At 40.1% G+C, this 125,692-nt stretch overlaps 8 protein-coding genes across 14 annotated transcripts; 5 read left to right on the top strand and 3 right to left on the bottom strand.

The window, feature by feature from the left end:
• The first annotated feature begins 5,259 nt into the window (after positions 1–5,259).
• Positions 5,260–25,237, top strand: LOC133122149 (broad substrate specificity ATP-binding cassette transporter ABCG2-like). Its single transcript, XM_061231918.1, has 16 exons — positions 5,260–5,311; positions 7,467–7,575; positions 11,069–11,128; positions 12,212–12,329; positions 13,126–13,281; positions 13,376–13,533; positions 15,061–15,212; positions 15,661–15,753; positions 17,149–17,300; positions 20,191–20,342; positions 20,621–20,710; positions 20,824–20,948; positions 21,448–21,602; positions 21,790–21,879; positions 23,874–23,926; positions 25,090–25,237. The coding sequence occupies exons 1-16, from the start codon at positions 5,260–5,262 to the stop codon at positions 25,235–25,237; spliced, it is 1,863 nt and encodes a 620-aa protein (XP_061087902.1).
• Positions 25,238–32,228: 6,991 nt separating this feature from the next.
• On the bottom strand, positions 32,229–35,482 carry LOC133122517 (group XIIB secretory phospholipase A2-like protein). The gene is made up of 4 exons (XM_061232523.1): positions 34,942–35,482; positions 33,462–33,550; positions 33,080–33,245; positions 32,229–32,731 (listed from the first exon to the last, which is right to left on the bottom strand). The coding sequence occupies exons 1-4, from the start codon at positions 35,417–35,419 to the stop codon at positions 32,613–32,615; spliced, it is 852 nt and encodes a 283-aa protein (XP_061088507.1). The 5' UTR covers positions 35,420–35,482; the 3' UTR covers positions 32,229–32,612.
• Positions 35,483–41,471: 5,989 nt separating this feature from the next.
• Positions 41,472–53,571, bottom strand: LOC133120499 (vesicle transport protein SFT2A-like). The gene is made up of 8 exons (XM_061230338.1): positions 52,936–53,571; positions 50,860–50,946; positions 49,271–49,353; positions 49,023–49,104; positions 47,033–47,068; positions 46,039–46,097; positions 45,713–45,742; positions 41,472–44,514 (listed from the first exon to the last, which is right to left on the bottom strand). The coding sequence occupies exons 1-8, from the start codon at positions 52,996–52,998 to the stop codon at positions 44,475–44,477; spliced, it is 480 nt and encodes a 159-aa protein (XP_061086322.1). The 5' UTR covers positions 52,999–53,571; the 3' UTR covers positions 41,472–44,474.
• On the top strand, positions 53,116–64,398 carry LOC133120483 (zinc finger CCCH domain-containing protein 6-like). The gene is made up of 12 exons (XM_061230337.1): positions 53,116–53,686; positions 55,947–56,112; positions 56,411–56,482; positions 56,575–56,833; positions 57,759–57,919; positions 58,522–58,626; positions 59,927–60,033; positions 60,249–60,357; positions 60,592–60,716; positions 60,910–61,145; positions 61,402–61,479; positions 62,400–64,398. The coding sequence occupies exons 1-12, from the start codon at positions 53,613–53,615 to the stop codon at positions 63,083–63,085; spliced, it is 2,178 nt and encodes a 725-aa protein (XP_061086321.1). The 5' UTR covers positions 53,116–53,612; the 3' UTR covers positions 63,086–64,398.
• Positions 64,399–66,534: 2,136 nt separating this feature from the next.
• Positions 66,535–70,920, top strand: LOC133122361 (zinc finger protein 501-like). The gene is made up of 2 exons (XM_061232312.1): positions 66,535–66,673; positions 67,318–70,920. The coding sequence occupies exon 2, from the start codon at positions 67,591–67,593 to the stop codon at positions 69,070–69,072; it is 1,482 nt and encodes a 493-aa protein (XP_061088296.1). The 5' UTR covers positions 66,535–66,673; positions 67,318–67,590; the 3' UTR covers positions 69,073–70,920.
• A 2,418-nt stretch (positions 70,921–73,338) lies between these two features.
• LOC133122551 (zinc finger protein 484-like) lies at positions 73,339–75,843 on the top strand. Its single transcript, XM_061232578.1, has 3 exons — positions 73,339–73,508; positions 73,602–73,691; positions 74,004–75,843. Exon 3 carries the CDS (start codon positions 74,209–74,211, stop codon positions 75,331–75,333), a length of 1,125 nt encoding a protein of 374 aa, XP_061088562.1. The 5' UTR covers positions 73,339–73,508; positions 73,602–73,691; positions 74,004–74,208; the 3' UTR covers positions 75,334–75,843.
• A 5,258-nt stretch (positions 75,844–81,101) lies between these two features.
• Positions 81,102–90,254, top strand: LOC133122790 (zinc finger protein OZF-like). Of its 2 annotated transcripts, none has more exons than XM_061232950.1 (2): positions 81,102–81,207; positions 82,487–90,254. In XM_061232950.1, exon 2 carries the CDS (start codon positions 82,697–82,699, stop codon positions 84,287–84,289), a length of 1,593 nt encoding a protein of 530 aa, XP_061088934.1. In that variant the 5' UTR covers positions 81,102–81,207; positions 82,487–82,696; the 3' UTR covers positions 84,290–90,254. The 2 variants fall into 2 exon arrangements, with proteins under 2 accessions (XP_061088934.1, XP_061088935.1); XM_061232951.1 differs by having other exon boundaries at positions 81,177–81,254.
• Positions 90,255–91,225: 971 nt separating this feature from the next.
• Positions 91,226–121,409, bottom strand: adgra1a (adhesion G protein-coupled receptor A1a). 6 transcript variants are annotated; one of them, XM_061232116.1, is made up of 7 exons: positions 121,041–121,409; positions 120,280–120,475; positions 103,271–103,398; positions 100,711–100,834; positions 99,730–99,890; positions 97,034–97,129; positions 91,226–95,053 (listed from the first exon to the last, which is right to left on the bottom strand). In XM_061232116.1, the coding sequence occupies exons 2-7, from the start codon at positions 120,280–120,282 to the stop codon at positions 93,865–93,867; spliced, it is 1,701 nt and encodes a 566-aa protein (XP_061088100.1). In that variant the 5' UTR covers positions 120,283–120,475; positions 121,041–121,409; the 3' UTR covers positions 91,226–93,864. The 6 variants fall into 6 exon arrangements, with proteins under 6 accessions (XP_061088100.1, XP_061088104.1, XP_061088099.1 ...); XM_061232120.1 differs by lacking the exons at positions 120,280–120,475; positions 121,041–121,409 and adding an exon at positions 105,454–105,477; XM_061232115.1 differs by lacking the exons at positions 120,280–120,475; positions 121,041–121,409 and adding an exon at positions 105,260–105,338.
• Positions 121,410–125,692: the final 4,283 nt, after the last annotated feature.

Raw genomic sequence — 125,692 nt, 5'->3', positions numbered from 1 at the left:
ATATAGAACACACAAATGAAAAACATGACTGACCACAACAAAAAAAAAAGAAATTGAGAAATAACTTCCCCCACCACTGTGCAGAATTGAGGTCTGGACTGGCTGGGGATAGAGACAGGGACCGATAATATGACACAACACTCCAAAGCCAGCCATGCAGTCCCTCAGCTTCGCATTGCTCTGTGTGAGGTGTAAACAAAGCATTCAAAACCACTGGGTCTGCTAACATTTTGGGCTGTGGGCACCACAGCAAAGAAGATGTATTTTTTACATTTGAAATTGGTCGTTATGGGCGACACATGGATGCAAAAACTGAAGGTCATACGAATTATACTGTTGAAAAAAGAGAATGGCAAAAATCAAGGGAAAACACTCTTTTTTTGTTTTTCAGGATGAACATGAGGGGGCACAGCTGGCAAAGTGTAACTGATACTGGTTATCCCTTTGCAATTCCAATAACCCACTAAATAAGGTCTAAGCAGGATGTAATTACAAAACTCTGTGATGTGTGCTGCTGCAGGCTTGCTCTTTTGAAAACAGCAAAAAGGAGAAGAAAAAAAGAGTTTGGAGCATCTAATAAGCGAAGTGGTGAAGAGATATGAACAATTGCTTCAAAAATGTAAGTAGGCCCATATGTGCAGCATAAGCATGTGACAAATCAAAGCCCTGTGATTTTTGTTGTAGGAAGAATGCGCTTTCAAGTGAGATATATAAAAATCTCCATTTTTAATGGTGTGCGAACATTAGGGGATATGACCTCCAAAACGCACACGTGATCCCTTTGTCCTTTTGAATAGTGACCTTCCAAAAGACTAATCCTAACATAATGCGGAATCTGTGCCAATTTTGCCTCAGGAGCCTTTTTTTGTAAAATGCAGTGGGCATGCTGGCTATGACCATGGGGGGGGGGGGGGGGGGGGGGGTTATAACATAACACCCTGTTCCAAATTCATCCATAAGAATTTGGACAGTTTTCTGTTCTTTTGGATTTGTGCTGTGCTCCAGCACGTTGGATTTGCAATGAAATAATGGTAATGAGGTTGAAATCACCTTTTATTTGGGAGTATTTATATCAGACCATTAAGATAAAGAACACAAAAAGACAAGCTTATTGTGGATACACCAGGACTTGAACCACCAAACTTCTGGGTCCACTAGGCTACATGCTGCCCACCCCACATTTACATGCACATCGGGTGACCAGTGTCTGTATTTATTATCTTTTTATACATTGTCCCTCCATTGGCACAATGCTGGTCCATCCAGCCATTATCTTAACCCGTTTATCCTGAACAGGGTCGCAGGGGGGCTGGAGCCTATCCCAGCATACACTGGCCGAAAGGCAGGAATACACCCTGGACAGGTCTCCAGTCCATCACAGGGCACACGCACCATTCACTCACACACTCATACCCACGGGCAATTTAGACTCTCCAATCAGCCTAACCTGCATGTCTTTGGACTGTGGGAGGAAACCGGAGTACCCGGAGGAAACCCTCGCAAACACGGGGAGAACACAAATATACCTCAAAATCCAATAAATGGATGACTGACCAAAACATTTTCTGTACTGAATCTGATTAGAAATCGTATTTATGAGGGAAGTCTACAAGTGCTGCTTTTTAAGTCTGAAATTAATGTTGATTTATTAATTAATTATTAATGTCACAAAATTGCCTGTGCAAATTGTAAATTGTCAAAAGACTAGATACAAACATCCTGACTTTCACTCTCACCTTCATTCTGTAACCCCTGAAGATCCAGTTATTCATTTTTGTCCGATGGAGGGGGACATAGTCTCTGGTCCAGAATTATTGGCACCCTTGATAAATATGGGCAAAACATATTGTAAACTAAAAAATAAAACTGTACAGTTATTGACAAGTTTTCCAATATGTGTAGTGTGCTTTATTCAATGGAGACAACCAAAGTCTTATCAAATGTATTTCCCCAAAAAACAGGTTTCACAATTATTGTCACCCCTGGTTTATTACTTTGTGCAAACACCCCTGGCATAGATGACAGGCATTAGCCTTTTCCTATAATTTGTGATTAGAGAACATATTTAGAGCTATACATTTCTGACCATTTCTCCATGCAGAACATTTTAGAATTATTGATATCCTTGAGTTTGCACTTATGGACCCAGCTCTTCAGTTCAGACCACAGGTTTTTGATGGGATTCATGTTACGAAAACTAGGTGGCAGCATCACTCAAGGTTATTGGTACCAAAAGTTCAGGTTCTACAAAGTGTAATGATTGATAGACGAAGAAGACTGATAGCATTGTATCTTAAGATCTAAATTTTAAAAACTCCCTAACACAATGACCTATGATAATTACATGTGTACATATAGGACAGTCCAAAGTATTATGAGCAGTTCCTTTCTTTTCCTTACATTTTATTAAAAATTTTTATGTACTTTCTTTTATCTTTTTTTCTTTGAACTGGCTATTCACGAGGTCCTCCTTTTAAGAGACAAACGCAAGATCACCTGGAATCAAGTCTAGACTTTTTATTATCTTTCTCATGCAACACACAGCTGGCTTTACACACAACACACTTTAAGCTCATATTCATTGTTTAATTTCAAATCCAAAGTGCTGGAGCACATTTGAGCCATAATAAACATTTATAGACAGCACTGTATATGTTTACATAACCTACCAGTAGAAGTCATGTCACTTGGCCTCAAGGGAGTACTAGAAAAAAAGGTTTTTATTTAAAATGTTGGCTTTGAGAGCTTAGGCGCTGTAATTGTTGCCTGCCGGTAATTCTATAGCTACGATTGTAACCAGCTGATATCTGCTCATATTCATTACGGTTCAATAAAAGCCGTATTTGTTATAACAAAAAAGTATTTGTTATAGTGTACCCTCAGAATCAGCGTTATTGTTACAGTGTTGTGTATCGCATGCTCATGGTAAATCAAGATGGCGACCGCAGCGTCCACTGCTCAAGCGAGTCAAACTTTTAAACGTTTTAAACGTTTTAACCGCCCTACTTTTAAACGTTTCAATTGTGGATTGCATCCTATTTTAACTTTTCCACAAAGATGCGTGATTGTCATTGTTTTAATCTTTTGCCGGATCGCTTGCTCGTCACGCTGTCACTTCTTGCCTGACGATGGGGAGGGAATCGACTTCCCCACTGCAGGTAGCCAACATCTCCTGTTCTCCGGGATCCTGGATATTGGCCGTGCCAGAGCCCCATCATCATCTAGTAAGGATGGGGTCCCTACGTCAAGCTCTTCTGTTGGATTCATTTGGCTGACGCTGATACTCCTCTTAGCCGGTGACGTTGAGCTAAACCCGGCCCAGCTAGCCCAGCTAGCCTAGCAGCTAGCTTGGACTTTCCTCCACCTGCGCTGCTTTCTTCGGCGGGCCGTGGCGGTCCCGCACTGGCGCCGATTGGCCTGGTGACTGGGTTGCTGGCTCCTCTGGCCTGCTTCGGTGGAGGTCTGCTGGCTGATTTGCAGTATCTTCCAGTATGTTGCGGCGGGGCTGTTGAGATGCTCGCCGGACTGTCGGCCTATTCTGGCGTTGGTTCATTCCGGGAGGATTTCGCTCCTGCTGCGGTGGTGGCTCGTCTTCAGCCCGGATCCGTAGCAGGGCGGTCTGCGCTTCCCTACGGCGCAGTTGGGCTTCGGAGCGGCAGCGGACTAGTGTCAACAACGATTGCCTCGAGTCCAGAAACTGAGTTGCGGAGCAACAGCTGGCTTCCTGAATGGTCTGGTAAGGATACCGCGGCTTTGTGTGTCATCCCCACTATCAGCCCCCTCCCAGTTCATCTTCCTCGTCGTGCTTCCAGGCCAAGCAGAGCTGTGCAGGGGAACCTGGTGGTTGTTTCTACTGGTATTGCCTTGCCCGGCTCTGCTCCTTCTGCTACTTTGGGATCTAATGATTTGGGGTCATTGCAGGACCTGCGGGCCATAAATGGTTTGAAGCTTCTGCACCTAAATTCGAGGAGTTTGCTGCCCAAGATGGATTTCATTAACTGTATGATTGTCGATGCCGCCCCCGACATACTTGTTATTACCGAGTCTTGGTTGTCTGGGAAAATTTCCAACTCGGATGTTTCTATTGCTGGTTTTAATTTGTTTAGATCTGATAGGAGAGCTAAAGGAGGCGGAGTGGCTATATTTGTCAGGGAACACCTAGCCGTACGGGTCCTTGTGTCCTCCACCGTCCCGAAATGTTTTGAGTGTTTAGTTTTAGATGTTTTTTTGGGTGGTGACATCCATATTGTGGTTGCTGGTATTTATCGCCCACCCTCTGCGCCAACATCAGCATTAGATGAGTTGGGGAAGGTGTTATCTATGTATGCCTCTTCCGAATTGGTGGTGCTGGGCGATTTAAACCTCGACTGGCTCTCTGATAGCTCTATTAGTCTTAAACAGCTCTGCTTAGATTTAGATCTATAGATCTCAACTTATTTTACACCCCACAAGACCAAATGCCAAATCCCCATCTAGATCCACCCTAATTGATATTATATTAACTAATAGGCCATTTAAATATCCTCAGTGCGGGGTGTTTGCACCAGGCATTAGCGACCACTGCCCTATAGCTTGTGTTAGATTAGTCAAAGCTAATAAATCCAATGGTCACCTCATCACAAAGCGTAATTTTAAAGATTTTATAGAACAAGGCTTCTTACACGATTTATCCCACTCTGATTTAGATAGATTATGCTTAATCCCTGATTCCGAGTTAGCTTCTGACCACTTCTCCCATATTTTTAACTCCATCACTAATAAGCATGCTCCTTATAAAAATCTCAGAGTAAAAAATCGCTCTAGTCCCTGGATCTCTGAGGAAGTCATCGAAACCCTTCAACTCAGAGACTCCGCCTGGACTACTGCCAGATCTACTAGTAATCCGACAGACTGGTTACATTTCCAGAAAATGCGGAATAAAAGTACTAGTATAGTCAGGAAAGCCAAATCTGATTTCTATTTATCTTCATTTGCAAATGCCCAAGTTTTTGGAAAACTGTAAAATCACTTAAATCTGGATCCACCTCTACTCTCCCACCTCAAATTAGCTATGAGAATAATGTAATTTCAATCAAATCAAAAATGTGCAACGCATTTAACCAACATTTTGTAGCTTCTGGCCTTCTATTTGATAGGCTATCAGCCAATACGGTCTCGCCGGGACACGTCCATGACCCGTCATTGGCCGAAAACCTTTCGATCCCCTCCCCTCTTGCTAATAGATTCTCTTTTAGACCGGTTAGTGACTGTGAAGTTTTCATGGCACTCTCCCATCTGAATATTAAAAAGTCTAAGGGTGAGGATGACATAGCCCCATATCTTTTGCGGCTCAGTGCTCACCTGGTCGCCTCCCCGCTTGCTCACATTTTTAACCTAACTTTTATCTTCGGTGAAATCCCAATGGTCTGGAAGTCCGCACAGGTTGTGCCCCTGTTTAAAGGGGGTCACACCAGTGACCTAAACAATTATCGTCCCATCTCTAGACTGTGCTGCCTAGCTAAGGTTTTAGAAACCCTGGCAATTGAACAGCTGCAGGCTTTTTTAGGCGCATACAATATCCTACACTCACACCAATCAGGATTCAGACCCGGTCATAGCACTGTTACTGCCACTTCCCTCGTCATTAATGATATTGTGAATGGTCTTGATAATCGTCAACATTGTGCTGCCCTCTTTGTCGACCTCTCTAAGGCCTTCGACACTGTTGATCATGGTATTTTGTTAAGTATGTTAGCTTCCATTGGCCTGGATGACCTTTCCCTTAGTTGGTTCTCTAACTACTTGCCTGGGAGAAAGCTGTTGTTGCTGGCAATCTTAGATCCAGCTCTTTATCTGTTGTTAAGGGTGTCCCACAAGGGTCCATTACTGGTCCAATTTTACTCACTCTTTATATAAATAATATTCTTTTCCCTTCTGTACACACTAATGTCCATTATTATGCGGACGATACAATAATTTATTGCTTTGGTCCCACCCCAGCTCAGGCAGCTGCAAGCCTGCAGTCAGCCTTCGACACATTCCAACGATCTCTGCTTGATCTCAAATTAGTCTTAAACTCAAACAAAACTAAATGGATGTTTTTCTCAAGATCGTCAATTGTTAATAATAGCCTTTCTCTTCACTCTCTGCAGGGAGAACTAATTGATTGTGTCGACTCATTTAAATATCTGGGTATTTGGCTGGATACCAAGCTCTCTTTTTCACACACATATTGAACATCTCATAAAGAAGCTGAGGATTAAAATTGGCTTTCTTTACAGGAATAAATCCTGTTTTTCTCTTCAAACCAGGAAATCCATTGTTCAGTCCAAAATTATGTCTGTTTTTGATTATGGTGATATTATGTATATGCATGCTTCTCCTGCCATTTTGAAGCTGCTTGATGCTGTGTATCATAGTGCCCTGCGCTTTGTAATGGGTGATGGTTTTCTTACTCACCGATGTGTTTTGTATGAAAAATTGGGTTGGTCGTCCCTAACTGCACGAAGAGAGCTACATTCTCTTCTATTCATTTATAAAGCTCTAATTGGTAAACTTCCATCGTATTTATCCTCGCTCCTCATTCACAACTCTATGAGTTGCCGAACGGGCTCGCAGTCACACATCAGATTGCTCATTCCGCGCGTGAGGACGGAATATGGAAAGACTGCTTTTTCTCACTATGCTCCGGACAAGTGGAATAGGCTCCAGGACACTCTAAAATTGGATCAATTTGTTTCTCTAGACTCTTTTAGAGTGCTCCTCGTGGGTACCATGACTGAGAACTGCTCGTGTTTTACCAGATTTTTAGTGTCTTATCAATTATTATCTGTTTTTTATAGCTTGTTTTTTGTCTGCTCTTATCTTGTCTGTTGCAACCTGTATCTTTTATATATGTTTTTTGTAAACAGGGCACCCTTGAAAATGAGAGCTTGCTCTCAAGGGACTTCCCTGTATAAATAAAGGTCAAATAAAAATAAATAATAAAGGTTTGTAATGTGCCCATCGTTAGTGTGTGCATTATTTGCACTCACTCAGACCAGCAGTTTGTCTTCCTGATATCTTTTATGCTCAGCCACTGTGAATACAAAGTTCAGCATTGAGCACACAAACCAATGAGCTAGCTCAGTGGTATTTGTTGAATCATTTTCCATTGCAGCATACATTTCCAATGATAGCAGAGCCTAAAAAGTTACTTTAAAAAGAAAAATGATTTAATCGTACGCAAGATTAGAGGATACATTTTAGAACTTTTAGATGTGTCTGTTGCTTATGTCCAGAATGCAAACAACTCAGTGACAATAGGACAACCCTAGCCCCTCCCCTTTTAGCAGATAGTGATTAGGTTCTACCTGACTCTGTCAACTAAGGTATAGGTCGATTGTGTGGAATAGTGATCGAGAGGAGGAGGATACAAGGCTCTTCATCGTGATACAACCCATTGGTGGTACAGTGATCAGCTGTCATGGATAAGACAGAACAACCCTTCCAGATGCCTGGACCTGTTGTCACCTTCCAAGACCTCTGCTACAGTGTTAAAGAAAGCAGAGGCCCATGCAGGAAAGGACCGGAAAAGGAGATTCTGAAAAATGTCAGGTGTGGTATAATGAGTATGCAATGAGGTATAGTATAGTCAAGGTGTACAGTTTCAGATATATCTTTTTTTTTATTTTAGGTTTGGTCGTAGTTCTTGGTAGGACCAAGAAAGGGCATATTTGTATTATGTCTGTCTATCTATTTATCTATCTGTCTATCTAGTTTTTTATTATGGCAGTCAACAATTGGGGGTGTTTATTGCTTGCACAGTGATCTGCCTTTCCTCGCTACCATTCAAAAAACCATCCATAGAGCACCTGGATAGCTCATCAGAAATGCAGACAGCTAATGCTAACTGGCTACACATGCTGAAATGCAGAATCACCTTCCTAATGTGGACTCTGATACTAAGGGCAGCATCCACCAAAGCCATAGCAAGGCAGCTGCAGAGAAACCAAAGATTCCATGTCAGTTCCAAAATATGTGATAAAAACATTGCCCGTGGATCCCTGCTTTGAATGGCTGTAACATGAATGTGTTTTTCTTATTTACAAATGAAAATAAAGACTGCAGAAGTATGTCCAATGAAGCAGAGGAAAATGTGACATTCTCTCTTGGGAAGTAAATACTATTATTTTTAGCCTTAACTACCAAAATCCAAACAAACAAACGATCAGGATGCATTGGCCACACTCATTGAATTTGAGCTTACTGTGTTCAGAAGTCATGTCCATCTGTTGATTGAATTGCAACCAGCCTATATACAAAAAGTGGTTAAAAATGTTCTCATGCCACTTTCCTGTGTACAAAGCCTTTTCTGCAAAAGAAAGTCTGTTTTAACATGTGTTTTGTCTTGCAATGAGAGTGAAAATCTTTCAAGTAGGAAATATTACCTTGTTTCAAGTTACAGTTTGCTTGACAAGTGGCATTTTCTTGACCCACTGGTAAATCCTGAAATTAGTCAAACTGTTTCACCTCACAGAAAACTTTTTGTCTTCTTTAGCAAAAAGTAATATAAATTACTTTTAAATATAAGACTAAATATAAGACCAACATACTTATTGAGTTTGACTTATTTTTTGGTGTTTGCAGTGTTCGGGAGTTGAATCTATTCTATATATCTATATATCTTTCTGTACCACAAAGAAGCAGGACAAGCGTGAGAGTCTGACAATCTGAGGAAGCAAACTAACAATAATTGAGTGCAATTGAACCAGACAAAATACATTTGAGTATTTTTTTTCATTGACAGAAAAAGGCCATTGAAAGTTGAATTTGTTTTCTGCTGATTTGTATATTTTTGCATTTTCACTACATCAAAATACTGTATTTGGAATTCCACCCCTTCCCTTTACAGATTTTTTTTTACCTTTCCAAACTATTCTTATCTTATCTTATAGTCTTGGTCATTGCCATTAATAGAGATATTGCTTCATTTGTTTTTATAATGTTGTGGCACGCATCATGTGAATTACAGTTTCCAAATTTGGCTCCGCTTTGGCGTCTGCTCCTTGTACCATTGAATTATGTAACTCATAGTCATTGCTCATTTTGCCTTTTGGCTGCGTCCCAGTGTGGTAAATTCTGTTTGGAGACTCTATTGACCTTTGTTTCTTATTACCAAACTCAATACAACATGGAAAATGATTTGCATTCAGTCTATATCTACTAGAATGAGCCTATAAGATTAATACATTTTGGCATATTTGTCAGTGGTACAGTACAGTGCAAGTATATTTGTGTTCTTCAAGGAACACATTTCTTAAATGTACCCTGAAATGTACAAGAATGTTTTTTGGGTAATAATATCTCAGCCTCATAATGGCTTCCTTGACTGTCATCGGTACAACACTGATGCACATGTTGACAAATGCCAAGAACAGACTCCAAATCAATCTGAAGGTAATCAGAAACACCTGTGAAGCCATGTGTTCCAAATATTATGGTGCCCTGAAACTATTGGGCGACTAGTGCTATTTCTGCATGGAGAAACCAAAATGTATAAAAGTAAAATCTGAAAATCTGTATTTTAACCACATGTGAATTGTTTGATTTCAAATCTAAAAGTGTAGTACAGAGCCAAATCAAGAAAAAGATATATGTCTTTTTCCCAAACATTATGAAACTGAACAGAACAGGGCAGATTGACAGGACGTCATGGTGCAGAAGCCCTCTATGCAGGATACTGTACATATAGAATACTCTGCTAATCAAAATGATAACTGTATACTGCCAGAAGGTTGTTTTGATATTTGGTGCTTTGAGATATTTGAGTTTGCTCACCTCACCTGCAAAGAGAATGGTTTTACACTTTTCTTGCTGGTCACTTTTGCATTACATGTTTAAACTGTCATATGCAATTTGTCATTAGCACTTATTTAAAAATAGCAGGTATGTTGTGTATGTACTGAGGGGATGTTGTTTATGTGAAAATTGATTTGGTTCCCATATTTTCACCACATCATAAATTAGTTCTGTATTGTTCACTGACAGAGACCAGTAAGGACATTCATCTTTTTGATTGTCTCTCGAGGCAGATTAATGTCCGGAGCAACATTCCAGCATCCTAATTGGCAGTTCCCATCTCAGTAATTTACCTCATACCAATCACTGAATTTCTTATTCTGTGTGTTTATCCAACTATGGGTATACCATATGGTCAAAGATGTATACTGTGTGTGTGCTAAAATATCTAAATGTTATTAGGCTGCACCTTCATAAATTTACAGAATCTGTAGCAATGGTAGAGGCCAACTGTGTTTTTTTTCTGAACACAATTGTAGGCACTACTGCTTTCTGAAAACATACACTTCTTGGGAAATTTGGGAAATGAATGAACGCAATTCATATTTAAAAATAATTTTGATGAATTGCTAATATTATACTCTTTCAGAATATTATGTATGGTGTGAAAGATTTCTATATTCTTTTATATTCATACTTTACTCATGTATTGCCTAAAAGGAGATCTATCACCCTGCTTTCCTCACATACAGTATACTGTAATTATAATTATTTTTTTAATTCAGACAGATAGCATATATTACAGTAAAATGTCCAGTGTTCATTCAAATTTAGGTCCAATAGGGACCAAATGTACCTCACAAGTGTTAACACTGAACATTTTACAATGTAGAGTGAACTACACGGGGGAATCATACAAGGCTTTCAGAGTTGGCCACCTTATAGATGCCATACGCCAGGCCTGTTATACATACTTGATCATAAAATATTATTTTAGCAGTGCTAGTGCCAGACAGTCCTTTGAAACCTTCCAGTAATAATAACCATTGAAACTAACTGTAATTACCTTTGCAATATGAGACTTGCAACTATTATTAATAAATTGGCTAATCTCTTCAGATTTACCAAAAGGAATGGTAAATGCGGTAAGAGGATTACAGAACCTATTCCAGTGAGCAGAATCTGAGGATGTAGGTATTACTTCAAGATGAATTTCATGGTGGTAACTTTCCTTCACACAGGGAGTTGTTTTATTTAAGTATTCTTTTGTTCTTGAGTTCTTACGTACATGCCTGGTATTCTGTTTCAGTGGGATCATGAGACATGGAATCAATGCCATCATGGGCCCCACAGGGAGCGGAAAAACCTCGTGAGACTAATTACCATAATCATAATTACACAAGTAATTAATAATAGTAACCTTAGTTGTGCAATGCTCTACGATACGCTATAAATACTGTTTATTATAAATTGTTATGATCACGATAATTATACACTGCCATTACTGCAGTAAACACAAATTATTACACTGAATTACAATTTCATTACATACTGAAACTACTGTAGGTAACTAACTAATGACAATCAGCATGCCCCATCTCTCATTAAGGCTATGATCATTTTGTCATAATTATAATAATTATTACAATAGCCACACTGAATATTTACAGTTGCTCTTGGCATCTTGAGCATGTTCATGCAAACTTCAATGATAAAAGTATATTGAGATTGTATCCAATACTGAATCAGATTATATTTATTTATATACCTAAATAAATAATAATAATAATAATAAATAAATATACATAAGTTTATATACCTTAAGAAGCCCCCCTACACACACAGACATACACACTCATGCATGCACCCATGCGAACACACTCACACAAACACTCAGTGAGCACTATATTTGGTATTTATTAGATGTTTTGGTCTTCTGCTTCTGTAGCCTATCCACTTAAGAGGTTTGACAAGTTTGTGTGTTCAAAGATGCTATTCTGCATGCCACTGTTGTAATGTGTGGTTATTTGCATTACTGTCACCTTTGACCAGTCTGACCTCTCTCATTAACAAGGCAATTTGGCATCCAGAACTTCTGCTCACTGGATGTTTTTTTGTTTTTCGCACCATTCTCTGAAAACTCTAGAGACTGTGTGAAAATCCCAGGAGATCAGCAGTTAATGAGATATTCAAACCACCCTGTTTAGCACCAACAATCATTCCACAGTCAAAGTCAGTTCCCCAATCTGGCATTTGGTCAGAAAAACAGTTGAACCTCTTGACCATATCTGCATGCTTTTATACATTTAGTAGCAGCCACATGATTGGCTGATTAAATATTTGCATTAACAAACTGGTGTACAGGTCTATCTAATAAAGTGCTCCGTGAGTGTATCGTACACACAAAGTACACACACACTAAATGTGTTAATGTGTCTTACTGCACATGCAGGCTGCTTGACGTCATTGCAGGCCGAAAGGACCCTGCAGGCCTGCGTTCTGGCCAGGTGCTGGTAGATGGCAAGGCCGTGACATCTGACCTGAGACTTAGCTCAGCGTATGTGGTTCAGGTGAGTTCCCTTTTACATTACATTAATGGCATTTGGCAGATGCAGAGCGACGTACAGTTGATTAGACTAAGCAGGAGACAATCCTCCCCTGGAGCAATGCAGGGTTAAGGGCCTTGCTCAAGGGCCCAACGGCTGTGCGGATCTTATTGTGGCTACACCGGGGATCGAACCACCAACCTTGCAGGTCCCAGTCATGTACCTTAACCACTGCGCTACAAACCTTGTGTTGTATGTACCTCGGTTTGCTCTAATTTCCTGTTCATGATGCTGCCCTGAGGCTGTGTTGAGTGTTAGTAAGTTAGCCTTATGACCGGCTGACCATGGTTGAAAGAGGTTGATGATGTTAAGAGATTTGGTTTAGACTTAAAATTAATTTAACTTAAAAAATGTGATTCATAGTGAATTTTCACCAAATTAATTGGTGCATGCAGTGTGCCATTTTATCAATTGGATTCAATTTAGAAAATTCTCATTCCGCATTTTACAACCACAGATCATTGAATTATTAATTCAATTAAGTCAAATCAGTCAAATTTGAATTTCTGTTTTATCAGCATAAACAAAACATTTGTCTTTGTCATTCGCTACTTCCAGACAAGCTGATTGTCAGGCCTGAAAATATATAAATGCTGCAATTCCTTTTAGATTTTTTAAATCAGTATTTATATTCAAAACTTACCGAAAATGGTTGTTTTTGTCTCTTTCTTTACATGTATCATTTAAGTGCTGTACGAAGAGTTACAGAGATTCTGCAACTGCCTCCCCTGTCTCAGTTTTTTTTTCCTCTCTCTCTCAGGATGATATTCTGATGGGGACTTTGACAGTCAGAGAAAACCTTACCTTCTCAGCTAACCTACGTCTGTCTCGCAAGCAGTACTCCTCCTTAGACAAAGAACAGAAAGTCAACAATGTCCTTAAAGAGCTGGGTCTCCAGAATTGTGCAGATACCAAGGTAACACACACATACACGCATGCACATACACACACACACACACACGTGCGCACACAAAGTGGAATAATCTTTGCGACCCTGTGTGTTTCCACATATCGGGACTGAGTTTTTGCGGGGTGTGTCAGGCGGGGAGAGGAAGAGGTGCAGTGTTGGCATGGAGCTCATCACCTCTCCCTCCCTCCTCTTCCTCGACGAGCCCACCACTGGTCTGGATGCCAACACTGCCAACTCTATCATCTCCCTACTACACAGGTATGTACCGACACACATATCTTACTGGGAATCTACAAAAATGATGTGCATTTGATAAGTTCTGGAAGTATCATGCTCTAATCTCTGTACAGTCGTCAATTTACATCCGTGTAGGGCTGCACTCAACAACACATATCTGTGTCTGGTACGTGCCATTTGAGAGACTGTCATGGAGTGATAGCCTAACGCCATGCAGATACAATGAAGATAACACTGATAGGATTCAGCAAGAATCATACGTGTCTTTATTGTATGTCAGAATTGCAGGATTCGCAACTGCCTGAAAGAATTTTTGGAAAGTGCTTTAATTTTCAGAACAGTTCACATGAAATGCCTTATTCAAGACAGCTCATTACAAAATGAAATCATTTACTCAAAACTACAAATGCACTAAACAGATAAAGGACACACCTCAGTCACTTCTCCTACCTCCCAGAGCTTCTTCTTTCTCCTACTCACAGCTTTGTCTAAACTAAGACAGTCCTCCCTGCAGGGAATCTTTGTGTTTAACCTGCACCTGTACTCAAAATAAAGCTAAATAAGCATCTAAAATGTTTGTATTTAGTCCCAGTGGTCTAAAGTCCCAATAGTGTAGTTCAGGACTTTTGGCTTTCACTAACTGTTATGTCCTGTAAAAAAGCAATGGGCAGCTGTATCCTGGTTCATTTTGAAACGCATGAAGAAGATTTTGACAGTATGATTGTTATATTTTTGTTATACTTTTTTCATGTTCCACTTTTCTCAAAGAAATCTAATTTTCTGTTAAAGGCAGAGTCTTGTGGTAACTGTTGCCTCAGAATGTAGGCTTCACTACCAACAGTGCCCTTGTCCACTCCTTCTCCTGGTATTTATTGATGGCACACGGTCTCCCAGCGTGTGCCATCAAGCCCCTCTAGCCGGTCCAGAATGCTGCAGCCCGCCTGATCACCAGTCAGTCCAGGTCGACTCATTTCACCCCGCTTCTCATTGGCCTCCACTGGCTTCCTATTGCCGCACGCATCCGATTCAAGGCCCTAGTGTTGGAATTTCAGGCTGCTAAGGGGACTGCCCCACCTTACATACAATCCTTGATCACTCCCTACTCCCCAGCTAGACCACTCCGGTCTGCCAGCTCTGGTCGCCTTATGGTTCCCTCTCTACGTGCACCTGGCGGTCGAGCTGCACGTCCACGCCTGTTTTCCGTTCTGGTTCCTCAGTGGTGGAATGACTTGCCTACCACTGTCAGGACAGCAGAATCCCTCCCCCTAAACTCTACCTTAGTCCTCCCTCCTGATTTCCCCCGCCCCCCTTTCTGATATCCCTATCCTCCTTGTCTAACCCCCCCCAAAAAAAAAAACATTTGCACTTATGATGACTATATGTTTAGAACAGCATTCCAAGTGTATTTTCCTAGTTATGGATGTGATGCTTTGACTTGTGGAAGAACCTATGCACTTGTAAGTCACTTTGGATTAAAAGCATAAATGTAATGTAAATATACTTGTCTGTTGACAGCTCTTACCTGTACTTGTCCTCTTCTTCTCACAGTCTGTCCCGGAATGGGAAGACAGTGATCTTCTCCATCCACCAGCCAAGATACTCCATCTTCCGGCAGTTTGACCACCTCACCCTCATGAACAAGGGAGAGATCATCTATGCTGGGGCCGCCAGCCAAGCTATGGGTTACTTTGAGGAATTGGGTAATGTTTTTTTTTAAGATATATGACTGTTTTAAAGCATTTTCCTATCTACCTTGCCAGATCTGAGTGAGTGTGCACTTTGTAAGTATAGCTGTCACTTCACCAAATATGGCGTAGAGATATTTCCAAGGACAACACATTCCTCACTTCTTCAGCAATTCATACAATGAGGTTATGGTATATAAGTGATGTGAAACAATAATATATTCAATCAAATGTATTTATATTTCCTTATTCAATAAATTTCAATAATTCATAATGATATAGTGCCTCATACTAGTGTTCTCTTTCTTCTCCTAAAATTATAGAATGCTAAAAGCTAGCTAAAAGACAAGAATGATAATTTCTTAATATAGACCCAAACATTCGATTAACCGACTGTAAATGATCACCTGCTTGTGTGGGTTTGTGTGTCTATATGTGTGTGTGTGTGTGTGTGTGTGTGTAGGGTACCAGCGTGAGGAATTTAACAACCCTGCCGACTTCTTCCTGGACATCACAAATGGAGACATTGTCCCAACTTTGGACTCCAACAAAGCAGGTCTGGATTGTGTGCCAACATCATTGACATTTCAGTCTCGTATACCACGCCACATTTCCTGTAGGTTTTGGTCTCATTGGGAGAATTCAGTACTTATTTTAGTACTTACTTACAGTACTTACCATTATCTGTAGTTTTGGTCACATCTAGGGTGCACCTATCCAACTGTCTGTAGGATTGTACTAGGGCTGCTTAATTATGGCAATCTTTTTTTTGGATTTCCTTCAACTTTAAATATAATTGAACTGAAAAACAAATAAATAAAGTTAAAAAAAAATAATTGTATGAGATATATCAATAAAAAAAGAAATAATATAAAATAATATATACAAATTAAAGCAGGGTTGAGGGCGCCAAGCAGTCCAGCAGGGCAGAGTCATCGTGGAAACTTGATCGGATCATGTTAACAGTGTGGCTGTAAACACTGATAGCAGGTTTTATGTCAAGACTGGGTGTAACTGAGATATGAGCTCATATTTAGGTTTAGGTTATTTGCCTTTGATTTGGCTGTAATAAAAAATTTTTTTGAGGGTTGGTCTGAAGATGATCTGAGCCAAGTCCAAGATTGGACAAAATATGTTGGTGTTGAAATGCTTTTAAACATTTTGATCAAGTCCAATATGGCAGCCACATAAATTAGGTTAAGACACAGTTTCTCAAGTCTCAGCTTTGGGATTTGCCAAGGTATCAGCCTACATAAGAATCAGTTCTGTTAAGGGAAACACATCAACACTCACAACGCAAAATGTTGTTTTTGCTTATTGCAGCACCCCCCAGTGGTCACATGAAACCAAATTCTTCCACATCCTCAGGAAAGAGTCCTGAGTATATATAGCAAGTTTGGTATCAACACATCAAAATGATGCTGAGATATGCCCTCACTTCCTGTTTGATTTTGATTTGCTGTACTGAACAAACGATTTTGAAAATAAAAAATACATTTGATAACTTTTGTGAGGCTTGGTATGAAGATCATCTGTGCCAAATTTGGTGAAGATTGGCCAAACTTTGTGGCCTGCGAAAAATGTTTCAACTTTTCAATCCAATGTGGTGACGTCAATGGGTGCGTTAAAGTCGACTTGATCCAAGGAATCCAACGTTACCTCATTTTTGAAAATTGGGCATAGGGTTCAAAAACTACATGCATAAACATACTACCCCATTACCTGTACAATTAGTCTCAGCTAGGGTATACTAACCACACTTGTCAGATTGGTTTGATCTGGGGGAGTAGACCTCCATAATCTTTACCATTCTAATCGAGGATGTGGCAAATGCTCTTCAGAATACAAGGGCTCTGCCTTTTTCCCTGTTCTCCTTTCTTACGCTCCTTCTCACCTTCTGTTACTGATTGCTGTGTATGTGTCTGCACAGTCCATCTCCACAGCAGTGTAGAGAAGGCAGATGAGAACCATCTGGCCCTGCAGTACCTACAGTCAAGGCACTACAGTCAGGTGATGGAGCAACTGAAACAGCTCTCAGAGGCACAGGACTCCTCCACTGGCATCCAGGAGAAGGCCTGCTATGCCACACCCTTCCACTACCAGGTTTGAACCCTCCATTTCTGTCACCTGACTATCTGTGACACGCAGGGCTACATTGGAATGCCTGTGACAGTTAACTCTCACTCTGCTACTCACCATTAGATTGGCCTACCCGTGACAGGACTGGTTGATCACAGTTTTTTATCAAATACCAATTTTGTGAGCTGTAGTATCGACAATGTTCTGCAAGAGCTGGGAATAAATGTAAGGCTGGGTGTGCCCTCTGTCCCTGATTACAGCAAATCTCTTGAATAGTAAATGCTGAGTATAACTTTCTCCTCAAACTTATTTTAACACAAAGCAGTTTGGGAATGTTACCATTTGATTTGACTCAAATTTAGTTTAGTTTGTCACAAATGGTTTAGTTGACCATCTAGCCACAACTGAAGCAAGACCATCTACGCCATTATATTTGTTTGTAGTTTTCTTTATTTTCATAATTTAGGTATAACGTGCCACAAATAAGAGGTAAACCTATACATCCTGGATCATAAACTCCTTGACCACATGTGCCCAAAATCTGAGGGTGCAGAACAAATAAAGAGAACAAATAAAGATCTACGAAAGAAAATGTAAGAAGTTTACCTTGGTGTCCCTTAGTTTCTCCATATCTATCCAAAATGGCTAAATCTTGCATTGCTGTGATTCACTAACTAATCATACATTTCACAACAAATAAACTGTTAAATAAACGCCCTCCTGCATCATTTCCAAGTTGGAATTACTCAGGTAAAATATAAAATCAAATATCTGAGGGGTCAAAAAGCTATCCAAAACCTCTCTGAAAATGAATCAAATCTTTCCCAATATGAAGCATTACAGCGGGTTAAGATGGAACATTGAAAAATAATGTAAAATAATTGTGACACACTATGGTCCACGTACCTATAAATGTAATCATTCACTCTTGTACATCTTTGTCTGAACTTTTGTTGCAAGGGGCTTTCAACACTTTTTCATTGCGACTGGTACAAATTCTAACAAAGCATGCCACTATGAGCCAGGATGCTCTACACTACTCAGGGTATGCCACAGTGCTCCTAAATTAACAGCTACTTAATTATTGGCACCCTTGACAAATATGCACAAAATTTAATTGAACTAAATGAATAATAGTCATCGACATGAAACTTTATTTCCCAACATGTATTGTGCTTTACTAATGATTCAATGAAATTAAGCAAATTACATTTTTGAAATAAAAATATACAGTACTGTGCAGAAGTCTTAGGCACCCTAGACTTTATTATATATATGTTTATTTTTTTGGGTGTGTTAGTATAAAAGAACACATTTGAGATTTCCAAATATCCAAAATATTCATTTTCCAAATGATTTAATTTTACAGAGACATTTTTGTATTTAATTTTAAAAATAACATATTACTGTACACAATTTACTACTACTATTTAACATAAAAACTTGATCAAGGCTGTCTGAGATCAGAAGCAAGGAGCCAACCAAAGTCTGCAGAAGAACTGTGGCAAGTTCTCCAACATGCTTGGAACAACCTCCCTGCTGATTGTCTCAGCCAACGGTGTCCTGCAGTTCTATATCTCAGAGAAGTGACAAATATTGGTCACAAAAAATATTGATTTGATTCAGTTTTTAACTATTCTGCCAAATTACTAAAATGTAATGTAAAATGTATAGTACCTTTATTTCATTGAATTATTTTTGAAAGAATCTTATCAGTACAGAATGTTATACAGGTGCCTAAGACTTTTGCACAGTACTGTATTTCCACAAAAAACAGGTTTCACAATTATTGGCACCCCTGGTTTAATATTTTATGCAAATACCCCTGACAAAGATGACAGCCATGAAACTTTCTCTATAATTTATTGTAATTTATTGTTAGAGAACACATTTATAGGGATTTTTGACCATTGGAGAACCAGATTTTCTGATTCCTGGTACTTTGTTGAATTCATTATTACACTGATCTTAAATAGTGGAATAGACAAAGGGATTCGGCATGGTTGTTACCTAATTTAATACTCTAGCAAAACCGGAAGTGATGGAATGGCACAATAAAGTTACTTTCGACTGAGATTAATTAAATAAAATTGTATTGAATTTATTTCACTTTGTTTGATTTTATTGTTTTGATTTTTGTTAAGGGTGCCAATCATTTTGAGACCTATGGTTTTCCGAAAAAAATAGATTACTTACTAAAAAACATTGAGAGGGAATTTATTGAAATAAAAGTATAGTTCTACCATATGCTTGAACATAAAATAAATGATTCTCTGTGTTGTTTATTTTATGCAGAGGAAAGTCAGGGAAAATCATTCCTCAGAAGACATTTCAGGTGTCTGATTAAAAAATAGTCCTGCTGGAAATGAGGCAGTCCAGCTGAACCAAGTTTATTGCCCAAGTGGTGGCTCTAAAGCCCCCATAAATGCTGGATAAGACAGCTCAAAGTTGAATGGGGTAGTAAAGATTATCTGTCTGCCTGCTGAAATTACAGGTGTGAAAAGTATATACTTGCACATCTGTGACTGCACGTGCCTTTCTAGAACGTGTGCATTGTGTATTTGTCTCATTTTTACAGCAAGTTGTATTACTGTCACTGTTTAGTTTGTTTTTGGTGTGCTCAACACATTGTATGACGTGTATGTTTGTGCTGCAAAGTTATACATGTGTAGGGCTGCCGTAGTTGTGCATGTGACTGTCACAGTTTGCTTGGTATATATTTGTAACAGTGTGGGTCCTGTGAAAGTATGTTTGGTTGTTGTGTACAAGACTGTCACAGTATGTGTTTGTGTTGTGAATGTGACTACCACAATGTGTTGAGTTTTCTTGTGTGTTTATTTGTTACACTATGTGCACAGTGTGCTATGCATGTGTATTTGTAACTGAGTATGTGTGTATGTGTGACTCTTTGCAGCTTATGGTGTTAGTTGGCCGTACTATGAAGAACATATTGAGGAACCCACAGACCTCATATGCACAAATGGCTCTCAACATCATCTTTGCTGTTTTGGTGGGGCTCATCTATTATCAGATTCCAAAAACTCTGCCTGAGGGCCTGCAGAACAGGTCACTACCAATACATGTATTAAGTCTGCATATTCATTCACCAAATCTGTTAACCAATCAAACATACAATAAATTACGTTTGTTCAGTCATGCTAATGCAGTACTGAATGTCTCCTTTCAGGGCTGTGTGTCTGGGTGTGTGTATGTGTGTGTATGCATGTGTGGAGACTGTTGGGTAGTTCACTCACTTGCAAACTTTGAAACTAATTTTGCTGGGATAACTCATAAAGTAAAGGATTCACCAGCCAATAAAATGTATGCCATTGTTTCTTTTGTAGGATTGGAGCTTTCTTCTTTCTCATCATCAACATGGTGTTTGGCAACTTATCTGCGGTTGAGCTGTTCATCAATGAGAGAGCACTCTTTATGTAAGATCTGTTTGTGCTTGTGATTTGTATTGCTAGAGAACGTCAGCAATAATTTATGCACAGTTTAGCAGAAAACCCATCGGTCAAATCTGGACTTCTTTTTGTTGTTGCAGCCATGAGAACTCCAGTGGTTATTACCGCACATCTGCTTACTTCCTGTCCAAGGTTTTTGCTGACCTCCTGCCCAATCGTATCCTCCCAATTTTCATCTTCTCCAGTATTTCCTACTACATGATGGGTAACTACCACAAAGATCTTGCGGGAACTAATAACATATGTAAAGCACTGAATTTTCTGTCCATGCAAACTACCAGAGCAATTCTGTTTGATTGGGAGCCATTTGTCCTATTTTGCTCAGAAACTAACAAGTTTTTTGGGATAGTAAATTATTAATCTCTAGCTGGTCAAGAAAATATGCAGATGAGAAGTACTATCGAAGCTATCCAAGCTATCTTTATTTTTGAAGAGTTGCATTTGTTTGGAAAGTTACCTTGTTGGATTGAATTTGTGAATAAATGTAAATATTTATATTGTAAGATTTTGCTGGCTCAGCACATGTCCATCAAGTTCCCAGACGGACTGATGACAGTGTCATTATAACTGCTTATTTTCATTACTATCTTGTATCATTAGTTTCTCCTAATTAGATGTTTGCTAACATCACCCAGACCTCACCCATTTAGCTCCTCTTCACTCCCAGACTGCAGTGTTTCACCCTCTATCTCCGTTGTCCATAGGTTTGAAGCCGGATTCGGAAGCCTTCTTCATGTTTGCGCTCACCATGAGTCTTGTTAGTTTGGCAGCCGTGGCTCTGGCCTTTCTGGTCAGTGCCAGTGTGGGCTCATTCGCCATGGCCAACATTCTTATTGCCCTGCCATATGTCTTCATGATGGTGAGACAACAGAAAAAGAGAATATGGTGATGATGATAGAGGCGGTGGTGATGATGCTGATGATTATGTTGACAGTGGTAATGATGAAGATAATGATGGCAATCATGAAGGCGATGATGGTACTGTAGAAACTGACCCCTTTTTTTTGTATTTGCTGGTGATGTACTCCTTATCTTTGTGCCCACAGGTTTTTGGTGGCTTCTTGGTGAATTTGAATTCCATGCTTAGTTGGTTATCTTGGCTGAAGTGGGTTAGCATTTTTCGCTATGGTTTAGAGGTAAGGAAGACAAAATAGCATTTCCTTTACTATAAATTCACAAAGGAAAAAATCTGGGAACACACACTGATTGCCTTCTGCACACACACATACACACACACACACACACAGTTATACCACCGCTTTTCTGTTTTTAAAAATTAACTTAAATATATAGATAATTTCTGGTTTAGAATTCCTCACAGAAAAACTTGCCTACATCAGTTCCCAAATTCCAATAAGCAGATCACTGTCGGTGTAAGTGTAAGATTCGCTATCTCTATAGATTCACTTTCAGAGTTTTATTCACTTATATGAGTGAACTTTATTTCAAAAGCAGGTTAACCAGAGCCCCGTTAGCTTCCCTAGCCAGTGACGTGGAATAAAAGTGAGCTAAGAAAAAAAGGATGTGTTTATTCATGCAATTTCTGAATTGTCTGTGACCGGGTTAGGGTTGTAAACCGTTAGTGTGACATGGAGCCTGCTGTTTTATTGCCCTGCATTGCAAATAAGAAACTGATAAGGATCTAAACTGCCGTCTTTTTAACAATCTGGCATTTCTGTTTTGTGGTTTTATTACGTCACAGTTTTTTGTATGATATAAATATGAACAAAACAATAATTTGAGACATCGATGACTCAACCACAAGGGGGCAGAGTGGATTGGGTTAATACTTTGTGCAATCACCCCAGGCCATGAGCTTTTTCCTGTCATTTATGATAATGCTAGAGAACACATTTGAGGGCATTTTGACCATTCCTCCATGCACAACTTTTCAGAATCATCGATATACCCCCCTCTTCAGTTCAGACCACAGCTTTATTTATGGAGACTGAGATGGCCATTGTAGAACATGGTTGTTGTTTTTACTCAACCACTTCTGTGTGGAATTTGATGTATAATTGGAGACATTGTCCTGCTGGATCTACCACGACCAAGCAAAGGCAAAGGCAATCAAGATTTTCTGGAACTTTGTAGAATTCATTGTGCAAATAGTGCCCCTGAACCACTGGCAGCAAAACATCAATGACTCACTATGACAGTGGGTATGAGGTGCTTCTCCTTGTATGCTTTCCATTTTGCCACCGGAAGAGCACTCTCTTCCAGTTATAATTCCAGTGAGGTTTGGTAAACTCTGATGCTTGGTTTTGGTTTTGTTGCTCAGTAAGGGCTGTCTTTGTGCCACCCTTCCAGATTGTTGGTATGAAGGTGCCATTTTATGTTTTTATTTAAGACTTTGTGACCCCTAGAGACAACCAGGCTCTGCAATTCTTTAACTGCAATCCTTGGGTTACTTATCACTTCCTTACCATTCCTGTGGGTACTATGCACTTGCATCCTCTTCCTGGAAAGTTTGCAACCATTCCATCCATTTTATGCCTTTTTATTATAGCACTGACATTATTAAATAGAAAAACATTGAAACATGAGTAAATGCATTGAAATAAAGGTATATAGTTTTCCCATATGTTTGAACATCAAATATCGGTCAATATCCATGTTGTTTATTATATGCAGACATAAAACTTTTTTCTCCATTTTTATTAAGGGTACCAATAATTCTGGAGTCAAAATTCATACAGAAGTGAAAACAACATCCATGTTCTGCAATGGAGAGGGGGGTACAGAGCAAACCCAAGGATATAAAACATTTTTATTTTTTTACATATGTTGGATCTGTTGGATATGTTTTATCTGTGCATATTTATAAGTCAATAATTCTGCAGCCAATTGTACATGATACTTGAAGATAAATCAAGACAAAAGATAAGTGCTCAAATATTTGAGCTGAGGACATTATAATTGAATTAAGTGGTTCAATATTTTCAATATTTTGGGTAGTTCTTTGATCATAACCCATGGCCAGTTAATACAAAGTGGCTTTTAAAAAATAATACTCACAATAAATCTTCAAAACAATTCTGTAATCTGCCCATATTATATGACGTCATTTTACAGCTATTATTGCAACAAATAAAGTGCAAGGTCACTAAAGACTTCTCTCTCCTCACAGGCAGTGACTATAAACGAAATGAAGGGACAAGTTTTTGGTCTGGGTAACATCACGTAAGTTTCAATCAGTACTGTTCTGCTGCCACCCAGTGGGAGAGCCTGATACTTACAAAGCTAGAAGTCTCACTTTGATTGAAATGTATTGAAACATAGAACTGTACTGAAACATACAATCTGTTATATGCTACTGCTCAATATTACTCTGAACACAGCAGTGCTCAATGTATGTTTAGTTTGGTCAGCTCTCAAAAACAGTCTAAACAGGAAAACAGTGATTTTTGAACCAGTGATCATCCACCATGTCAAGACCAGGAAGGATTAGAACTTAAGTAATCTGCCCAGTGGTGAGTACATGTTGTTTGAAGTACAGTATATATCGTATACAGGGTTGTAGCAGTTGTCAAAGATCTGTGCTGATACACTTGGATAGAGAGCAGGCTGATACTAGCGTTAGGACCGATCAATTTAATTTCCAGTCTTTTGAGGCTTTTGGCAAATGCAAACATTTCACTTATAACAGTTTTTTGTGAATAATGTAATTTGGCATAGTCTGGTTCAACCTGTGTATGACTGTATATGTTTGCATCACCAACCACTTTATGAGGAACATTTTTACTTAATTACACCTGCTTATTTATGCGATTATCTAATGAGCCAATTGTGTGGCAGCGGTACAATGTATAGAATCATGTAGATATGGGTCAGGAGCTTCAATGTGTTTGACCGTGGAATGATTGTTGGTGGCAGACAGGGTGGTTTGAGTATCTCAGAAACTGCTGATCTCCTGGGATTTTCACGCACATTAGCCTCGAGAGGCAAAGTTCTGCAGACAGAAATGCCTTGTTAATGAGAGATATCAGACGAGAATGGCCAGACTGGTCGAAGGTGACAGTAACGCAAATAACCATATATTACAACAGTGGTATGCAGAAGAGCATATCTGAACACACAACATATCATAACTCTAAGTGGATAGGCTAAGAATCTAAGTCTAAAAATGTAAATAAATAAAGTGCTCGGTGAGTGTATGGTGTGTGTGTGTGTATAACCTTATGGTCTCACTCTGCTGCAAGTGGTCTCACTTATGGCTGTTTATACTCACTACTGGGCAGTTATAGTAAAGGATTCATCAGTCAATAAAATATACAGTATGCTTTGCACTTCTCTGTTCTCCCTACCTTAAGTCTCATAAGCATGATGCCCTCTTTCTCTCTCAGTTTCACAGGGGAGATGTACTTGGACTCGCAGGGCATTGATTACAGTACTTGGGGATTCTGGCAGAACCAGGTGGCTCTGCTTGGCATCATGCTTGTATGCATGGTGTTGGCATATGTCCAGCTACTCAGGATCAACCGCTGGAAGTGATTCCCGCTGGATTAGACACCTCACCGGCTGCACAGTGGATCTTTACTGTACAGTGTACCTCCAAAAGATCTTTGTGGCTTTCATTTCCATACACATTTCATTCTCATGGTGAAACACCCGATGATTTCCGCCCAGCACAGATTTTCAGCTCTGCTCCATCAACCAGAAATGATAAAAATGAAGAAAAAAAGACTGCACTTAAAAACAACAGTTCAAACATATGGGACAATATATACATTTACTCATGTCTTTGTATATTTTTTTATGAAAGTAATCTTTTTTTAAATGAAAACCAAGTGTCAAAATTATTGGCACCCCTAATATTTATTGTAAATAAAATCAAACAAATACAATTTTACTAAATGTTGTTAATCTACAGGAACTGCACATGAACATGTTTGAATTATGACTTGAAGAGAGTGCTTTGGTCACATGAGACCAAAATGGAACTTTGATGTGAGATGCTTTGCTGCTCGTGGCCCAGGGGCACTATTTAAGATCAAAGCTCATAATTAATTCAAATTCAAATAGTAAAAAATCGGGTTGTCTCTGCTAGAGTCATTGGAGTCGTAGGAGGATTTCGGGAAGGACAATGACTCTAAACATCAAAATCCACAGAGCAATAGTTAAAACAACATCCACGTTCTGCAATGGCTATCTCAGTCTCCTAGATCCTTTATCCTATCAAAAACCTGTGGTCTGAACTGGAGAGAAGGGTGCATAAGCACAAACCCAAGGATATTTGCCAGGGCTGGTAAGCAGTAAACCAATAATTGTGAAACTTGTTTTTTTGGGGGACATCTATTTTTTATTTCAAAAATATAAGACTTTGGTTGATCCCATTGAATTATTAATGAAACACACTACTTTGCACATGTTGGAAAATAAAGTTTACGTCAGTACCAGGGTAAATTATTATTTTGTATTATTGAATTTTAGTATTATTTTTTAGTTTACAGTTCTTTGGCTTTTCCCTTGCTGATGGCTGACAAAGGGATTTTGCATTTTTACCGTATCCCACTGTATATATGTATGTATGTATCTGCACCACATAAAAGGCCAGTATAAATAAAGGTTTTATTTGCAAATATAAATGAGAACTCTACTCATACTAGGGATGTGAATGGTTAAATGTTTAAGCGGTTACCTGAAACGGAGTAAACCTTTACAAAAAATGACTAACTATAACTGATTTTTGATGTGATTCGCTGAAATGTGGTTTTTAAGTGCTTTCACCACCAGTGACAAAATGCACAAATTGGTCAGAATGAAAGATCATGGCTGTGTATAACTTCCTGTCAGGCTGTTGTAAACTATTCTAAACTAGCAATCGACAAGCTAGTCCTAGCAAGTTCTAGCTATCTTCAGCCATTTCAGGGAGTTCAAAATGCAATGCAATGTTTGATTCCTGGTCCTGCCAAAGCTGAGTTTGGCCGGCTCACACGGAACAGCATAATTGGATCGCCACTCCAAGGGCGGAGGGAGGACCCCCCCACTAGCAAGGGGGGTTAGTGAGATCGCCGTATACAACAGCACCCCGGATGCCTCAGAATCACAGTTGTGGGCAGGACGATGTGGCTTGGAGAAGGTGTGACATTCTCAGGATCACCTGACCCATCTGGGCCACCGAGGGACAGGCTGTAGGCTGTGTATCCCTAGCTAGCACAAGAGCAATTGGAATAGATAAGGTACAATTGGCTACTACATTTTATTTTATTTATTATTTTTTTAAATAAATTATTTCAGATTTTTCCACTTTTCTCCCAATTTGGTAGGCAATTGTACCCTATCTAATCCAATTGGTGTTAGCTGGGGGATACACCCCCCACACCACGTCCCTCGGCGGCCCAAAGGGATCTGGCGATCTGTGAACAACACACCTTCTTTCCGAGGTGCCCGGAGTGCTGTTGACCCTGCCAAGTCCCTCTGGAGCAGCGAGCCAATTATGCCGCTCCACGAGAGCCGGCCAAACTTGGCTTTTGGCAGGAGACTGGGAATCAAACCCCGGTCCTCGGTGTCCAGCTGCAACAAACTGCAACCGCAAGTCTGCTGCATCTTAGCCTGTTGTGTCACGGCCCCTTACCTTACATTTTAAAAAGTCTCTAATGAGGGAGGGGTCCAGGATGTGGCACTCAGGGACCCACAAACCAAGGTGCAAGCTTGTGGCAGACCGTAAGAAGGGGTGTCTTCTCCACAGCTGGTGCACGCAACGGACCAGGAGCCATGCCATAGGGACTTCCACATCCTTTTCTTCCTCTGGAAAGAGCGGCAGTTGGTAGCTAAGGCAGCAGGTGAACGGAGAAAGACCCGTGGAGGAAACAGGCAGGAAGATGAGGGGCGGATGAGCCCAAAAGCCAGGGATACACTAATGTACTCCATAGTCTCAATCTGTGGTACAGACAGGGAATAGAGCCGGCCTGTGGGGGGCATGGTGCCTGGGAGTAGGTCTATTACATTACATTACATTACATTACATTACATTTAGCAGATGCTCTTATCCAGAGCTATGTACAACAAGATCGAACACAGGGACAAGGACCCTATAGGACAGTACGGTTTCCAAGTCCTAGCGTGACCATATAGATACAATTGGAACCGTTGAAGAATACTTCAACTTATAAACTAGCAAGCTTGGGATTTGTTATAGACTTGGTGGAGGGCATAGTACTATGCATTGCATTTGCATTTCACTGTGCAATTTTCAATCAATATAGTCAATCAATATAGCATATACTGTTAGAAAGCATTAAAACTCTTTGAATTACTTAGAATTACCATTTTTGTCCATTTCACAATTGCATACGTGTACAAAAGTATTTGCACATTGTACTGCTATCATCTACATTTTATATTGGCTCTCTGGAACACGATCAGTGCAACTACAAGGTTCTGTAATGCAGTTGCATGGTATAGACAACACCCCGTCGGCACTCCGAGACAATTCTTTACTTTTGAACAACATGGTTTGTTTGGATACATTGCCATGGAATTTGATTTAGAAGGTTTCCTTGATGACCCAACAATTGAACATCTGGAAAGCTGCAGGAAAGCTGACCTGCTGTTGATCATGGGGTTCACGGTCCAGGGAGTGGAACACGCAGCGGTCCGTGATCTACTCAGGGGAATGTGTAAGATCCACCTCATCTGCACATTCACCTTTTTAATTTTAGTGCAGAATTAAAACAAATCATTTGACCATATTTAAAGATAGGTACAATTAGGTAATTTCCGACTCCTAACGGTCCAGAGAGGAATTGCAACAACAGACAACCTAAAACCACAATACTGTTTATGCTTTCCACAGTCTATGAATATAACGCATTATATAAATCATTGTTATACAGTTCAGTGTTCTCGTGCACTGTTTTGGAAAGCTGACAGTGACAAACGCAACAGAGCTTGTCGTCTTTTCGTAGTATTCTAGTAAGAAAATGAACATTGGTGTGCTACACAACACTATTTATAGTTTTCACTTTAGCTAACCAACTATATTTTGAGCAAGCAAGCTATGTGGCTGCGTAACTAGCTGGCTATATAACTAAGATATGATAGTCTACCTTATAGTTGCTTTATGAGAAATAAAGGTTCAAGGATGATTGAACATGTAAAGAGACAAAAGGAATGTGTAGCTGCCCAAATTGCACTCCAGACAAGCAATCACTGAAACTCTGTATACTGTTTCTTATCTAGTTAGAAAACAATACCAGTTTGTTATAACAAGCAAATTAGCAATTACTAGTTAGCTTACCGAATGTACAAATGGCCACCTGAAGCACAACGCTTGTGCAATTGTTACTATGTTCGTATTGCCTAAATATGTATGGATATTTGTAAATTCTTCAAGCTAACTATAGCTAATTTGCTTGTTGCTACCGATAACAAACTGGTATTGTTTTATAACTAGATTTGTAGTCTTGGCTTAGATAATAAGCAATAGTATACAGAGTTTCAGTGATCGCTTGTCTGGAGTGCAATTTGGGCAGCAACACAAACAATCAGATAAGCCCACAGAATGCCAATGGAACCATTTTTCAACCAATGAGCTTTAATTGCTGTACAACTGTACAATGGTTTGATACATTTGACGGCCAGACAAATGTACAATTCCATCCATCCATTATCTAAACCCGCTTATGCTGAACAGGGTTGCAGGGGGGCTGGAGCCTATCCCAGCATACATTGGGTGAAAGACAGGTCGCCAGCCTATCGCAGGGCACACACACCATTCACTCACATGCTCATACCCACGGGCAATTTAGACTTTCCAATCAGCCTAACCTGCATGTCTTTGGACTGTGGGAGGAAACCGGAGTACCCGGAGGAAACCCACGCGAACACGGAGAGAACATGCAAACTACACCGACAGGGATTCGAACCCAGGACCTCCTTGCTGTGAGGCAGCAGTGCTACCCACTGCACCATCCGTGCCGCCGTCAAATGTACAATTTGAAACCGGAATTTAAGAACTAGGAATGGATAGGAATGGATTTACAATGGTCTTGTAAGAATGTTTTAACACAGAAATCTTACCTATTGTACCTTTAATGCCATTAAAGTCATGGACTGTGTTCTGCAGAACAAACTACAAGGTGTAGAGCAATCCCTGCCATGGTACACCAACATAATACCATTATTTACAGGCTTGTTTCAATCTGAGAAGAAGAGTACCATGAACTGAGTGTATCATGATGTACCTGAGATTTATTACAATAACTTAATATGATTAAAATGATTAATTAAATTAATTAAAATGCTGATAATACACATTCCTGCTTTGTCCAAAGCAGTGATGCATGTTACTTATCCAGGCACTTCATCTTAGTACTTGCATCAATCAACATATCACACAAAATGTCCAACGAATATAATAATTATGTACCAGCACCTACACAGTGGGTACAATGTTACTATGTAAATACACAAATTCTTTCAAACCATCTGTTACAATGTTACCTTAGCTAACTAACTAGATAAGTTAACGATTTGGCTATGTAGATTTAGCTGATTTAGCTAGTAGTACACAAGGGGGCCATATTACATTAAAGAAACACAGCATTCAAGCAATTTAGTTCTTGTTGAGACTAAGGTTCATTAGCCAGCTGGCTAGCTAGTCACTCATCTTCAGTGTAGTCAGCTAATGCTAAAGTTAGCTAATGTCAGCTAGCTAACTAGTTTGATATTATTTAATTATGACATTTAAATGATATTTCAACCATAACGTTACCTCAACATATTAAATATTTCAACCTGTCACACCGACAAGAGCAAAATAAAGTTCAGAGGCTTACAGACTGCACCATACAAGCTTGCAAGCTGTCATGTCATGTCCAGGTGATTCTGGCTTTTTTGGCGTACATTTTTGCGTCATGCATGTGGAAAAGATCTTTGTAAAAACAGCCAAAGTGCAAATCAGATTGGTGCTTCTGACAGGTGAGCTTTTTATGCACATTTGGAAGGCAGCAAAACAGGAAACAAAAACTTTATTTTGGTAAAAGCAGACTGACTATGTGTGGGGTGGCACTGGGGTGCGGGGGGCCACCCCGGCCACCCTGGCCACCCCTTTAGAACTGCCCTTGGTAGGTTAGTGTATTATGGCCTCGGTATAGGCGTGCTGCTTCGGTTGTCGAAGTAGGTTTGGTGTTATGTTGTTGCATGTATTCTGGCCTTGGTATAGGCGTTTTGCTTTGGTTGTCGAAGTAGGATTAATATGTTTCATGGGTTCCCGTCTCTTTTTAAAGTAATCTTGTTTATGAGGAAAATATTTCCTCATAAAATTTATGAGGAAAGCCTTAAGAGGATGCTTAATCACTTTGAGATGCAGTTTTGTGAAAGGAGACTTTTTTTGAGGGTGTCTTTTAAATCAATAAAAGGGATTTACAAAGTGAACAAGATATTCTTTGTCTTGAATTCTATCAGCAGGATGAGGGGACATAAATGGAAATGAGCAAAAGGTAAATTCTGCAAAAACGATAGGAAGCATGTCTTACAGAGGGTAGTCACTGTGGTAGTCATTGTGTGGAATACATTTCCTGGTCATGTAGTAGAGGCAGACGATCTGGGTTTTCAAGACCAGGCTGATGCTGTGCAAGATAATATCTCGTTTTTCGGTGAACAGAGAGCACTAGGTACCGTTTTGTGGTAGGAAAATGAATTCTGCATGTCCAATTTGTGAACTATGTGCAAGCGTGCTCTCATACACCCCCTGCTGCCAGCTCAGGAGAGTGAAGACAAGGCACTTCTCCTCTGAACACGCAATGTCAGCCAACTGACTCTCTTCACACAATAGCCACAAGCCACACATGTGCAGAAGACACCCAATCACAGGCGTGCACAGAGGGTACCCGACAGGCGTTATTGGAGCAAAGAACACTGAAGAACACTCACTGACTGAATCTAGGTGACACAAAGCCAATTGACCACCCCTACCAGCCAACAAAAAGAAAAAAGAAAAACAGACTTACCCTTCTCTTCCGATGGTGTGAAACACAACCCTAATCTTGCCTCAACCATAACATTTACCATATTCCTAATCCTAACCAGTACCCATATTTTAACCCTTTCAGTCCCAGATGGCACTCAAACCTAACTACCGTGAAACCACAATTTTTTCAACCAAAGCCAAAACCTCTTGGGATTTGGGTTGAGCCACTTCATATTGGGTGTGTAACCGAAAGGGTTAAATGTTTTAATTTCATAGCCCCAATTTCTAGCCCAGTAAGTCAAATGTCTGATTTTTAAATTAAGATGGATAAAATACAAATTTTTCAAAATCAAGGAAGGGAATTTGAAGTCAATGTATTCAATAACTAAAATTACCCTAATCCTTTCCCAAGCCACTAATAGTCACCTTAGTCTTGTCATAACATTAAAATGTAACCATATTCCTGACACTAACCCTAATTTGAAACACTTTTCAAAGGACGTAAGGCTGATCTGTACTGTGTTCCAGTAAATGTGTAATTGGAATACAAAATGAAATACACACATAATGCATGGTAAAAGTAGTTGTATTTACTTTGTACATAATGTATACATCTCACAATTATATCGTAATTTATATTACCACAGTAATATATTATCATGAGGAAATATATTTTTTACACCTAAAATGAGTTCCCCATGTGTAACACAGAGTGAGTTCTTGTGTGAATGCGTAAAGATCTAATATCTGCATGCTGCATGTTTTATGCAGTGCCATTACAGTGTTATGTTGGCACAGCATGTAATATAACAGAATGTGATATCGTGATTTACCTGACTGAGAGTTATGTTGTAGTGCTACATTGTGTTATATTGTTATTCTGTGTATATACAGTAATGCATTGTATAATGTAGCATTGTATTACGCCACAGGACTGAATGGGAGGTAGATTCTCTAAAGCTCGTCTCGCTCCTCTCCTTGACAGATACATGCTGCCCGCTGGCTGTTCATGAAAGGCCTGCAGCCCAAAGTCCAAACGGTGTTAAACAGGGTATCAGCAACTGATTCACATGCTGAGAGAGAGAAAGAGGGGGGATCAAAAACTTTTCCACAGACTCATGTAGACCTTCAGCAATCAGCTTCAATAAACATTAGAAGTTCTGCAGTCCATCCATTTATGGCTACTATAATGTTTGTATGGGTAGCATGCCGACAACTTCTGTGAAAGGACACCACACTTCACATGTATGCAGTCTCATTTTAAGAACTCCCCACTCTCATTACTGTACTTCCCTCAGCAGCTTGTTGCTTTGGTTCAGGAATGTATGTCATTTTGTGAGGAATATCTATTTCTTGCTCATTGTGACCTGTCCATCTATCTGCATCTTATATAAATGCGCTTATGCAGGAGAATGACTGACCTTCGACTCTTGACACAAAGCCAAGGCTCTTCTTGAGTTCAGAGCAGATTCCGTGTAGACACCAGCGAAACTTGGAGTCACAGCGATACTTATTGGAGCCACATGTGTCATAGCACGTGTCCAGCTGGTTACAGCACTTGGTCATGGCCGGGATTCCCATATCAACCTGCACAACATGGGAGACAGAAGTCACTATGCTGTGTGTGTGTGTGTCACAGATTGGAAGATGGTGTGTGATTGGCCACCTAATCAATGAATCTGAATCCAAAAGGGGGAGGTTGGGTTTGAAAACAAGAAATCCTTAGTTATAAATGCCCCCCCTTAAGTTGTAATAGTTACACCCTTGGTGTGTGTAGATTCACAGGTTTTTATGTGTACACACTCCCTCAGGAACAGGCACTCCCAGGAAGTAGGAGCTGCAGCCATTGGGTTCTGGAGTTATATAGTCAGGGCGAGGATGAGGAGCCTTTCCTGGAAGAGGAAGAAGAGAGAGGGAGAGGGAAGTAGAGTGGAGAGTAAGAGGGGTATTGTGAATAATAATTAATGTGTCATAATTAAGTGAATAATGAAAAATAATTATTTTTAAGAAGAGTTTTGATAGTTCAGGATATGATTATCATTCAGAATTTTTTTGTGGAAGCATATTTCAATTTGTCAAATTGCACAACTGTGCTCTTTATACATCAACAATTTCAAAGGTCTAAAAAAATCTAACGTTCAAATACATACAAGTTCGTAGAAGCGGAACATGGTAGTTACTGAAATTTTAATTACTATACTGTTACTATACAGAACTCTGATCCTGGAGCAGTATTGTGGGAGCTGTCATTTTGGAAGTCAAAGTGCACCCACAAAACTATTGTCTGTTCCTATTGGATCAGCATGTGAAAACAAACAAGCAAGGATAACACTTCACACCCAGAGCAGAGTCCACTTCTGTATGCTGGGCAACTTTAAGCAGTTTATCATCAATGCTGATGAAATCAGCAGCATGAAATAAAAAAGTAAAACAACTTCAGGCCCCAAAAGCAAAATTATGTGCCTTAAAAATTAATACAGGAAAACTTAATACTGCACATTAAATACTTTTCATATCGCTCAAAACACTAATACGTTGTAGAAATGACACATTATCTACAGGCTCTACAGGGTATATACCCACTACACCCTCTCCACATATTAATCAATATACCCACTACACACTACCAGTATGCCTGCTACACCATCTCTACACACTACCAGTATACCCTCTTCACCATCTCTACTTGGCTAACCTGTATACCCAGTACACACTCTCTGCACACTAACTAGTATATCCATTATACCATCTCTACATGCTAACTACACAATCTGTACACACAAACCCATATACCCACTACACAATCTCTGTGCACTGTGGTTACCATAGAGACATGTGTTTGATCAGTTTGTCACATAGACAAGAATCTTCCCTCCATCAGGACCAGTAATGCTGACACAGAGTGAACATTCAAACAGACAAAGAGCGGATATTCAATGAGACACAAAGTGCACATTTAGTGAAAGACAGCAGATATTCGCTGAGACAGTGTGAACATTCAATGAGACACAAAGTGCACATTCACTGAAAGACAGAGCAGATATTTTCTGAAACACAGTGTGTTAATTCACTGAGACAGAGAGGGGACAATCACTGAAAGACAGACATTCGCTGAGATAGCATGGACATTCACTGTGAGACAGTGGACTTCAGGACATTCATTGAGACACAACCTTGGTGCGCTCTTTACATGCTGACCTATACTGCGATGAAGAATGGCACTCATTCGTAGCAAAGAGATCCAACATAAGATCAAAGGATAAACAGGCATTAGTGTTCTTACCGTATTTACAGCGATACTGACATACGCCATTGCGGCCTCCCAGCAGCTCCATCATGGAGTCAAAGTAGCTATTGACGGCCTCAAAGCTGCCGCGGAGGGTGTTCAGGCCCCAGTCTGAGCTTTCTTCTTCTTCCTGTGAGGCCTCCTGGCTCAGCTCAGGGACGTCTGCAATCACAGGCTCTGGGCTGCTTGGCTCAGGGTCTTCTGCAATCACAGGGTCTGGGTTGCTCGGCTCAGGGTCGTCTGCAATCACAGGTTCTGGGTTGCTCGGCTCAGGGTTGTCTGCAATCACAGGGTCTGGGTTGCTCGGCTCAGGGTCGTCTGCAATCACAGGTTCTGGGTTGCTTGGCTCTGGTGAATCTGTAATCACAGGCTCCGGGTTGCTTGGCTCAGGGGCATCTGCAATCAGAGGCTCGGTGTCCTGGGCACCAGTTGCCCGCAGGGTGAGGATAATCAGGAGCAAGGTGTGAGGTAACATGTTGGCAGTGTTCCTCCAGGAGCAGCAAGGTGTGAGACTTTCACAGAGAAGCTGAGCACTGCCCACACACTTTCAGAGACAGAGCATCTCTCATGCGCACGCACGCACACACACACACACACACACACACACACACACACATTAGCAAACCCTTACAATCTCAAAAAGGTGTGGACTTCAACCTGTGACTGCAACCGACAGACAGCAGGGCAGACTGCACTGTGGAGGAGCAAAAGTCATCTCCTATCTCTCCCAGTTCAGCTGAGTTCAATTGTGATACTGTACATTTCATACAAACTCAGCTCTGTTCTTTAACTGTAAGTCCAGATGTCTGCTATTGCCAATCCTATAATAAAGAAAGGTGTGCTGTATATACACAGTGTCACTCTGAAGGTATGCCTAATACTGCTACTACTACTACTACTACTACTACCAATAATACAGCTGGATTCAATATTTGTCATAAACTTTGTTTTATCAGTGAACAGTTTGGCAAGCACTTTTCAGTAATTGTTGAACTCGCCAAACTACATTTGTGTAGGCAAAACATATGATCAGTGACCGCTTTATTAGGCAGACCTGTACACCAGCTGGTAAATGCAAATATGTACTCAGCCAATCATTTGGCAGCAACAAAATGCATAAAAGCATGCAGATGTGGTCAAGAAGTTCATCTGAGTTTTTCAGACCAAATATCAGAATCGGGGAGAAATGCGATTTAAGTGACTTTGACCTTGGAATGATTGTTGGTGCCAGACAGGGTGGTTTGAGTATCTCAGAAATTACTGATCCCATTTACGACATCCCTGAGTGTGCGATTGGTTCCGATCGGTTCCCTAACACATAACTGTTCTGAGAGATGTCTATTGGTGCATGTATGGCCCATTTATTCCAAGTTCTATGGAGATTTTGTGCAATTCTCCAAAGTTTTAATGACTCATGGTGTGCTCTAAATATAATATTAATTTCCATTTCATTACAACAATGATGAGAACCCAGAGATTTGAATCAACATTCAGAGGAATCAAGTCCTTAAACAATGTGCTTGGCTGCTGATGAAATAATCCCTTTATTCCTTTATTTTTCTAAAAAACACTAAAAGCAACTGAAGGAATACAATTGAACAATTGTTATTATGGAATACAGTGGGGCAAAAAAGTATTTAGTCAGCCACCAATTGTGCAAGTTCTCCCACTTAAAAAGATGAGAGGCCTGTAATTTTCATCATAGGTATACCTCAACTATGAGAGACAAAATGAGAAAAACTAAATCCAGAAAATCACATTGTCTGATTTTTAAAGAATTTATTTGCAAATTATGGTGGAAAATAAGTATTTGGGCAATAACAAAAGTTCATCTCAATACTTTGTTATATACCCTTTTTTGGCAATGACAGAGGTCAAACGTTTTCTGTAAGTCTTCACAAGGTTTTCACACACTGTTGCTGGTATTTTGGCCCATTCCTCCATGCAGATCTCCTCTAGAGCAGTGATGTTTTGGGGCTGTTGCTGGGCAACACGGACTTTCAACTCCCTCCAAAGATTTTCTATGGGGTTGAGATCTGGAGACTGGCTAGGCCACTCCAGGACCTTGAAATGCTTCTTACGAAGCCACTCCTTCGTTGCCCGGGCGGTGTGTTTGGGATCATTGTCATGCTGAAAGACCCAGCCACGTTTCATCTTCAATGCCCTTGCTGATGGAAGGAGGTTTTCACTCAAAATCTCACGATACATGGCCCCATTCATTCTTTCCTTTACACGGATCAGTCGTCCTGGTCCCTTTGCAGAAAAACAGCCCCAAAGCATGATGTTTCCACCCCCATGCTTCACAGTAGGTATGGTGTTCTTTGGATGCAACTTAGCATTCTTTCTCCTCCAAACACGACAAGTTGAGTTTTTACCAAAAAGTTCTATTTTGGTTTCATCTGACCATATGGCATTCTCCCAATCCTCTTCTGGATCATCCAAATGCTCTCTAGAAAACTTCAGACGGGCCTGGACATGTACTGGCTTAAGCAGAGGGACACGTCTGGCACTGCAGGATTTGAGTCCCTGGTGGCGTAGTGTGTTACTGATGGTAGCCTTTGTTACTTTGGTCCCAGCTCTCTGCAGGTCATTCACTAGGTCCCCCCGTGTGGTTCTGGGATTTTTGCTCACCGTTCTTGTGATCATTTTGACCCCACGGGGTGAGATCTTGCGTGGAGCCCCAGATCGAGGGAGATTATCAGTGGTCTTGTATGTCTTCCATTTTCTAATAATTGCTCCCACAGTTGATTTCTTCACACCAAGCTGCTTACCTATTGCAGATTCAGGCTTCCCAGCCTGGTGCAGGTCTACAATTTTGTTTCTGGTGTCCTTTGACAGCTCTTTGGTCTTGGCCATAGTGGAGTTTGGAGTGTGACTGTTTGAGGTTGTGGACAGGTGTCTTTTATACTGATAACGAGTTCAAACAGGTGCCATTAATACAGGTGACGAGTGGAGGACAGAGGAGCCTCTTCAAGAAGAAGGTCTGTGAGAGCCAGAAATCTTGCTTGTTTGTAGGTGACCAAATACTTATTTTACAGAGGAATTTACCAATTAATTCATTAAAAATCCTACAATGTGATTTCCTGGATTCTTTCCCCCCATTCTGTCTCTCATAGTTGATGTGTACCTATGATGAAAATTACAGGCCTCTCTCATCTTTTTAAGTGGGAGAACTTGCACAATTGGTGGCTGACTAAATACTTTTTTGCCCCACTGTACCTTTTCTCTTGGCTAGAAAGGGCTATACAATTTCACCATTTAGCCATTCTCCATTCTCCATTCTCTGTAGCCATGAAATGTCCAAATTTAGAACATTCCCATTAATTGTGAACACAACCCCTGATTTTACATCTTCAATGTTTGGTGCTTCAAAAAAAGTGGTTCAAACTCGTTCAGCCAAAGAAGATGCGTCAACTTGTGGTGTCATTTATTTTTTAATGGTCTGACCTGAGGTTATAACTTTAATAGGTGTGCTAAATTCACTGGAGAGAACATTTCAATTTAGCCTTTTTTGTCCTTTGTCCTTTAAGAAACATCCCTTCAAAAGAATCTGGAGCTATTGTTCCACAATCCTTGATCGTTTTTTTTCCAAAACAAACTGAGGGCCATTTATTAAGGAAACAGTCGCAATGCAAAAACATTTGCTCTATTGCAACTTGTTTGCGGTCGCAGATATAGCACTTTAGTAGGTATACATTTTTTAGACGTATTAAGTCTTCTGCTGCTGTAGCCTATCCACTTAGAGGTTTGATGTGTTTTGTGTTCTGAGATGCTCTTCTGCATACCACTGTGGTAATGTTTGGTTATTTGTGTTACTGTCATCTTCCGGCCAGCTTCGACTGGTCTGGCGAGCAGTTCTCCAGCTTCCCAAGGACATGAGTAGCTTGGCCCTCTCCAATTTCATTCAGTATTACTGGGCATGTCACATTCAGAAAATTCTCTATTGGGTCAATCATTAGAAGGTCGAGACATGCCAAAATTGGGCCTATATGGAACTCACTGCGTTATGCTTTGTTTGAAGTTACTTCTGGCTACCACCAGTATTAGCATAAACCCAGTCCATAAAAGTAAGATTTGGACAGCATTTTGGCCTACATAGATCATCTACTCTAGCTCCAATTCAAAATAATCATTTATTTGAGCCTTTTTGCCTTGACTCCACATTTTGGGTCTTGTTCAAGAGAGGCATTACCTGTCTGTGGTCTTTTTATACTTTGCTGAACTTTCATAGAAAATTTCCCTGCCCAATAACCACCTTTTTAGGTTTTTCCAGATCCGACAGTTGTGCAGAAGCAATTCCCTCACTTAGTCTCACCCTAGTCGTCCTCCTGACTCTAAAATAGAAAAATTGATACTCCTTGTTCCACTGTCCTTCAGAGACATCCTTGGAGGTGCCTGGGCCAGTGGTTTTCAATCTTTTCGGGCGTAAGTTACACCAGATATCAAACCAGAACTTCAAGGCACATCAAATTAAAATCACAGTAACCTATTATGAAGAGTATCACACACATTATGTTATTCGTCAGATTTGCCCAATATTGCACAAAGGCTACGCCAGGCTGTCAATGATTATCAGCATATATAGGCTCACTTAAATTAGACCATTATTTATAAAAAAGGGCACACAAAAACATTAATATCAGTTTTCACAGGGAACAGGTATACATACAAACACAAGCACACACACACACAGTGCTCGCCAATGGAATATTGCTTTTTTGGAATGCAGTGTATTTCAAAATTTGTGTTTTGCATTAATTCTGTTAAAAATAGGCTTAATATTTGTGCCATAGTAAGCCCATGATAATAACACAATGGTAAATGGGTAAATGGTAAAATGATCTGCATTTATACAGCGTGTTTATCCAAAGCGCTGTACAATTGATGTTTCACATTCACCCATTCACACACACTCACACACCAACAGCGACTGGCAGCAACCAGCACGTTAGGGATTATGTGCCTTGCTCAGGGACAGTTTGATACACTTTGTCTAATTCACTTTATTTATTTTTTAATGAGGCTATATAAAAATGCATTCGGTCCTTCAAAATTCCAAGGCACACTTGACCTTTCCACACGGCACACTGGTGAAAACCACTGGCCTAGGCACTGGTCAGGGTTTTTTTTTTTTTTCATTCCTGCAAAAACACAAGAAGAAAAAAATAGCTAGCTAGCTAACCTGGCTTCTTTGCTTTTTTGCTGAGAGAAACTGACAAGTAATGTTAGGTGCATTCAGAACAAGCGGGGAGAAAGAAACGTGAATGCCTTTATGTGTGCAGTAACTTTCAGTGATGTAGGGATCCTGTCAGTCATGTAGCGTACACATTAATTATATTTGTAATGTTATTAAATAACAATTAAGCTTTGTCATTTTTAAGCACTGGACAAATGAACATGTGGGACAGGTTGCTCAAATCCTTTCTTACATTCACATTTCTTACAGAAACAGTAGAAATCATGTGAAGAAGATAGACAATAAAGAAGTAAAAGTAAATAGTACAAACAGGAGACAGGAAATGTTGAGAGATAGAGATCTAGTGTTTCAGTTTTATAAAAGGCCCTATTTTGTCCAAAATGATTGCTTAAAATGGCACCAGAAGTGTAAGAAGGTAAAAAGGTTCCTTTTAAGGGTTATTTAGAAATGGTTATTTATTTTGTCCATGCAACTACAATTCAGGACTCAGTCCCCCTTGACAAAAAATCCTATAATCGTGCCTGCCTTGGACCCTTGATGACTTAAAGCCATTTATCCAACAAATGTGTTCCATACTGTATCAGCATAATTTACAGTTTAATCTAGTCCCACCCCCCAATTCCCATAGAGATCCATTCAAATGCAAAGAGTTTTAGTATCACTTTTAGGACAACCTGAAAATAAGATATCCAGATGATGTTGATAGGTCACAGACATTAGGAAGTCATGGCATGCAAAGGATATGCAAAAAATACTAAACATGACTACTTTCATTCACAACACATTGCTGTGCCCCAAACATTATGGTGCCCTGAAATGGGGGGACTAGGCATAAACACTGCTGTAATTTCTACATGGTCTTATTTATTAAAATCTGACAATACTACATTTATTTATTACAAATCTCAAATTGTGGAAATCAACAATTTTGTCCAAAACATTATGGAGGGCACTGCATTTGACTCTTCGTCTCCTACTGTAGAATCACAGAGTAGAATAACCCATTCCTGAATCCATGAGGAATGGTAGATAGACAGAAATCTGAAATGTTCATAGTTTCCATTGTACTAATTTATTGGAAATGTTATTTGCATTACTCATGTTTATCTATAAACCATTTTATAAGTTAATAACCACAACTAAATGGTCTTAAGTGGGAGAAAATATTTATCACAATTTTTTCTTTATGTCATTCTTAAAGACTTTATTTTTATTTTTTAAAGACAGATGCAGCATGCTATTAACCGCTCTATAGCTTAAAACTGCTAGAAACAAAAATGCTCCCCTTATTGAATTTCAAAAACACTGCAAACTGTAATATTAATATTACTATTGTTAATAATATTACACTTTATTTATATAGCACCTTTCAAGCCCAGAGTGCTTTGCAGAAAACAGGAGATATAAAGATGATATGATAAAAATAATGTTCCAAGAAAGCAGACGGTTAAATAAAAAGGAAGAACACTTAAAATAATCAAGCGTTTATAATAAACTTCAGAAGATGAGAAATACTTTTTGGAACAAAAATAAATAAATATAAAACCATAAGAAGAAAAACAATCAAAATGAACTAGAAGCTGGTGTAAAAATGTGTTTTCAATTGACTTTTTAAATCTTCTGATTCAATTCTGATCTAAAAAGGCAGGCTGTTCCACTGTATAAGACCATGAGAAGCATTGTTCTGTTCTTTTGTAGTGCACCATTGGAATACAGAGAAGGTAGGTATCTGATGAAATGGCACATTTGGGCTGATGTTTTTCCTGAAAGTTCAGCTTCAGTTTTATGTTACTTTCAAAATATGTTGAAAGTAACACAAAAGTAACATCACAACCTCTTCCAAATGAAACTGCTCTAAATGTAATGGAACACCATTAATCATTTAAATAATTCTGTGTTCGAGAAAAGCACAAAATGCTACTTCAGAATAAGCCAATTTATGGATGAAGCAAACACACAGCTATGGACATATTTCACATTTTTATCAGGTGCAATGTTAAAGAAAATTACAGCAGATTCTTGTTGAGCTGGTTTGATGAATGAACAAAGTATATATCATAAAACTAAATTAAAAGTATATATCATCTCATGTAAATAGCAAATCCAATAAGGAATAGAGCTCTCTTTATATTGACATAAAGTTACGCAAAAATATAATGCCAAAACCTTAGCCTTATGATTGAACTTAAAACGCAAATTAATTATTCGACACAAAACTTGCACAATGCCGAAAGCTTCAAATCAATGGTTGTGTGGTTTTTGTTCAAACCACAATTGCAATCCCAGAATTTTAACAAGCTGTTCTTTTTTTTTTATCAGGTTTAGAAGGGATTATTGACCCTCAAGCCACATTACGTCAGAAATTAGGTTGTCACTGTTCAGACGAAATATCAGATTTGATCTAAGGGACTTTGACCATGGAATTACATTACATTATTGGCATTTGGCAGACGCTCCAGAGCGACGTACAGTTGATTAGACTAAGCATGAGACAATCCTCCCCTGGAGCAATGCTAGGGCCTTGCTCAAGGGCCCAATGGCTCTGCAGATCTCATTGTGGCTACACCAGGGATCAAACCACCGACCTTTGCGGGTCCCAGTCATATGTATATGAATGATTGTTCGTGCCAGGTTTCAATATGTCAGTAACTGCTGATCACCTGGTATTTTCATGCATAACTGTCTCTAAAGTTTACAGATAATTGTGTGAAAAACAAAAACACATCCAAATTGGTCACTGAGTGTACAAATGCATGTGATACACAACTGATCATATTAAATATTGAGATTAATCAAAAGGCTCCAAATTGGTGTGGACACATGGCCACAAAACTAACCATTTGGTAGATGATGAATTCAAAGTCAGGAAATGATAATCAGTCAAACCTTAATTTGTTGAGTTAAGAAAACAGCTACCTTTTTCTTATGCATGTCTGCAGTATAGCAAAATGTGAACATGGGACATTTATGCTTCACAGCTGGGAGAGCTACTTCTGACGTAAAGTGGCTAAATAAAAGCACCTAATTATGAAAAAACAACAGCCCGTTAAATTATGGGATTGCAGTTGTGGTTGGAACAAAAACCAGCACACACAGAGGCTCCCCTGGACCGAGTTTGAGAACAACCGTTTTAATGCAGTTTAATATATTTATGACTTAAATATACATTTAACTGCATTAAAGCACAGAATATCATCAACAGTTGTTATTTAGCAAACAGAAATAAGACACTTTATATACATTATGTGCAAACCTACAGCCCTAATTCAGTAAATACACAACATACACACGGTATCAAAACAGCATACACACAGCACACCATAGTACATAGAATTTGAGACCACTGTCCTAACCCATGTTGATGCAACAGGTTCATTGCACACCACAACCACACCACTACCAAACCTGTAGAGGCAAAAAATATTCTATTTGCACATGACTAAATGAGCAATTTGGAAAAATCGTTCCTGGCTGAGACGCACCCGATTGCGCTTTGCTCGGAACTGACTGTGCCAATGTATGAAGTTAATCCTGTATTTGCGGTAAGCCCATTTACTGACAGAACCACCATATTGCAACAATCCTGTGCTTATTATGGGCACATTCACTTGGGAGCTCCTATGATAATTGTGTAATGATGATTATGACAATTATACAGTATAACGTAACTTTGTTTCACAATTTACAATCAGGTTGTGGCAGTTAAACCTTTAAAAATACAATTTCAAGTATGCAAAGTAAACACACAGTGAAAAATGTTTTTTTTTTGTATAAAGAAAAATGACCTATCAAAGCTTGATAGTCTTTTAGAGTACACAATCCCTCAACCTCCAAAATAGACAGTAATGACACTATTACATTCAATGAAAAGGCACATTAAAAACATATTAAATACTTTATCTATTCCAAAGTACCTCTCCCCTGATGAAAATATTCACTTCAAACTAAATGTGCACTCAATAAATTATCAATCACAATCATGCGATTTCAAAATATTTTTTGAAATATGTATACCGTACAGCTACTTATACATTCGAGAAGAAAGATTCCCTTGACAGATGTGCCATTTGTTTGCATATGATTTACAAGCTTGCTCAATTAGACTTCAGCACAATGAAGAGGTGGAGCTTTTGGAAGGAGTCACACTTGTCTAAAAACTAACCATATGATTAGCTCCATATTTGAAACATTGAAAGTTCTGTATTTGCTGCTCTCAAATCCTGAAGTGCTCACTCATTATGCCTCATGAAACTAAAGACAGAGTAAAAAAAAAAAAAGGAGTTTTTGTTTGTTTGGTTCAATGGTGGAATTCATCTCAGAGAGGAAGTGGAGTTCAAGTCAAGCAAGTGGTGAAACACTTCATCACTGCATCCCTGGCGGAAAAATAGAAGACATTTAACGCCAACCATATCACACAATACAACAGAACAATAACCACACTGTAGTACTAGAAAGAAAAATAAATGTTAAGTAAGGAATAATTCACAATGAGGTGGTCATTAAATGGTTAACGGATGATGCGGGGAAGACAGGTGGTTGACAACACGGAGTGTCAGACTGTCCCCTTTAATCTGAGGGAATTTACATCCATATCAGGTGATGCGTCTAGGAATCACATCCCCTGTTATACATGGTTAGTGCAGCTATAAAAAAAGCTTCCCGTATCAGAATCTTGATTCTAGGCTTTTGATTGCCTTTGGAGTCAATCGATTGCCCTAGACGTTACTGGTATTTGTCTGAGTTGTGGCAATGGCAGTCAAGGAAGCCATTAAAAAAACAGTCAGATACATAGGCTTAACAATAGGCATTTATGGTTTCATTTAAAATCCAATGTGCTGGACTACATATGAGCACTTGGAAGTTTAAAAAACAATCAGGCAGTAACCAGCTGCTATAGAAACAAATAGCCTATGAGTAAAATACATTGAGAGGCAGTCAATGTATTTTGTTTAACGGCTTAATTTGGTCCATCATGAAACGTAAAGAGCACATTGTGTTAATTTAACAGAACATTGTTAAAAACAAACAGGTCTCAAATTGCATTAATAAAAAGAAACACAGTTACAGTATGTCCGTTTCACTTATCTAAAGTTTGTTTTGATTTAGCAGACTACATGTTGCACATGTATGTTTGGTCTTTGATGGAGCACTGTCGAACATTTGATTGCAAAAACAAACAATAACAGAACTCTTGATCCCATCGCATTTCAAATGCCTGTAGGTCTACCCATTCTTTCACTTCGTTTGCAAAAGTCAAAGAGTCTGCTACCTATGACAAACACCCAGCCTTAATTATTACATTTGAGTGTCTTTTTTTGATTCTAGGCTTTTCATTGCCTTTAGAGTCTCCTATTGGCCTATGAGGCTGATGAATTAGAAAAAGAACAGTCAGAGACATAGGCAAAACGATAGACTTACGAAAAAAGCATTGGTGTACACCTAGCTAACTAATTACGTTTGGTCCCCTAAAATGGAAGGACTATGTATAAAAATGGATATAATTCCAATCCGGATTTGCACTGTATGTGAAAGTGTATTGTCATGAGCAATAGAAAGTGTGTTAAGTCTTACCTTGCAAATGGGATGTAGGAGATGCTGTACCTGCAGAACAACAACACGATAGGTATTAGTTTTTTATTACAGTCATGTAACTAAGTGAGGCCCACTGGGTCTCCTACTACAACCATGCAATTCACATGCCTTGAGTGAGGGATATTAGTCACCCGTTACAGTTCTGTAACTGTCCTGAGTGAGGGACATTAGTCTCAAGTTATAGTCGTCTGACTGTTGTGGGTGAGGGGCATTAGTCCCCAGTTTCAGTCCTGTGGGACTTTGTCTGAACTGAAATCCAGTATTCACAGGTGTGCTCCCCCCCCAACATCACCAAGAGAACTCACCAGGACATTGCCAAGAACTGTAGTATACAGAAGATGATTGCCAAGCCTCTTTTCTGCCACTAAGGGGGGGAATAAAAAACAACAAGAACGGCATGTTTGGTAAATATTTTTCCTGTCCAAGTGATTCACAGTATACCATATAGGGATCACTGTACAAAGTTATAGCTTAAAGGCCTTTATGACCACATTCACATCTTACACTGATACTGTATATTTGGGAAGATCTGTACAGAAAAACAGGAAAAGCCCTATTGGTTTGGTCATATACAGTACAGTTACTAAGTAATTAGACAGAAGTACAATTTCTGTTCTTTTGGCTTTGTGCTACAGCACATTGGATTTTAAATTTATCAATGACTGTGGGGTTAAGGTGTAGACTGTTACCTTTTATTTCAGGATATGTACATCCATATCGGGTGATCCGGATTGGAATTATATCCATTTTTATACATAGTCCTTCCATTTTAGGGGACCAAACGTAATTAGTTAGCTAGGTGTACACCAATGCTTTTTTCGTAAGTCTATCGTTTTGCCTATGTCTCTGACTGTTCTTTTTCTAATTCATCAGCCTCATAGGCCAATAGGAGACTCTAAAGGCAATGAAAAGCCTAGAATCAAAAAAAGACACTGAAAGCTTATACTTACACTAAGGTAGCGATTAAATACACCTGAAGCCAACTGTCCGATTACTTTTGGTCCCATAAAACGGAGGGACTATGTATTATAAAAAGGATGTCATTCCTACATGCATTCCCTGATGTGGATGTAAACACCATCAAATTAAAAGGTGACAGTCTACATTTTAACCTCATTATACATTGCTTCATTTCAAATCCAATGCGCAGGAGAGAACAGAATTTGTACAACTGTCCGGACTACACTTTACATGTATATTCACATGAATACACATAAGCATTAAGAGAAATGCAGGTACTGGTATTGGCTCTTCCCGCTTTTATGGATAACTGACACAGTCGTGAGAGAGCATACTTACCCAGAAGACTGAACACAGTGTCAGAATCAGGCAAAGCTGAGGGCAGAAGAGAGGAATTTATATTTTCGATAAGTTTTGCTGAAAGGCAAATTTCAGTATTAATCAGCAGTGCAGGGGCAGGGCTGAATCCTAGTCCTTCAGTGGTGCTGGAGTAGAGATCAGATAATTCACCTCCGGGTCAGATATGGAGTCTTTACATGTCTACATGTTAAACTGGTCATATTCACGCGTGTGCATGACTGTGTGGGCGCACATATATGCCGTATAGGCGTGTTTGTGCAAGTGTATGGTTGTGTGTGACAAGGTGCTTATGCCGCTTAAGCACTGATCACAGTACAGTGCTTCTGTGGTCTGCTCTGTAAAGACAACAGTTCAGTGAATTGTGGCCATAAAGTAGCGTGTTACTTTATCACTGAAAAGCACCCACGTCAATCTACTGACAAGCTATAATCAAGGCATGAACAGGTCTTAAGAGACTTTACACCAGGGGTATCCAGGACCCAATCTTATCCGAAAAGACCCGATGTTAGTGCAGGTCTTTTGCTTTAGCCCTGAGCACTGAGACAACTGACTCTGCTTATGAAGATCTTCATTGAAACTATGATTATTTAACTGAATCAGGCATTATAGTGCTTAGCTAAAACAAAAACCCGTACCAGCTCTTTTTTTAATAAGATTGAACGCACTTGCTTTCTGCAGGGAAGTCCAAAAATTGGTTAAATAAATAATGGAGGTAACGAGAATAGTACATGCATTCATAACAAAAGGCAATTGCAGAGAAAAAATTGTTTAACAAGTAATCAAGTTCAAGATCCTCCAAATGCTATGTCCGCTTCAATTCTTATGCAAAACTTTTGACAGGGTTCAAATCTGGAGACAGATGGTCATTGCAAAACATTCATTTTCCAGTTAGTTTATGGCTTGCTTGATTTTGAATTTGTTTGACTTGGGATCATTGGGCCTCATGCAAGAACAGTTTCATATACTTAATCATACATTTCTCTTATTTTTATTCACACGAAGGGCTTGTATGATTCTGCTATTTTGTATTCAACAAATGATTATAACTTCAGAAGCCTGTCCTAAATGCCTGTTATTATACAGTACTGTAGGTGGGTTCTGTCAGATAGATGGCCAATGGAATTAATGAGAATAAGGGATGTCTCACATAGACCGAATCTGATTGGTAGAGTGCAGTTAATTGTTTTTTTGGCACAACATAATAATATGGTGTATGGTTGATAAATGTTCTCTTATCCATCCTAAACAGTCCACTTAAATACAAAACATTTGAGGAGAGAAATAAGCAATGCGGTTGCTGAATCTTGATTCATATTTGATCCGCAATGCCTACTTTGAAACTTTGATCCGAGGTTCTGCAGCGCAAGGCTCACCATAGGAAATTAATGGAATGCGTTGTTTACATGATTCAAAGGACAGGTTGGCACCACTTGTAAATGTTGTTCCTACCTAGAAAAAAAAAGTCTAAATACGAGAAAATGCATGAATACAGTAAGTCTGTTCTGGTTCTTACATGAAGCCCAATATCTTGCTGAACCAGGTTTGAGGCCTTGGGACTTTATGGAGTTTATGATTCCATTGATCATAAAAGAGCTTCAGCACCAGTAGATGCAAAACAACATCATAATATCAAAGATCCCCAACCATATTTCACAGTATGACATTCTTTCAACATCAGCGATGCCACATAACCGACTGCAAGCAAAAAATGCTAAGCAAATTTTGTCATCAACAGACCATAAGACCCTGTTCAATTTGCAAGTTCTAATGAAATTAACTATAATTTAACTCAATTTATTATTTTGTTCAATGCCCTCTCTATAAGTTTTTTCTAGCAACCTTTCCAAAAGGCTTATTGGCATGGAGGTGGTGCTGATTGGTAGATTTTGTGCAAGAATCACTAAGAACGGGGGCATGATTTAGCCTTGTTTTCTTTTGTATTTCCACTGTAAAGCAGTAAATAGCATACCAGCATCACACATGTCGCCACCAGTCGAGTGGGCTCAAACATTCTTTTCAGTTGTTTCAGCGGTCCCATCAGGAAACAGGTACTGGAAGAAGAATGACAATGAGAGAGAGTGATACAAACAAGATAAAAGGATTTTAACAAATGCCTACAATCATACGTAACAATTTTCACTAAAGTGAAACCCAAAAGGGCATTTGTACATGTAAACATTCAATGAATAATAATTACAGAAAGCAAAGCAGTGTTACCTCAGTAAGGCTGCAACATTTCCAATTGTGTAAAAAACAGCAAAGAGAGGAACGCCATTTGGTAAGAAAAGCAGTGCAGTCCCCTGTGAAAAAAAAGAGCATACTGTAAATACAGTATTATAGCCCATTGTACCAACACTCAATTTAAACTCTGTTCGTTACACTACACAAATGGTACTGTATGTGAATGTAGATTACATTACATTACATTACATTACATTATTGGCATTTGGCAGACGCTCTTATCCAGAGCGACGTACAGTTGATTCGACTAAGCAGGAGACAATGCTCCCCTGGAGTAATGCAGGGTTAAGGGCCTTGCTCAAGGGCCCAACGGCTGTGCGGATCTTATTGTGGCTACACCGGGATTAGAACCACCGACCTTGCGTGTCCCAGTCATTTACCTTAGCCACTACGTAGCCACTTACCGTAGCCACTATGCTACAGGTGGACCAACACCTCACTTATACGGCTTTAGAACACTAATTACAGTACACCAGCCCCCAATTGACACTGTTAAATTATACCAAAACCAGTTGTTAGGTATTTTATTATTATTATTATTATTATTTATTATTTTTATTTCTTTTTATTAAAAGGTAAACAAACAAAAAAGTTTAACAGGTTAACAGCTAACAGGTGTATTGTAGAATCCTTAATTTTCCCTAAAAAAATAACAAGGGGAGCAAACCCTGTTCCAAAGTCATCGGGTCCGCAAAATAGTGTCTAGGATTTAACTACATCTTGCAGCCACGTGCCAAATAAAAATAGAAAAAGAATGTGCACAACATGAATTATGTGTTATTTATTTTTAATAAAAATAATAGAAATAAAAAATAAAAATAAAGACATATATATATATATATATATATATCACACACACACACACACACACACACACACACACACACACATCAAGCACTTTATTAGGAACATTTTTACTTTATTACGTCTACTTATTCAAGCGATTACCTAATCAGCAAATTATGTGGCAGGTATGCATTCAATCATGATACAGTTCAGGACACGGTTCAAGAGCTTGAATATTACCCACTATTGTAACTGCAGTTAGATGGAAATGCACATTCAATCACAATATACCAATACCCCATTCGCACTCTGTTTTAGTACACTACTGCCCCATTCGCACTCCATTAAGCACCAACTTACTGGTGATTAGACTACAAGTCATTTGGTTTACAATTGATTGATTGATTGATTGATACAATTGAATTAAGCAGGAGACAATCTCCATCTTATTGCGGTTACACCGGGGATCGAACCACCAACCTTGGGGGTCCCAGTCATGTACCTTAACAACTATGCTAGTTTGAGTTCACTTCAATTTCCAATTCTTTATACCACCTAGTGGTAAATGCAACACACTGCATTTAGTTTTTTAAAACAGTACATTGACTGAGTAGCCAGCAACAAGCAGCCATCATAAGTCAAGCACATTAAAAATAACTCTTACACATGCTGAAACCAGGCAAAATTTATTTCTCCAATGGCTTGGACTGACAGGCAAGTAAATGTAATATAAATGTAAATATAGAGTGAAAAAGCTCATGAGAACAGGCTTTGCTGACCAGAATGGAGCAGAGGACGCCACCGGCGAAGCAGGCGATGAAGCACTTGAACCGCGTGCTGTAGCTGAGTGTGGATTCATCCAGGATCTGTGGGACCAACAAGCCTTATCTGTAACTGATCTGCAACATATCTACAGTACAACACATTCATCCATCCAATAACACACAAATCCGATACGCATAGGGGTAGACGATCCATAAATACATGTGATAGTGCTTTCTTCAAACCAAAAACAGGATAGGCAATGCAGTACACTCCCAGTTTGTTCCGGATTAGTTCAAAAAGACTATTCAATTCAAGTTGCTTTTTTTTTCTTTTCATTTCTTTTTCTAAAAGCGAGTTAGTTAGTTATATGGTTAAGAAACCCCTATAGGTATAGCTGCATGTTTATATATAAATAGCTGCATGTCTTTAGCAAGTTACATGCTATTGCTACAGTGAATTTCCCCATCACTGGGCACTGTAATAAATCTGAAGTCAGTCAGTGGACAAAAGAGGCCCAGTGGTTTGTCTACGTAGACACCGAGGTGTCCTAATGCTGCTGACCTTTCATCCGAGACACACAATGTTCCTCTTTTTGGTGCACTATTTAATCCATGTATATGTGTAACAACTCTGACATTACTGCAGAAGAGATTGTGAATACTATACCTTTCTGGGTCCGTAACCTCCATGGGAAAGCATGTAAAACCAAATGGAACAAATAATAGTGCTGAGTAAATAGTTAATGTGCATACATTGTTCCTAGCATTAGACGAACCAGCTCACATTGGAATCCGTAGACAGACCATGCAAGTGTTAATGCCGATCTGTCCCGAGCTTGTGAGCGGAAGTCCCCAATAGGCATTTCCCTTATTTTCCTCCATGATTTGCAAATGAAAGTTGTCAGCGTGAATACAATCTTAATGTCTTTATATGTGCGGTTGAGATAATCACTCTAAGGGTCTAAACTGCTTAGAAAAGTTGTTTGTTTTGGCTGGAGGATTAAGTTAAATAGATAATCGGATTCAATGAAAACAGTAAACAACATCTTACTCAAGCCATCATTTCCCAGGCGACGTGGGGCCTATTTCAAATAAGCTGTTAACTCCGTATATTACAGTTCTTATACTTCGAAAATGGGGCAGTGGGGAAGGGAGTCCACAGAGATCGGGGCAAGGAGTGGAGGAGGGTGGTAGTCGAGCTAATGGGACGCATCCCCGTAGGACCACGGTTTGAAGGTAATCACCGCCACCTGCCAGTGCCACTAGATGGCGATATGGTGCTTTGTGGCTGTGCATAATCGTCACTCAATCGCAGAACGACGACGAACAATCAGACCTCGGCGGAGGCCCAATCGAAACCCAGTGTCGGGGAAAAAAACAGAGCTTTTGATTACTTTGAATACATCATCAGTGTGTTTTAGTTTCAGTGCCTGCTTTTAAGTCACCAGGCTCTGATTTGTATACGCTTTCAACCATTCCCTTTGTGGCTGAAAAGATCTCAGGTTGCATACTTTATCATATCTCTTTTTACATATAGCTAGGTTGTTGCCAATTTTAAACTGTGAAATGTACCAGTGATTCGAATAAATATTATAAATTTCAGCAAATTAAAATATTGTATGGCCTATGTAAAACTGAATTTCAGTGGGTAAATGTGTAAGTTGATGTCTGCACGCCTTAGACTAGAGCAATGTGCTAGATTCTTCCAGCATGACATTGAAAGGATACATTCTCCGACAGAAACTTTAAACTAAATAACGTAACTAACTACGCATGATCACTAAAAATTCAAAATTAATTAAACCACGGACAGTTTCACTAATCTTAAAGTAAACTGAATAGAAATGGAAAAACACTTAGCTAAGCCTTCAGAGGTTAAAACTATTGAGGAAAAGAAAACTGACGTTCAGTTAGCAGGTAGTGCTAACTTAAATGTCTGATTCTAAAACACAAAATTACAAAATTGTACACCGAAATTAAAAAAAACACTAGTGAACCAAAGCAACGCGTAACGAGACACGACGTCAGAATGACTCGTTTAAGAACTTTAGTAGAAAGTTGTCACGTTTTGTATAATAAAACTAACGTTACCTCAGTCAGCCCGCCTTGATCCTCTTCATCTTGACCGCCTAATACACGACGAAGCTTGTCCATGTTCTGTTTTAAATGTCATATAAGATACGTCTGTTTTGTTTTAAGTCTGTAAAACAGAATTGTACAAGAACTGTGGTGAGTGTGAACTTTACTGACAAACTTCCTATTTCCGCTCCAGTGTCAACAGGAAGTCACAAGTGGAGCACACGCCCAATCGCCAACGTTACCGAAGATGCACGCTTAATATATATGAATTGACAACTGGACCTTTTTGTTTAAACAAGGAAGACCAACAGAATCACAGTGCATAATCTGTTCGCAATGCACCAGACAAGATAGTACATTGAGGAGGGTATTTGGTTGTAAGCTTCTGTAGCAGTGGGTGACCACGTGTTTTGTAAAGCACCATTCGCTAAATCGCTTGGCATTTTGTTTTGCCCGTATACATGAAAACATTACACGGACTAGTCAACCGTCTCGACCAAGGTGTTGGCATTATAACGGATTACTAAAGTAACCTAACTACGTAACGTGACCCACCAACGCTATAGCTACTGGCTACGGTAGATAAGACTCGCGACAATTTGTGGACATTGTTGATGTTGACAAAGCTGTGATGTGTGGCTAATGGAATCTTCATTGCTCTGTCAAGACTCTTTTGGAACAACTTTGTCATGGCTTTCGCTAGCCTGTTTTCAGGCCCACCAAACGAGGGTCTTCACGTGGCTGATTGTGTGAGCAGCGTAAGGTATGTCTACTTAACGCTAATTACGTGAACGTTTTAAAGTTGATTAATGTATTCCAGAAATTACAAGGCTAGCTAATATGCAGCAATCGTTCAATTGACAGCGATTAAGCAAAATGTATAACTAACAGTAGTTTATTTCAGGGGTTGATTTTATGCTGCAAGTTAGCTAGCTAAGCTACTTATTTGAAGGCGTACACAAATGAACATGGTAGCTGAAAGAGTTAACTTAGCACTTAGTTACGTTAAGTTATCCGGCAGATCATTTCCACCTCCAACTGGCTACCTCGACAGCAAGCGACTCCGGGTCGGATCTGTCACGATTCTGGCCCGAAGTCAGCCGGTACAGATTCGGTCCGGAGTCACTTGCTATCTGGGTAACCATGCTATTCACTATTCATACTGATTAACGTTGTAAGCTAAACTCTGTGTTGTCTGATGCTAACCTGGACGTTAGCTAAGTTACCAAGTCACCAAGTCCCCTCAGTGTTGCTAACTAGTTTTATGATGGTTCTGTGGTTACTTCGTGAATGCCATGACAATATCCCGTAATTAAGGATTAGCTATAACGATTGTAACATTTAGAATGCATATTCTACGTTCACGTCTGAGGGTAAGCAGCCGGCTCAGTGCTTTTATTAGTAATAATTCCTTTATTTATCCTAAATTTACAGTGGATATAAAAAGTCGGCACATCCTTATTGAAATGGCATGTTTTTGTGATTCATAAATCATGTCAGGCCTTTTTCCACATTGAATGTGAGCTTGCAAAACCAACACAATTCAAGTGAAAAACAAATGTATAATTTTGAGGAAATATGATTAAGCAATAACTCACGACAGGCAGTGGTATATTGTAATTTTATCAACCCCCTTAACCCAAGCCATGAAGGGATGCACATGGTCAGCAACAATACTCAGCTCAAATAGGCTGTGGTATTCAAGCGATGATTGATTGGTATTAATGAGACCAAAATGTACCAAAAGTGTTCCCCATACAATTACATTACTGCCACCAGCCTGGACTGTTGACACAAGGTAGGTTGGGTCCATGGATTCATACTGTAAATTCTGACCCTACCATTTGTATGCCTCAGCAGAAATTGAGATTCATCAGACCAGGCTACGTTTTTCCAGTTTTCAGTTGTCCAGTTTTGGTGAGCCAGTGCCCACTGCAGCCTCAGCTTTCTGTTCTTGACTGACAGAAGTGGAACCTGATGTGGTTTTCTGCTGTTGTAGCCCATCTGCCTCAAGGTTTGACTACGTATTGTGTATTCTGAGAGGCTTTTCTGCTCACCGCAATAGTGCAGAGTGGTTATCGGTGTTACCGTAGCCTTTCTGTCAGCTCAAACCAGTCTGGCCGTTCTCCGTTGACCTTTCATCAACAAGGCGTGTCCATCCATTTCACACCATTCGGAGTAAACTCTAGACTGTTGGGTGTGAAAAACCTGTTTATGGAAATACTAAAACCAGCCTGTCTGGTTACAATCTGCCTACAGTCATGCCACGGTTGAAATCACTGATCACATTTTTTTCTGCATTCTGATGGTTGATGTGAACATTAACTGAAGCTCCTGACCCGTATCTGATTGAGTTTATGCATTGCACTGCTGCCACACGATTGGCTGATTAAATAATTGCATGCCTAAGTAGGTGTATAATAAAGTTCCTAATAAAGTGCTCATTGAGTGTGTGTGTGTGTGTATATATATATATATATATATATATATATATATATATATATATATATATATGACAGTAAATGGTTGGCATTTATATAGTGTCTTAATCCAAAGTGCCGTACAATTGATGTTTCTTATTCACCCATTCATACACATTCACACACCAATGGCAATTGGCTGCAAAGCTCCAACCAGCTCTTCAAGAGTATTTAGGGGTTAGGTGTCTTGGTCAGGGACACTTCAACACTGCCAACCGTCCAACTTCCAGATGCCTGCTCTTACCGCCTGAGCAAATGTCGCCCCTATATAAAAAGAAGAGGCAGTGATGGTGTTATTGCAGTAGACTACTCTGTACACACCTCTCCAACTACATCTTTTGATCATAAAAGACCTAATACCCATTGTAATGGAATTTACTGTTCAATTAAAAACATTAACTTACAACCTATCCCAAATCCAGGGTTTAGACACTCTGAGCCAACACATGCATGGGAACTTAGTGCGTACATCTGAATCGGTTCATCTTTCTTAAACTGAAATGTGCTTGACCAGATAAACATGTTCACAATTGTTCATTAAAGGGAGAAAGCTGGAGAAGATAAAGCAGCAATCAATTATGATGGGACTCAAGCCACAAAGAAGAAGAGGAAGAAAAGGAAGAAAAAAAAGTGGGACACAAATGGAAAGGTCAACATGAGCACCATGAACGGACAGCAGGAGGAGCCAGAGGACAGATGCAGGCTGTGGGTGAGTGCAGTGGTCCTCACTCCTTGAGAGCCGCAGGGTGTGCTAGCTTTTGTTGGCGCTTAATTGATTAATTAAAGCTGTTAATTACACAGTTATCTCAGCACACCTGGTTTCTTGAGTCTGAATTGGTTGCTGATATTAAGGTGAAAACAACGCACACCCTGCGGCTCTCCAGGACCACTAGTCTCATGCTATTAACGTGTCACTAACAGACCACACTCTCTGCCAAGAATATAAATGCTGGGATGTAAAGCATAGTCAGTCTCATAACTTGTGTGTGTCTTTCTGGACTCTTCAGCACATCCCAGACCAGGAGCACAGGCCCGGAGTTCAGAGGAAGAATGAATGGCTCTGGGATTACAACATTGAGGTGAGATTTACCCAGCCCAATTCTCCCTTATTGTCCAAAATAGATTATCTAAACTAAAATGGAAAATGTTCCCCCCCCCCCTTTTGGCACAGGTCAAGAATTCCCAGTCAGGGAATCCTCTGAAGCGCAAGCGGAAAGGTGATGATCATGGCGGTCCCAAAAACAAGCGAGATTTCGCCTCTGAACTGGATCAGTACCGACGGATCAGAGAGGCCCCGCCCCCAGCCGACCCACCTTCCCCCTTACCTCAGCAAACAGGGGGACTGTCCCAGACAAAAGAAAAGATGAATATTAGGGGACAAGAGAACCCAGGAAAAACCTGGATACACAAGAGAAACCGAGCGATGCCAGGTGAGGACAACTTGCACATTGTCCCCCAGACAAGACCCATAGCCTGTCCCAGTAGTCCCCACCCCAACCAGGAACATGTAAGCCTCATGGCTTTTGGAAGCAGTTCTTTGGGATTACAGCAGGGTTGCCCAACTCTGGTCCTCAAGGGCTGGTCTGCGTACTGGTTTTTTTTCCAACCAATTGCCTTGTTTTTAATTTGCTGACAGCTCTATACATTACCCTGGTTCAAGCCTGTACTTGAGCACAGTAAAATCATTAGGATACACTTGCAGTCTACAGCTGTAGCCGGTACTCGTACACAATTCTGATAAGATATGATTGAGTCAATTAAATAATTAAGACCAGAAGTTGGCACAAAATCCTGAAACTGATCAGCCCTTGTTACGCACCCCTGGATTACTGTATATTCCTTTTTAAAAAGTCATAAATGCATAACATCATTTTCCAAATTCTACTTGTGCAAGTTATGTAAAATAATTTTGAGTTTAAAGCTAAACTTGACAGTTTTTGCTGACATTTTGTTGCAGTATGGCAGTGTATTCTTGCAAAGTGAATGCTAGTGTAGTTAAAAAGAGCCTACTTTCTTAGTATATGCAAAACATATGGGCTGCATTAGATGAGGTAAGCTCACTTAGGTTTTTTTTTTTTTCCTCTTGAGTCACATGAGAAGAGTTGTTCTGCAGGTGTACCGGATAATATCAATATCTTCGGTTGGAGAGGAGGAAAAAATGTAATGATAACAAACTAGTCCCCATTTCAGTAGATCTTTAAAAGCATAATAAAGCAGTGTAATTATTGGTTTGGTTTTGGTACTGTCGAGACCTGTGTATGCCATGCCGACAACTGTTTTATGGGCAGAGTAGGTGGCCCATCTATCGGATTCGACGTATCCATATTTTATTTATTTTATTTTTCTTCTTGGCAGGTCCTGGTGGGAGAGGCAGGGGAGGAAGGGGCAGAGGCAGAGGCAGAGGGGGCATGAGCCAAGGTTCTGGCTTACAGAATAACAAACCAGATGGCAGGAACTACGGGAATGGCCGTGGCCAAAAGGGGGGTCAACATAAGGGTCAACATAAGCCTAAAGAGGTAAGCTACACTGCTCACATGCATAAAAGCATGCAAGAGGTTCAGCTGTTTTTTCAGACCAAATGTCAGAATGGTGATCTAAGTAATCTCCTGGGATTTACATGCACAACAGCCTCTAGAGTTTACTGAGAATGGTGTGAAAAACAAAAAACATCCATTGAGTAGCAGTTCTGCAGGCAGAAACGTGTTGTTAATGTGAGAGGTCAGCAGAGAAGGGCCAGACTGGTCAAAGCTGACAGGAAGGTGACCATAATGCAAATAATCTGCAGTGGCATACAGAAGAGTAACTCTGAACACACAACGTGTCAATCCTCTGAGTGGATAGGCTGCAGCAGCAGAAGACTTCAAAAAACAAAAAAACTGTCTAAAATGCTCACTGAGTGTATATCTTTTTAGAAATTTGGGCCAAAATAATTTGTTAATTTGTCAAATTCACACCAGCCTTTTTGGAATGGAGTTGTGCACCCCTGATTATTTATTTATTTATTATTTTTTCCTTGAATCAACCACTCCATAATTCCTCTGTGGAACTGGTGGTCACTCAAGTTTTTTGATTATTATGGTGGTGCCATTATTCACTTTAATCACTCCTCATCTTTCAGGAGAAAAAGAAGGTCTTTCTTACCGAAGAGTATATCAACCGGCATACAGTGGAAGCCCAGGGACGACGCATTTGTAAATATTTCCTGAGAGGCGACTGCCGCAGAGTAAGTATATGAGAGAGATTGGGTGCATGTGGAGGAGTAGTTTGAGCAATGGTGTGGAAGAACAGTGGTGAAAGCCGCAGTTTGGTCAGAGCAGTTTTATGCAGATTACAGTTTAGGCTCAGTTTTACATTACATTACATTAATGGCATCTGGCAGACGCTCTTATCCAGAGCGACGTACAACAAAGTGAATACCCATAACCAGGGATAATGATGCTGGATGCTGGGAGGCCAGCCTTCTTCTTGTTTAACAAGTACCTTGATAATAAACAGATGGTCAGCTACTATTGTTAAATCCCATTATTTTGTAGGTGGGATCCTGAGTGCAAGTGGCTGTTCAATGCTGGAACATTTTGCAGTCATGCTTTGGTGAACGATGTACACACTGGGTGCGCTCCGTAGTTACCATAGCTACCATAATGTACGTCCAATAACCCAATAGTATTACTTGCCTAAGAATGTTGGTTACCTGTTTAATTAAGTAAGAGTGCTGAAACACTTAACGTTCAACGAGAGCCTTGGCAACCAAATGCTGGTCAAGCACTGGAATATGCAGCACTTTTCTTTGGTGACCCAGAAACAATATAAACCTGCCATTGATGTTTTGACTGCCATATGCCATCTGTTCCCTTTGAACTCTTTCCTTTCAAGCATTTGAATTGTTCCTCCGTATTAAAAAGAATTACATAAATCTAGGTAATATTATGAAAAATGCAGCATTTTTATTTCCATCGGTCAAATGTCCTGTCAGGAAGCAGGGAAAAAGGTTTGATTTGAAATAAACTTTGAAAGTTTGGAAAAAAATAAAAAATAAATCAAAAAGCTGTTGCTATCTTCAAAAGCAGGGATGCAATAAATATTGCAAAGCGAGAGTAGACTCAAAACTTCTGAAATCTCCTTAGCGAGGCACCAAATAGTAGCTGTCAAGTGGGGAACATCAATATGGGTGCACACTTGAGGTCGGGAGTCTTGGAGGTGGGAGCATGAAATGAAAATGCTCCCTAGCCTGCAAAATCCATTTGCAGAAATCTGTTGGCACGAAACAGATTGCAGGAAGCTATAAACAATTTCCAGGCTTTAACAGGTTGATTGTCTGAAAGCCTACAGCTAATATAATTGGCCGGTTTCATATCATAACATTGCTTTCGTTCAGACTGTGGGAATACACACAGTGCCATACATTATGGAATTGTGTGCGCATACAGTGGATGCCCATGAAAGGTGTCCGTAATGGCATGACCACCTGCCTTTAACCTGCTTCTAACCTGGTTCTAACCTGATTTTTGTCCTCTTTCTGACAGGAAGACCAGTGCAATTTTGAGCATGACATGAATGTAAAGAAGATGGAGGTGTGCAAATTCTATGTCCAGGGCTGCTGCGCAAAGCAAACCTGCATCTACATGCACAATATCCTTCTCTGATTTGTACCATGGTGAACGTGGCTTTGTGTGAAGGAGTATAGACTACCAGCTTATATACTGTAGCATCAGAAAATTGCCGTGTATTTCTGTATGGGGATGAGAATTGTATTTTATATGAGGTATATTCAATAACCTTCTGATTTAGTTCATATTTTAGATCCGTTCCATTGAAATCTTTTTTACCTTAACCGCGATGTTCACAGGACTTTCCATGCAGGTTCTTTCATACAGGAGCAAAGTGTTACCAAGGGGATACGTGCAGGTTCTCCCATGAGCCTCTGACAGACCTCACCAGAGAGCTGCTGCATCGGGTGAACTTTGAACTCGTCCATGCATTGTTTCCAGTTTGAAGGATTGACCTGTTGTTTCTTAAGCTATAATTATATTCCCCTCTATTTTAGACCTTTTCTCAGGGGATTACTCTGCTTACTGCAAGCGGGACCTCTTATTCGGTCTCACATTTCCTAATGGAGGGGACTGTTCTGCTTCCTGTTTCTGCAGCAGGGAGTGTTAATCTGTTTTCTGTTTCGTTTTTTCTGGAGCAGTCTCTAAATCCTGAGCCGGTGATGAAAGAAGTACCAGAACCGATAGAACAGGACTTCTCCTCCTCACCTCTGCCCCCTGTGGCTAAACTCACTGTTGACATGTCTCACAATGCCGTCAGTGTCAGGTAATGCATCATCTACATCCACTTTACCCTACTTCCATCTATCACAGCCACACCTGTGCCCCTCTGTCTTTGCCACATCCATTTTCTGCTTATCTCAACCCATCTCATGGCCTCAATGGCCTCAATGATCGTCAATGTTTATCGCTACTCGCTAGAGCAACACTTTGATTGACAGTACGTGTTTGTGTTGCAGGCCAAATTTCTACAACAGCTCCCCTCTCACAGAATGCCAGCTCCAGGGAGGCTCTACCCTACCTCCGTCTAGCGGTCTTAACATACAGGGTGAAAAAAGGACCGTTCCTGTAGGGGCACCTGCCCTGGAGAAATGTTCCCCAATGCGTGCTCACTCTCCTGCAGTCCCAGACTCCACAATGAAGTGGAATCCAGTGAAGGTCAATGATGGGCTCATCTCTTCACCTGTGGAGGGAGGTAAGAGCCGAGTCATAATCAGCGATACCCTCTCCTTGATAACAGTGCCCTACTGTATTAAAGGGACTAGTGGTCTGTGTTCAGTCCTGCTTCGGGCTGCTTGGAAAGGAAAGTTATCCAACCCCATTCTCTCCTTAAGACCTTTTCAGTACAATAGTGTATTACTAGTAGTTTATTAGTACAATATGTAGAATTCAGATATTGTGGAAATGTGACTGTATCAGCCTAACATGGGGCTTTTTTCCCCCCAAAACAGCCTCCTCAGTCCTGCAGACCCTGTTCATGAACCTTTGCCCGACTCATGAGGAGCCACAGAACTCTGGTACAGTGACAGGTACGTAGTCACCTCAGTAAACGCTTACTCATTGCGATTTTGGTTGTACCGTGTAGAAATTGCAGTGGTATTTCAGGGCACCATAATGTTTGGGACACATGGCTTCACTGGTGTTTGTAATTGCTCAGGTGTGTTGAATCGCCTCCTTAATGCAGGTATAAGATAACTTTTTATAAGATAAGTCTATCTATCACCTTTGGAAACTATTATTGCTGTTTATCAACATTAGGACCTAAGTTGTGCCAATGAAAGTCAAAGAAGCTATTATGAGAAACAGGAATAAAGTGGTTAGGGACATTGGCTAAACCTTCGGCTTACCAAACTCAACTGTTTGGAACATAATTAAGAAGGAAGAGAACACTCGTGAGCTTACTAATCGCAAAGGGAATGCAGGAGAGCCTTTGTCAAGGGAGTACTTGCACAGCAAACAAAGAGCATTACATTGCTTATCTGTAGCCAGTGCAGTATGTCAGTGGTTCCAAAATTTGGTCCTGGGGCCCCTCTGTATGCTGGTTTTTACAATTATAATCCAAAAATTTTAACAGGCTAATTTTTCTTAACTATTCTGTTGAGAGGATTATTTCCCCCTCGAATCTTCATTATGCCAGAAATAGCTATGCATTTATCTGATGTTTTTGTTCCAAAGCAACTTGCATTTTATTAGAATAAGCAGGGCACTATCCCCCCTGCAGCAATGTGGGGTTAAAGGCCTTGCTCAAGGGCCCAACAACCACTGCACTAATTTTATCATGGCTACACCGGGGCTTGAAGCACCAACCTTCCGGGTCCCGGTCATGTGCCTTACCACTAAGCTATTTAACTTCATTTTTGTGTATTTCAGTTAATGTGCTTCAACGACGTCTTGTGTTTTGAGTAGCTCATGTACTCACCATGTTGTACTGATATTACCCATGTTCCAGGTGTTTCTGCAAGCCCACATGTCAGTGATGAGGGCGCTCTCATTGCCAAAAAGAGGAAGGCACAGGATACCGCCCCGACAAAACCAGAAACGAACGTGTGTGACTGGCTAGTTAATGTTGAGGCACGGTCCAGCCAACATGAGGCAGAGACATGCGAAGAGGTTTCAGCACCCTTTTACAAACCGCTCTCCTCTCAGGATGGGGGGGAATTGGATGTACAGGAGGAAATGAGACTGAGGAATGAGCCTGCACTGGTGCCCCTACAGCCCATCCCCGGAATTGCACGAAGGGATCCACGTTCTGGGCCCCTTCCAGCCACTATCACGTTGGCCCTGGCCCCCTTTGCCCGCACAGTAGAGTGGGACACTGAGGAACCATTTCCGCTGCGACCCCAGGTAGTCACCTCCCCACAGAGTTTCAGCCCTACCCATCACTCTCAGCGACTCTTGGTGGGCACCCCTGAACACTCCTCCTGCAGCTCAACTCCACCTGAGAACCTGCCTCAGGCAGCATCTTCTGCTGTGCACAAGTTGCCCGTACCGGCTCTAGCTGGGCTGATCCACCCCACTTACTCCAGAGGCGGGGTCAAACCAGAAGGAGGAGCGCCTGCAGCCAGGGAGACTCAGTCAAAGGGACATGTCCTCAAGGGTCTTTTCAAGTCCTTCCTTCCTGCATGTGACCTCTAGCCCCTCTGTCTTTTCTGTTCGCAACAACCCCTGCCAGTAACCGTGACCTGACCCTACTGCACCCCTCTTCTGCCATTTGGCTGTAAATGTTCTAACCAGAGACTGCTGTGTACGATAAACACACACACGTGTGCACAGAGTATTTAATGTTACAGGGTAATACACTACAGAATCTGGGAAAGGGCTGTTATTGACATTCATTGAAGGAAACATTGTAACAGGAAGCAGCACTTATTTTAAGTTTGGCAGATAGATGCTGTTTTTTTAGAGTATTTTTTTAGTAATGGGGACAATCTGCCTAAGCAATGTGTTTCCTCACTGATTTTATTGACTTGTGAATGAGCTTAAATCCAGTGTCACCAATATAATAAACCTATAGGGCTGCCTAACCCTGTCCCTGGAGATATATCTTCCAGTAGGTTTTAACCCCCAAGAGCACGCTCATTAGAATCAGGTGTGCCAAATTAGGGTTGAAATTAAAACCTTGAGTAACAGGGTTGGGCAGCCCTGATCTATACCATATATGGAGGTACTTAACACTGACTACACATTTGTGATGTTGGGTTGTCAGTATTTTGTACATTTGCTAATGTGCAGTTAAAGGACAAGGCAGACCATTACTGTGTAATATTTTCTGTTGTCACCAGCCAGAACAAAGCATCTTTTTATTTGGAATAATTGCTATATAATTTTTTTTTTTTTTCAGGAAACTGATTCCTACATTTCAGTGGTAAGGGTTCATGGCAGTAAATACATTCTTATAGTTAATACTGAAAATTTAAAGAGGTGGATTAAGTGACAGGAATTTTCTAAATGGCACTAATTTTAAATCTAGCACTATCTGTATTTCAATACAGAAGTACAGAACTATAGTTCTGTTTAATTGTGTAATATTACAGTACTAACAGTATTTTGACAGGGCAAGAGGGTAAATGGTGAAGTCTATCTTTTTTGTTTCTTTTTTTATGACCCATTAGGCCCAGAGCATCAGCAAAACCACGGTGTGTTATTTCCCCATTGTGGATGCCCCTGGCTTTTAGCAGCACCAGAAGAATCTATATTTTGGTGGGCAAAATTCAATTAGTGAATGACATCTCAGCTATAGTGTGAATATGGCATATTCTTCTTACATTTTGATGAATAGTCCTACTTCTATTAAAAAATTAAGTTTAAATCAAGAAATATGCTTGTTCATAAGTGCATTCTCTGCGTTTACTTAAATTAAAAGATAGGTAAATTTACATCTGATTATGGAGGTAGTCTGTCTGTTTAGTTGCATATTTCTATAATAAAATAAATGTTTGTGTATCTTTTATCTGCTCAAGTCTCCTCCTTTAAGTCCAAATTTCAAAGCTACCCCCTCTGAAAATGGCACTGGACCATTTAATCAGCAAGAAGACACCCTCAGCTCTTTCTAGTCTCAGTTCTCAAATCACTGCTCTATCCGGCCATCTCTTTCTACCCTCCCACTGTCCTCTTCCCTTCTCTCCCCTTACAGATGCTGACATATCTCACCTATCTCTTGCAACCTCCTAAGCATATCAACCAACCTCCTCCCTAGACTCCATTCCCTCAACTCTCTTCCAGAACATATCATCCAGTGTACTCCCATTCATCTCCTCCACGATCATATCATTAATGTCCATATAATGTCCATATAATGCTGCGTCCATGGTCGTCAAAGAATTGCACCTCTGTTGAAGAATAAGATTCTGGACTCTTCTCTCCAGAATATGTAGCCAGTCCCCCTATTATGCTTTCTCCATGAAGCCCTGAAAAATGTAGCTAACCAACTCTGACTTCCTGCCACAAAGTAACCCTATAATTATGTTATATTTATCATTAAATTTGCCTAGCATTTCTTTTTTTGCGTGAACTGGACCAAGTAGACTTGTCTCCTCTGATCCGTGATCTAATGCTGCATTTGGCACCATACCTGTTGCGATATTTAAGGGACTGGGTACTGACTTTTTGTATGCATTTTGGCGAAAATATGACTCGATAGACCACATTGTGCCTTCAGCCAAATGACTTGCCAAAGCGTTGCCATAGCAGCGCCCATTGGTAGGCGGAGGGAGTCGCTATACTGTACGTTGCCATTTCTAGAGTGATTCATTTGCACTATAATACTGATAACTGTTCACGCCACACGCAAATTAGAACAGCATACATTGCGCAATGAAAGGGAAAATCATTTTAAAAGTTCATTCATTTTGTAGTTCGGCCGGTGCGACCTTTAAAAAGATTCACTCGCATTACCAAGACAAGACGCAGTCTGGTGTGCAGGTATAGACAACAAATTGCAAAAGAGGGAAGGACCAGCGTTGCTGAGTGGACAGGAGAGTTAATTATGATTCTTCACTGCTGTTGTCAGTGAGTCAAACTCCAGGGCAGGTCACACAAACCAAGGATATTTTTAGGGGGGCTGAGATGAAAAACGGGGGCTGAAGACCTTCAAAAAAAGCACTTAAATCGCCCATGGTACTAGCTCACAGGTACTAGGCTACAGGGCAGCTGCGAGGCTCAGGACTCTGATCCTAGTCCAAAATTAAAACCTTGGTTTTAGCTTGGGCAGAAAACTATTATGTGGTGATTCTGACAGTACTGAACTATGTCCCTCAGCATGTCCCTAAGGATTGATTATTCCACTGAGATCCACTTTTTGTCTATCACCTCAGCATTTCAGTCAGCTGTAGCTATCTCCTCACCAGCAGTGTAATAGCATAACGCCAGCTGCAAGAACAAAGAGTGAACAATGCACTCCAGATGGGCACAAGCAGAATTTTGCCAGTTGAACAGAGCTTGGTAGCTCCCACCCCCCTTGTGCTCTGAGCAAGTACTCTCAAGCCCTTGTAGTTTTCACAGGGTGACCTCTTTGGCAAGCCTCATTTTGGGAAGTTAGCAGTGTGCAAAACAATCTTGAGAAACATGGTTAGGCCATGCTATTGTATTGCTTTAGGAATTGCTTTTGTTGATGATAATGATGATGATTTATCTGTATTTTAAAAGGGTGAAATTGTATTAATGTATTACCTTTAGTGGGAGGAGTAACACGCTTTTTTAGTATATTTTTCATCAAGAACAATAGTTTTCTTGCATCTGCTATCATAAAGTAATTTAAACACTACAAATATTTATTAAATGACATAAGATAAACGTAACCTTTTTTGCAACCAATTTGTTTAAAAATGTTGAAATGTGCAATAACATAAAACCAATGTTTCAGATATGAAGTAGGAGAGTACAGGCCTTCAAAAAGCATAATATCTGTTTCTTTTTTAATATGTGGCTGTGAGGATAGGTGGTGCTACGGCTCCAGAAAGTCACTTCTACAGACTAACGTTATATTTGCGGACACAGTTCTTGCCGTATAACGTGCATCTTGTTTCTTCAACCACCTTTGTTTAAGCCAGGATGCGTCATCGACATGCGACATGCGCTTGCTACAGTTTTTTTTTTTTACTCCAGTTTGCGTTAGCCATATATATATATTTAATTTCAGCTGGAATTCCGATCTGTGATATGACCCCGGCTGTTGATGATCCACAAAATTGCACATCGATAACGACTAATGGCGAACATCGGATGGTAACTAGTAGCTATTTAACGTGTAGCCCCCCCCCCCCTCTCCCTTTCATTGACTGTCTGGACGGACGAGTTAATGGGATAAAAACAAATGCGTAACGTTAGGCTAGATACATTTGAAAATGAGTGGTTGAAGATATTAACTCTACTCCTTGTCACCGAAACCTATGCTCGTAATATTTTATTAATAGGTTCAAAGTAAAATTAATTTTATATCTAGTGATTAATTATCTGGCTATATATGATGTCGATGCAGCCTGACAGGCAAGACAGGCAAGACAGGCAAGAATTATGCCTATTTCAAAGCCAGAATCCTAAATACTGCATTTATAATGGTACTGATCTCTGGTAGAATGAAGTGTGTTTTACAATTTTACGATCTTCTAATGGTTTCTGAAAGAAAACATTATGCGATGCTCAATATTGTTTGTTTGTTTTTCTCCATTCTCCTATGTTTGGATAGGGCATTTCCTGTTACACTTTATTTATGGGACAATGAAGATTATTCACATTCACATCAACATATATTAGTAGTGTGTTCATAGTTGCAACAGTGGCTCCCACATTGTTAATTGTGAGCCTTCCACAGAAGAATTGATATTGAGTTGTGAATGAGTGTGTAATGGTTCTGTATGTTTGTTCTGAAGGGAAAGGGCTTCCTTTGGGGAGCAGTGCTGAAGGTGAGAGGAGCTCCATTCTGAGACAGCAAGACTCTTGAGGATCACACAGCAGCTGAGCAGAGGACTGTTGTAGCCCTGTTGATCTTTGTCGGCACAAAGACTGGGACAGAGCACAGAGCCACCCTATACACCCAGTCAAAAGCTTCAACCTTAGGATTTAGTTCACAAGTTAAGTAATGCTAGCCTCACAACCTGAAAAATCTCTGGGACTGTTCCTCCATCGGCTCTAGAGATTCTGAGATGGAGTCATTTCCCCCAGAAGAAAATGGTTCTTTACCCACTATGAAATCCAATAGAATCACTGATGGGAACAGCCACAACAGAGCCAAAAATATAGATGATGAATACCTCAGGACTACAGCAAATGGCTCTAGAACTACTCCCATTTCTGACCAAATGAAAACGGAGACTGATGACCAATGCATTGTTAACCAAGACGAACATCTTTTCACTGCAATAAAAATTGAGCCTGAAGAACTGGAACAAATTAATACAAAACAGGAAAACCACAAAGATTATGGGGATTTTTGCGATTCAGCAGTGAACACGCTACAGACTCTAACTAATTGTGATTATCCTGAGATTGAAATGGAAACGGAGGAGGATCTAAGTGAATGTGGTGCTGTTAGAAAGAGTTTAAGTTTTCAGGGCATGACGTCTGACAGTAAAATTGACCTCGATGAGAAACCATATGTGTGCAAGGACAGTGGGGAGCCTTTACAGAGTTCAAAGTCCACTGAAACGCAGAAAGAGACTAACGCAGGAGATAAATTGTATACGTGTAGACCACATTCTTGCTCTGACTGTGGGAAGAGCTTCCGGAAATCTGGAAACCTGAAAAGACATCAGCTAATTCACACTGGGGAAAAACAGTACACTTGCACACAATGTGGGAAGAGTTTCAGTCGCTTAGAGCACTTAAAAACTCACGAAAGAATGCATACAGGAGAAAAACCATATTCTTGCACTGACTGTAATAAAAGTTTCAGTCGCTCCGAACACTTAAAAACTCACATAAGAATGCACACCGGTGAGAAACCATATTCTTGCCAGGACTGCAAGAAAAGTTTCAATCACTTAGGAAGTTTAAAACTCCATCGGCAAATTCATACAGGAGAAAAACCACATTCCTGCACTGAGTGTGGTAAGAGTTTCAGAGAATTAAGAATTTTAAAACGACATCAGCAAATTCACACAGGAGAGAAACAACACTCTTGCACTGTCTGTGGGAAGTGTTTCAGTCACTTGGGGGCCCTAAAGATTCACCGGAGAATTCACACAGGGGAGGAACCATATTCTTGCTCAGATTGTGGAAAAAGCTTCTGTCATTTAGGAAACTTGAAACAGCATCAGCTAACTCACACAGATGAATCATACTCATGCACAGTCTGTGGGAAGGTTTTCTTTCGTTTAGGGAACTTGGAACAACATCAGTTGCTTCACACAGGTGAGAGACTGTACTCCTGCAATGAATGTGGGAAGAGCTTCACTCACTTGGGGAGCTTACACACTCATCAGAGAATCCACAAAGGAGGAAAAACATACATTTGTACAGAATGTGGACAGAGGTTCTATAGGTTAGGAAGCTTTAAAGAACATCAGCGAGTTCACACAGTTGAGAAAGAATACAGCTGCATTATATGCGGGGATAGTTTTGGCCATTTGGGACACTTTAAACAACATCAGCAAATTCACAACAAAGAAACTCTTCTTATGCCTTAATTTAAGTTAGGGTGACTGAATATACACTCACTGAGCACTTTATTAGTTATTTATTAGACATTTTTTTGACATATTAAATCTTCTGCTGCTGTAGCCTATCCACTTTGAGCTTTGACCCATTGTGTGTTCATATATGCTCTTCTGCATACCACTTTTGTAAAGTGTGGTTTTTTGTGTTTCTGTCACCTGTCAGCGACAAGTCTGGCCCTCCTCTGACCTCTCATTAACACGTTTTTGCCCGCAGAACTGCTGCTTACTGGTTGTTTTTGTTTGTTTCTGGTTGTTGTGTGTGAAAATCAATGGGATCAGCAGTTTCTGAGATACTCAAACCACCTTGTCTGGCACCAATAATCATTCCACAGTCAAAGTCACTTCAATCACATTTCTTCCCCATTTCAAATTTGGTCTGAAAAACAGCTGAACCTCTTGACCATGTCGGCATGCTTTTATGTATTTAGTTGCTGCCACATGATTGGCTGATTAAATATTTGCATTAACAAGCTTGTGTACAGGTCTACTTAATAAAGTGCTCACTGAGTGTATTTTACCTAAATAACAGCAGAGGTGAGAAGAATAGAAGAATGTACAAAACATTTTTCAATTTAGGGCCCAATTCCTTGCCTTTTTGCATGGAGATGAGAGTGCCATTTCTGGGTTTGTGTAATGACAGATCCCCACAGCCTTATTATGCAAACCAGATGAAGAAGCTGCTACCCATTTAGAGGTTTGCAACACAAATTTCAAAGCATTTCAAAACATCTTGATTGATTGAAAAATTGTTTTGAAATGGAAACGAAATGTTGCCCTGTCAAAGCAGGATATATGGTGAGGATGGGCTGCAGTCAGCTGGAATGACGGTGCGTCATCACACACCTGGGACAGTTGATTTGTCACCTGCAACTCTGCCAGTTAAACTGCACATAAAGTGTCTTCCTCCGACGTATGTTTGTGCGAGCCAGACCTGCAGACTGCTGTGTGATAAAACGTGACCACACTCATGATGTTTTGGAAGATCGCTCATGTTTGTGATTTCTGGCAGCTACTGACTGCTAAACCTTTAGGTTTTCTAAAATTCTTGTTTCGTTCAGCATTTCAGTTTAAGAAGAAAACATAATTTTTGGGGTCACCGAGTGTAGCACTCAATAAACACAAAATCAAATGGAGATATCATGATATCTCAAAGAACCTATGCAAAGTCAAATATTACTGTACATAATATGGGAAATTTGAAATGAGGGTCACTTTGTAATTTTCTAGTTCCCAGATGAAGCAATGCAACTGTAGATTCTCATGTGGTTGGAAATGTATACAGGGACCACCATAATTTATTGGACAGTGACACATTTTGGTTCTATACTCTCGCATTTTGAGTTTGAAAGGATATAATGACGATGAGTTTGAAGTGCAGACTCAGCTTTAATTTGATAGATTTTCATCCATATCAGATGAACTGTTGAGAATTAGGCCCGCCTAATTTCCATTGACACTACTGTCTTCCTCGTGCTGTCACACCCCAACACCACAATCTCCAAAGGCAGCTGCAAAGTCAATTGTCATTGTATCCTTTCAAACTTAAAAGTGGTAGAGTTCAGAACCAAAATAACAAAAGAATATGTCACCGTCCAATGAATCATGGTGCTCACTGTATTTTTTTTTTTTCTATTCTAATTTCGGCTGTAATTCTTTATTTGAAATGTATTGCATACTCCAGATGGTGTATTATTGTATATTGTTATTACTTCTGTGTATGGTTGTCTCTAACATGTAATTGGCAATAAATCTTTGAAGTGGTGATAAAGGATTGTATTTTGTACAATTCTCGTCACTTATCTTCAAGAGGAATATAAACCTGTGTGTTTGTGTGTGTGTGTTGAGGGGCTCATCTTTGGCTCTCCAATGTCTAACTCCCATTGTGAAGACATTTTACAGCAAATAGCTCATCATACAACCGTTGATGTGGGGACGGAGATTCTGTAAAAAATGCATAAGATTACTAACTTCCTTTTCATATGCTAGTTTTGGAATGGTTTTTTTGGAATGACTTTTCCCGCCTATCCTCAAAACTCTGTCATTGCTCCTGAACCCTGTGGGCCAAACCTAGTGCTTTAACTTAATTCCTGGGCCCTTTCCACGGTGCTGGGCTGGGCTTCTTTTTTCTTTATTATATCCTAATGATCTTCTACCTTCTACATTAATTGTAATTGGCTTATTTATTTACATCTATATTCAATTATTTATTCCCAACATTGAGCCTCCCTAACTATGTCCCATCTCTTGGCCTAGGCTAAAAGTCCTATTTTGTGTACCATAAGACAGTCAAATTTACTGTCAATTCTTAGAGCCTCCGAAAATAAATACCTTTGCCAGATATATAATTATGTTACATATTGTGAGTTTCTTTTGTTAAATCACCCAGTAACACTTTAAACAAGTCTAACTGAAAACTGACATCATACACAGATAACCAATCTTGAACCTTTATCCAAAATAAGGCAGTACCAAAATCATAGGATAAATTGGGACACAATTAATTAATTAATTAAGTTATTAATGGTCAGATATTTCCCTTTCCAGGGCAGCAGAATATTTTCGATTTCACCAATTTATTATGAAAATTGTTATGGATTGTTGAAATTTCATTAATATTCTCTGGGTTGTGGATACCAAATACATTAGCCGATCCATCTGTCCACTGGATGGGTAAATTGCATTGGAGTGTGAATTCAGAGTACCAAGCCTCAATATTTGACATTTTTCATAATTTGGCTTTAGCCCAGCTAAGTTTGAAAAGTTATCAAGGTCTTTTGTAAGGCTCTGTAGAGATGTATTGTGAGAGCTCAGTAAGAAATTTGTATCATCAGCATACATTGCAAATTTTGTATTTAGACCTTGCATTTCTAAATCTTTGATATTATCATTTGATCATATTTTTATAGCAAGTATTTCAATTGCCATAATAAATATGGAGATAAAGGGAAACCCTGTTTTACCCCAGTGAAAGTGCAATGGACTCTGAAAAATGACCATTATTTGTAACTTTAAACACAGAGTTATTATACATAACCTTGACCCAATTTATTAAATAATCCACACAAATACAAAATTGTAAACATTTGTGAATGAAATCCCATTATTTTATCAAAGGCTTTCTCAAAATCTGCTATAAAATTGAAACCTGTTTTCTTTACTTTAGCATACTATCTATGATTTCAAGTAATTGTCTTATATTATTCACAAATATTTAGTCTTGCATAAAACCTGATTGGTCATGGTGTATAATATCAGGCAAGAATTTTTTTTTTTTTGTGTGTGGACCAGATCTTTATATTGGCCACTAGCCTCTTGCTTTAACAACAGACAAATTACACTTTCTTGCTGAGTGCCTAAGCATGAAAGGAGTGTTTTTTTAGTTTCTTCCTAAAATGTTTGGTATACTTGGAATACCATAAAGGCCTGGTGAGGCGACATTGGCTCAGGTGGTAAGAGCAGTTGTCTAGTAGTTGGAGGGTTGCCAGTTCGATTCCTGCCCTGGGTGTCTCGAGCAAGACACCTAACCCCCTGGTTGGTGCCTTGCATGGCAGCCAATCGCCTTTGGTGTGTGGGTGAATGAAAACGCATCAGTTGTACAGTGCTTTAAAGGTGCTATATATATGCCAGCCATTTACCATTACATGTTTCTTTCTGTTCCTCTGATAACTTAACATGACAGTGGAACAGGTCTGAACAGGACTGGAAAGACAATATATCTGTAAAATATTTACTTTCTTCATTCAAAATATCGACAGGTGCCCCATCATTCCTTTTTAACCTTTGTATATTTATCTCTGCTGTATTTCTATATTGGAGGTTTAAAAATAATGTATTGCATTTTTCACCCTTCTCCATCCATTAATGTAATGTATGTAATTGTAATGTATCGTAGTCGACCTGTCATAAATTAGTTGTTCCTTTTGTTTTTGGTCCAATTCTGCGCTGTCAACGAGTTTCTCAATGTCTTTACATTTTTAGTTAATTTAACCTTAACCGTTTTTGTCTTTGTGAGGCAAATTGAATCGAGGGGCCTCAAAAAAAACATTTCAAATAAGCATTTTATTTTGATACATATTTTTGGTTGCAGTATTTTGTAGTTTATTTTGATACAAAATACATTTACATTTTCGTATCAAAATACATTTTGATACATTTTTGCCCATCCACATATCGGCTATAAATAAATAGCTGTCGAAGACCAGCCTCTACAATTTTTCAACTCGACGGAAATGACGACAATAATAAGCGACAACGTTACAAGACGGGCTATATTAGTCTAGCTCACAGGCTTCATTATGAATGCGTTTTGTATGCTTTAATATTTGACTGATATGCAAAGAATGGACGCGAAGCTTTAAGGACTGACAGCACACCCCTCCCTTGGCTAATAAATAACTTTTCTAACTGTGCGTTCCGTTGCAGTTTTTCGTTTCATTGACAATGATCTGGGTGAATAAATATAGGCTAACGTTACATCTAACATCTTCATATGCCAACAGTTTGCCATTGCTGGCATATGCTATCCGCCAAGTCTCGAGGCATTCCCTATACAACGCCGAGTGTTTGGGAGTTTTCAGTCGAATATATGCGTGAGTACTAACGAGCAAGGCAATTGTTAATTGATGGCTTTTCGAATAAACGTCAACTATAATTTTGCACTATAAGCTAACTTACGCACGCACACGCACGCATGTATAGTTGTAGATTGCATACTAGTAGCCAAAACAAGATAAGTGATTATTACTTAGCAGCAACTTAAGGCGACATGGTTTCATAAGTGATGATGAACTGTTAAGTATATAATATGTCCAGCTCACTGATGTTTTACATTGTTTATATCTGTGTCAAATGTTTGTAACTAGGGAATGTGTGTAATGCCTCTTTATATGTTTGTTCTGAAGCTGAGGACAGGCTCCTGTTGAGTGGCAGTGGGACCAGCTTCATTCTGAGCCTGGAAGCAGAGTCTCACTGAGGATCAGAGCAGCTGTATAATTCTGAGGCACCGACAGTGGGAGTGACACCACCAAAGCCCATCCAAACATGTCGCTTTAGGATCGAGTACACAACATGGCTTCATACTGTCCTGTCTGAAATGCCACTAGGACTATGTCTTCATGCACTCATTCTGAGATGGAGTATTTTAGCACAACAGGAGAGAACTCTTTGTCCTCTGTGAAATCTCTCAGAATCACTGATGGGAACAGCAGCATCAGATGGAGGACAGCTAGAAGTGAAAATGTTAACTCTCTCAACACAGCAGATGCACACTTCGGAACTACTCTAAAGCCTGACCAAATGAAAACCGAGACTGATGAACCGGATCATGTTAAACCGGAGCAGCGTATACACATTGCAGTTAAAACAGAGCCTGAGAAACAGATTCAAATTCATCCACAACAAGAAGTCATCAGACACAATGGCATTTCAGCAGGAAAGATACTGCAGGTTGAATCGAACTGCGGTTTTGCTGACATTCAGATTGAAACAGAAAAGGATCCGAAAGAATATGGTACTCTTAGAATGAGGAGGTCAGGTCTGCAGGGTGATGGAATTTACAGTGAGGGGTTAAACCTGAGGACTCTGAGTGAAATTGACCTGGATGGCAAAGACCGTGGGAAACATTTACAAAGCTCAGAGGTCAAAGAAAGACTGAAAGACATTCACACAGGAGTGAAGTCATACACATGCAGACTGTATTCTTGCCCTGACTGTGGAAAGACCTTCAGGAAATCAGGAAACCTGAAGAGACATCAGCTGATTCACCAGCGAACCCACCCCAAAGTGAACACAGGGCAGGAGCCATATTCTTGCTCAGATTGTGGCAAAAGCTTCTGTCATTTAGGAAACTTGAAACAGCATCAGCTAACTCACACAGATGAATCATACTCTTGCACAGTCTGTGGGAAAGTTTTCTTTCGTCTAGGGACCTTAGAACGGCATCAGTTGCTTCACACAGGTGAGAGACTGTACAACTGCAGTGAATGTGGAAAGAGCTTCACTCACTTGGGGAGCTTACACACTCACGAGAGAATCCACAAAGGAGGAAAAACATACATTTGTACAGAATGTGGACAGAGGTTTTGTCGGTTAGGAAGTTTTAAAGAACATCAGCGCATTCACACAGTTGAGAAAGAATACACCTGCATTATTTGTGGCGATAGTTTTAATCACTTGGGGCACTTCAAACAGCACAAGCAAGTTCACACCAAAGAAACATTACTCATGCCCTGAATTCATTATTGATGCTTTTGGTGAACTTGGTTATATTAAACAACACAGCATTGTAACTTTTCTTTTTTCGAAGACACTGAAGCAAAAAAATAAAATAATCTGAAATTTGAAATCACATTTTTTACGATTATTCAAATATGATATCAACATAGCAGGAAACGTGCTACCTACACATGACTTTTCATGATTTTTTTTATTTTGCCAGCAGAGAACTTAGGGTTCTGGGGGACTGCTAGAGGTTCCTTTGGAAAATCACTGCTTTATAAAATTTATAATGGCCTCCCTTCTGGTTCTACAACACTGTGAGTGAGAACCGCATCTCTTGCATGATTTCACATCATGTTTAAATCTTTATATCATATATTACAGTGTTTTTACCATACATGCTAAGATAGAAATGTTTTGTACTTCTGTTCTCCCTTTACTGTTACAATGGTAAAATCATACTTTCACTTGTACACATTTTTGTTATTTTTTTCCTTCCAAGTAATTTCCTTACATTTCAGAGACCTCAAGAACATCTGTTTTGAATGCAATACAAGTGTAATAAAAAAAAAACATTTATTGTAAAATATGGCCCCGTCCTCATTCTTCATCAACACTAATGAGTAATTGGCCAAGTATTTTAATGCTGTTTGGTCTGTTTATGGCGTTATCGTGTCAACAATTATTCAGTGCAGAAAATGGCTATGCAAGATTCCCCCAACATTCTGCAGTTTCCGCTTTTGAAATACAGGCCTGAAAATGATACACCCAAAATAAAATGGTTATTATTCTTGAACTTTTTGACTACAAGTATAATCCTGGTCTCTTCTAAATGGTAACACTTAGGAGTTTAGGGCTGTAGTATATGTAGTATACACTCAGCGAGCACTTTATTAAGTCTTCATTAGGACTTATTAAGTCTTCTGCTGCTGTAGCCTATCCACTTAGAGGTTTGAAGCATTGTATATTCAGAGATTCTCTTCTGCATACCACTGTTGTAATACATGGTTATTTGTGCTACTGTCACCTTCCGGTCATCTTTGGCCAGTCTGGCCATTCTCCTCTGATCTCTCTCATTAACATTTTTGCCTACATGACTGCTGCTCACTGGATGTTTTTGTTTTTTGCACCAATCTCTGGTGTGTGTGTGAAAATCCCAGGAAATCAGCAGTTTCCGAGTTACTCAAACCACCCTGTCTGGCACCAACAATAATTCCACATTCAAAGTCAATTAGATCACATTTCTTCCCCATTCTGACATTTGGTCTGAAAAACAGTTGAACCTCTTGACCACGTCAGCATGCTTTTATGCATTTAGTTGCTGCCACACATTTGTCTGATTAAATATTTGTATTAACAAGCTGGTGTACAGGTCTACCTAATAAAGTGATCCCTGAATGTATAATAGTATATACAGTGCCTTCAGAAAGTATTCACTTTTTTCCATTTTATTCTGTTGTAGATGTGTTTTAAATGGATAAAATGGATTGCCCATCAATCTACACTCGTAACCCATAATGACAAAGTGAAAACATGTTTTTAGAAATGTTTGTACATTTATTTAAATTCAAAAACTGAAATCTCTCATTTAAGTATTCAGACCCTTACTTAAGTACTTTGCAATAGCCCTTTTGGCAGTGTAAGGATAATTTTAATCTTAATTGATTCTTCATTGATTCTTAGTTGACAATGTGTGTTAACATAAAGACAATCACATGATTACAAATAACCTATTAGTGTTAATCCTTATTACTATTAGACCACTTTCTGAATTAAGTGATTACTAGGGGTTTCTCTGTCTATCTCCCAGCAGACAGACAGCCTTTGACCTTAATATCTCGCTTCTCCTGGAAGGGGGTAGCTAGTACATTCCAGTCTTACAACAAGGTCAACAAGGGGTATTCAGAAGACAAAATACTGATAAATAAGTGACCAGCTTCATGTCTTTTTGTTTTGGTGAAGCCCCCCTCCCTTCTGGAAAAGTGTGTATATCATTTATTTTCCATGTGTCTTTTGGAGTCTCCAAATGTCCTTTTTGGAAAACTGCCTTGCCATAGATTAGAAAAAACAATGCAGAATGCAATCTTTTGTGACAATGAGCAAGTTTGAAATGGGATTTGTCCCAGTGTTGTGACTTGGGTCCATTGTGTCTCTAGACACAGCTGCAATAATCTGTATCCAGTCAAAAACAGAAAATCTTTTCCACTTTCACTGTGTTTGAGCTTCTGTAACTGTTTCAGTAATATTTGGAATAATTCAGACTTTTGGAAGACAACCCCCAAAGGGTTACCTTTCAGAACATACAGGATTATGCCTGTAGTCAAAGGGTTCAAGAATAGTAACTATTTTATTTTGGAATAATATTTATACCCCCTTTCATTTAGTAACAATTTATAGTTTTTGAGTAACCAGCTATGTAAATGAGCTGGTTGGCAACGGACAGTCGATAGCAACGTATGGCCACCCCACACTGGAAATATAGCAACAATTACTGGGAACATGATTTCACAGAAGTCTGTACAATGTTAAAGATATGGGTCTGCATATTAAAGGTATACCCCTTTCATTTGGTAACTGACGTTGCAGGGATGTAGTAGTGCTGGCAGTGAAAGGAGTGTCATTCTGTGTCAGGAAGTGAGACTCACTGAGGATAACACAGAATCCAGGACATGGTGGCTTCATAACAATTTGTCTTTAAAAGCCATTGGGACTGTAATTGTCCACTTTGCAGATTGTTTGGAGGTGGTGACTTTTAGTCTAACTGAACAGGACACTCTGGCCACAGTGAAATCTGACGGAAAGACTCATGGGTATATTGACTACGGAGGGAGGAGAGCTGGAAATGCACCTAATTAAAGCCTTGACACTGCAAAAAGCAGTTCTGTAAAAACTTGGATATTGAAACCAAAACTACTGACATTGTCAACACCAACATACTCACACTGCAGTAAAAGTGGAGCCTGAGGAACTGGATCAAATCATTTGGGAACAATAAATCCATAGATATGATGGAAGTATTGGAGACTTGACAGCAAAGACACTGCAGACTGAACCGACTCGTAATTTGTCAGTGATTAAGACATAAACAGATGCAGATCTGAGTGAACATCGTGCTGTTATAAACAATACTTCATAATAGTCTGCAGATTAATTATGAATTAATAAAGAGTTTTCTGTGATGGACTGGCGACCTGTCCAGGGTATATTCCTGCCTTTCGCCCAATGTATGCTGGGATAGGCTCCAGCCCCCCTGCGACCCTGTTCGGGATAAGCGGGTTCAGATAATGGATGGATGGATAAAGAGTTTTACTGAGGGATTAAACCGGAAGACTCCCAGTGGAATTGACTTGGATGAGAAACCTTGTGTGTGCAAAGACAAAGTAAAGCCTTTGTGTAAAGATTTCAGAGGTCACTAAAAGATCTAAAGAGATTCACAGGCATAAAGCCATATATGTGCAGACCAGATTCTTGCCTTGACTGTGGCAAGTGCTTCAGGCAGTTTATAACTTTAAGACAACATCGGTTTATTCACTCTTGGGAGAAACCACTTCGCTGTACATACTGTGGTAAGCATTTAAATCACTTGTGAAGTCTAATAAGGCATCAGTAAATTAATACAGGAGTATAAACCATATAGGAAGCTGAAAATTGCACCAATGACTTCATACAGGGGAGAAGCCACATATCTGCACTCACTGTGGAAAAAGTTTCAGACAGTTAGGAACAATTTGTGGGAAGACTTTCAGCCTTTTAGGGGGCTTAAAATCCCACCAGCAAAATCACACAAGAGAAAAATTGCATGCCTACTCTGACTGTGGAAGGAGCTGCAATCACTTAATCAATGTTGAAAATCACAAAAGGGCTCGCACAGGGGAAAAAAACATACAGCTGCTCAAATTGTGGCAAAGGTTTCTGTCATTTAGGAAGCTTAGAACAACATCAGTTGTATCACACAGGTGAAAAACAATATTCATGCAATGAATGTGGGACAAGCTTCTCACATTTAGGAAGTGTAAACTTTCATCAGCTAATACACAAGAGAGAAAATGCATGCAGTGTGGGAAGGGTTATAAGAACTTCAAAAGCATCAAAGAACATTGCCATATTCACAAAGGAAATGATCTCTGCTGTAGGAGCGTACACACCCACCAGACAATTAACAAAGACGGAAAAGCATACATTTGCACAGGAAATGGTCAGAGATTCTGTTGTTTAGGAAACTATAAAGAACAGCATATTTGAACATGTGACAAAAAACATTTTTGCACTAAATGTGGAGATACCTTTAGTGACCTGGGCACCAGCATCAGCAAATTCACAGTAAAGAAACAAGATGCAAATCATGAAATTCTTGTTTTATTTTTCTTATTTTTTGTGTTGACCACAATATTGGAGAGACTTAGTTATTTACTTCAGGTTGGAGCTCAGTGTATTTCTTTTTCTTTCACTTTAAACCACTGTCAGGTAGAACAAAGGTTATGTGATGATCCCTACTTGTTTTTTCTAGTCAGATTTATATAAACTTGTTGGTAAATGAGGGTATGCAGCTTTAAGTAGAATCACGGGAATTGTTTTGATTGGTCCATGTGTCAATTGTACAGCACTTTGGATGAAAGCATTATATAAATGCAGACATTTCCATTTATAGAGCATGGTTGCGGAGAGAAAAGCCAGACGTACAACATAGTGGTTGGTTCCCCGATGTCTCCCAACTACGGTTCAGAGACAGAAGCAGAAAAAAGTAGCACTGTGAAAAGAATACCAATTTTAGCCTGATTCATGTCGTCTGTGTTCTAAAATGCATAGAAGTTGCTTGTTTTGTCACTGCACATGTTACACAATGAAGAACCGTTGTTGCTAAAACAATGGTATCATAAAATAGTATAGACAATAGAACCACAGTTTCATTGCTTTCACTGTTAAAAATGATTGAATGTAAATAAATGCACTAAATGCATAAATGCGTCATTACATGTACAGTTCCATTACCTACAGTCAAAAGAAAGGACAATGTTTAAAATGAAAATAAAAGATTTATCCCGGAAATGTGCATTATTATAATCCGTTTTTTTTTATTGAAAATAAAAACTCAGAAAATGATGAGCCTTATATATAGTCTCACGTTATCAACATTTAACTTGAGATGTCAAGTATGTCTTCAGAACTGTTACACACGCCAAAGCATTTGAACCCATTGTGCACAAGATAACAGTAGTCATTACGGCTAGCTCGGCAGGCTATGGAACTTTATAACTGTTAGCTCAGAAGTAGCCAGCAAGCTAGTTATCTGTAAGCTAATTACAGGTGAGCTTGTGTAGCTCTGTGATTTGGAGACTATGCTGAAGCTACAGTGGAGTGAGGCCTCCTCACGTGATGAAACTGTGATGCACCTACTGCTGCATGAGACCCTGCCTCAACCAGTCAGAGTTCAGTTCTGCTTACTCATCTCATTGATTCAGTGATTTTTGATGGTCTCTTTTTGGTTCGGCCTAGAAAACATTTTAAGCGTGGAACATTTAAAAATTATATAGCATGCTTCGATTGACTACTGTAATGTGAGCTTTGAGGCTCTAATTCAGGCTGGAGCGAGTATGATGTGTTTAGACAACACTCATAGAAAATGAATGGTAGGCTCATCAGTAATTCTATTTCCGGGCCATAGCAGCCATCTTGCGGTGGTGCCACTTGTGGAAGAACCGAATTGAATGGGGAATGAACCACGTGACCACGTTTCCTTTCCAGTTATATTACAGTCCAATGAGACAGACCACTGAACTCTATGACACAGACGCAACGTGAGGCGGGGCTAGATGTTGCTGCCCTTCCCGCATCCCGCAGTCAGATGTACTCGGAAAAATGGGAAAACGAATCAGAAGATCATTCATGCAAGTAACGTTAGCTCATACATAACGTCAACGTGAACTTGTATTTTGAAGGTGATCCGTATATTATATTACACGTAGAACGTGTATACATTACGCTAGTTGTTGCTGCCTAGTTTACTACTTAACTTACCTAGCTAACGTTGGCCGCATAAAGTATGTATGACACGGTGGTGATTTTTAGTCGTACACTTTATTCTAACGTTTTTGCTAACACAGGTAACCGTTACAAATGAAGGCTTATATCAACATAACAGGTCCTATGTAACGTTGAACAACAAGCTACCTTTTGAAGGTTTATTGGAATGTTTTTGTAATTGTAAATCAATGTTCTATTTAGAACATTCTAATAACATATGTGTGATCGTACACCCTAAAGGGTTAATACTAGTAACTAATTAATGCTACTTACTAAGTGTCGTTGGCTTGCGAATGACTAAACTTACTGACTTTGTATACGGTAGTATGGTTCTGGCAAGCTGATAAAAGTATAACGCAGTTTAATCAACACAATACACTAACGTCTAGAATTATCAAAAGAACAACGTAACTAGACACTTCCTAATGAGCCTAAATTCAGCCTTGCAAGCAAGTAATCAAAACTCGAAAACCTGTGAATCGGGGAATTTTTAAAAACCTCGTACCGTGGCACATTAGTTACGTATACTATAACAGTAGTGTCTCTCCATGTACGATTTTTAATTACAGAATTCACCTGTAATTAAAAGGGAAACAAGCGAAATGGTGGATATACCCTGATGTCATGATAATGGTACAGATACTCTAGTTGTAGTCACTGCCATCTATAAAAATATAATAATAATAATAATAATAATAATAAGAATAATAAGAATAGTAATTATCAAAACTATTGGCCAATATGTTTCCGAGAATGTAATGCTTGTAAACAATATCTAATGTTACATTTAAAGAATCTCTTTACTTTCAACGTATGATCACACCGGAGGCCTTTTGCTGTGCCTGTCACATCTTTTTGCTGTGGAAATAAAGACCATACGGCATCATTTGACAAATTACTTTCTTGAATTATCACAGGGCCTATTTGACTATACGGCCTATTTGCCGTATTCTTTAAACTGGGCAGGCTTGTAGATAATATTGAAATATTGTGACAATAAATGAGTCACATTTTAAAATAGGTCCAACCTCATATACAGGGCCTAAGGTCCCCAAATATTAAAACAGCAGCATTGTTTTAAGTTGTTTTGCTGAATAGTTTCATTGTGAATCAGTATGTAATGGCGCGATATGCTTTTGTTTTGAAGCTGCCGGGAATGGCCGACAGTTACCTGGCAGTGTTGTCGGAGAGAGGAGTTCCATTCTGAGCCGAGAAGGAGAGAGATTTGAGGCTAGACCATGGTTCAAAACACCGAGTCACAGCATGTCACTTTGTGATCCAGTACTCAGGAGGGTAATTCTGGAGCCACACCTTCCCTTTTGAATGTCCCTTCATCCTGGCTGTGTATCATTGTGAGATGGAGTCTCTCAACCCAGCAGAAGAGTACACTTTGTCTGCCTCTGAAAGAATCACTGACGGGAACAGCATTGTTCAAGATAACAGAGCTAAACATGAAGATGTTGACTTGTTCAGCATGACAGACACGGGCTCTGGAAGTACTCTGAAATGTGACCAAATGAAAACAGAAACTGATGAAGCCGCCGATGTTAAACGGCACCAATACATTCATGCTGCAGTAAAAATTGAGCCTCAGGAACAGGCTCAAATTGGTCGAGGACAAGAAATCCACCGATGTGATGGAAATCTTGGAGACTCGGAAATTAACACACTGCGCACTGAGTCCAGTAGTGATTTTGCTGAGATTGAGATAGAAACAGAGGACAATCAGAGTGAATATAGTGCTGTTGGGAGGAGAAGATCAAGCCTCCGGGTTAAGAGTTTCAGTGAGGGATTAAAACTGAGCACTCGCAGAGAAATTGACCTTGATGAGAACCCTTATGTGTCCAAAGGCAATGAGAAACTTTTACAGAGTTCAAAGGTCACTGGAGGACAGAAAGTTCAGACAGGAGAGAGTTTGCATTCCTGCAAATCATATTCTTGTCCCAAATGCGGGAAAAGCTTCAGGCAGTTAAGAACATTAAAAGAACACACGTTCATACACTCAGGAGAGAAGCCACTTTGTTGTACTGACTGTGGTAAGCATTTCAGTCACTCTCGAAGTTTAATACGGCATCGACAAATTCATACTGGAGAGAAACCACACACTTGCTTTGACTGTGGAAAATGTTTCAGACAGTTAAGTCACTTAAAAAGACATCAGCTTGTTCACACAGGAGAGAGACAGCACTCTTGCTCTCAATGCGGGAAGAATTTCAGTCGATTGGAACATTTAAGAACACATCAGAGAATGCACACGGGAGAGAAACCATACTCATGCTCTGAATGCAATAAGAGTTTTAGTCATTTGGGAAGCTTAAAACTACATCAGCAAATTCATTCAGGAGAGAAACCACATTCTTGTACTGAGTGTGGTAAGAGTTTCAGAGAGTTGGGGACATTAAAACGGCATCAGCAAATTCACACTGGAGGGAAACAACACAACTGCAATGTATGTGCAAAAAGTTTTAGTCACTTGGGAGCCTTAAAAATTCACCAGAGAACTCACACAGGGGAGGAACCATACTCTTGCTCAGATTGTGGAAAAAGCTTCTGTCATTTAGGAAACTTGAAACAGCATCAGCTAACTCACACAGATGAATCATATTCTTGCACAGTGTGTGGGAAGGTTTTCTTTCGTTTAGGGAACTTGAAACAACATCAGTTGCTTCACACAGGTGAGAGACTGTACTCTTGCAATGACTGTGGGAAGGGCTTTACGCACTTGGGAAACTTACACACTCATCAGAGAATCCACAAAGCGGGAAAGACCTACATTTGCTCCGAATGTGGACAGCGGTTTTATCAGTTAGGAAGCTATAAAAAACATCAGCGAGTTCACGCAGTTGAGAAAGTGTACACCTGCATTATATGTGGCGATAATTTTGGTAACTGGGGACACTTTAAACAGCATGAGCAAATTCATACCAGGGAGACTATACTATTGCCATAATGTTTTTACAATTCCACATGTGCATGATGGAGATGTAAAATTCTATTCACAACTTACGCTTGATGAGCATATTCATAACAATTAATTCATTACAATCAGAAAAGATGAGGAAATCCATAATATAGAAGGAGAACACAATTACAGATGAGATCTATGGACATTATGGCTTAAAGAAATTACCACAACACTTAATGCTTTTCTCTCATGTTCTGTACTTTGATTTCACCAGTCCTCCTCAGGCAAATGTCACATATGCCACATATCTGGAAGGTAAACCCACACTTCTTTGTTGGCCAACTGGGAGAAGAGATGGGAAAATTAGGCATTTAACCTCAATCGTATAGTTTGATTGGTCCAGATGTTTTTTGTACTAAGAAGGGTATTTTGATGACCTACAGTGTTGTGAAAACGTACAACACTTTGATATCAGTCTTTCACATCACTGTGGAGGAATCTTATCCCATTTCTGATTCTGCCACAGCATCTGCAGATTGTAAGAAACCACTGAATTTGTAAAATGTCCTGCATTGCAAACTGAAACTCTGGGCCAATGCAAATATATGCAATAAAACTTAAATAATGTAAAATAATAATAATAATTAATAAAAGAAATCCGGAATGTGACTTTGTATTGCAATACTGGCATTTAGCAGAAGATTCACTTTGCTATCCAGTTTGCTTTTTTGGTTTATTTGTATAAATAAATCAGTGTATATACTGAAGTAATTCAAGTTGTATATCTTGCTCAAGAGCAAAATGCTGATACCCTACCTGGGAATCACCTGCAGCTTTCCTGTTACAAGCCTAGTTCCTTAGCCAGCATACTACACTGCCACCCTGATTTCACATATTGTAGCGCTTATATTGATAAAATAGGAGAAAACTATTTAATCAGCACTTTTTTGTTGCTAGTTTTGTCAATAGCTAGTCTGTCAATCCTTCAACAATGTTTTTATGTCATCTGCTCAATTATATACAGGGTGCAATTATATGTGAGCAAAAACCTTGGCACCCCTGGTTTATATGTCTGTTACAATGAATCTGTATGTGATCGATAGCAAACCTGAACTGTAAACGGTACAGATTTAACTATGAGACCTTTATGCAAATTATATGGAAAGATTGATTTGAAAGTTCTTGTAAGTTTGCTTTTATCAAATTTAACATGCTTCTTATGTTGTCTAGTGCTGTCAGTTGTGCATTAGCTAGGTAATGCAATTTGCCATAATGGCAAACCGAGAACCATTGAGAATCATTCACAGGTCTGAAGTAAAAACAACTGTTCCAGTTTTTACTCTGTGAACTTATCCAGCCTACTCAGTAACCCTGCTTCATGATATACTCTCTGATGCAAAACCAACTAGACAGTTGGCTTGCTGAACTTGTACTCCACTGCCTCTATAGCCTAGTTGTAGCCTATAAATCATAACAAAGCTTTCTTCATTCCGTTGAACGCAATGGTGTATAAAGCACTACAGTCAACATGTATGTTGTGTAACATTTGTAACAGCAAAGTTATACAAGAAACTGCTCTTATCAAACTTTCCTGAAACCCCAAATAGTTGTGACTAGTCAACAAGATGGCTATCAATTGTAGCTTAATTTATTAGCTAGCTGGCCCTACACTTAACGTGTCCCGTTAGCCTATGCACACATATACTATCATGTACAGTGGGCTCCAGAATTATTCGGCACCCTTGATAAATATTCACAAAAAGGTGCTGTAAAAGTTATTGATTTAAGCTTTATTTTCCAACATGCGTGAAGTAGTGTGCTTTATTAATGATTTAATGGAATCGACCAAAGTTTTACATTTTTTAAATAAAAAAATATTTCCCGAAAAAACAGGTTACACAATTATTGCCCCCCCGGCTTTAATACTTTGTGCAAACACCCTTGGCAAAGATGACAGCCATGTGCAGAACTTCAAAATCATTCATATCCCGATACCCCCCTCTTCAGTTCAGACCACAGGAATTTAAGTCTGGATGTACTGTACTTTTTTTTTGTTGTAAAACGTCAAACCTTTTTGGTAAAATCAAAAAAAAAGTTGCTGATGCTTAACAGTCTCAGTGTGCGCATTGAAAATGCTACAATTTCATTACGCAGGCAAAAAAATGTGTTTTATGCAAGCAAATACGGATCTAAGTGGTGTTGCTAAATCATCTTGAAATAGGTTCTACAGATAGAACCGTGAGTTTTAACGCTTTCAAATGGTATATCCTGTTACCATAATGACTGAAAATGGCACTGGACATAAGGGGTTAAACACATGGGATTGTTATTGTCTAAATTACAGCCCATCTTTCAGAAAAAATAAATCCCAAATAAGAAACCCTACCCCAGTGGACACTACTCACAAATGTGAGAGAAGATACTCGTGCTCAAAGGTTTAAAATATCATTTAAATATAATACTGCCCTCTGGTGGTTGTCCACACAATTGTTTTTAATTGTACAATTACAACATGCATGGGGAAATGTTTGTGATATGGCTTCAGAGCAGTGGTTCTGCCTTGGCCTGGGGGACCACTGTGTGTGCTGGTTTTCATTGAGCGTGTTGACTTTGATTCCCTTATGGCATGCATAGCAATTTCAGCCATAGTGATGCTTCAGATGATAAATATTTCCTCCTAAACATGATTTGCTCAACATCCATCGAGCACTGACAGTATTTTACAAAAGTTAACAGCTTGGTAAAATTCTGAGATTGCGATTGTGGTTGGAATGCACAACCATTGGGAACCACTGCTTTAGATTGAGGGTGTCCAATCTTATCTGAAAAATGACCTTTTCTTTTAGCCTGGCACCAAGACACCTGATTCAACTTCTTCATTGGAGACCATGATAAGCTGAATCCTAGTGCTTTGCTCAAACAAAAACCTGCAATAGCATTAGTCCTTTTCTGGATAAGATTTGACATCCCAGCTTCAGAGCAACCACTAAACAACCACTTTTTTGGGATTATAAAAAGAAAATGTCATTGCACGTTTTCTAGACCGAAACAGGACATTCATATGATGTTTGACCAAACCTTTGTACATAATTTCATTTGTTATAGATTCAATAATAAACTGCCGAAAAAAGCACAAAATGTTCATTACTATGGAGATCACAAACAGGCAACTATTGTTGAAAGTTTACATGATATAGGCACCCCGATGAAGACATACTGGTGAATCTCAAATACTAAACGCTTTTAATCGCACGAGTGCCTGCAAGAGTGCGATTCTCATTTTTCACTTATGATTATCGGACTGTAATTCAGCCACTGTTTTTGGGTGTGCGTCCTTTTTAGTTTACATGGTATGAACAGTGTGATTGGTACTAATGGCCTAATGGATCATTACGCATGTGATCCCTTTGATAGCCTTCCACAAAGTGTCTGATCTGTGTAATAGATTAGCTCCATTGAACCATTGAATTGTATGTATCAGGCCTGCTGTAGAGTCGCATCACTGTGCAGTGGAGGTCTGTCAGTCTAAAGTAGGACAGTGTTTCTGCCATGTGGCATCTCTGCCATTTCTGGAAATAAAATGGGTCACGTGCCTGTCTGTGCAGCACTCACATCTCGCTTCTAATGCAGTGCAGGCCATCGCATTGCCAAGGGGGATTGCATCCAAGGAGCAGAGAGAGTAGAGAGAGATGAAGGCTTTCTGACATGCCACACTGTAGCAAATTCAGTAAATTAGTGTTTTCATGTGTTGTGCAACCAAAATAACGGTAAAAAAAATGTAATGACTGTTTCTTCTCACACCTAATTAACATCACACCTGCGTCACCCACTGTAAACCTGCACCTGTCTCTCATGACTGCAAACTCACCTTCACTCCTGTTGTTCAACACTTGTTTTTGTTGTTTTTCTTATTTTTTAGCAAGCGGACGGTTGACTCTGTTTAAAAATTTCAGTACTTCCTGTTATCTACTTTATAACTCAATTGACCTGTTTAACGCATGACCTGTAAGTTAGTTTTAAATGTGTGTTTTAGATCAGTATATGGAAAACATTGCTGTTTCCATGGCAATTGTTCAGGTTTTTTCATCGCCAAGCAGGACACTGAGAGAATGAGCCATGAATACAAAATGTAGAAAATAGGAAAGATACACACAAGTTAGGCATGTTTTTCCAGGTTTACCTCACAGCAATCATGTTACAGATATGCAGATATGTCGATTAGTATGTTACTAAATGAAATGGACAGAAAACATTTATTTTTATCTGATTATGGCCCCTTTTATTCATAGTGACATATTAGACATACTGTATACATGATTTCAATATAAAATTAAATTGTGAAATCCCTTATACACTCCAGTCCGTAGGTATTTGGACAGATTCTGTGCTTTCAGCTCTAGTCCAGCACATTGCAATCGAAATGAAACAATATGAGGTTAACGTGCAGACTGTCACCTTCACCTTGAGGGTTTTTACACCTATATTGGGTGATTTGTGTAGGAATCCCTTTTTATACATCATCTCCCCATTTTAGGCGACCAAAGGTAATTGGACAGTTGGCTTCTCATCTGTTTCTGATTAGTCGGGTGTATTCAATCGCTTCCTTAGTACAAGCATTAGAAAGCTCTTCTCTTATTGGTATTTGTCAAAATGATATAAATTATAGTTGTGCTAATGGCAGTCAAGGAAGCCATTATGAGTCTAAAAAAAACAGCCAGACACATAGGCCAAACAAGAGCTTACCAAAATAAACTGGAACATCATTAATAAGAAAGAGAACACTGGTGTATGTAAGGGATCACTGGCTTGCTGTGGGATGAAGCACCAATGGCAGTTTCTTTTAGCCTCCACACTTTACTCTTACATCACTCTGCTACAAGTCAATCTTGGTCTCATCTGTCCATACCTTTTTGCAGAACTGTGTTTGGTACTCCTTGCAGACTGTAACCTGGCCATCCTGTATTTGCTAGTGGTTTACCTTTTTTAGTGTAGCCTCTGTAGATCTGTTTGTCGTCTGTGGAGAATAGTCACTGACACATCCATGGTTTTTTATTCATTATGGTGTTCAGTCATCAGCTGTAGAGGTCTTCCTTGGTGTACCAGCCCCATTGTAATTGCTAAGCTCACCAGTGCTCTCTTTCTTCTTAATGATGTTTCAATCAGTTTATTTTGGTAAGCCTGTTGTTTAGCAAATGTCTCTGACTGTTTTTTTTTCTTATTTCTCACACTCGTAATGGCTTCCTTGAATGTTATTGGCTGAACTCTGGTCCTTATGTTGACAAATGCAAATAACAGACTCCAAAGGCAATCAAAAGCCTAGAATACTGAAAGCTTTCTTATACCTGCAATTGAATACACCAGACTAATCAGAAACAGCTGAACAGAGAAGCCAACTGTCCAGTTACTTTTGCACTTTAACCTCATATTCATTGTTTCATTTCAAATCCAGTGTGCTGGAGTACAGATTTCGCAAATATTTACAGAATGCACTGTATGTAAAAAAACCAGTGAACTAATGTGAGAATTATTTAATCCCATTCTAGCTATACAGAATAATGTATTTCATATTTTCTGTATACTCACTATGTTTCTTCATGTTTATTTTTATTTTTTAAATTTTTTTGACAAATTTGCATATATTAAAATATGTTTTGTACATGTTGTTATGGGCACATGCACGGGAGCCATACAGCCGGTGCTGATCTGCTGTTGACACCTCCTCCCATTACTCCCACTGTAGAGTAACACGATTAATTTGTTAATGCGCTGTGAGTTTTAGATTAACAGATAGCTGCAAATGTGGTGTGAGTTTTAGAGAGAGAGCGACGTAAGCTGTTAATGTGGTGCGAGTTCTCACTGCAAACTGTGAAGGTTGATCAGTGATGTTTCACAGCACATAGCTTTTGAACGTATTTTTCAACTGTCAATTTGTGAATTTACTTTTGTTGTTCATTCTTTTTAAAGTATGTCTATGGGAACTATAAAATTAATAAACAACATGTTATATGTACTAAGGTGTATTAAGCAGCATTTTATCTCTGTTTATTAGCCACTAGATAATAATAAGCTGTTTATACTGCATTGCCGTTTTAGGCATAGAAATGTGGTGGTAAGCTGGTAGTATTGCACCGTTACTAAAATAAAAGTATGACTCAATTGTGTTTGTTGAGGATGGCAGACTACTGTGTGCAACTACACAAGCTCTGTATTTCATATTGAACTGAATTTAGAACTAGACCAAACCAGACCTGACCAGATCAGATCACCTTCTAGGTGACATCACCAGCGATGCACTCTTTGCCTGATTTTCCAGATGTTGCTATGCTGAATGATGGTGCCCAGCACTATCACTAGGTGGCAGTGTTCTGCTAATAAAGTTCTGCTTATACATTAAGTGAACCAAATCTCAGCTCTTTGCTGCTGCAAAATTGATAGTTAAAGTGAAGCCCTTATGCAGCTTCATAACCAGCATCTTTACTCACTGTAAATTTCATTTACAGTTTCCTTGTACTCCTCTTCTTATTATGGTTGACTCACCTTTGCTGTTCACTGCTGAATATGACCCAGTTACCCACACATGAACTCGCAAAACCACACCATCATGACCAATCCTCTTTTAGATTCATGGGAAATGCATCTCATCCCTTTAAATATATGGTATGTTTATGAAAAAATTAAGCAGCCATATTAGCAGGCGGATAACTGGATTACTGTGCATGGAAAAGGAGAAGGAAGGCAGATGAAGATGCACACTGACGTTTCATGGCCCACCAGCTGACTGATCTCCACTGCCCTACTTTCACTATGTCAGTACACACACACTCTAGCTCTTTATTCACCATGTCAGCACACACATACACACACACACACACACACACACACACACACACCTCTTTATTCAACATGTCAGCAGACACCCATCTCAACTGCTTTTAATTCCTCTTGTCCACACACAGACTCAAATTATCTTTATTTCTGGTGATAAAACACATTTATTGGAAACTGGTGATGTAAAAAAAGGTGAAAAGTGGCTTTGGGTTTAGTTACAGCACCACTGGCCAATACTGACAGGTGTCAGCAATTACATCAGCAGTTAAAGATTGGCTGTTTTACCAGCAAGAACCACACAACTCTTACACTGATACAGCACCCACACAACCATGCAACTGAAACAGTCACACCACTCTTGCACAATTACAGAACTCTTATACTGTTACATGACTCACTCAGTTACACAACTCGCACACAATCGCACCGCTCCTACACAGCCGTACAGCTCCCACACAGACATACCCAACTCACCCGCGCAGTCAGCTCGCACACAAACACAGAACTAAAGCTGCCTCGGCCCTTACACAGTGAACCAAATCTTTCACAGTCGCACACCCGTCACACAACTCATAGGCTTTTCTTAAACAGACGTGCTCCTAGACCATGCCAAAGTCAGAGACAGCATTATAAAAACTGCACATTCTTGCATTAGGACAGCAGGAGCGAATCTCTGAAGGGAGCAGAAACATGTCATGTAAACAAACCAAAAGCAAGAAAAAGCAAACAGTAGAAAACGGGTTGGAGGAGGGTTGGTAGGGTTGGGTAGGTCACTATATTGTGTATACCTTATATACACATGGTGTACGGGAGTGATACAGTGACAGGATTGGGTAAGGGAGGTTATGGTTAGAGTTGGGGGTGTTCATTTTATGGTTATGGTTAAGGTTGGAATGGAGAAATTTGGGGGGGGGGGGGTTGCTCAGGGGTATTGTACAAGTCATCTTTGCGGGCGGAAACGACTTCTGTGATGTTCTCATTTTATTACAGAAATGACACTGCAGACTTACTTTCAAGATAGGCAACATACACATACACACACACGCACACACAGACACACACATACTATGTTGACTGGCACCTTTTTGCAAAAAGAATTAATATACTCAGTGAGCACTTTATTAGGTATTTATTAGACTTATTTTTTAGACTTCTACTGCTGTAGCCTATCCACAGCCTATTCAGAGATGCTCTTCTGCATACCACTGTTATGTATGGTTGTTTGCGTTCCTGTAAGCTTTGACCAGTCTGGCCATTCTCCTCTGATGTCTCTCATTAACAAAGCGTTTCTGTCTGCAGAACTGCTGCCCACAGATTTTTTTTTTTTTTGCACCATTCTTTGCAAATTCTAGAGACTAGTGTGCGTGAAAATCCCAGGAGATCAGCAGTTTCTGAGATACTCAAACCTGCCACCAACAATCATTCCACAGTCAGAGTCACTTAGATCAAATTTTTTCTAACTGAAGCTCCTGACCTGTATCTACTCGATTGTATGCATTGCACTACTGCCACACAATAGGCTGATTAGATAATCACGTGAATAAGTAGGTGTAATAAAGTAAAAATTTCCTAATAAAGTGCTCGGTGAGTGTATACCAACATCATTCTTTGTAATAGATTGACTCAAACTGCCTCTCAAATCCATTAATGTTGTGATGTCATAAACTGAATATCTAGTCAATTCAGTTTGATTTAATGGACGTTTGAACGGAGACATACTATCTGTGGGTGTGACTCATACTGTAACTGCCCCCAATAAGCATCTTCTACAGACACAGGAGACTGGTGTCACATGTTTGGCTATACAATGTAAAAACCTGTATGGTTCGCTGCTGGCCCTTTAATCCATCCAATCAACTTGCAAATCGGCAGCGCTGTGAATATCAGGACAGTGGCAGGTCAGGGGTCAGAGTGGATCTATACCTGAGTTAGTGTGGATCGATAGCTGAGGACACATGGGTCTGTAACTGAAGCAGTGAATGTTTCTGAGGCTGCACGAGTGTGTAACTGAAGCAGTGTGAAATTATGAGGGTGTATGAGTGTGTAAATGAAGCAGTGTGGATTTCTGAGGTTGTATGAGTATGTAACTGAAGTAGTGTGAAATCATGAGGGTGTATGAGTGTGTAAATGAAGCAGTGTGGATTTCTGAGGTTGTATCAGTGCGTAAGTGAAACAGTGTGGACTTCTGAGGGTATATGAGTGTGTAACTGAAGCAGTGTGGATTTCCCCAGGGAAAAGCGCAGTGATTTTTTTTGCACATCATTTGGGCGCCACTGCATAAGCTTCTTTTTAATTACATTTTTTAAACAACTTAGATTCATGCTCTCCAGAGAACACTTGAAATATCTCAGTCACTGATGGAACTCAAATACACACACATTCAAGCACACACTCATTAGGAGATCTCTATTAATATAGAAAAATACTTTAAACAAAAGAAATCCTTTGTTGTATTGTATGTGCCTATTATACTTTTCTTAAGCATTTAAAAAAGGAAACTTCTAGAAGATTCCATCAGTGGCCAAATACTGAAAGAACACAAACATTATATAATTGATTTTCATACAATAGAAATATCACTGCAGACCAGAAAGGGATTTAAATTGATCCTCTATTGACTGCCTTTACCCAAAGTGTGTGTGTGTGTGTGGGAGTGGGGGGGGGGGGTCTTGTGGGTGGCAAGGAGGCTTAGATGTACATGGGCTCTGGCGGGCATTCAGGGAATTTTGAGAGTGATCATGGGATTTCGGCGGGGGGGCGTGGAGCTTGGTGTATGCGTCACAGTCCAGGGGCTACACAGTGGTCTCATTTTTCCAGGGTCCAGTCCGTATGTTACCTGTACTGTCCGAGCCGTACAGGAAGTCCTCCTGCAAGGCCCTGTTCTGATTGGTGGGGTCCTGCAGGAGGGAGTGAGAGGGACCGCACGGGTCCATCTCCAGGTGGAGAGGCACGTCTTCGTCCGCTGCCTTGCCGCTGCAGCCGTAGGCCCCGGCGCACTCCTGCGGGCACGCGGCTTCCGAGCAGCAGGCGTGACGGTGGCGGCACACGTGTTCCTCCGGCTCGCTGCGGCACGCGTGACCCCCCGGGAAGGTGCCGTGGCAGACGTGTCCCTCGTGCGCGCTGTGCGGGCTGTCCAGGCGGGAGCTGTGCGCGCTGCTGTCCACGCTGGACGAGGCCATGTGGTAGGCGTAGTCCCGCAGCGTGCCGGGGCGGGGCCTGCCGTAGGGCCGCGGCTTAGTCCTGTCCTTCAGACAGCTCTGCAGGGGTGGGGCGGGTGAGGCCAGCGGGCGGACCTCCTCCTCTAGCAGCTGCTGGCTTCGTAGCGCCATGCAGCAGGAAGGGCCCCCGTGGCTCAGCTTGCAGTGGGCCGAGGGGGTGTGGACGTGGGGGGCCAGCAGGGCCTTGGAGGGGCAGGGCGAACCCTCGATGCAGCGGGCCTCCGCCCGAACGTCGCCGTTGGTGTCGGTTTTGGGCAGGGCATCGGCGCGGCGACGGGACGGGCAGCAGGCCCACCAGCGGTGCCAGACGTCGTCGCGCTTGGCGCAGTGCTGGATGAGCAGGAAGAGGCCCAGCGTGACGGAGCAGGCGCCGTAGAGGCAGCTGAAGATCATGTCCAAGAAGTGTCCCTGCCACACGGCCAGTGCGCCAAAGCTCCAGGTGGCGAGGAAGAGGAGGAGGGTGAAGGCGGCCGTCCGCAGCTGGGCCCGGAGCGAGTGCTCGTTGGCCAGCATGGAGGGGTTGACGGCCGAACAGCCGACGTGACCGTCGGTGGGGTCTCCGGGATCCCCCCCGTGGCAGTGGCCCACCTCGCCCGAGGCTAGCCGCTGCTGCTCCTCCGTCATCGGCCTCAGCTCGTAACGCACCTCCGGGTGGCGTTTCAGGTACACGTACGTAACCAGGAAGTACACGCAGGTAATCAGGACGATGAGCCCTGTGGGACCGTAGAACGCAGCCAGGCTGGTCTCCCACGACATCCAGCAACTGTGAAAAGCGCAGCGGAGTAATTACCGATGTGAGGAAATCGCTCTGCAGATGGCGCACGTCGCAAGCATGCGCTCCCCGACTGGGGGAAACCGCGCGGCACAGCATGCCCCGCTATCACGCTCGGTCATTAAGCAGGATGGTATCATGAGTATCTGTTCAATTAGTAGAGAAAAGCAAGGGGGCTGATTCCTACTACTGATTCCTACCAGAACTTGGTCAAATACAGTACTGTGCAGAAGTCTTAGACTTAGACTTTATTATATATATGTTTATTTTCTTGTGTGTGTTAGTATAAAAGAACACATTTGAGATTTCCAAATATTCATTTTCCAAAAGATTTAATTTTGCAGAGACAAAAGTTATTTATTACTGTAAGTAATTGACTAGTTTTTACATAAAAACTTGATCAAGGCTGTCTGAGATCAGAAGGAAGGAGCCAACCAAAGTCTGCAGAAGAACTGTCTCCAACATGCTTGGAACAACCTCCCTGCTGATTGTCTTATAGAACTGCAGGACAGCGTTGGCTATCTCAGAGTGATGCAGTTTTAACGGCGAAGGGTGGTCACAAAAAATATTGATTGGATTCAGTTTTTAACTATTCTGCCAAATTACTAAAATGTAATGTAAACTGTATAGTACGTTGATTTAGGACCTTCCATTGAATTATTTTTGAAATAATCTTATCTGTACAGAATGTTATACAGGTGCCTAAGACTTGTACGTCGTTGTTTGGGATTCAAATACTTTTCTGTGCTTGGTGATTGATCTTGCCTGGTGCAATTGAGCCAACCAAAAGGACCAGAAGGCAAGGACTATTCTTCAGAGTATTTCATTGGTTCATCAATACACAAGACAGGCTGATTAAAGCATAGAAAAGTATTTTAAGCTAAAACATTTACGTATCTGACCCAGGTCTGATTCCAACTACAGGAATCAGGAATAAACAAATGGAAACTTTACAGAGACACACAGATATTGGGTAGGAGACACACTGGTGTTTGTTAGTGGACACACTGATGTTAGGTAGTGGACACACTGATGTCAGGTAGACACACTGATGTTAGGTAGGAGACACACTGATGTTACGTAGGAGACAGACTGATGCTTGATAGGAGACACACTGATGTTTGGTTTGAGACACTGATTTTTAGTAGGAGACACACTGACGTTTGGTACGAGACACAATGATCTTAAGTAGGAGACACACTGATGTTTGGTAGGAGACACTGATGTTAGGAAGGAGACAGACTGATGTTTGGTATGAGACACAGTGATGTTTGGTGTGAGACAGTGATTTCTGGTAGGAGACACAGTGACGTTTGGTACAGAACACAATGATCTTAGGTAGGAGACACACTGATGTTACGTAGGAGACAGACTGATGTTTGGTGTGAGACACAATGATCTTAGGTAGGAGACACAGTGATGTTTGGTAGAAGACAGTGATTTTAGGTAGGAGACAGACTGATGATAGATAGGAGACACAGTGATGTTTGGTGTGAGACAGTGATTTTAGGTAGGAGACAGACTGATGTTAGGTAGGAGACACACTGATGTTTGGAAGGAGACACTGATGTTAGGTAGAAGACAGACTGACGTTTGGTAGGAGACACAATGATGTTAGGTAGGAGACACACTGTGGTTTGGTAGGAGACAGTGATGTTAGGTAGAAGACAGACTGATGTTTGGTAGGAGACACACTGATGTTTAGTGTGAGACACTGAGGTTTGTAATGCGACACAATGATGTTAGGTAGGAGACACACTGATGTTAGGTAGAACATTGATGTTTGGTGTCTGGAGACTGTGAACAAGTGGTCGGAAAAGGGTAACGGCAAATAATTTAGCGAGGGTTAGAAACATGGGTAATATAAGTTTCAAACTTTCAAAGTGTATTTGTAAAAGATGTCATTTAATCACAGCCTGGGCACCAGGTTGAACACACAGACAAACAGAGAGAGAGTCAGCTGTCACTCACTATAGGGCTTCCTCTCGGCTGCCATAGTGATCTATGTTAATGCCTGCTGTCACTCCACAAGCAATGAGGGGCACTCCACTGGTGACTACATAAAATCTGAAAGCGAGAGAGAGAGGGAGGGGAGGGAGAGAGAGAGAGAGAGAGAGAGAAGATTATGTAGGCTTTTTGACATGCCACACTCCAGTAAATGTAATTACATATAGAAAGTCTTAATAGTTCGTGTGTGTCAGAACCAGAATATAAAAATGTGCCTGAACAGAACCTTTTTGCATCCCTCACAGGGCTGAGTCAGCAAATTCCTCCCCTTCCTGTATAAACGTATTCTCTCTCCTACAAAAGCACCTAGATCTGACAGCCTTACATGCCACACGTAGGGCACGGTCTCTGTGAATCTGAGCCAAAGCAATGTCAGACATTTTTTTGTTTTGAAAACCTATGCTCCAAACCAGTGATTTGTCCTCATTTAGAATGTTAAGTTGCTCTAAGTGAAAACTTGCTGGCTAGCTACACATAAGCAACCTGCCATATAATGCTCCACATTTCCAATACTGGTCCTCATTGCCGCATAATGCTTTGCACTGCCAGATTATGTTCTGGACTAACTACTGGTAAGGTAATACCGTCCCAATAACATACAGTACAGTCTCTAATTATCTGGACAGTACATTTCCTGTTATTTGAAATTAAGCGGTGGTTAAAATGCAGCCTGTTACCTTTCATTTTAGGGTACTTATCCATATTGGGTGATCTGTGTCGAAATTGCATCACATTTTATACATAATCCCTCAATTTTAGGGGACCAAATGCAATTGGACAGTTGGCTTCTGAACTGTTTCTGATCAGTCAGGTGTATTCAATCGCTTCCTGTTATTGCTGTTTGTCAGAATTAGAACCAGAGTTGTGCCAATGACAGTCAAAGAAGTAAATCTGAGGCTGATAAAAACAAACAAAATAGGCAGAGACATTGGCCAAATGATAGGATTACCAAAATCAACATTTTAGAATGTCATTAAGAAGAAAGAGAGTATTGTTGAGCTCAGTAATCACAAATTGGTCCTAGGAAGACCACTGCAGTTGATGACCAAACAAATCTTGAATAAAGAAAAACCCCTAAACACCTGCCTGGCAGATCAGAAATACTCTTCTGGAGGCAGGAATAGATGTCTCAGTGACTACTCACCACAGACATCACAAACATATCTACAAAGGCTATACTGCAAGATGCAAACCATTCAAGCTAGGTTTTCAAACATCTGGTAGCTGGTTGACCAGTTATACACACTTTATATTGAACATGGTTTGACCAGCTCAAGCTATGTTTTGAAACAGCTGGTAATTGGTCAAGGGGGTCATTGCTGGATTTTATAGGGTTTAGCTGCACAAAAGGATGTTACTGTTTGCTAAGTAACACTGTAAAGACCTTGCAGAGTACTGGGAAAAGGTCTTGTGGACAGATTAGGCCAAGGTTGACTTGTATCTGAGTGATGACAAGAGAAAAGTGTAGAGGCTAAAATTAGAACCAAAGCCCCCTGCTCATTTGTAAAACATGGTCGTGAGGGTGTTATAATTTGGGCATGTATGGCTGCCACAGGTGCTGGCTCACTTGCCTTCATTGAGAATGCAATTGTGGATAGCAGCACCGCATATTATATGCTTAAGTTCACTCAAATGACTCCAAACTCATTGGGCAGTGCTTCATCCCACAGCAAGGCAATGATCCCAAACATACACCAGTGCTCTGTGTATTCTTCTTAATAATGTTTCAAATATTTTGTTTTGGTGAGCCTATTGTTTGGCCTGACTAATTGCTCCCATGACTGTCATAGGCACAACTCTGGTCCTCATGTTGACAAATTCCAATAACTGACTCCAAAGCCAATCAAAACCCCATGATCAAAACTAGATACTCAAAGGTGTTTTATACCTGCACAAAGGAAGCTACTAAATACACCTGATTAATCAGAAAAACCTGAGAAGCCAACTGTCCAATTCCTTTTGCCTAAAATGGAGAGACTATGTAGAAAAAGGGATGTAATTTCTACACGGATTACCTGATATGGATGAACCCTCAAGTAAGGGTGACAGTCTGCATTTTAACCCCATTATTCACTGCTTCATTTCAAATTCAATGTCCAAATACTTACGGACTGCCCTGTATCAGAACAATAACAATGATTATATAGTTTGTGTTATCATTTATATAATATAAAACCAGAGTGTCTCTGTGTTTGTTGTGATTCCGTCATATTTCAGTATATTTCTTCTTTGAAGCTGGGAACATTTTTGAAGAAATGGAAGGACATAACACAGGAAGGAACTGAAATGCTTCAAATATGTGACACAGATATTCAGTTCACCTGCATTTAAACGTGATATGAATGATCCCTGCTCTTTTTATTCATTACATTACATTACATTATTGGCATTTGGCAGACGCTCTTATCCAGAGCGACGTACAACAAAGTGCATACCCATAACCAGGGATAAGTTCGCTGAAAGACCCTAGAGGGAAGTACAATTTCAACTTATTCCAACTCTGTTTGATACTACAGCAGAATAAAATATAAACTACAATTTGAAAGGGACACATTGTTTTAAATCATGATGGTTGTTGCCTGAGCATGGGAGTGTGATAAATATTCCTCACTCTATTGTGATTGTGGCCTGTGTATGGGGGCGTGTTAAATTATTCTCACCGTATCACTGTGGGTGTGGTCTTTGGTTGTCGTGGTGACTCCCCATCCTGGGCCTGGGGGGCTCTCTTGGTTACCTTGGTTACCAACTGGTAAAGGCACCTGGCTGTGACACATAGCCACAGCAGGGTGGACAGAGAGGAGTAATGCAGAGCCACGCCCACCTGTATTGCACATAAATTGTCACTTATGTTATGTTTTTACACACACACATACACACACACACACAAACACACACATACTGATATGAAGTATACATGAGTGAAACGGCTTTCAAGGGAATATTTGGAGGGCGAGGAGCTGATTTGACTTATGTTAAATGAGGAGGGGGAAGCAGAGCCGTAGCCTATGGCTCTGGGGGGTAAGAATACGTGCCGCTGTGTGGAAGGATATTGATTGGAGGAGAATGGAAAATTTTAAGACATTTGAACGATATATATGCCCGCTGGTACACAGTAACGCTAAATCTTGTAAAAATCCTCTAAATGAAGGATTCTTTAACATAATTTAGAGCCCTACCGAAAGACTCTATAACACACAGCATTAAGAAATACTATACAGACAAACGACTATGAGGAGCGATGCTAATATAAGATTTAAAGGCGAGAATGAAAAGAGTACCTGCATTTTGGGAATCATTAGTCATAGCAGACAGAAGAATAACATTGGCCGAATGCTATAACACAGACTGCGCTATAGCTAAAGCACTGTCGCAAGCAGAAACAAACCTATATTTTGCATCCTTGTAACACTGGCTCAACATTACATTGATGTTTTACGGCCTTGCGGGCAAGTAGGGGGTGAAAGATGGGGTGAGGGCGATGTACATGTCTCGTTGGTGGATTGCATTGATACCTGAAGACATTCATTCCTAAGACCATTCAGCACTTATCTGACAACATGAAAGCTCAGTCCATGTGATGCAGAACCTTGAGTACACCTCACAAACATGTACAATCAATTTCACAAGTCGAGGATACTCACGGCCTGACAGATACGCGGGTATTTGATTCGGTTGATGCCAGAGGCGAAAACAGCAAATGTTACCGCTGTGTAGAAATAGAGGTTTACAAGCACGTGCCACCCCTTCCTGCTGATTCGGATTGTGCTGCCAAAAAGAGCAGAAAGCAGATTAAATAACTGTGGTCAGCAGTCTGGAGACTGACTGGTCTCTTTAGAGAGCCGTCTGTTGTCATGTGTCATGAGCTGTGTATTACAGAGCCGCCTGTGGTCGTGTGTGATCCCTGGTGTAAAAACCACCTATGACCAACTCCCAGCTGTTTTAAAACATAGTTTGAGCTGGTCAAACCATGTTGAGTGTGGAGCTGGTATGAACTGGTCAACCAGTTACCAGCTGTTTCAAAACCTAGCTTGAGCTGTTTTCTCCAGCAGAGATGAGTCTTTAGACTGTAGTCATGTGTGATGAGCTATGTTTGATAGAGAGAAGCCTGTGGTCGTGTGTGATGACCTGTGTTTTAGAGAGCAGTCTGTGTGATGAGCTATGTTTTATAGTGCCATTTGTGCCCGTGTGTGATCATCTGTGTTTTAGAGAGCCGTCTGTGGTTGTGTGTTGTACTTTAGAGAGGGACCTGGTCGACTGATGGAATATACAGCCCCCTCCAAAAGTATTGGAACAGCAAAGCCAATTCCTTGGTTTTATTTCATGGTATTTACACCTATATGAGTTAAACTACTTAGAACATAGTCACGTCCGTGCCCTTTTTCCCATTGTTTCTTCTTTCTCGCTTCTTGTTTTCCCCCTCTCCTCATTATATGTCTTTGCCCTTCACTCCCTATATGGACTTCCTTCCTGTCCTTCACTCAATCGTCTCATCTGTTCCCCAGTTCCTATACCTGTTTAGCGTTTAGTCCATTTGTTAACGTCCTATTTAAACTGCCCGTGTGTGTACCTGTTGAGGTCTAGCCTCTGGTTTCCTGACCCGGTTGTTTTTGGATTTGCATGATGAAGTTCCAATTAGTTTTGACACATTTCTCTAAGTTGGCAGACAATGTTTTTGTTGACTTCTGAATTCATCCTACTGCTACCATCATGAGTTGCATCATCAATGAAGATTAGTGAGCACACTCCAGAAGCAGCCATGCAAGCTTCACAGATTAACTCATATGTTTTGGATCATGAGTAGTGTTTCTCAACACTTTGGCCGCCTTTCCATCACTTTGGCAGAGGTTATTCTTGGTCTCATCAGTCCATAAAACTTTGTTCCATAACTTTTGTGGCTCATCTCTGTACTTCTTTGCAAATTGTAATCTTGCCTTCCGATTCTTACTACTGATGAGTGGTTTTAGCCACTCATCAGTAGTGGTATAGCCTCTATGTTGTGGTATAGCCTCTATATTGCTGCTCTCTAAGTATTCTTCGAACGGTTGATTGAGATACCTTCACCCCTGCCCTGTGGAGATTGATTGTGATGTCACTGACTGATGCTTTTGGGTTTTTCTTCACAGCTCTCACAACGTTTCTGTCATCAAATGCAGTTGTTTTCCTGGGTCAACCTGTATGCCAGTGGTTTCTTTTCAGAACAAGTTGTTGTACAAGCTTGTGCAATGTCTCTGATCGATTTCTTGCAAAAGGCTTGTTATTCTTCCAAAAACAGTTCTCTGGAATTCATTGGCTTATCTTTTCTAACAAAAGTGCAGTCTTCACAGGCAAAACATATTTTGACCTCAAACTCAATTCTCTTCAGTGTATAGCAAAAAAAAAATTGACCTTGCTGTTTCATTACTTTTGGAGGGGACTGTATCTGCTTTGACTCAGGTCTAAATTAATATCTGCTCTGACTCCGGTCTGACACAGTCACTCGGCTCTCTCGTGTCTCAGGAGAAGAGGATCCGGCACAAATCTTGGTGTCCAAAGCAACAGTACATTTATTAGACTAAACAGGGGCCAATCCCCCCTGGGTTAAGGGCCTTGCTCATGGGCCCAACAGGTTCACTGATCTTACTGTGGCTACACCGTCAAGCACCTTAGCCACTAGTCCACAAGCTGCAGTGGCTGTATCTGTGGTGTAGGTGTGGAGTAAGGTTGGTTGTACCTGTGATGTAAGTGGGGAGAAAGGTTAGCGCTACCTGTGGTGTACGTGGGGAGTAAGGTTGGTTGTACCTGTGATATAGGTGTGGAGTAAGGTTGGCTGTACCTGTGATGTAGTTGTGGAGCAAGGTTGGCTGTACCTTTGATGTAGGTGTGGAGTAAGGTTGGTTGTACCTGTGGTGTACGTAGGGAGTAAGGTTGGTTGTACCTGTGATGTAGGAGGGGAGTAAAGTTGGCTGTACCTGTGATGTAGGTGTAGAGTAAGTTTGGCTGTACCTGTGATGTAGTTGTGGAATAAGGTTGGCTGTACCTGTGATGTAGTTGTGGAGTAAAGTTGGCTGTACCTGTGGTGTCCGTAGGGAGTAAGGTTGGTTGTACCTGTGATGTAGGTGTGGAGTAAGGTTGGCTCAACCTGTGGTGTACGTAGGGAGTAAGGTTGGTTGTACCTGTGATGTCGATCTCATTTATTGAAGCTGTGTATAAGGGAGGTCATACCTGTGGTGCACCATGTAGGTGAGGATGGACACCACCAGACACAGCAGTAGGACAGCTGTGCAGGCATACACCACAGGGTGCAGGTAATCCCCAGGATATGGGGGGAATGACAGTGCCCTCTTCAGGTCCTGAAGAAGATTGCAGCACACAGACATGACGTATTACAGTCACTTTAACACTAATCTCACAAGTTTGTACTCAATTTTCAAAACCTTAGACACAAGACTCAAGACGGTCAGCACTTGTAACACAGCCTGTCCGCCTGTTGAAAAACTTGCATTGTGTATTCATAACATTGAAGAAATCTTGCACTTCCAAACTCATTGGTTCAAATAAGTCATGCGTATTAAATACTTTTGTTTACTTTTGGAACATCTGTTTAGATTACCCACACAAAAGATACCTATAGCTTCTCTGCTTAGTTGTTTTACAATCCTTTAATATTGCAGTAAAACAATACTTCCTTTTGTGACTCAAGATCAAGGGCAAAGTGGAAACAGCAGAAGATAATGGATTAATTGAACAAAATCAGAGTAAAAAATACAATTACAAATAGGCTTATTTTCATGAATTAAGTGCTAACAAGCATTTTTTGATACTGAGTTGACTTTTTCAGAACTTTTCACATTGTTAACAGCACTGTCTGTGGACCAAACTGAATGATTATTTCATTGCTTTTACTAAAAAGATGTATTCAATGGACAGTTTTCACAAATCTTGCATTCATTTCTCAGTCAGGCTCAACCACCAAAAAACAGTAAAAACAAACAAAACACTGTAATTTCAATTTAATCTCTGGAATGATTTTGTTCAAGATGGACACAGGAAGAAATGCAAAATGTGGGTAAAAGAGGAAGACAAATGGCTGGATGATGAAGGGAGAGAGGGACAGGAGTACAGATTTGTGGTGCCATTCAACATAGAGGATGGATGCTGGATCTCAGTGAACTAGTGTTGGTGTATAGGGCCAGTTAGCTCATTTAGCCAGAGTAATTGGAGGAAACAAAAACCTGCATACACACCGGCCCTCCAGGACTGGAATTGCCCACCCTTGCGCTAAGGCAGGGGTGTCAAACTGAATTCCCAGGGGGCCGCAGTGTCTGCAGGTTTTTGTGGTTTCCTTTAAATCAGATGCCAATTAAGGCAAATTAAGGCCTTGAGAACAAGGCGTGTAGATACTTTAACGAATCAACGACTCAAATGAACCCAGAACACCCCAAAAACCAGCAGACACTATGGCCCTCCAGGACTGGAGTTTGACACCTGTGCTCTATTTAACCCGTCCTGTTTCTCCTTGTTTGCCATATCGTAATGTGCGTTAGCCATTCTTTCCAGTGGTCTTCTGCTAGTCTGTTTTGTGTTCCCTGAGCGTCGTCGCTTGGATTATCCTTGCCACTGGTTGGATTTCTTGTTACCAAACTTTAATTGGACTGGATCCAGTTTTTTTTTTTTTACCTTCAACCGATTGTCTACCTTTGAACCTTTGCCTGTGACCATGACCACATTTTGGATTACCCTTGCTCTGGTTGCCCTGTGTTTGGATTTTGGTTAGTGATTACTGATTGCCAACATTTGATCCCTGCCTGTAAGACTACGCTTAATAAAGACTCCATTATTGCCTACTTCCTGGTTGTGTTTGCTTCCTCATTCCTGAATTATGACAGTGTTGTCTACAGTTTTGAAAAATGACCTCAAGGTTCTGAAATTAGTGCCTAAGTGATTTGTAAAAAGCTGTAATCAAATGGTGAATGGACTGCAATTTATATAGCAATTTTATTCAAAACACTTTATAATTGATGCCTCCCATTCACACACACACTTACATACCATTGGCAACTGGCTGCCATGCAAGGCACCAATCAGCTCTTTAGAAGCAATTGAGGTGTCTTGCTCAGGGACACTTTGATACCAGCAACCTTCCAACTGCCAGGCAACCACTCTTACCTCCTGAGCTAATGTCGCCCCTTAATCACTCATAACTAGGGATACCTTATCTTGGTCTCTGCTTCTTTTCATGAATGTCCTTCTTTCCTTTGCAAACACAAGGTCAATAGCCTTTTTGTCAAGCGTTGTGTCAAGCAATTATCCTAACTGCGCCACCCCAATCATCAACTTTGATATAGTAATTAGCACTAATCAAGCACAGATAATGATTGACAGAGATGTGTGCAAGCAATACTCACCTGTTAAATTCAGAACAATGATTATTTAGGACCACAGGCACACACCAGTATTTTGAATAGTTGTGGTTTTTGTTTGATAGAATGCTCAATATGAGATCAGCTACATATATAACATTTTATTTTGCACAAAAATAGTTAAATACATTTTTTTTTTAAATTAATAATAAAACAAGGTGGATAAATGAAATTGATTAATTAAAATGGTACACAACGCAATTTTCTTCTGAAAGTAATTTCTAGTTGACCAACTTAGATCTGCACTTTTCACTGTAACTTGGAATTCAGTCTAGTAGGATTGTCACATCAAGTCTGCATAATTGCTGGGGATCAAAGATCCTGCCAGCCTTAAGAAATTCATGAGCTGGTTGAGTGATAGAAACAGCTTATGTTAGAGTGGATCAGAGTTGTATTTCATTGACAGTTTATTGGCAAGCTCATGAAATGGTTTGATAAATTGAATGGTTTTATAAATGTGTCTGGTCTATGGAGCCAGTGCACGGCAGTAAGCGGTTAAACTTTAATATTCAGTTTTATGCAACATTCAAATCACTGAATCATATCAACCAGACTGCATTTTCCAGTTTTGTGATCTGCAAGAGCTGAACTAGACAATGCCTTGAGGGATAAAAGAACACATTTCTAAAACACTACCTGCGCTTGTGAACAAGCATTTCTAATGCCATTCACAAGTTAGGAGTTAATTCAGGTCAATAAAGGTTTTCCTTTAAGAACTGTACGGAAATAAATGCTGTCCATCTGTCTGTCACATCTGTTGATTTGTCTGTGATGGATATGCTATTATTTGGTTTCACCAGTTTTTTATTTTGATTTTATGCAAAGCAGCAGACAATGACACAAATTTCTTTCAAAGCTGTGTAACTGATTGAAATTCTCTGCTGTTCATTCTGCTTGTTTATAAATACACAGCCATATATTTAAGATGATACACTTTTTACAATAGATATTTGCTCTCAAGAATGCATTTGGTTAGTCATGAAAGACATCCAGTCACTACTATATGCTGTCTCTTTCCCTGCTTACAAATAATTCTCCCTTGATATTGATCTCAGAAATTCATGTTTTTTTGTTTTAATTGTTTATCGGATTATGAGGTTTTTCATAAAATGACACTCAAATTGTTGTTAGTATGGCTGTGGTTAGTATGGCTGCTGATTGAAACACCTGAACTCGCTCCAGAAAGTGACTTCTCTGGTGCGTGATGTCACAGTGTCGAGTTTTTGGGGAAAACATCAAAATAACTAACATTAACCAATCTGACCAATTTGCATTGATTTTGAACAATGGGACATGGTTAGTTTATCAAAATAAATTGGTATTTTCCAGACCGGAACTATCATTTCTTGGTTTATTAATAACACTACAGCTAAAATTAATTACTTTTTTTATCTACAAATATTTCCATCTACAGCCTAGTTATGACTTTTCAATGATATACTGGAAGTTAGCTTATACATGGCTCAGAATGTTTGTCAGGCCATGTTCACTGTTTGTCAGGCCATGCTATAGCTAGCTAACTTACACCTCTCTCTCAGCATTTGAGTTTTGTTTACATAGGCTAGACATGTGATGGAATGCAACATTTCACATGGAATAATGAAAGCTTGTGCTTATTAAACCAGAATGCTAATGATTTTCTCGTTTAACATGACAAAAAAAGGCTGTGTTAACATGGCAAGAATGACCGCGATTAGGCGTGTTTTGTAAGACGTTTGTAAGACTGTTGGCATTCCACCTTATTTTTTACAGTTTCAAAATAATAAAGAAATGAAAAAGACCCTGTGCAAAAGTTTGGCAAGGTTTTCCTACTCATTTTCCAGGCAGTATCGTTTTTCAGGCTCAGACTTGCAGATTGCTGCCTTGGTTAATTGGTTTCCAGGTGCAGTCTAATTCCTGACCAATTATCTTTTATTGGTAGGCGGGCCCTACCCTATTTAAGACTCATTGTCCCACTGCTCTGTTTTTGAGTATTACATTGTGTTTCGGACACTGAGCCAGGTAGAGGTAGCCTTCAAGGCTGGTGTTTGATTCGAGACTTAAAGGCGTGTTAACCTGTATTTGGGTAACCATATCATGTTTTCTTTATTATTTTTCTTTCATCTATTATGTCAAAATAGACTTGTGTACAAGGCTTTCAGTACTACTTTAGTTGGTGTTTCGCTACAGAGTTTCTCGATCCTAGATTATTTTAGTGGTTATCACACATTCTGTGGGTAACTTGAAGATTCCCCTAACCTTGACACAAAGTATTATAACAGCCAAATAGTCAAGTTTTGTTCTCTTCGCATCTTCCCCGTCAGCAGCCATTTCTATTAGCGGTCCACTACCTTTTCAAATTAACGTTCGATAATTTTTGTGATCTTGAACACATCTCAGGTCTATCTGAATTCTTTCTTGGCCTCCCAGAACTCGCCCTGACTTGCCTGACCATCTTCATTCTGAAATCCTTGAATAACTGTTTCGAGGAACCAATGGTTGTTAACACCAGACGGGACGGCCACTACAGTTGGATACAGGAATAGAAGGAATGCAGTTACTTCAGAATAAAAGGCCCTGGAATTATACTCATCTGACTCATTGAAGCCCAGAGTAAATCACCTGGGTCTGGGCCTTAGTAATCATCTTTTTAAAAAGGAACAAAATAATCCAAAAGGATTCCTTTTCCTTTTTTATAATTTATAAACCGTACAAAATCTAAATAAAGAGCAATCTTGCTTTAATATTTCTCATGTTTAACTCTATACCATTCAGGTTTCTTTTGATCACATACAGATTAATTTACAGACATTTAAACCAGGGGTGCCCAAATTTTTGGACCCCACTGTACGAGTCCAGTACCCAGCAGACCTTGCCTTGTGGAACCAAGAAGGTCAAAAGGAGGGTTGCACATTCTGAAAGTATTTCATAGGTTCCAATATGCCAGTAAAGCATAGAAAAGTATTTAAATCCAAAACAATTACGTATTTGACCTAGGCCTGATAACCAGTACAAGCCAGAGTGTTTTGTATTTTGATGGCACTATAAATGAATCTTACTTGCATTTGTATTTTATGATTTTAATACAGTCCCTGAACAAATAGCTGGCAATAATTCCCTATTATAAATAAAATTATACATTTAGTGAGAAAAAGCTGAGTATCTGACGGTGAAATGGATCCACTATATCATCTGCATGTCTCATTTAAATGGGAGCTTTATAGAAACAAAATCCGTATGCTGTTTCTAACTCGGAGATTAGTTCCACACCTTGGGCTGGGAAATGAGCGTTACTAGAATTTTCTTCTACTTCTGGCAGACAGCATTTGCATTGAACAGACAGCCAATTCCAGTCCCCTGATAGAAATAATTGATGACCCATCAGGGGTGTGATGATTTTGTGAATATGAACATAAGTTGACAAGGCATTTCATACACCCAGGCATTTGAATGAGTTGTGAGCTTCAAATCAATATGTCTGTGAATTACACATCTGTTATGACCCTGATTTCTTTATTCTGTGTTTTTGTAAATGTATTATTTTTCATATTCATGTCTGATTTTCTGTTTACATTAGTCTTTGCACTCGTCTTCCTCTGTGATGTCTGTGTCTGAATGTTTTCTGATCCCGAGTCACTCCCTTGTCTGCGTGCTTCACTATTTGGGTGGTTTCGGAATTTTCTGGTTTCCCACGATTCCTTCAGTCTCCCTTTTCTTACTTCCTGCTTTCTCTCCATTTCTTTTTTTGTAGATAGCACTAATTTACTAAACTCTAACATAGAATGTGTACAGTACTAATTATATTAACATACTAATATGTTCGTCAAACTAACAAACTACTTGTATTCCTTTACCTTTGTTCTAGCCTCCTTGTTCCTGAGCCTGTACCCTTGTGGCATTCTGTTCTTGTTTTTTTCATAGTTTTTGTTTTCTGGATTTCTTGTTTATGACCCCTGCCTGCTTCTCTGGACTCTTTTGAACTCTTTGCCCATTTGGATTACGCTCTGTCTGCCCCTTAGCCACCTGCTCATTAAACCAGCCATTTTTTCAGCACCTTTGAGTCTGCTATTGGTTCCTCTCCTCTACCCTGCCATGTCATGTGTCTGTGAGTTACACATCAATGTGTCTGTGAGTTACACATCAATGTGTCTGTGAGTTACACATCAATGCTTCTGTGAGTTACACATCAATGTATATGTGAGTTATACATCAATGTATATGTGAGTTATACATCAATGTATATGTGAGTTATACATCAATGTATATGTGAGTTACATATTATTGTGTCTGTATGTTACACATCAATGTGTCAGTGAATTACACATGAATGTATCTGTAAGACTATAATTTACACATCAGTGTCCATGAGTTTTATGTCAATGTGTCTGTGAGTTACACATTAATGTATACATTGATGCATAACTCACAGAAGCATTGATGTGTAACTCACAGACACATTAATGCGTAACTCACAGAAGCATTGATGTGTAACTCACAGAAGCATTGATGTGTAACTCACAGACACATTGATGTGTAACTCACAGACACATGAATGCAGAACTCACAGAGATGCATGAATGTGTCACACACAGACACATATGTACTTGTGAGTTACACATTAATCTATTAATCTATCATGTTGCAGCAACTAAATACATACATGCATGCACACATGGTCAAGAGGTTCAAATGTTTTTCAGACCAAATGTCAGAATGGGGAAGAAATGTGATCTTAGTGACTTTGACCCTGGAATAATTGTTGGTTCCAGACAGGGTGGTTTGAGTATCATAGAAACAGATCTCATGGGATTTTCACACATAAGAGTCCCTAGATTTAGCAGAGAATAGTGTGAAAAACAAAAAGCATCCAGTGAGCAGCAGTTCTGCGGGCAAAAATGCCTTGTTAATGAGAGAGGACAAGGGAGAAGGGACAGGGAGGTGACAATAATGCAAGTAACCACACATTCCAACAGTGGTATGTAGAAGAGCATATCTGAAACACAACACGTCAAACATCTAAGTGAATAGGCTACAGCAACAGAAGATTAATCAAAAAAATAAATCTAATAAATATCTAATAAAGTGCTCAGTGAGTGTACTTTCACATATACTTGCTCATCTTTGATCTGATTAGAAATGAGAAACATCAGTTGTATTTTTATTACCTTTAAAACAAAATTAAACAAAAACAGCATGAGTTTTATGGGAAAAATGACAATGAGGAATGACCCTTCAAGTTCATTTCGTGATATTTCAAGCGACACTGGGGCGACACTGGGGTGAGATTGGCTCAGGCGGTAAGAGCAGTCGTCTGGCAGTCGGAGGGTTGCTGGTTCGATCCCCACCCTGGATGTGTCGAAGTGTCCCTGAGCAAGACACCTAACCCCCAAATTCTCCTGATGAGCTGGTTGGTGCCTTGCATGGCAGCCAATCACTGTTACATTATTGCATTTGGCAGACGCTCTTATCCAGAGTGACGTACAGTTGATTAGACTAAGCAGGAGACAATCCTCCTCTGGAGCAATGCAGGGTTAAGGGCATGTTTTTTTGTTTTTTTCCTGAAATAATGCCCCCGTTATGTAGTAAGATCTAATTAATGTGCTTATATTGACTTATCGTCTGTGATGCAGCCTATTGCAACATGCATGTACAGCCTATTAAAAAATAGATTTAATCGGTTAATCGATTAAATGTCGCCAGTTAACCGAAACATGAAAATACTGAAAATGCCCACCCCTAGAACCAACCAAAATCAAACATTAACATCTCTAGAACCAACAAAAATCAAACACTGATTTGACCAACATCAAGGTTCCATAATTATTGGCACCGGTTCAGTACTTGCTGCATCCACCTCTGGCAAGGATAACAGCATAGTGTCTTTTCCTGTAATGCTTGACAAGGTTAAGGAACAAATTTTGAGGGATAATCCTCTATGCAGATCCTTGCAAGATTCTTACATTCTTGGGTTTGCGCTTATGAACAAGTAATGCCAGCATAAATCTGATTAGCAATGGGCAGAGAGACTACTTTCATAAAAGATTTCCAATCCAATGCTGGCATTACATGTTCCGCCATTTCTACGATGTGTGTCTGCATGCCTATCAGAATGTAAAACATTATCTGAGTTGTAACGAAAGAGGACGAATGGAAACAGCAAGATAGAGCAGGAGAGATAGAGTGCCACAGAGCCGTGATTTGTGTGTGGACTTTATCTCAGGACAGTCATGCTCTGCATGTGTATTGTCATCAGACCTGCGTCAAATCCAAATGCGTTTAGGATTCAAATACTTTTCTACACTTTACTGATCTTGTCTGCTGTATTGGAACATGTGAAATACTATCAAAAAGTACAAACACTGCCTTTTGGTTCTCTTGGTTGGCTCAATTACACCAGGCAAGATCAATCAAGCACAGAGAAGTACATGGGTATTCAGGCTACATGTGAGAAGGTGTTTTTGGTCCCCTGGGTTTTGGTCCCCTGCCTTATGCAGACAGGGTCCACAAAGCTGTCCATCTCTCTCACCTCATGACCAAACCTGAAGTTATTTAGACTTACATTTCACCTTTTTCCATCAATTTTTGTATGCTTTTTATTTTCCTTGCAATGTGAAATGCCCCAGTCCTATCTGTAGGACTGTCTCATCTCTGCTACACAGTCCATCAAGCACAAGCACCCGCAGAAAAATGTGCCAGACACTACTTTTCCATTTTGAAGCCCTCCAGCATAGCCATAGTCACTGTTCTAGAGTACTGCATTTATTATGGAGCTTGAACAGGCAGGCTCCTCAGCCACAGGAGCTGCTTTCATACAATGCAGTGTGGAGTACCCAACTGTCAGACAGGGATAGAGGGTTCACATGATAAATGCACACGCCTGGCTACTGTACATTACCACTGGAATTGAAGTAGAGAACTACTCCTGAATTTATGATGTTATCTAAATTATATATACTATGGAATGCACTGTTGTGCACAGAACAACTCACATTGCACACAATTCGGGGAGTGAAGATGTTTTAGGGAGTGAAGAAATTGCATGCCAACAATTGTAGTCAAATTATGGTTAAGGCGAAGTAACAGGTTACGATGATACAAAATGGTTGATACCTAGTCTTTTTGTACTGCCTAGTCTTGCAATGCTTTGTTGCACTTCTCTATTAATGTTCAATTGGGGATAAACCTGACAGTGGTACATCAGACAGACAAGCTTGCTAAGCAGTAGACTATTATACAGTATACATAATTCCTAAGTCCAACTGGTAGAGGCTATGTTACATGCGGTAAAACATTTGCTAATCACATATGAGGCAAGCATTTGCAATTATCTGCTCTGAAACCTATGTTTATTACAATGATGGACAAACCGTTTGGTAAGAGACATATTAACATAGCTGACACTCTCTCTCAGCATTACCTGAACATCCCCCTCCCCCCCAACCCCCTTCCCTACTGGTGGTACTGAATCCTGCTTTCATGACCAGAAATACATGAATCCACCTCTCACTACTAGACATACCCTACTGCCTGAAACCATTCCTTCATGCATGGTCAAGGGCCAAGATTTGGGTTGCCATATGGGGCTGTCAGACCCAGTTAGGATTAGATTCTCGACCAAGAGGGCATGTATTGCACTGAGGACAGCTTACACCTACACACTGCCTCCTGCTGTACATCAGAATACAGTCAAAATTCAGTAGAAATTCATAATTCATATGTAAAAAAACAATAGTTGCCTTATTGACAACAAAGAAGAATTCAGATGAGAGATTACTGAACAGGAAGTAACATTAACAACATATTAGCACACAATGGCCTTTTTTTAGTTTTGACTTGCAAGTTGAGGGATGCCACCTTCTCACTGCTATAAGGCATCATATTTAGGTTTGCTAGATAAATGGGTGACCGACAAGTGACACCGTTAGAAGTGAGACAAAGACATTAACTTGCCATACCCACAAGTTCGGACATAGGCTATTAAACTTGCACATGCCGTTGACTTTTAAACTATTTGATTCGATTTGCAGAAAAAAACATAGCTAGCTATCTAACTCGGCCCTCGCAACTCCAGCGGTAATAAATCTGCTTCAACAACTAGCTAGAGCTTGGTATGGTTTGAAGATAGTTAGCCTGGCTATGCGCTACTAAAGTAATAAATGCTACTAAAAGATAGTGTGCTAACATTAACTTACATTGATGGTCCACATATCTTCTTCTCTGCTTTTAAACTCCTCCACTGATCAAAACAGTATCCGATTTTAATTCTTGTACTGTTCCATCGAAGATCACCTTCTGTTTTGGCAGACTTGCCTTCAGGTTGTTGATTCGGTTTATTTTATTGGAATGAGCCAAGGTTGAAGGTTCTGGGGAGTATTTCATGAAGCTGGATTAGTGCGTTTGCTGGGTAAAACCCGGAATGGCTCTTTTTACTTTGGTCCATGTTCCAGATTTGGGAGGGTTAAGTACAGTTATCCAGCTAGCTTACTCCGTAATCCTGCTTTGTGAAACAGGGCACTGGTCTTTCCTTCAGCTCAGTCATCAAATGTGTAATCAAACTTTGACTAGCTTATTCTTCACCAAACAATTCTTCACCAAACTTGAATATGCTAATTCGCTACAGCCTGCAATCTGCTGCCTTCTTCCATATTAGTGCTGCCAGAGATACTTTGATTAGAGATATGTCAGGTGCTAGTATTAACCATAACACACAGTCAATTTTGTGGTCATATGTTTCATTATGTGTAAAAATGTGTGAAATAATGGTTGTTCATATGTAAATATTAAAAGGTAAATTTTATTATATACTGTATTACATATTTTCACAAATTGCTTTTCATATGAAATGTAACAATTGTTAAACAAGATTCAAAATACCACCTGGTTTTATTTTGTCTTCATCATCAGATATTCCCCATTGATTCCAATGAGCTTTAATATTTTCCACTCAACAAGCTCACTTCTGAGGATTCACAAGCTTATGTTAGCTGAAGGTATGCTTGCCTGTCTAAATGGCCGGCATTTATATAGCCTTTGCTGTACAATTGATGCCTCTTATTCACCCATTCATTCACACAGTCACACACCAACAGCGATTGGCTGCCATGCAAGGCACCAACCAGCTCGTCAGGCGAATTTGGGGGCTAGGTGTCTTGCCCAGGGACACTTCAACACACCCAGGGTGGGAATCGAACCGGCAACCCGCCGACTGCTCTTACCACCTGAGCTAATGTCACCCTCTGTGTCGTCCAGTTAAATATGCATGTCTATGATCTGTAGTCAGTGTCAGACTGTAGACATTGTTGCTGAAAACATGAATTGGTTGGAGGGATGAGCTGCACAAATGTAGCTCTGTAGCTGTTTCTAGCAACATTAATTAAACTTTAATATTATGGAAATCACATTAAAAAAATAAAGACTGAATTACCACTGAATGCTATTTTATACACAGGAAACTAAGAACAGTACTGGTACAACTTTGTGCAAGTCAATAGGCGGAAAGTTAAATAATATGATTTGGAATATTCACTCACTGAGCAGTTTATTAGGGACACCTGTACACTTACTTAATCATGCAATTATCGAATTAGCCAATCGTGTAGCAGTAGTGAAATGCGTAAAATCATGCAGATATGGGTTCATTAACAGTTAATGTCAACCATCAGAAAACTGTGATCTTCAACCGTGCCAGGCAGGCTGGTTTGAGTATTTCTGTACCTGGGATTTTCACTTACAACAGTCTCCAGAGTTTACTCAGAATGGTGCGAATAACAAAAAACATCCAGTGAGCAGCAGATGGAAATGCTTTGTTGCTGAGAGAGGCCAACGGAGAATGGCCAGATTGGTGCAAGCTGACAGAAAGGCTATGGTAACTCTTGTACGATAACTACAATTGTAGTGAGCAGAAAAGCATCTCAACACACCAAAGCTTCAGGCAGATGGGCTACAACATCAGAAGACCACGCCGGGTTTCACTTCTGTCAGCCAAGAACAGAATGCTGAGGCTGCAATGGGCACAGGCTCGCCAAAACTGGACAGTCTGGAAAAATGTAGCCTGGTCTGAAAAATATCGATTTCTGCTGAGGCATACAGATGGTAGGGACAGAATTTGGCACCAACAGCATGAATCCATTTTGTGTCAACTGGCCAGGCTGGTGGAGGTGGTGTAATGGTGTGGGGAATCTTTTCTTGGCACACTTTGGGCCCAATAAATCATCGCTTGAATGCCACAGCCTATTTCAGTATTGTTGCTGACCTTGTGCATCCCTTCATGGCCACAATGTACCCATCTTCTAATGGCTGCTTCCAGCTTGATAATGCACCATGTTGTCTCAAACTGGTTTCATGAACATGATGGTGCGCTAAATGTTGTTCAGTGGCCTTCGCAGTTACTGGATCTGAATCCAATAGAACACCTTTGGGATGTGGGAGAACGGGAGGTTCGCAGCACGAATGTGCAGCTGACAAATCTGCAGAAATTGCATGATGCAATCTTGTCAACATAGAACAGAATCTCAAAGGACAGTTTTCAACATCTGTGGAATTAATGCCACAAAGAATTTAGGCCGTTTTGACAGCAAAGGGAGGCCCTACCCAGTATAGTTCCTAATAGAGTGCTCGGTGAGCTTATTCCCTAAGATCGTTCAATAAAATTGCAGATTGTTTGAATGTTTATCACAAAAGCAAGAGGTTTCACAAAATTAAAACTATTATTACCTTTAGACCACTGTGTGGAATTGCTTTAACTTTACTTTGCCCTGTCAAACACTGACAAAATAAATGGTGAAATACTCCCTCTGTTGATTGATGGCCTGACATTTTATCATCAGTATCTGTGAATTTATACTACAAATTATGCTTTATGTTCAAATATTTCACTTGATTTTTCATGACTGATAATAAAGGACAGATCCCCAAGCAAAATGTATTTTCTGGCCATTATCTTCCATGGCACTTTTAGCTTGAAAACCGCAAACCATGGGCCACACACTGTAAATCAAACTGATATTTTGTTTTAGTGAGAATGACAGTAATAGATTACATTTTAGTGTAAAAGAAAGGTTTCAGGTTTGATTCCCAGGTAGGACACTGCAGTTATACCCTTGAGCAAGGTACTTCATCTGCATTATTTGAGTATATATCCAGCTGTTTAAGTAGATACTATGTAAAAAAAGAAAAAAGAAAAAGCTGTCGCTTTGGGTAAGAGCACCTGCTAAATGCTTGTGATGTGATGTAATGTAAAGAGACAGGAGGCAATGCTTATTGAGTGATAAGACTAACTGCCGGACAATGAAAGCTAAAATTCCAAAGAAGGTAACCAACATTTCGCAATGCATTTAATCAGGAGGTACGGCAAGGGGCAGGCTTGCCATCTCTGAATGAGACCACAATTAACAGAAATTGACCAATGTATACAATAAAATGCATAACAAAATTTCCTATTACTGCAGATTTGCCACATACAATGGTTTCAGGTTTTTTTTTTAGACAAAATGTAATATTAGACCTGGGAACCTGAGTAAACACAAAAGACATTTTTAATATTATTTCACTAAGATAATGAAAGAGTTATCAAGCACCCATATCATCCATGTGAATAAGTAATTGCTCCCTTAAACTTAATAATTGGTTGCATGACCTTTAACTGCTACACTTCCTATGATTTGATGTAAGTCTTTCACATCCCTGTGGAGGACTTTTAGCCTATTCTTCCTTGCAGAGCTACTTTAATTCAGACAAATTGGTGAAGCATGAACTGCTAATTTCAGGTCCTGCTACAGCATCTCTATTGGAATCAAGTCTGGACTTTGACTAGGGCACTCCAAAACATCAATTTGTTTCTTTCAGCCATTCAGATGTGGACTTGCTTTTGTGTTTTGGATCATTACCTTGCAGCATAACCCAATTATGCTTCAGCTTCAGCTCACGGACAAATGACCAGACATTCCCCCGAAGAATTTTCTTGTGCAAAGCAGAATTAATGGTTTCTTCAATATTATTTGGATGTTCTTCTGGGATCTTTTGTGAGATTTTTTGAGTTTTTTTTGTTGCATTTGGAGAAATTGTGGCAAGGCTGGCACTCCTGGGAAGATTCACCACTGAGATAATGGCTCTCACTGTGGTTCGGTGCAGTCCCAGAGCCTTAGGAATGGCTTATATGGCCTTTCCTGATTTATTTATTTATATTTCAATAACCTTTTTCTCATCACTTCCTGAATTAATCGTGGCATAGTGTGCTTGTAGAAACTTGCTTGTGCTTGTGGTGACTACTTCAGACTGATGGTAGGATTCGAAATTGAGGTTCAGATCAAGCCTGGCTGTATTCAATCAGCTGAATCAATGATCAATTAAATATTGTTAAATGGTTGATTGAGTAACTAAGGGGGAGATTACATTTTCACAAGTATGGAACGGGTGCTTGATCAATTTTATAATAGAGTATAATAGATTAATTTAAAGGTCCCATGTTGTACACCTTTCCAGTGTTATATTTAGGTCCCGATATCCCTAAGAATACATTTTTGTGTGTTTCATACAAATAGAGGCAAATATCAAGTACACAAGGCAAGTAATGTACAATTGAAATACATGCATTTAATATACTGCCCATCTCTGGGCATAGACTCAGGGGTGTAGCAACAAATCTTGGGCTCTGTGCTCTGGTTCTCCGGGCCCGATTCCCTTTTTTTAATCCAGGCCTTTTGAGATCCCACTGGCCCTGCATAGACTATTAAACTACAGCCATTATTAAAAGAGCAATAAACCACAACCTACCCACTATCACAACATAAACAAGACCACCCCTTTCTGAAATACTGAAATATTGATCTGTATTTCATAATAATTTGCAGAGCTTCATGAATTGCTTTCTCATTGAAAATGAATGGAATACACAGCAGATTAACCAGCCAATGCAAAACAAATGGTGGTCATTCTATTCGTTGTCACTCCCCTGCTATCAAATCTGCTTTCATTGACTGGTGTACAGAAAAAGTATGAAAAATGGTTTAGGAACAATCCTTTACCACTAAACCTATAAAGCATTATGAACATGAACAGCCAGGCAAAAACCAATTGAAAAAAGAATGACACTGTTTTTGCCAGTCAAAATGGTAAAACTGGATTAAGTGGTTTGAGCAGCACTCACTGTCCTGGCCTACAGAAAAGGCCACCTGTAACATTGTCCATGGTGCTGAAATACTAGCACATTCAGTGCCTACAGTGGCGCTATATCTCTGTCCATGGTTCTGAAAACTGCTAGCCCCATTAGGACCAGGAGGTGCTCTGGACATAAACTTGAACTTCTCTTTTATCATGTCTATACCAAGCAGAGCACCACTAACCTTCAAAAACAAACATAACAGTAAATGGTTGTTATTTTATATGTAAAATAAAGCATGTTGTGTTGTTCTGCAACAACTTCCCAAAGAGTGTGTGTGTGTGTGTGTGTGTGTGTGTGTGTGTGTGTGTGTGTGTGTGTGTGTGAGAGAGAGAGAGAGAGGGGTAAGACAGGTAAGACAAGTGAACTCTTCAATTAAGAAATAGGCTACTATTTATTGTATAAAACACCTGAATTTCCCTGTTATTCACAGAAGAATTAGAGTAATGTAATTTTATGTGATCATTGAGAAAATAGTTGTATTACTTCTTTTTTTTTGTGTCTAGGGAATTTTCTTTTGTATTCCCAAAGTGTCTTTCTGACATTGTCTCTGAACAGTGTCTCTTTAAAAACTACTATAGGCCTCCAAATGAAATTGAATTGAATTGAACATCAGAGCCAAAATACGTTGCAGCGAGTCGAAATAGTACAACTGCTGTACAACGTAGTTGTACCATATGCACAAGTAACACCACAATGTTTCATTGAAAACAAAATACATGCCAAAACACTGACGCTTTCACATGTCGAGAAAGTTCAGAATAGCGCATCTTTCTCGTCTCATCTATTGCTCGAACACTCATGATGCATGTGATTGCGCTCCACTTTGTTGGTGGAGAGCCTCTGTGGTATTCTGGGAGGATACTGAACACACACATTGCCATAGCCCAACGCAGTGACGGGCTGACATCTGTGCTCCATCTGACAACGACAGATCGGTATTCAGTGCACACGTCCTCTCGCTTCCAGGGCTGCCTCTGCCGCCCTTTCCCTGGAGCGTAGCGCTTCTGACGTTTCTTCTCCTTGTCATGCGAAAATACGAGCGAATACTTCACTGCCGGACACCGACACAGACGATACCTCGTAATGCTATCAGGTAGCGTGTAAACATTTGAACAAATAACCGATTATGTGTGTGTACAGCGACTGAAGTGGACTTGCCATCGATAAAGGGCTTGCGGACTCCTGATTTCCCTCCCTTGCGCACAGAGGCGCTGGGCACTCCGTTACAAGCACCCGCACGGAGCCCGTTCTAATAAGGTATGGGCAGGCAGGCAGAATGTAAACCAGGAGTCCGAACACGAAACAGAAGACCACATGTCCTCTTTGGAAAGGTGTTATTTTAAATAACAAATGGACAAGCTAAAAGCTATAGCACGCACGTACTCGAGAATGCATGGGGGTAGGTTGGTTCCAGAAAGCGTATCATTTTGACTTAAATGACCTTATAAGCAATCAATACACAATCGAGGATGAAAACTCAACGTTATGATCGCAAGTAAAACATACACAGCAATTAATCGCTGAGTCTGAACTGACGTCACGCATTTTACACAGCAAAAGGAAATAAATGAAACCATTCAAACACCAGATATATGCCGAAAACACACATACGCCCACTAATAATAATGCAGGTGAGAGGCTATGTGTGATGACCTGGTCTGTGACGTACTCACCATGAGTAACGGGGAGTTGTGGTTTAGTGTGTGGTGAACGGTGATGGTCCAGCCAATGTGGTTATAAGCCCGCACTCTGCACTCCGGCCCGCGTGCCCATCTACCAGGCCAGCATTCCAACAGGCTGCAGCTGAGTCAACCAAGTGCCCGCGAGCAGTGGTAATGAGTTGCGTGAGGCACCCGAGGCGGCACCCATCTGCAATAGCATCGGATGAGTCAGACAGTCAGAGCGGAAAGTATTTTTGCGTGTATTAAACGTAAGAGAAAGGAATCCTTGTAGAAAATGTACACTATGTGCTTAGTTTCACCACTACCGTTACCAAGTGATCGGGGATAGTAGCTACAAAGCACGAAAGAACATGCTCTGCAATATTAGAGGTATCCTTGACTACCCCATTTATCAGATGAAGACAACAATGACGCCCTTTGACGCGACAGAAATACGAATGCCCTCTTATGTTACGCATTTGGACACGATTCTCAAATGTAACTTTAAAATACGAACATTTTGATGCTTTGAAAAACTATGCAACTGCCAAACAGACACGTTTAAATATCTCTCTGGTAACAGATGAGCTGTCACCCATCGTTGCAGCACCACGTTTGTCAATATGAATGAAAGATACACATTCTGTAGAATTATTCAGTTTGGCATGCATACATGTGTCAGCATCATCCTGGTCTTTCATTAGAATGCCGCAGATTTTGTTACTCCATATGCACCATTCGAAGGAAAATGGAAGATTCTATAGTCACCTTACCTAATTTGGCAAATGCAACTGGTGTTGAAATACGCCTACGATTCCCATCCTCTGTAGGTTGTACAGAATTCCCTGTGCAATAAAAGACTTTCCCATGTCGAAGGACGATAAAACGGCGGGTCGCAAGTACAATTATCAACAGATTGCAGTGCAGAGATGGTCTCGGGGAAGTGGCCAAAGGCAAGTCTTTGGAAGAGACTGCTACCGTTTTCCAAATAGGAAAGAAAGGGGGGGATGTGAACAAAACACACCGTTTGCCAAAGCCGCGCGCATTTTTAACCCGTGTAAAACACAAGTGAAGCGTTTCCTTGCTTTCGCCTCAGACTGGAAGCTACCACAGTGCATCAGTAACCATGGGAATGGGTTTGATTAGATTTGTCTACCGTGGTCTCGCGCGCGCACTTGCTCCCGCTCCCTGTCGCAGAGGTGGAAATGGTTCTTACCATCTCTGCTCGAGGACATATCAACACTGCAGCGCTGATTTAAAGAGACAACCGACCAGGTTTTATTCCTGGCACAGACCATAGTCCGGAAATTCACAAAGGGCTTTCCCTACAACGCTATTATTTGAATGCTTCGGTAAAAAATTATCCATTCAAAAATATCGATATTCCATTTCTTCTTGAAATAGCTTTGGAAAGGTGTATGTGCGTTCCGTTGTGCTTGTGTGAAGCGCTAATTGTGTGCTTTCAATGAAAGAAACAATATATTTTACATTTAACATTTGAAAAATATCAAGCAAAATTAATAATTTATAATGATTTCATTTTGAATTATTTACTCATAGTTGAAGTCTGTGAACTATGGACTATGTACAGTGGCTTCAGAAAGTATACAGACCCCTTCAGTTTTACACACTTTTTTGTGTTGTTGATAAAATAGCCATTTTTCCCCATCAATCTACACACATTAACCTAACCAAGTGAAAATGTTTTTAGAATTTTTAGCCTTTTTTTTAAATCAAAAACTGAAATCTTTACATCAGTATTCAGACCCTTAATTCACTACTTTGTAGAAGCCAGGAATTGCAGCTTGAAGTCTTCTTTGGGAAGTCTCTATAAGCTTTGCGCACCTTGATTTGGGCCATTTATCCAATATTTCCTGTCAGATCCTCTAAAAGCTCTGTTAGATTGGATAGGAAGTGTCTGTGAACTGACATCTTCAGGTCTCTCTGCAGATATTCTATGGGGTTTAAGTTGGCTTGGCCACTCAAGGGCAGTCAGAGACTTGTCCTGAAGCCAATCCAGTGTTGTCTTGGCTGTATGCTTCAGGTTATTGTCTTGCTGAAAGCAGTGGCGGCCGGTGGCCCTTTACCTGGGTGGGGCTCCATACACACACATGCAGGCACACACTAGTACTCACCTCCAACCTCTATAATTACAAAGGAAAGACAAAGCAATGCCAATATTAAAATAGATGACTTTAGTAAGCATGTCCCAATTAGCCTACTTGACGCCTGATGTTGGTCTTGGGAGCATAAATTAATTTTATTAATTTACAGCACAGGTTCTGAATACTTGAATGTAAAACCATTCAATTGCACAATCTCTATAAATTGGATAATGGTTTATGTAATCCTCAGAGTGATGTTAAAGCTCCACTGCAGATTCAACTTTGTTTCTAAGATGCCCTTTGATCTGATTTAAATTAAAGTAGGAAGAGATGGTTTTACAAATAGATGCCTTACAAATACAAGGAGATCATTATGTACTTGTTCAGGGCTATCCAAGTGGAGTTTGTGATTGGGCAATGTTTGCTCTCTCATAATTTATGATATAATAATGTTCATAATGGTCTTTGGTCACCCGCCCACCCCACCCCTGAGTTTATGACATCATAAAAGGCCAGTATTTCTTTATGCCATCATAAACATAATATCCAGGACAAGGCTACCTCTTATTCATTACCATAACAAAAGCAAGATCATATATTCATTCCTCTGCATGGTGCAAAGGAAGATTTAACAATATATGCCACAATGTATAGATAAATTACATATACCATAAGAAATGCTTTTTCATATACATATGATGATGCATTCATTCATTAAAACTATGTAACATATCCACTTTCTTATCTATTTAATCTATTTGAAGATCCATATAATCTAATAATCTGATTCAAATTTATTTTTCACTTTTTCTTGCCCCTTTAAAATATTTTTGGGGGATACAACATTTGAAATTGCTGCATTGATTATTGTAGTCATGTAATTTTTTCCTTCTACCTGCTTCTCAACCATTTATCTAAAGCTTGCTAATAGCTCATTAGTTTCTCCATTGATTCAGAACAAGGGCGATTGATTTTTATTCTGCCCCTTACAGATGTGTCTCTACCTTGAATATAACAGAGAGCAAATCTTTTTATGTGAAGGCTTAAACTGCCAAGAGGCTCTGCCATTAAAAGAAACAACCTTATACCTTAAACCTATGATTGAAGAGCAGGGCTTGAAATGTTTGGTGGCACATCCGAGTAGAACACTGACTTTAAGGCCATGTCAGTAAGAGCTTACTTTTGCAAACTGAGTAAGATATTGCAACTACTATTGCAAATTGAGTGCACTGGATGAAAGTTCTTAAATAGGTTAAAAGTTTCTATAAATGTTGTATTTGTAGGGTTTAGCTGAGTATGGGCATGCCCAAAACTACCTTGTCCTCACAATATGTACCATCTAAAAATACTGCAGAGACAACCTATTCCATATGCTATTTTCCAACAGGACGGCAGAAGTGTCCTAAGACATAATAAAAAGGCCCCGCCTCTTCTCATATTCTCATCTATTGGACTATGACTATGCCCCCATCTGTCCGCAGTACACTGTACCTCAACTGCATAAACTTTTTCAAATTAAACCTAAGAATTAAACTGCCTGCAAACATAAAATGGTCTGTGTATCAGTGTCTCAGAATGTTAACCAACAAGAACTGAAATGCCTTAATTTCATTAGTTCTGGTCTGGATTAACCTCATTACTGTGTTTCATTAAAGTGATTGGTGGATTTACAGTAAACAGCTTCAATTTTTCAAAATCAGTTTTTCTGATTACCTTGTTTTGCCTTTTCCAACGCTTGATTGGTAGTGATTAATTTGACTCTCACTAAGACCACTAGTTGGATATGTCAAAAGGAAAACAGTTTTGAAGTTGGAATTGGTGGTTAGCCGTGGCACAGGCATTGTCCCAGTTGTACTGGCGTACTGGCCGAAGAAGCTCCGTAGCTCTGTTACGTTACGTAGGACACGCCAGTCCTTTACTGTAGCCACTTTGGCTGGCTCTATGGCCACTCCCTCAGCACTCACAACATTCCCCAGGAAAGTCGTTTCTCTCCTCAGCAGATTGCACTTCTTAGGGCTCAGGTGTAGCACAGTTTGGCAGATTGCAGTGAAGTACCTCATGGAGGTGGGTCAGGGCACAGCTGAAGTCTATTGCATGCAGCAGCAGGTCGTCGAGGTATATGACACATTGGTTTTGGGGCACGTAGGTTAGCACTGTCTCCATGAGACGCTCAAAGGTGGCTGGCGCGTTGCAGAGCCCAAACGGTATGGCTGTGAACTGCTAAAGGCCCTGGCTGATCGTGAAAGCTGATTGGGTCTTGCTTCCAGGGCCAGCTCCACCTGCCCGTAGCCGCTGCAGGGTCAAGGGAGCTGAACCAGCTGGAGCCGGCAATGTGATTGGGTGTGTCGATGAGTGGGAGTGGGTAGAAGTCTTTTCTGGTTATGTCATAGAGGTGTCGGTCGACACAGAAACGCCAGGTAGAGTTTCTTGGCTATAGGTATAGCTAGGGCTTCCCAGGGGCTGTTAGAGGGCTCAATGATGCCTACTGCTGCTATCTCTTGGATCTTTTCCTCCGCTGCCTCAAAGTCAGGGTAGCAGTGCCGTACGCATAACCGTATGTCTCCCTCACTCTGCCTCCTGCTGGCCAGCTTATCCCTCATACGTTCCGGAAAGACCTTTCTGGAAGCGCCGTTCGGGTGCCAGGGTGAGGGCCGGGTAGCTGCTTCTCTCTGCAAGGTCGAGGAGGATCTGGAGGGCCTTCCCTTCTAAGGCCAGCACCAGGCGGACAGCTATCTTCTCAGCCCCATCCCCATCAGGGAGGGCTACAGTTATTCAGAATTGTCTGCTTGTGCCCCAGTAGACCTATGCAAAACAAATATTTGTTGTTTTAGCTGCCACGCTTCTTAAAATGGAACATTAGGCTAGGCCTAATTTTCTGTTTTATCTCCTTGCAGTGTTGAAGTGGTGGACTAATCATTCATGAAATGGTAAAACTGGTAACAGCCATGGTAACTGTATATCACTGTAGATACATTAAATCTATTTCATGGGTGAGGTGGTATCCACAATTAGGCTACCCTTACTTGTTTTTTTTTCTGTGTACCTTGGAATTAAATCTTGCGGGTGGCCCTGAAGATGGCTTCGCCTCTTCATCTCTGTGTGATATCCTAAAAAAGTAAGGTTTACTTCCTGAAAAGTCTGGTCATGAATGTGCTCAGTGATATAAATATTAGAGTACACTACATTGAGAGAAAATGTTGCCTACTTTCTGAGCCATTTCATTCATGGTCTGCATTCTGGAGCACATTGCATACTAATATAAGTATGTTTAGTAGACATGTCGTAGATATTTGGAGGACACTCGTTAGGAGGCTGTTTTG

This window comes from Conger conger, chromosome 2, assembly GCF_963514075.1.
Source record: "Conger conger chromosome 2, fConCon1.1, whole genome shotgun sequence".
NCBI lineage: Eukaryota > Metazoa > Chordata > Actinopteri > Anguilliformes > Congridae > Conger > Conger conger.
Note: the sequence above shows the minus strand (reverse complement) of the source record. Positions and strands in the feature narration are given on the sequence as shown.

What these genes read in the sequence shown, in the direction of transcription:
- LOC133122149 (XM_061231918.1), top strand. Translation starts at nt 5,260, where the DNA reads ATGGCACTCTCCCATCTGAATATTAAAAAGTCTAAGGGTGAGGATGAC. An exon ending in GCTCAGCGTATGTGGTTCAG is followed by an intron (nt 12,330 to 13,125) that starts GTGAGTTCCCTT and finishes TCTCTCTCTCAG; the next exon opens with GATGATATTCTGATGGGGAC. An exon ending in ATCATCTCCCTACTACACAG is followed by an intron (nt 13,534 to 15,060) that starts GTATGTACCGAC and finishes TTCTTCTCACAG; the next exon opens with TCTGTCCCGGAATGGGAAGA.
- LOC133122517 (XM_061232523.1), bottom strand. Translation starts at nt 35,419, where the DNA reads ATGTTACCTCACACCTTGCTCCTGATTATCCTCACCCTGCGGGCAACT. An exon ending in GAGTGCCTGTTCCTGAGGGA is followed by an intron (nt 33,246 to 33,461) that starts GTGTGTACACAT and finishes CATGTTGTGCAG; the next exon opens with GTTGATATGGGAATCCCGGC. An exon ending in CTTTGTGTCAAGAGTCGAAG is followed by an intron (nt 32,732 to 33,079) that starts GTCAGTCATTCT and finishes TCTCTCTCTCAG; the next exon opens with CATGTGAATCAGTTGCTGAT.
- LOC133120499 (XM_061230338.1), bottom strand. Translation starts at nt 52,998, where the DNA reads ATGGACAAGCTTCGTCGTGTATTAGGCGGTCAAGATGAAGAGGATCAA. An exon ending in GCGTCCTCTGCTCCATTCTG is followed by an intron (nt 49,354 to 50,859) that starts GTCAGCAAAGCC and finishes TTTTTTTCACAG; the next exon opens with GGGACTGCACTGCTTTTCTT. An exon ending in TGGCGACATGTGTGATGCTG is followed by an intron (nt 47,069 to 49,022) that starts GTATGCTATTTA and finishes TTCTGCCCTCAG; the next exon opens with CTTTGCCTGATTCTGACACT.
- LOC133120483 (XM_061230337.1), top strand. Translation starts at nt 53,613, where the DNA reads ATGGCTTTCGCTAGCCTGTTTTCAGGCCCACCAAACGAGGGTCTTCAC. An exon ending in ACCTGCATCTACATGCACAA is followed by an intron (nt 60,034 to 60,248) that starts TATCCTTCTCTG and finishes GCGATGTTCACA; the next exon opens with GGACTTTCCATGCAGGTTCT. An exon ending in CTCTTCACCTGTGGAGGGAG is followed by an intron (nt 61,146 to 61,401) that starts GTAAGAGCCGAG and finishes CCCCCAAAACAG; the next exon opens with CCTCCTCAGTCCTGCAGACC.
- LOC133122361 (XM_061232312.1), top strand. Translation starts at nt 67,591, where the DNA reads ATGGAGTCATTTCCCCCAGAAGAAAATGGTTCTTTACCCACTATGAAA.
- LOC133122551 (XM_061232578.1), top strand. Translation starts at nt 74,209, where the DNA reads ATGTCTTCATGCACTCATTCTGAGATGGAGTATTTTAGCACAACAGGA.
- LOC133122790 (XM_061232950.1), top strand. Translation starts at nt 82,697, where the DNA reads ATGGAGTCTCTCAACCCAGCAGAAGAGTACACTTTGTCTGCCTCTGAA.
- adgra1a (XM_061232115.1), bottom strand. Translation starts at nt 105,286, where the DNA reads ATGAAAAGAAGCAGAGACCAAGATAAG. An exon ending in ACCTACATGGTGCACCACAG is followed by an intron (nt 100,835 to 103,270) that starts GTATGACCTCCC and finishes TCTTTTTGGCAG; the next exon opens with CACAATCCGAATCAGCAGGA. An exon ending in ACCACACCCACAGTGATACG is followed by an intron (nt 97,130 to 99,729) that starts GTGAGAATAATT and finishes TCTCGCTTTCAG; the next exon opens with ATTTTATGTAGTCACCAGTG.